This window comes from Pongo pygmaeus, chromosome 4, assembly GCF_028885625.2.
Source record: "Pongo pygmaeus isolate AG05252 chromosome 4, NHGRI_mPonPyg2-v2.0_pri, whole genome shotgun sequence".
NCBI lineage: Eukaryota > Metazoa > Chordata > Mammalia > Primates > Hominidae > Pongo > Pongo pygmaeus.
This window is the reverse complement of record NC_072377.2, coordinates 137,050,078-137,176,384: the sequence shown is the minus strand read 5'-3', so window position 1 is coordinate 137,176,384 and position 126,307 is coordinate 137,050,078. Positions and strand designations below refer to the sequence as shown.

At 39.3% G+C, this 126,307-nt stretch overlaps 2 protein-coding genes across 5 annotated transcripts; one reads left to right on the top strand and one right to left on the bottom strand.

Annotated features, from left to right (window-relative positions):
• Positions 1-11,698: 11,698 nt before the first annotated feature.
• Positions 11,699-101,682, bottom strand: RAD50 (RAD50 double strand break repair protein). Of its 4 annotated transcripts, XM_063665492.1 has the most exons (26): positions 101,668-101,682; positions 98,782-98,923; positions 95,882-95,965; positions 78,111-78,262; positions 74,534-74,719; positions 73,970-74,174; positions 67,192-67,320; positions 66,793-66,958; positions 65,997-66,190; positions 65,034-65,240; positions 63,460-63,642; positions 62,838-62,995; positions 59,830-60,005; positions 59,065-59,302; positions 51,283-51,472; positions 49,910-50,036; positions 48,959-49,152; positions 45,240-45,350; positions 44,756-44,848; positions 44,568-44,681; positions 37,779-37,906; positions 35,617-35,841; positions 17,333-17,418; positions 16,313-16,455; positions 13,704-13,837; positions 11,699-11,985 (listed from the first exon to the last, which is right to left on the bottom strand). In XM_063665492.1, exons 4-26 carry the CDS (start codon positions 78,176-78,178, stop codon positions 11,778-11,780), a joined length of 3,663 nt encoding a protein of 1,220 aa, XP_063521562.1. In that variant the 5' UTR covers positions 78,179-78,262; positions 95,882-95,965; positions 98,782-98,923; positions 101,668-101,682; the 3' UTR covers positions 11,699-11,777. The 4 variants fall into 4 exon arrangements, with proteins under 4 accessions (XP_063521562.1, XP_054343342.1, XP_063521561.1 ...); XM_054487367.2 differs by lacking the exons at positions 98,782-98,923; positions 101,668-101,682 and adding an exon at positions 97,802-98,351 and having other exon boundaries at positions 11,699-12,347; XM_063665491.1 differs by lacking the exons at positions 98,782-98,923; positions 101,668-101,682 and adding an exon at positions 97,802-98,351.
• A 10,087-nt stretch (positions 101,683-111,769) lies between these two features.
• IL5 (interleukin 5) lies at positions 111,770-115,820 on the top strand. The gene is made up of 4 exons (XM_054487373.2): positions 111,770-111,907; positions 112,116-112,148; positions 113,104-113,232; positions 113,338-115,820. The coding sequence occupies exons 1-4, from the start codon at positions 111,770-111,772 to the stop codon at positions 113,434-113,436; spliced, it is 399 nt and encodes a 132-aa protein (XP_054343348.1). The 3' UTR covers positions 113,437-115,820.
• The last annotated feature ends 10,487 nt before the right edge of the window (positions 115,821-126,307 follow it).

The following is a 126,307-nucleotide window of genomic DNA, read 5'->3' as shown; positions in this document are numbered from 1 at the left end:
TCTCCAAGTTTTCTTTAAAAAATTGTTTTGAACTGGGCGCGGTGGCTCACGCCTGTAATTCTAGCACTTTGGGGGGCCGATCGCTTGAGCCCAGGAGTTTGACACCAGCCTGGGCAACATAGGGAGACTTCACTTCTACAAAACATAAAAAAAACTTAGCCAGGCATGGTTGTGCATACCTGTGATCCCAGCTACTTGGGAGGCTGTGTGGGAGCATCACTTGAGCTCAGGAGTCGAAGCTGCAGTGAGTTGTGATCAAACCACTTCACTCCAGCCTGGGTGACAGAGCCAGACCCTGCCTCAAAAAAATTTTTTTTTCCATCTTATAGGCTTTCCTTGCACGTTAGGTGATCCTGGATTGCCTGCACATGTTAAAACAGGGATCTCTGAGGGTAAATGTGTGGGAGGGGGCTGTTTCCTATAGGGCAGGTGGCTGTTTTCACTTGGGGAACCTCCTGTGCCAGTTTCTTTGTCGTTTTTTGGCAGGCAGGCAGGTCAGCTGGCGCAGAAAAGATTCTCCCTGTCTCCAGCATTCCGGCAGCAAGGGTGGAGAGAGGGCTGGGGTGGGGGCCTCGGCATCTGTTGACTTTTCCTGATTTCAGCATATTTCGACCGCCCTCTACTGTGTCTAGTGTTTCTTGGTCCAGATATCCTATCCGGAGAAAACCCTGCTGCAGGAGAGTCACTCAACTTTGATGAATAAAAATGGATATCTAACTGTTTCTTAAACTGAGTTTCAACAACTTTCCTTATTTTCACCCCCTTCTCTTCCGGTGTCCTTGGTCTTCTCCCAGTTCCTGAGCATTCTTGGGATTCTGTAAATCAACATAGGTTTCAGCTGGCCTAGGATTCGGTTTTCTTGGGTCAGCCAAGTAGTCTGCCCACCGTCCATCCACTTTCCACTTTTCAAACGCTGGTGCTGTCATCCATTTCTCCCATTTTGGTGGGTTTCAAACTTTAGAAAATTCAGTTACTGTCATTTTAGTTGGTTATAAAGTGGGAGTTTGTGTTTATTCCATTGTTTTTACTTGGACTTTATATTTTTAATGTAGAGAGTTTATAAACAAGACAAGCAACAAGAGGCAAACACTAATCTTGCACCCCTTTTCCCTGGCACTATAACACCTCTGTATCTTTGCTATGCACATTTACATTTTGTTAGAAAAATGAGATAATACATTATATAGTTTTTACTCCTTTTTCACTTAAAATATATGAAGAGCATTCTCCAATGTCAGTATTCTGCATTTAAAAAAAGATTACACAAAATGTTATTGTGTGAAGTACAGATATGCAAAAAAATAAAAAGCCCCATAGTCCCAGCATCCAGAGATAATAATCATTGTAATATTTTGGTATCTGTCATGCTAGTATGTGGATATGTACAGGATAAGTACCTTATTCCTAAAATAAAAGGGAAATAACTTTTATTTTCTTTTTTTTTTTGAGACACAGTCTTGCTCTGTCACCTATGTTGGAGTGCAGTGGCACCATCTTGGCTCACTGCAACCTCTGCCTCTCAGGCAGAAGCAATCTTCCCACCTCAGCCTCCTGAGTAGCTGAGACTACAGGCAAGCCACTACGCCTGGCTAATTTTTGAATTTTTTGTAGAGACCAGGTTTCACCATGTTGCCCAGGCTGGTCTCAAACTCTTGGGCTCAAGCAATTTGGCTGCTTTGGCCTCCTGAAGTGCTAGGATTACAGGTGTGAGCCACTGTGCCTGGCTGACATATTTTATTTATTGATTAGTTTTTTTTTTTTGAGACGGGGTCTCACTCTGACACCCAGGCTGAGGAGCAATGGTGCAAACACGGCTCACTGCAGTCTCGACCCCCTGGGTTCAAGTGATCCTCCCACCTCAGCTTCCTGCGTAGCTGGGACTACAGGGCACCATCATGCCCACACACACTGGCTGATTTTTAATATTTTTTGTAGAGATAGGGTTAAACCTTTAGATACCACGGTTTTACTAATATCAAATCAAGGAGGTGCAAGATAAATGTTTGCCTTTTATTGCTTGTCTCTTTTATAAATTCTCTACATTAAAAATATAAATTCCAAGTAAAAACAATGGAATGAGCATAAACTCCCACTTCATAACCACTCAAACCATAGTAGCAACAACCTTATCCTGTTGCCCAGGTTGGTCTTGAACTCCTGTGCTCAAGTGATCCTCTTATCTTGGCCTCCCAGTGTGCTGGAATCACAGGCATCAGCCACTGCACCTGGCCTGTTACTTAATCTAATACATTTCTGCGCCAAGCCCTGGAAGACAAATAATTACAAATAATTCCCATAACAATGATAAGTTCATACATTCATTAAGTAAATGTTTATTGAGTGCTTACTATGTAGGTGCTAAACAAAACAGCACAGTCTGTCCTCTTAGAGATACATTCTAGTGGGTAGAGATAATGAACAAACACATGATATATAGTATGTTAGACAGTGAAAAGTACAGTGGAGAGGGAAAAAAAAGAGGGTAGGTAGAATGAGTGAGTGCACTATTATATATGGGATGGTGACGTAAGGCATCACTGAGAAGGTGTTATTTGAGCAGAGACCTGAAGGACGAGAGGAAGTGGCCATGCAGATATTTGGGGGAAGAAATTTCCAAGCTGAAGTCACAAGTAAGTGCAAAGGCCCTTTTCTTATTTTGTTAGTGCTGCTGTAACAGAATACCCAAGACGGAGTAATTTATAAATAATACAAATTTATTGCTTACAGTTCTGGAGGCTGGGAAATCCAAGATCAAGGCTCCAGCAGAATTGGTGTCTGGTGAGGGCTGCTCTCTGCCCCCAAGATGGTGCCTTCTTGCTGTGTCCTCACGTGGTAGAAGAGCCAAAGGGAAGAACCTTCTCCCTCAAGCCCTTTTATGAGGGCATGAATCCCATTCCTCCAAGGCCTAATCACATTTTAAGGGCCCCACTTCTTAATAGCATCACCTTGGGGGTTAAGTTCCAATGTACGAATTTTGGAGTGAAACATACACTCAAACCATAGTAGCACCAAAGCAGGAAAATGCCCACTGTGCTGAGAATTAGCAAGGAAAGCCAGAAGGAGTGGGGGGAAGCATGGGAGAAGATACTGTCAGAGAAGTATGTCCAGAGCATATGGAGACTTGTAAGCCATTGAGAGGACTGAGGATTTCATGATGAGTGACATAGGGAGCCACTAGAGGTTTTGAGCAGAGGAGTGACATGACTCAATTTACCTTTTTTCTTTTTTAAAAAAAATTTGAATTAATGTTATATTTACAGAAAAGATACAAAAATAGTACAGAGAGTTTCCATATCCCCTCCCCTTACCCAGCTTCTCCCAACAGTAACACATTACATAATCATAGTGCAATGATCAAAAACAGAAAAATGAGCATGGATTTATTAAGTAAACTGGATCCTATTCTAATCTCACCAGTGTTTCCATTCACATCCTTTTTCAGTTTCAAGATCAACCCAGGATCTCACAGTGCATTGAGTTAATTCTCTTTGGCCTCCTGCAGTCTGAATGGTTCCTCAGTCTTGTCTTTCATAACCCTTACATTTTCCAGGAATACTGATGAGTTATGCTGTCAAGTGTTCCTCAGTTTGGTCCCCTTGGTGTTTTCTCCTAATTGCACTGAGGTTCTACATTTTCACAGAGATGAAGTTGGGGCCTTCTCACTGCATCAGGTCACAGGGTTCATGAGGTCCATGCCTTCTTATTGGTGATGTTGACCCTGACCACTTGGTTAAGATGGTTTCTGTCAGGTTCTTCCATGATAAAGTTACTATCTTTCCCTTTTTAGTTAATATATTGGGAAAGATAGTTTGAGATTATATAAATTTTTTTCTCAGATTTGTGTCTACTAGTATTAGCTTCATCAGTGACTCTTGTCTGAAATGATTTTTATTGTGGTATTTGCCTAGTGATGACTTTTCTTTTTCCCTTTCCTTCTACATTTATTACTTGTAATTCTACTATAAAGAAGTGCTGTCCTTGTCCCTCATTTTTTTTTAAAGTAAGTACTTGTGTATAGCCACATAAGTTCATGAATATTTATTTTACTCTATGGGTTATAATCCAATACTGTCTTTATTTTGTTTCTCAAATTGTTCTACCTTTGATCATTGGGAGTTACTTCAGGTTGGGTTCTGTGTTCTTTGAACAAACTCTACCTTTTTTTTAAAAAAAAAAATTTTCTTAATTTCTGGCACCACAAAAAATTCTAGGGTCATTTTGTATTTTCCTTGCCTCAGCCCTGAAGTCAACCACTTCACCAAGTAGCTGGAGTTCTTTTTATTGAAGAGCGTGTTTTAAAATCGAGATCTTGGAAGTAGGTGTCCTCATTATTACTGGGGTGTCATCACACTGGGCCCTCTTTAAAGAACTTTGTTACTTTCACTATAAGTTTTCATTATTTTCTTAGTGGTTACCCTGGGGATTACAAATGAACACCTTAATTTAGATGAATGTCAACTTAATTTCCATTTCAAAAGTTCCTATATAGCTCTGTTGCCTCTCTCTTTTGTAGCATTATTGTCATATAAATTATATTTTTATATATTATAAGCCCATCAACAGTGTTAAAATTCTTAATGCAGTTCCCTTTCAATCATATAGGAAAAGAGTTGCAACCCAAAATACTTTTTTTTTTTTTGAGACCGAGTTTTGCTCTTGTCACCAAGGCTGGAGTGCAGTGGCGTGATCTCAGCTCACTGCAACCTCCGCCTCCTGGGTTCAAGAGATTCTTCTGCCTCAGCCTCCTGAGTAGCTGGGATTACAGGCGCCCACCACAATGCCTGGCTAATTTTTTGTATTTTTAGTAGAAACAGGGTTTCACCATGATGGGCAGGCTGGTCTCAAACTCCTGACCTCAGGTGATCCGCCCACCTCGGCCTCTCAAAGTGTTGGGATTACAGGCGTGAGCCACTGCTCCCAGCCCCCAAAATATATTTATACTTTTATATTACCTATATATTTACCTTTACCAGTACTCTTTATTTGAGTATTCATGAGCATTTGAGTCTAGTTTCATTTTATCCTAAAGGATTCATTCTCCTTTTATATTTCTTGTAGGGCAAGTCTGGTGAAGACAGATTTTCACAATGTTTGTTTATCTGGGAGTGTCTTCATTTCTTGTTTTTGAAGGACAGTTTTTCTGGATACAGAATTCTTGGTTGAGGCTGGGCACAGTAGCCTACACCTTAATCCCAGCACTTTGGGAGGCCAAGGTGGGAGGATTGCTTAAGACTAGGAGTTTAAGACCAGCCTGGGCAAGATAGCAAGACCCCCTGTCTCTTAAAAAAAATTTTTTTTTTTTGAGTGTGGTGGCACATACTGGTAGTCCTATTTGAGAGGCTGAGGCAAGAGAATTGCTTGAGCCCAGGAGTTTGAAGCTACAGCGAGCTATGATTGCACCACTGCAAAAATAATTCTTGGTTGATAGTCTTTTTCATTCAGCACTTTGAATATGTCATCTCACTGCTTTTAGGCCTGCATTGTTTCTTATGAGAAGTCACTTCTTAGCTTTACGTGCTTCTTTCTTTTGTTTGAGATCTCTTTTTCAACAATTTGACCATGATGCATCTAAATGTGAATCTCTTTGAGTTTACCCTACTTGGAGTTTGTTCAATTTCTTGGATACGAAGATTAATGTTTTCATAAAATTTGGGAAGTTTTGGGCTACTATTTCTTCAAATAGTCTTTCTGCTCCTTTCTCTCTTCTGGGATTCTCATTATGATTGGTATACTTGGTATTTTGGTACACTTGATAGTGTCTCAAAGGTCTCTGAAGCTCTCTTCATTTTTCTTCATTCTGCCTATTCCTCAGACTGTATAATCTCAATTGACCTGTCTTTGAACTCACTGATTCTTTCTTCTGCCAGTTCAAATTTGCTGTTGACCCCCATCTAGTGAATTTTTATTTCCATTATTGTATTTCTCAACTCCAGAATTTCTGTTTGATTCTTTTTTATAATGTTTGTCTCCTTACTGATAGTCTTGATAATTTGGTGAAACATCATTCTCATAATTTCCTTTAATTCTTTAGACTTTGTTTCTGTTAGTTCCTTGAACATGTTTATAATAGCTGATATCTAAAGTCTTTGCCTAGTAAGTCTAACATCTGGGCTTCCTCATAGATTGTTTCTATTGACTGTTTTTTAAATTGCTGTTTATGGCATGGGTCAGATGTTCCTGTTCTTTGTGTGTCTTGTTTTAAATACTATATCAATTATTGAAGTCAGATTACCTACACTCCAGGGTTTGTACCTGTTACTATTTCTTATTGTTGCTGCTGCTGGTTGGTTCTATGTCTTTCCTGGACTAATTCTGCAAATTCTGTATGCTTTGTCATGTTTGGTTCCTGAAGTCTCTACTCAGCCTAGTGGGTAAGCGAATAATTGGACAGATATTTCTTTCTAATGCCTTGAATCAATAAATTTTCTAGCTTTTGTCAAGTGTGTGCATGTGTGTGTATTTGTGGAGTCATGTCATCGATGTGTCAGCAGGCAGTTTACAACTGCCTTTATCTTCATTTCTGGCATGAATTGAGTTTCAAGGTCAGCCAGAGATGAGAGCTTAGGACCCTCGCAGGACATGCATACATCCCTGCACATGCACATGGACTTCTAGATTCCCAGGAATATGCTTGAGCTTGTCAAAGCTCCCGTGGACATCTTCTTCCCAGATTTTTCCTTTTAAGTTTCTTGGTCAGCCTTTTGTTTGCTCCACCTGATAACGTTGACTCAGGCAGCCACAGGGTTAATCAATTGCCACTGATTATTCTGTAGGAAGGGCTGTTTTCAGAGTGAGCTCTGAGTTAAGTCAAATAAAGATAGGTCCTGAAAATGGAGCTTTTCAGTGAGTTGCCAGACAAGTCAAATAGAGGCAGTTCTCTAGTAGTGGAGATCTGGAGGACCTCCAAATCTATTCTGTCTCCTCCAGTGGTTACTAGGTTGCTGATTTTCACAGATACTAAGAGGGCTGTTGGTTTTCAAGTTACCATGGAATAAGGGAGAAGGGCATGGGATTAGGGCAACTTAAAATGCCACTTTCTGTTCTGAGATTCTGCTGTTTTCCTTTAATAAACACACCTCAGTTTGTCGCTATCCATTAATTTCCAAAGTTCTGAAAAAGTTGATTTTGTTGCTTTTATGAAGAAGCAGATTTTGGATGGCTTTTACTCCACCCTTATGGAAGTAGAAATCCTTTAGATATTAAAATTATAAACTTATACAGATCCTTTGGATTCAATCGACACCACAGGGTTCTTTTTATGGCCTCCTTTTCTGATATGCAAACACCTTTTTCCAACAGTGAGAAACTCAATTCGTATTGTCTACCACACAGGTATATATCTGTTTGACTTTAGTGTATACATAAAAATTTTGGAATTGCTAACCCACACCCCTGTGAGAAACACATTTTCTTGAGTTATTTTAAAAAGATCACTGGCTGCTGTGTTGAGAACTACAGGGAGCAGGCCCCAAATCAGTGGGAGCAGTTACGTGGTTACTCAGATTATTCAGGTTAGAGATGGCAGTGGCTTGGACCAGAGCAATGATGGTTTAGATCAGGGGTCCCCAATCCCTGGGCTGCAGACCATTACCTGTCCTCAGCCTGTTAGGAACAGAGTCACACAGCAGGAGGTGAGTGACAGGTGAGGGAGCATTACCGCCTGAGCTCTACCTCCTATCAGATTGGTGGTGGCATTAGATTCTCACGGGAGTGCAAACTCTATTGTGAATTTGCATGTGAGGGATCTAGGTTGCGTGCTCCTTACGAGAATCTAACTAATGCCTGATGACGTGAGATGGAACAGTTTCATCCCGAAACCATCCCCCTCACCCCACCCATCCATGGAAAAATTGTCTTCCACTAAATCGGTCCCTGGTGCCAAAACGGTTGGGGACTGCTGGTTTAAACGGTGAGGCATGGTCAGATTCTGGATGTGTTTTGAAAATTGAACCCATAGTATTAAACTGATGAATTAGATATGAGATGTAAGATAAAGAATCAAGGATAATGCCAATTTTTGCCTGAGCAATTGGAATAATGGAGTTGCCATTAACTGAAAGCCTACGGAAGAGATTCAAGTTCTGGGAGCAAGACTGGTTTTGGTCATTTTAAGTTTTAGACGTTTATTAGATATTCAAGTGCAGATAGATGCTCAGTTATCCACAGGCAGCTGAATATATCAATCAGTCAAGCATTTAGGAGAGATCTGGATTGGACACAAACATTTATGAGTTATCAGTGTATAGATGGTGGTTATAGGAGTGGTCAGTGCCTTGCCTGTATCCTATGATCCTAGGAACTGCCAGTGTGCTCCTGCCAACTTTCAGCTGCTGCTGTTTTTTGGTTTTTTTTTTTGTCTTTTTAGACAGGGTCTCACTCTGCCACCCAGGCTGGGGTGCAGTGGCACACATCACAGCTCACTGTAGCCTTGAACCCTCAGACTCCAGGGATCCTCCTATCTCAGCCGAGTAGCTGAGACTCCAGGTGTGTACCACCATGCCTTGCTAATTTTTTAAAAATTTTATGTAAAGATGGCGTGTCACTATGTTGCTCAGACTTTCTTTTTAAACTGTGGAGATCAGCTGTGCTGGTACACATGGCAAGCCAGTAACTAACATGTGCTAGAATAGCCCTCACTCAGTAACCCTGGCAAGTTGTTATATAAATATTCCAGGTCTCTTGCCCCTTAGGTGGGATAATTCTGAGGTATATATTTGGCCAAACTCCCCAGAGTCTCCCTGGGGCACCAAACTCTAATTGCCCACTTACCGTAGCTGGCTTAATAGTAAACTTTTCATTGGCTGCTTTCTCTTTCATACACAATTTCCCCAATTTCCTACTGATTACTTTCACGTGAAGCATTGTTTTACGTTCTGCTTCTGGGAGAACCCAAACTAAGATCATTTAAAGCTATGAGACTGGATGAGATCACCAAATAAGTGAGCACAGAGAAGAAAAGAGGTGCAGACTCTGTGAGTACTAAAACCTGTGACACTGAGGGGCCAGGGAAATGAGGAGGAAACAGCAAAGGAAATGGGATGTGCAGGTATTGCAAGGAGGTTGCAGGGAGGAGGCAGAGCTGGATTCCAGTAGGGCTGGGGATTGTCAGGACAGTTTGAAGACAATGCAGTGGAGGGTGACATAATGATGGGCCATGGAATTTAAGTTGAATAAGCAGAGAAGGACAGACATCAGGGGAACAACCTGGGAAAAAGCCATAGAATCAATGGATTGAGATCTCAGTGGGGTCAAAGAATTGCTGGGGTTGAGGACCACAGGAGAATTGTAGACACCATGGGGTTATTGGAGAGTGAGATGCTTAAAACTGAGATTTTGGAGGGATGCAGTTATTGTTATTAAAAGGACCGGGCTCTAGAATGAGACCATAGAACTGAGTATCTTCTCACTGGAGGAAAGAAAAAGGGGCTGAGGGAGGCTGAGGCAGGCAGATCACTTGAGCCAGACGTTCAAGACCAGCCTGGCCAACAAGGCGAAACCCTGTCTCTACTAAAAATACAAAAATTAGCCTGGTGTGGTGGTGCATGCCTGTAATCCTAGCTACTCAAGAGGCTGAGGCAGGAGGATTGCTTGTATCAGGGAGGCAGAGGTTGCAGTGAGCTGAGATGGTGCCATTGCACCCCAGCCTGGGTGACAGAGCAAGACTCCACCTCAAAAAAATAAAAAAAGGCTGAGAGGCCAAGGAGTTGTATTAGACCATCACTTGGATATTGAAATCAGCAATGATTATTAGTGATGGGGTGACACTGAACCGGGAGCTAAACTCTTCAACAAATAAGAGGGAGTGACCAAGCTGGGGATGAAAGATAACTGCAACAAGAGTGAAACGAAGACAGCTTTTTCTTGAACACTTACACACTATTTTGTAGGTGGCAAGCAATTCTAAGCAGTTTGTAAATGATGTTGTTCAATCTTCATAACAACCCTACAAAATATGTACCATTTTACCCACTTTTACATATAAGGAAACAGAAACAAAACAGGACAAATAACTTGCTCAAGGTCCCCAGCTAGTGAGTGGTGTGCTAGGATTTGAGCCCAGGCAGTCTGGCTCATTCTAACCTCCATCCATGCTGTGACGGCTATTCATTCCAATGTGGGGAAGGGGGATATTTGAAGAATGATCTAGAAGCAGCAATGAGAAGCCAGAAAGGCACCTATCCCATCTCCAAACCCATGGGCTTCTTGGAATGAAAGCAGCCACTCTCAGAAGTGCTGCCAAGGATGCTACATACTCAGGGGGAAACCAGATTTAAAATTGGGACGTCTGTTTCAACTTGCAAATGATACTTTTGTTTCACTGCCTATATTGATCTTGTATTGCCTTTGTTATTCCTTGCTGCAACAACTAGCACTTTCATTAACATGTTGATAGAAGGTAACTGGCTTTAATATTTACTGAGAAATGTTTTATTTTGCAATTAAGATGACTGTTTAATTTTGATTTAGCAACAGATAACATTAAGAACATATTCTTTGCAAAACTGCGTTTGCTAAGGCTAGGAGATGTTGAATTTTATCAAATATAGCTGCTAGAATTTTTTCAGAATTTTTTTCCCCTTCGGTTTTATTATAGTGATGATTTATCAACAGATTTTTCATTTTCTGAAATCTTGCATTCTTGGGATAAAAATATCTTGGTTATTGTTGATGTTTAATTTATGACTAGAATTGATTTGCTCTTAATCTTACTCATGATTACATTTAGGACCCCCCCCCCCCCCCCCCACCCAGGATACTCTGTCTTAAGGTCCTTAGCTTTAATCACATCTGCAAAGTTTCCTTTGCCATATAAAGTAACAGTCACGGGTTCTAGAAATCAAGACCTGTCTATCTTTGGGGGCCAACCATTTAACCTAGCACAGATGCCTTAGGACCTTAGGGCTTAATTCTCTTCTGGACCCAGTTGAGAAAAGCTGTCTAGGCAAACATGCTCATTATAGCTACAGATGGCACAAAACCATGCCACGTGACTGAATCAAGACCTGGTATGGTCCTGGCTGACTCTGAATGACAAAACTCTACAAAGCATAATTCAAAAGTGTGTGACTTGGTTGCATTCTGTGTGGAATGGAAGGATTCAATATGTCAGCTGGCAATTCCAGGAAAAAGTGTGATTAGGCTTTTCTTAGAAATGGCATCTGAAGAGCAAATGGAGAGGCCTGCTCTTCCAGGTCTGGTTGGACCCTACAGGGAGCAGGCCTTGACTTTGTGAGTGAGCCTGGCTTGCCTTCCACATGGCAATGCCCACTTGGAGAGGAATCAGGATTGATGGTGAAACCAGTATGCTACACAGGATAGAGGCGGAGGAGTGTTACAGGCTTCTTCATGATGGGCAGATCAGGCCTCAAGTGGTCAGAGCTTTCCAAAGGTGGGTGTGCACAGTGGAGAATTTCCTCTCTGTAGAGAGAGCTCTGAGTCTGGATGACCATCTGGAAGAGGGATATGTAGGAGGAGAAGGTGGTGGGTACTGACTTAGATGATTACTTAAGGTTCCTGTCAAACTTTGAGACCCCATTCAACTACTTCAAATTTTAGTTGGGGAAACCAAGTCCCAGAGAGAAGTCACTGGATTTATAAAGTTAAAAGCAGAGCCAAACATACATCTCACCATTTCTGGTCATCCTCAGATATTAATACTCAGTTTTTCAAACCACACGCAAGGAAATAAATTCAGAGGTAACATTTAACTATGAGTTATATTAATACTCAGTTTTTCAAACCACACGCAAGGAAATAAATTCAGAGGTAACATTTAACTATGATTTAAAATAAATACCAAAACCATAAATTTTCAAGGCAGTAATTAGCTCCTTCTCAACAGTGCTTTGAGAAGAAGCATGCATTTGCACTGGGGAGGGAGGCACAGAGTCGAGTCTCGGCTGTACTGCTGAACCCTGAAGGCCTGTCAGAGGCTGCTTGGAATGGGATGAAGAGCAGCGAATCAGAAACAGGAAACTTGTTTCACTGAAAATTGGACAGATTGCATGATTTTAGAACCTCTCAACATCCAAAATCCTAGACACAATGTTCCTTTGAAAGAATATATTTTCTTATTGACTAAGTTGATATCAGAAATAAGTTTCTTATTATACACTTTCTGAGGACCTACATTTCTATGGCATTTAAATCTTGGATATTTTTAATGAACATTGAATCCCAGGGAACTAACACTGCATTTCACAATCTCTGAGCACTGATCGATGTTCTTTTTAATCCTGTAGAATTTCTCCACATATTCAGAACGTCCTAAAAGCTCCACAAAATCTTCATCATGAGTGATTACCAGAAGCTGGAAGTTACGCTGCTGTGAGCGACTTTTTATTATCCTGAAACAATATATTCAGAACATATTATTAGTAAAGAGCATAACCCCTTCTTTGATTTGAAAAGTCACTGCAAACCTTGTCAGACACATGAACTTGTGCTGTGTGTCAGGGCCCCAGCTACCCTGCAGGAAGTGGAGGGGTGGCCCCAGGCCTTCAGGCCAGCCAGGCAGGAGTCTCTTCTCCTCTCCAGACAGTAGAGACACATGGCCTGACTCCTCACTTAGGTCTGGCTTAGGGAATCACAGGAATACAAGAACTAGTTTCTTCCAGATCAGAAGTTCTCACTAAAGCAGGTATAAATATTTTATTGAGTTTTCCTTAATATCCAAACTGTTCAACTATAGAAGGCTTACTCCTTCGCCTGGGATTTTCTCCTTCGCCTGGGATTTTCCTGACCTGTTACTACTTTTCTCTGGAAGAAAAATTTAAAAGTAATAAAGACAAACTACAGGTAAGGGGAATAACACTGCTTTCTTAAGAGCTGGGTCTACTTAGAATTCTGCCACCACGTCACTAGATGCATCATTACTATGACACACAGGGACCTGAGTGGGTGTTCTGGGAACATTTTGCTGAGGTAACCAGCAATGTGACTGAAACCTGAAAGACTTTTTCTTTTAGCTAGCCACTTATCCCCTTCCTGGAGCTGGATGCACTTGAGATTTCAAAAGCACTCGCCCTTACTTGTGATGATGGCTGCAGAAAGGTGGCCCTGCGCTGCTCAGCTCTCCTGGCCCTCTCTGCCAGAAAGGGACTGACTGGAGCCAGGAGTGCCTGAAACACCTCCTTTGACCTCAGGGAAAGTGCGTTTTTCTCTGCCAGTATAGTCCTTATGCAAGAGCTGCTTGACAACCTTGGCGTCTATACCGACCCCAGGTGAATGTGGTAAAAGGTGTGCAATTTTACCCTCACTGGATTTTACCTAATCTCGAATAAGCTTTTTGAGTAAGAGCTCTGTCATTCCTCACAGTTGTCTGACACATGTGGAAAGCTGGGGAGACAGTCCTAAACCCACTACCACTACCTGCAGATGTCTTAGCAGGGCATGCTAATTGCTATGCATGACATGTGGGTTCCTCTGGTAGGTTTACAGGAAAACCAGGCCAGGAACCCCTCACAGTGACTCTCTCCCTGTGAACACACTTGGGGAACTGCAGGATGTGTCTGGGGCTGCTATTCACCATCTAGTTCCTTTAGGAGGGATCTGAAGAATTACTATCAAAAGGTAAAGCCCAGGGCCTGGCACCAACTGGCTTCCCCAAGAAGTGGGGAACACAGCTAGAGAACGTTTTTACCACAGAACTCTCTTGATCTTGAAGAACTATCACAACCTGTCACCAAATGTGAGATACTTACTCAACCAGAGCATGTGCAAGAGATTCAATGTTTTCTCGGTCAAGATTTGTTGTTGGCTCATCCAAGGCAATGATGCCACAGTTGAGGCAGAACGTTTCAGCCAGGGCCAGGCGAATGATGAGTGAGGCTAATACCTGGAAAAAAGCCCCTATGTGAGAAGCCCAGCACAGACCTTCTCATCTCATGGCAGGCAAGCAGTCCTGACATGATCTTTTCAGCAGGGAAAAGTGGGAAACGTCACAGGTTCACTGTTAGGTAAAGCACTGCCCTCTGGGAGAGCCCAGCACTGGGACCAGATTCTTATGTCCTCCAGAAGGAGAACCTGCATGATCTCAGGCTATCATTCACCACAAAACAAAATGCTCAGAACAATGCTGATGCCCTCACATAAAAAATTACATCAGCTACAACCAACTTGAGACCAAAGGCTAGAAACAGAGACAATGCCATTTATCTGTAATTTTAATAATCCTGTAAGATTAGCAACCTTAAAAATTCTTGACCTGGCTATTTTCCTGATAATGGGATCTGTTAGAAAACTTTGACACATTTTCTAGAGCCTCTCACTTTTTCTCAGCTACCTTTAAATTTCCATATTCTTGTGTATAATTCTGAGACTGAGAGAATAAAAAAGAAAATCCTAGGTCAAAGTATCAGGAGTATAGAAATGTGGTTTCAGTTAAGCTTACCTGTAGAAAATCCAAGTAACTGGAACTGTTAGGCATTTTCGTGGTTACCAGAAACCTAATACTAAAACCCTCAGACCCAGCTGAAACCATCTGAGGATACAAGACACACAGAATTGAGAGAGTAGGGCTATTCTGGGAAGTATAAACTACTCTGGTGTGTGCTGTAAGTCCCCTTTCCCCCTCAGTTTGTGGGTGGGTGTGCACACATCAGTAAGCTGGTAATTTTAGAATAGTTTACGTCTTTTCTTTAATGCCTAGGCAAGCCAGAAGACAGGGCCACAGCTTGGCCCTGTGAGGGACAGGCATTTCCTTCCTGTCTTTGAATCCAAACTGCTGTCAACTCTACCACCACCCACTCACATGCAGAGCCCCTGGTTGGCTGCTACAGCCTCAGCAAAAGCCAGTGTTAGGTAGGCTGGAGGCCCACCTCCATTATTTGTTCTCTTCCCTCACACCAAGGAGACAATTATTGCTAATTAATTTTCATAACTCAGAATAGCTACAAAAAATCTTTTTCCTCAAGATATTTTTGAAAGTATTTTTAATTCAAAGAGACTATGTTTCAAACTCTGTATTTTCTCATTTATAATTACCACTAAAAATCATCAAAGTAGGTAGGGATACTGATTACAGATCACAAGTTTGTCATTTTTGTAGACTATGATTTAGATAGTAATCTGCAGATGCTTTAAATTGGTATCAGCTGTCTAGGCTGACAACATAATACACATATGCATGGCATGTTCTTTTTTTTTTTTTTTTTTTTTGAGACCGAGTTTCACTCTTGTTGCCCGGGCTGGAGTGCAATGGCACGATCTCGGCTCACTGCAACCCCCGCTTCCCGGGTTCAAGCAATTCTCCTGCCTCAGCCTCCCGAGTAGCTGGGATTACAGGCACATGCTACCATGCCCAGCTAATTTTTGTATTTTTAATAGAGACGGAGTTTCACCATGTTAGGCTGGTCTCGAACTCCTGACCTCAGGTGATCTGCTCGCCTCGGCCTTCCAAAGTGCTGCGATTACAGGTGTGAGCCACCATGCCCAGCTGCATGGGATGTTCTTTAAGCAAAAATTGCAAACTATGAAAATGAGTTAGATAATGTGAGCATCTATTTCTATAATTTTAGAATTTTATTAAAAAAAAATCAAGGGCCTAGAGGTGTTATCAAGTGTAATCTTCTGCCTTGGTCTGAAAGCAGAAAGCTCAAGTATCTGTGACATCTTTGTTACAAACCTGTGCACAGTGAAGGACCCAGCCTTGTTCCCCAAGGATGCCATATTCCTGACTCTTTAAAACTTCATTCCTCTTCCTGATTTCCAATGTAGGCTGTCCTCAAAGAGCCTTACCTGAAGCCAGATGGCCTGACCCAGCAGCTAAGTCTTTGTGTATGTTGTGGTAGGGACTTAGCTCTATGACGGGCTGCTTTCTTAATGAGACTCCTTACTATACTGGAATGTTCATTCTGGCTTAAGCTAGAATCTGGTTTGCAATACTATTAGAATCTGGTTTGCAATACTATTATGTCATTGATTCTGAAACATCTTATGGTTATAATTGCATTTTTTCATTCCTGCTGGCACATAAAATAGTGGTATGTCTTATAACTGATGAGACAGTGACCTTATTCTGATAAGGAGTGCCATGAAAACTCTAACGGGTCTTCAGCTTCTTGTTCTACATTTAGCCTATCCTGCGAGAATGCTTCAGGCCCTTCTTTTAAAAGTCTACATAATGTTGCAGGAAATGTTGGTTAGCTTCAGGAGAGTGTAATAATAGTAGCTGAACCTGATTCATTTTATATAGCAGCAAAGAGCTTCCCACCATTCAGGTGTAGCCTTGGGTGCTTCCACTGCACTGATGTTTGTTTCTCTCTTAGAGTTACTTGGGTGAGTTGGCTCCCCAGGCTTTTGAGATACCTGCCTTTTGTCCAGCACTGCATCGTCCTCGCATATCCAAGGCTGTGTCTCCCTTCAGCATCACCACTCGGTAGTTATAATTCCGCCTTTTATCAGAAGCTGATACATTTTCATCGGCATCAGACCGTATTTCTATGTATTCAATATCTGACACAGAAAGAAGAATATTTTAGAGGAACCTATGCTCTGTAGCCTTTTGTCATTTACAAACATATCAAGTAAGCCTAGGAACAACAGATGAGGCTGACATTACCAGGGGAAAACAATGGCTGGTGTGGAAACTCTTTCCCTGGCTGGGAGGATTCAGGAGCCTGGTGGTCTGGCCAGAAGCAACCCAGATGCCCCAGTTCCTCAGCCTCAACTCTGTCTTTCTTTGTTTCCCTGTTAAGAGTTTCCTCTGGGCCAGGTGCGGTGGCTCACGCCTGTAAACCCAACACTTTGGGAGGCCAAAGTGGGCAGATCACCTGAGGGCAGGAGTTTGAGACCAGCCTGGCCAACATGGTGAAACCCCGTCTCTACTAAAAATACAAAAAATTAGCCAGGCGCGGGAGCGCGCACCTGTAATTCCAGCTACTACTCGGGAGGCTGAGGTGGGAGAATCACCTGAACCCGCGAGGTGGAGGTTGCAGTGAGCCAAGATCGCGCCACTGCACTCCAGCCTGGGTGACGGAGAAGAGCGAGACTCCATCTGACAGAAAAAAAAAAAAAAAAAGAGTTTCCTCTGGATGGTTTTTCTTATCGCATTTTGGCTTATCCCTATCTACACTATGACAGAACCTATTATGTCATCAGCTAAATATAATGCCTACTGCAGTCAAATATGTAAGTCCTGTTAGGCTCTGGAACAGAAAACTTTACATTTTCTTGCTACAAGATGTTGCCAAGATAAGAATTCTTAGAAAATCTCAAAGACATGCTTAGAAAGGGGTCCAGGGAGGTAATGCTGGCATGATGAGAGGTCATAAGGGGAAGAGCTGTGGAGAGGGCTTTGGAAAGAGCATTTGTGATACACCGTGGTACTCACCTTGTCCACGATAGGTACTTCGCCACAGGTCACGTATAATTTTATTGATTTCTTCCATTTTCATACTGTGAAATTTCATTATTGCTCTGGAAAAAGAAGTCATTGGTACTTTACATATATAAAAGATAAATAATTATGTGTAATAATAATATTAAAATACATAAAATATATAATATATATAAAATAGAAATATAAATAACTTCCTCAATATTTTCAATGGTCAAAGTAGAATATAGTAAGAGCTAGAAAAAATAAACAGCAGCAAAACTTTGCTGCTTGGCTAATACTGAAAATTGGCAGGCTTATTTCTAGTGCTCCAGGGTTACCCTTCTCCATATTCACTCTCTAGGATACAACAAATACTCCTTTACGTAAATACTTAAATACTGTGAAAACTTCAGGAAACATAATTTTTTAGACTTTTTTCTTAGGCCGTGGTAACTTATTGGAGGGACTGCTTCCACTGATACTCACAGGTCACAGGAAGGCCTGCTGAATGGACGACAGGGAGTTAAAGGGTAGAAGGTTTACGGTTAGCCAAGGAGCCTGCAGTCTATGGGGAAAATAGGAGAATCGAACTGCCACCTTGTCCCTCTTCTATCACTGTTAAGGCTTACCAAAAGTCAGCTTCTTATGTTGCTTTTATTCCTCAGATCTTAGATTTTTGCCAACTGGAAGCTTTGGTTCAGCGAGAATGATTTAGAAGCTTAAGCTGAACTGACATCAAAATTTTATTTTACCTTTCTATTCACAGATTCAGAAATCCTAATTCTAAATATTAACTTCCATATTTATATTCCAAATCCTAACTCTAAGCACTAAATTCCACTTAGTCCAGACATGTCCCTGTCCTCAACTCTCTTTTAAGGTAGTAGTTTCTAAACACTAAAAAGAAAGAGGAGAAATATTTGTAAAAACAAAAGTAGCCTGTCAAAACCTAACATTGTTCCCACCACAGTCACCTTTCATCAAAAAGCCCTTAGGTTCCTTGGAAGCGGGTTTATGAACTAATAAATGTTGCACCAGTGGTAAAAAGGCAAACATTACTGCGATCATCATACAAAGGATGTGAGGCGACTTACTTCCATTTGCAGGCCTCTTATCTGATGCATACAAAAAAAGAAACTGAACATAATGCTACTGCCTCTGTAGAATCATTTCGTGATCTTCTGGTTCACCAGCAAGAGAGAAAGAAATGACTCAACATAAATACATTTTAAATATCAGATGAAGGACTGTGAAGTAGTAGAAGACTGGAAAAAACCATATTCTGCTTGTTGATGAGAATGCAACAAGTCTCCATTTTCTACCTTATACATTTATCTCAGCCTAACATTTTATGCTCCTTTCAAAAGGAGACAAAACATCTAAGTATTTCCTAAAAACAAAACAAAACTGATGGAATGTTAGACCAATCATGTAAAGACTGCCTTTCCATAGCTTATATATCATGATCCTGATTTTTCAAATGACATTAAAGATGGGGATGGCTAAGGTCGCTACAGTAATCTACATAAGGGAATAACAATGATGATAATGATTATTACTGATGACCATTTACCATATGCGAGACAAAACTATGCTAAATAATCAATTTCATTTAATCTTTACGACAATACTGGGAATTAGATACTGTTATCTCCATTTACCATTAACAAAACTAAGATTCAATGAAATCAGTGACTTGTTCAAGATCAGAGAAAAGTGGCTAGGATATTAACAGCCCTTGAATATGACAGTTAAAATTGAAAAGGCAGTCAAAATTCCATCTTTTAAAGCCACCAGACTCGGTTTTATGAGGGAATGTTATCAAATCTTCAAGATACACCTAGCTCCCAAGTATATAAAGTATGCACAGCAAGGAGAAACATAAGGGGAAAAAAGTACAAGGCTATTTTTCTTATGAATATAAACATTCTAAATAAAACGAAATTTAGTAGTAAGGGTAGTAAAAAGAATATATCATGACCAAGTAGTGTTTACAACAAGAAAGAAACAGTAAAATTGGAGAAAATAATTCAACTATTGTAGTAACAGATTAAAAAGAAAAAAATAATTTTTCAATAGATGTCAAAAAAATTTGATACATTATAACACCGAATTTTGATAAAATACCTTAAGTGAAAAATCAAAGAACGTTTTCTTAACTGGACAAAATGACTCCCTCAGATATCCACAGCAAGCATCAAATTTAATTTAAAATCTATAGAAGTGTTCCTCCTAAAACTAAGAAGAAGAGAAAGATGCCTCCTATTATGGCTGCTCTAAAATAAGGTCCCTGGAAATCCCTAACGATTCAGGGATTTCACGATTCAAATCCCTACCTAAAAAGAAATGAGAAATGAAAAAAAGAGAGAAAAGCGTCATTGTTTTTGCAGGTGACAGAATTGTACGCTTAGAAAATCCAAGAAAATCAACTGAAAAATTATTCAGACTAATGAGATAGCCAGAGATAAATATATAAAAATGAAGTTTTATTATCTAGAGGCAAACACCAATAGGAAAGGCAATAGAAAAAAAAAGGATCCTATTCACAGTGGCGATAAAAACCCTAAAATGCCTAGGAATAAGTCTAACAAAAGGGTATAGGAGCTAGAGGAAAAAGCTGTAAAACTTTACAACAGGATAAAAGGAAATGATTGAGCAGGAGATGCATACTAAGGAGTCCAGAATGGTAGATGTGATATTACAAAGATGTCCGTTCTCCTCAAATAATCCATAAATTAAATGCAATCCAAACAGAAACCCCAATAAAATTTAAAAATGCTTAACAGAATCCATAAGCTGACTCTAAAGTTCATATAGAAGAGATAATACAAAAGAAAAAAAATAAATTTTAAAAGTTGGTATACAAAGGAAAATCCAGAAACAAACCCAAATGCATATAGAACGTTAGTTTATAACTGCAACAGTTCAAATCAACTGGAAAGTTTTCAATAGTGTTACAAAGGATAAAAAAAAATTATCACCCGTTATCCAACCTCAAAATAAAATCCAAATGAATGAAAGGATTAAAAGCTAAAGTATTTGGGCAGCTGAGGTGGGAGGATTGCTTGAGCCTGGAGTTTGAGACCAGCCTGGGCAACATAGATCCCATCTCTACAAAAAAATTTAAAAATTAGCTGGGTGTGGTGGTGAGTGCCTGTAGTCCCAGCTACTTGGGAGGCTGAGGTGAGAGATCACCTGAGCCCAGGAAGTTGAAGCTACAGTAAGCTGTGATCATGCCACTGCACTCCAGCCTCGGTGACAGAGTAAGACCCTGTCTGAAAAAAAACAAAACAAAAGCTAAGGTAAAATAAAACAATCAGAAGAAAACATTTTGATAATTTTAGGATTGGGAAGCCTTTCTAAATAAGGAACAAAATTGAGAAGCCATAAATCAAAAGACTAAAGATTTGACTACCTAAAAATTAAAAGTTACAAAAGATACCATAAAGAAAGCTGAGGCAGCTGGGTGCGGTGGCTCACACCTGTAATCCCAACACTTTAGGAGGCCAAGGCAGGCAGATCACTTGAGGTCAGGAGTTTGAGACCAGCCTGACCAACATGGTGTAACCCTGTCTCTACTAAAAATACAAAAATTAGCCAGGCGTGGTGGTGCATGCCTGTAGTCCCAGCTACTCGGGAGGCTGAGGCAGGAGAATCGCTTGAACCCAGGAGACGGAGGCGGAAGGAAGTAAGCTGAGATTGTGCCACTGCACTCCAGCCAGGGCGACAGAGCTAGACTCTGTCTCAAAAACAAAAACAAAAACAAAAACAAAAAAACGAAAGAAAGTTGATGGACAAATGATAAACTGGGAATAGGTACTTGCAATGTATGTGAAAATAATTAACATCTAGAATCTATTAAAATGTGACAAATCAAGAAAAAGACAACCTAGTAGAAAAACTGGCAAAGAGATATGAATAGGTAATTTTTGGAGAAGAAATACAAATAGACAACATACGAAAAGACATTTAACTTCACAAGTAAAGAGGGAAATGTAAATTAAAGTGCAAGCATTTTTTTGTGCAGCCAATAAAATGTCAGTAACAAAATCCAGACATGGAAATGGGCACTTTCATATACTACTGGTGGAAATTTTCTACGTGTTTTTAGAAGGCAATTTGGCATTAACTAAAAAATATACATAACATCTGAGCCAGTAACTCCACTTCTAGGAAGCTGTCTTTTTGACATATCTGCTCTAGTGTGCAAAGACACACTCTGCAGCATTATCTGTAGTAGCACATATTTAAAAGCTTTCTAATATGTTCAATAGTGGTTAAATAAAGTAGATACAATGCATTTTACAGAATATGCAGCCATTAAAAATACAAGGTACTTGAATATATGAATGTAAAAGATTATCACCACGTTAAATGGAAAAAAAAAACTCAGAAAAATATCTACCTTGTGATAATGCTCACAAAGAACAAAAAAGATGTATTTGGGTGTACTACGTGCAAAGCCATTGTGAGGGAAATGAAAATATGTCACCAACTTAATAATTCTTAAGGGCTGAATCAAAGTTAGACATTGTCATGGAAATGAGCCTAAGTCTACCTTGAAGTGTGTTCTGTGGTTTGCAGTTATGGAGTGTGGGGAAGCCCAAATATCTGTAATACAAGGCTGAATGGCTTTAGTTGTATAAGCGGTACAAAATATTATTAAGTACAAAAGTAGGAAAAAAATCACATATGTTTGGGAAGGGCTTAATCAACATAACATTCCAAGGATGGGAGATAGCACAGGAAAATATGGGACATATTAAGGGAACAAAATTGTTTGGTTAGAACACACTTGGTAGTAGGCATTGAAATGGGAAAGCCCAGGTATGGAAGTCTTTCCTAAAATTAGAAGGGAATAGGGACCACTAGCTTTAGGAAAATTAAACTGGTGGAGGTGGGGGTGGGAAGGACGGTAAGAGATAAGAGGTGGGAAAGCTGCCACGGTAATAGGTGAGAGTTACTTAGGCTGAAGCCATGGAAAGAAAGCAGCTCTGGGCTGGGTGTGGTGGCTCACACCTGCAATCCCAGCACTTTGGGAGGCTAAGGTGGGAGGATTGCTTGATCCCAGGAAGTCGAGGCTGCAGCGAGCTGTGATCACAGCACTGCACTCCAGCCTGGGTGACAGAGTGAGATCCTGTACAAGAACCCTATAGGAGCTATTGAGTGATATATAGTGGCCCAATTAACTTAACACACTTTTATCACTTGGACTTTACAGGCATTTAACATCAAATAACTTACAGAATGACCTTGAAAGTCCATGACTGTCTGCTGAGGCAAAGATTTGAATTTCATGGGCTGCAAACTGTTATGGTCAAGTAGTCATCTGGCTAGTGTATCAGCTCCACCACCTGCCTGGAGTATGCACATCTCTCAGTTAAATGCATATACTAACTCATGCAAAGTAGTATGATTTCTTTGTGAAAACTGGTTCTTAAAAGAAAGTGAGAGGCCGGGTGAGGTGGCTCACACCTGTAATCCCAGCACTTTGGGAGGCCAAGGTGGGTAAATCACTTGAGGTCAGACGTTAGAGACCACCCTGGCCAACATGGTAAAACTCCATCTCCACTAAAAATACAAAAATTAGCCAGTGTGGTGGTGGGCACCTGTAATCCCAGCTATTGGGAGGCTGAGGCAGGAGGATCGCTTGAACTTGGGAGTTGGAGGTTACAGTGAGCCGAGTTTGCAAGACTCAACTCCAGCCTGGGTGACAGAGCCAGACTCTTGTCTTAAAAAAAAAAAAAAAAAAAAGTGAGACTCTCCAAGAGCTCAGAAAATAATGATTTATATATTACTTCAGTCTGATATTTAAATACTCATTAAGAGTCTGAAAGATTTCATTAAAAATTTCAGTAACAATCGATTGCATTTTATGAGGAAAAATGATGGCTTTAATGGCATTTATATTTCTGGTAATCCATGAAAGTCTTAATGAGCTTGTCCAGCCTGCCTTATTTTGTTGTTCTGTTTTGTTCTAGGCTTTTAGCAGACTGAAGCCATGGTTTTTAGTTTTGTCTCTAGTGATAAGCAGAAAAGAGGGATGAGGAAGAGGCTTTACTGGTCCAACCAGAAACAGAAGCTAAGAACCCATGACTGGATTCTCTCCCTTGGACACCCCATAGACCAATATCTCACCTTCCGGGAGAGGACCCTTCCAGCTCTTGCTTCTTTAAACCTATTAACTTAGTTTTCTTTAGCTAGACTCCCAAACATCAGCTTTTACAATTCAGCCTATGGTTCAATCACTATGGCAAGATAAACATTTGTTTAGGTGTGAAACACCACTGGCTATCTTTGGGTTTTGTAATCTACCCTCTCGAGGTTGCAGGAGCTACTGTGAAACCTTACTGCATCCATGGTCATGATGGAGATGGTGACTATCAGGTGAGCCCTGAATAAAGCCCTCTTCTGAAGCTCCCCTTGAATGCAGGGACCCAGGCTCTGAAGAGCCTCACAGAAAGCTGGCTACCTTGGATGCAAAACTGTAAAGGTTACATGTTTACAATGAGTCTTAAAAGGAGCATGACCTGGCCAGGTGCGGTGGCTCATGCTTGTAATCCTAGCACTTTGGGAGGCCAAGGCAGGTGGATCACGAGGTCAAGAGATCAAGACCATCCTGGCCAACATGGTGAAACCCCGTCTCTACTAAAAATACAAAAAATTAGCCGGGTGTGGTGGCAGGCGCCTGTAATCCCAGCTACTTGGGAGGCCGAGGCAGGAGAATCACTTGAACCCGGGAGGTGGAGATTGCAGTGAGCTGAGATCGTGCCATTGGAGTCCAGCCTGGGCAAAAAGAGCGAAACTCTGTCTCAAAAAAAAAAAAAAAAAGTATTACCTAATATGCAACCTTCCACATCTGGGAAAAAATGAGAGTAGAACATTCTGGGCATGGGGTAGAACACCATATCTTGAGTGATATATTCTAAAATCATTTAAATTGGTATATTGTATTAGTATGGGGTAATACATTCCAATGATGGATAATTTCCCCCTTTTCATCTATGTGTCTCTGACCATTGCCAGTGCTTATACTTAGTGATGTTTTTAGATAATTACTAATAACAGATGGTAATCAGTTTTCTTGAAAATGCACTGCTGACTTCCTGTGTTACCTTAAATAGACAGCTGAACGCAACAATTACACTGACTGCATGCTTTATTCTAAGACGTGAAAGAATGAGGGAAATTTTGTACCTTACTTTCTTCTGGGTGAGAAGGCAAATTTAGGGCTCACCGTATAAATCTTGAGGCCACTGTTTGCAAGCATAAGCCCACAAAGACTCAATTTTGGGGAAATTTGTATCACTTCTTTTCATTTAGAAGAATCCATCGGAGTACCAGGTAAGAGAACTCAGTAAACGGCCTGGCTTTGTTCCTTTACAAGCCTAAATTGCTAGAAAGCACTCCTGTACCTCTCCACCCCCGCCTGGCTCCACCAAGCTCCTTCACAGGTCCTCACTCTGCTCAGCATGCCTCTGTGACTGAAGCACTTTTCTCTGCTGAAAAGCCCTTCCTTCTTATCCCAGGCCCAGGTCAAAAACAGACTATGGAGCACCTACCAAGGTCTCCATCAGACAGACTGTCAGCAGTTTGGAGGAGGCACAGGGAAAGATATTCCTGTTTTCCCAGAGCCTGACAAGAAAGTGGCAGAGCAAGGGTTGTTGAATTCTTTTTTTTTTTCTCTTATAGCCTAATCTTGGAAGTGAAGGGAATTCTTATTCCTGCTGTCACTGGTTCTCAGGGTATGCAGGAATAGCTGGAGGGCTGCTACGTATGTTTTTCTATTCAGTGAATACATATGAAACCCCAGGTCTGCAGGTCAATGGGCTGTAAGTAAGAGAAGAGCTGACCTTGCAGCAAAATACTTACAAGTAAAATTGAAAACAAAACCAACCTGCCTATTTAACTCGGTCCCTGGTCCACTCTAACCATTGCCCCATTTTTCTTGCTTCCCGTCACAGGAGAAGTTGTTATAAGAATTATCTATATTCACTGTCTCCATTTCTTTTTCTTTTTTTTTTTTTTCTGAGACAGTTTTTTTCTCTTGTTGCCCAGGCCGGAGTACAATGGCACGATCTTGGCTCACTGCAACCTCTGCCTCCCGGGTTCAGGCGATTCTCCTGCCTCAGCCTCCTGAGTAGCTGGGATTACAGGCTAGGCACCACCGCGCCCAGCTAATTTTTGCATTTTTAGTAGAGACGTGGTTTCACCATGTTGGTCAGGCTGGTCTCGAACTCCTGACTTCAGGTGATCCACCCACCCTGGCCTCCCAAAGTGCTGGGATTACAGGTGTGAGCCACCGCGCCCGGCTGCTGTCTCCATTTCTTACTACCCATTCTCTCCCCACCCAACTCGACCAGGCTTCAGTTCCAACTGTGCCACTGACTGTTCCTCAGTCATTAACAACTTCCATTTTGTCAAATTTAAGGGCCACTTCTTAGTCCTTATCTTATTTGACTCCAAATAGCATTAGATTCTTGATACATTTGCTTCACTTGGTTTTCAAGATACCACATCTTTTAAAATCTTTTCGCACATCACCAGCTGCTTATTTACTGGATTTGCAAACATAACTAGTGATGGGACCTTTCCCTTCTCTCTCTATGCTCATTCCACATGTGATATCATCTCATGGGTTAAATGCTGTGGATATGCTGATGACTCCCCAGTGTACACCTTTCCCTTGAACTCTAGGCTCAAGGTTATATATCCAACTGCCTGCTTGACAGCTCTGCTTAGATATCTACCGGCACTTCAAACTTAAAGTGTACAAAACGGAACTACTGATTTTCTCTCCCCAGTCCCACCCATTTTAAGGAATGGCAACCTGTTCCCCCAATATCCTGTTGTTCAAGTAAAAATATGTAGGAGCAACCTTTGGTTATTTTACTTTCCCTCCCTTACACTCAATTCAGAAGCAAGGCCTGTCAACTCTCTCTCCAGAACAAATCCCAAGTCTATCACTTCTCTCCATTTTCACTGCTACCACCTGATCTAGCCCACCACCATCTCTTGGTTACTACAAGTCTCCTCATCGGTCTCTTTTCTTTTACTCTTGCCCTTTACAATCCATTCTCCACACCCAGCAGCCAGTGCAATTTCTTCCAACTAGAAATCAGATTATATTACTTCCCTGCTTCAAACCCTCCAGTGACTGCCCAATGCAGTTAGAATGAAATAAAACTGTTTACCACGGCTACAAGGCATGACATACTCTGGGAATGGTCTCTCTCTGACTATATCCACCCATGCTTGCCTTCTTCCTGGTCCTTGAACACTTTCTGTTCGTACTGGTCTTGGCTGCTGCAGTAACTATTCTCTCTACCTGGAATGCCTGCACCCCATTTTTTGCATATCTTGCTCCCTTCTCATCAATCAGGTCCCAGCTTAAAGGCCCATCTGTTACGCTCACATTGTTCATTTTCACTGTAATACCTACCACTACTACCCATTTTGTTATTAATTTATCTCTTAATTTTGTTTCTTCATCCTTATATACTTAGTATCTAGAACAGTATCAAGCATTTATGTACTCAGATTTTTATTGAACAAAATCCTAATATACAACTATGTATTATGTACACAAGCACCTAACTGAAGAGATACAAAATACATAGAAATAAGTTATGGTTCTAAACCAGGAAGTATAAGTAACAGTTAAAATGCTTTTATATAAATACTAGTTTTTTAATGGTTATAAAAAAAGGTCATGCCCGTAATCCCAGCACTTTGGGAGGCTGAGGAGGGTGGATTACTTGAGGCCAGGAGTGCAAAACTAGCCTGGTCATCATGGCAAAACCTCGTCTCTACTAAAAATACAAAAATTAGCCCGGTGTGGTAGCACATGCCTGTAATCCCAGCTACTTAGAAGGCTGAGGCACGAGAATCACTTGAACCCAGGAGGCAGAGGTTACAGTGAGCAGAGATCACGCCACTGCACTCCAGCCTGAGAGAACCAGTGAGACTCCGTCTCCAGGAAAAAAAAAAAAAAGCAGGGGGCCACTATGGTAGCAGCATGTCACAGTGTTTCTGATATCTAATTTTATCTCTACCATTTACCTGGGTAATCTTGGCTAGGCTGCTTAATCTCTCTGATAAATACTTGCCCTTTAAAACAGAGTTAGATACAATAATTAAATTGATTATGCTATCATGTAGTATTCAATTGCTATTATTGTCTTCTATGCACAGCCCTCAACCTCAAAGAATGTTTAAATAGGAACAGAAACCTACATTTTCTTAATGAATTTGGTTCTTTAGTGCTATTAAAGAATAGAGAATTTAAGAACTTAAAGAATGGAACATGACAAAGAAAGCTGGACTAAATTGCCTCTGAGCTTTTCTGACTCTATACTGAATAATAGTATAGATTTTTAAAAATTCTATTTTATAGATGAGGAAACGGAAACTCAGAGTGTCTAAATAATTAGCTAAATATCTTCAGTCAGGACTCAACATCACCACTATGGAGAATAGTATGGAGGTTCCTAAAAAAACTAAAGACAGAACTACCATATGATTCTGCAATCCCACTTACTGGGTATTTACGCAAAGGAAATGAGATCATTAGGTTGAGGAGATATCTGCACTCCCATATTTATTGCAGCACTATTCATAATACCTAAGATTTGGAAGCAACCTGAGTGTCCATCAACAGATAAATGGATAAAGAAAATGTGGTTCCTCTCGGGCGCGGTGGCTCATGTCTAATTCCAGCACTTTGGGAGGCTGAGGCGGGTGGATCATTTGAGGTCAGGAGTTCGAGATCAACATGGCCTACATGGCAAAACCCTGTTTCTACTAAAAATACAAAAATTAGCCAGGTGTGGTGGCAGGAACCTGTAATTCCAGCTACTCGGAGGCTGAGGTGGAGGTTGCAGTGAGCTGAAATCACACCACTGCACTCCAGCCTGGGAGACAGAGACTCCGTCTCAAAAAAAAAAAGTTGTTCATATACACAATGGAGTGCTATTCAGCCATAAAATAAAATGAGATCCTGTCATCTGGAATAACATGGATGGAACTGAAGGACATTATGTTAAGTGAAATAAGCCAGGCACAGAAAGACAAACTTTGCATGTTCTCATTCATTTGTGGGAGTGAAAAATTAAAACAATTGAACTCATGGAGATAGTGGAGATGATAGTTACCAGAGACTAGGAAGGGCAGTGGAGATGGTTAACGAGTACAAAAATATAGTAAGAATAAGATCTAGTATATGATAGCACAACAGAGTGACTACAGTCAACAATTTATTGTACATTTAAAAATAACTAAAATAGTATAATTGGAATGTCTGTAACAAAAGGAAGGATAAATGCTTGAGGTGATGGAAACCTCATTTACCCTGATGTGATTATTATGCATTGTATGCCTGCATCAAAATATCTCATGTACCACATAAATATACCTGCTATATAGCCATAAAAAATAAGAAACTTTTTTTTAAAAAAAGAATTCAAAATCTGGACATCTGTAGTGTTCAGAGGCAGCACTTTTAACCATGTATTATGGACTAACGAGGCTTTTTAAAAAAGGTAAAACTTATAATGTTGGACTTTTATACAAAGTCCAATGTCTTGCTTATAATACCCATTTTTATTTTTTCATCACAACCAACTTATCTTATTCCAAACAGAAGTTTTGGTGTTTTGTTTTTTTTTTGCTTTTTTTTTTTTTTTTTTTTTGAGACAGGGTCTCTTTCTGTCACCCAGGCTGGAGTGCACTGGCACAATCTTGGCTCAATGCAACCCGCCACGGGCTTCTGAGTAGCTGGGATTACAGGTGTGTGCTACCACGCCCAGATAATTTTTGTATTTTTTTGTAGTGATGGGGTTTCGCCATGTTGCCCAGGTTGGTCTCAAACTCCTGGACTTAAGCAGTCCACCCGCTTTGGACTCCCAAAGTGCTAGGATTACAGGCGTAAGCCACTAAGCCTGGCAAAATAGGTTTTTACCGACAAAAATCTGTTTTGATTTGTGTCTCTTCAAATAAACTATAATATCCTTGCTACAAGTTACTGGATCTCCTATTCCTTAATGCTCAATGAATGTTTGATAAGTCTATTGGATACACAGCATCTGTTGCTAAAGAACTAAGAAAAACTAAAAAGTCCCCTAAAGGCATAAATGAGGTAGCTGAGAAGACTAAAAGCAATTATTAAAGGCAACAAAAAATAAAAAACAAAAAACAAATATATGTATGTGTAGTCTATGGGCAAGAATTCCTTAAGTTTTGCTTATGTTCCTGTTTCAGCACCTTAAATTCCAAGACTAACCACTTTAAACTGTTGGATCTAATATCTAGGAGAGATGGCAACATTCAAAGAGGTTAAAAAACAAAAGTTCTCATTTGGTGCAGGCATACAATTCTATGAGCCATTTTGGACCCAGGGAGCATTGTAATGTTAACGTACCCACTCACAATGAAATGGGACAAAAGATATATCCATGGAATACTTTCAAAAAGTTGTTTTAAAAGTTAAACTTAATCTAACAAAAATCTTAGTATAATTTGTTTTTTAAAAATAACATGTTAATTGGCTCACTCCCAATTATTTCACAGTAAATGGATCTAATTTGTCTTACTTGATTATGTACTTCCTAAAACTTGTATATGCCAAAAATATGCCTAGGCAATTCTGGGACCACCTTTGTTATCATCACTAACTAAAAAAGTCCTCAAACTGAAACCAGAGTTCTCCTGTCTTCCTGAGCCCTGTCGTCTGAATGCCACTGCTCAGATTGGTCTGTTGACTATGTTGTATCTGACCAGAAGTCTTAGAAGAGAAGCTCTCTGTGTAACTCTCTTAGTGCTAAGGAAGATATTTGCCATTCCGGAAAAAACCACCACCACCAAAATCTAAGGTAAGTAATAATTCTCCTGCCACAAATGAACAGAACTGCTAGATAGACTTATAACAAAACTTATTTTAAATTCATAGTTGAGCTCACAAGAAAGAAAGGGAAATCCCTACATAACAGAAACGAAGATAGAAGTGAAAACCAGACCAGTCAGTATGTAACCTGACAAACTAAACTTGGGGTTATTATTATTACTGTTATTGTTAGTTTTGAGACAGAGTCTCGTTCTGTTGCCCAGGCTGGAGTGCGGTGGTGCAATCTTGGCTCACTGCAACCTCTACTTCCCAATTCAAGCGATTCTCCTGCCTCAGCCTCCTGAGTAGCTGGGATTACAGGTGTGCACCACTACACCCAGCTAATTTTTGTATTTTTTTAGTAGAGACGGGGTTTCACCATGTTGGCCAGGCTGGTCTTGAACTCCTCACCTCAAGTGATCCGCCCACCTCGGCCTCCTAAAGTGCTGGGCTTACAGGCGTGAGCCACCGTGCCCAGCCACGAACTTGGGGTTATTTTTATAACCTAGGGATTGGTTCTTATCATCCAGGACAGAAGATGAAGGATAGGACCCAAGTAAGGAAGAAGATTAGAAGTGACTCCCAACACACAAAAAATGGGACTCTTCAAGAGCTATAACACCAATCTTCAATGAAAGAGTGGAAAATTAATAAGTTGAAAATTCAAAGTCTTGGGCAAATGCTTTATATAGTTTTGGGGTTCAAAGTTACTCACTACCAGTGAGTATAGTCTAGGAACCTACCAACTAAGAAATTAACAAAAACCCTACATGCAGGCCAATGTTTTCTCTGGAGCTCTTAGTTAATATAAAACCAAAATTTCTGTGTAGATGGACATCTACAAGGAAAGGTCACAAGAGGGTCTCATAGAAAAAACAACACTACTAAAGATAAGCGCACAATTAAATGTTAATAAAACACAGAAACTTCACTAGGGGATAGAATCAACATACAAAACAGCAGAAGCAGACTCCTCAAAATGTGAAATTAAAAAATAATAACCTGAAAGAGAATATAAAATGTGTATAGTTAAAATGAGTAAAGACACATTCAAGAAGGAATCAAAATACTAAGGAAGAAAATACATCATAAGCCTGGCACAGTGGCTCACATCTGTAATCCTAGCACTTTGGGAGGCCTAGGTATAAAATGTGTATAAAATGAGTAAAGACACATTCAAGAAGGAGTCAAAATACAAAGGAAGAAAATACATCATAGGCCTGGCGCAGTGGCTCGCATCTGTAATCCTAGCATTTTGGGAGACCTAGGCGGGAGGATCGCTTGAAGCCAGGAGTTCAAGACCAGCCGGAGCAACATGACGAAACCCCATCTGTAATAAAAATAAAAAATTAGCCGAGTGGTGGCATACATCTGTAATTCCAGCTATCTGGGAGGCTGAGGAATGAGAACTGCTTGAACTCAGGAGATGGAGGCTGCAGTGAGCTGAGATCATGCCACTGCACTCTAGCCTGGGCGACAGAGCCAGACTCCATTTAAAAAAAAAAAAATTATAAAAAAACCATGTGAGTTTCTGAAAAAGAACAAAATAGAACTTATTGAAAAAAAATGGAGGGAAAAAAAAATGACAACAACTCAATAGGCAGTATAAGTAGCAGCTAAATAATTTATGAACTACAAGATATTTACCCAGAGCCCAGTATATGCAAAAGGGGTTAAGCAATGTAGAGGAAAGAGGCGGTTATGTCCAATAAAAAGTGAAGAAGGGGAAAATAGTGAGAAATGGAGAAAGAATAATATTTGAAGAGATAATGTATGAAAAAATCCCCCAAATTGATGGAAGATATCAATCCTCAGATCAAAAAGCACAATTTATGAGCAGAAGAACTAAAGCTGAGTCTAGACGCACTATTATAAAAATACAGAACACTGAAGACAAAGGGAAAAATCCTAAGAGAACCAGGGGAAAAAGGCAGATTACTTTTAAAGGAATAATTAAAATGATTTCTCAACTGTAACCATAGAGGCCAACAAAAAATGAAATATTTTCAAAGTGCCAAGAGAACAAAACTGTCAATCTAGAACTCTATGCTCAGCTAAACTATCAAATTAAGGGGAAAAACTTCTCAAAGACTGATAGTTTACCACTAACAGTCATTCACTGAAAAAACTATTGAAGAATATACTCCAAAAAAAGAAAACTGAACCTAAAGAAGGGAGGAGTGGGATTTAAAAAGCAAGAATGAACAAAGAAATTGGTAAACATGCGGGGTTATGAAACCACCACAATAATTATTACTCATTTGTGATGATTTAAAAACAAGGTAAAACTAAAATATTAGACAAAAGAAATAATGCAGATGAGAGAAGATAATTAGTATTCAGGAAGAAGATAAAACAATTCACATTAAAGCTATGGTTTTTAAACTTTGATGTGCATCAGAATCACCCAAAATGCCTGTCAAAAATAGACTGCTGGGCCCTACCTCTCAAATTTTTGATCCAGGTCTGGGGTAGAGGCTGAGAGGCATTCCTAACATGTTCCAAGGTGATACTGATAATGGTGCTCCAGGACCACTTTGAGAACTAATGCATATGATTTTAAGTCAAATAAGTATGTTAAAAATTAAAAAGTAAACACTCAAATAACTAAAGTAGAATACAACCGATCCTTGAACACAGGTTTGAACTGTGTGGGTCTATGTTTACGTAGATTTTCTTCCACCTCTGCCATCCGAGACAGCAAGACTGACCCCTCCTCTTCTTCCTCCTCCTCTTCAATGTGAAGAGGACAAGGATGAAGATCTTTATGATGATTCATTTCCACTTAACAGAAAATACATTTTCCCCTATAATTTTCTTTTCTTGTCTCCAGTTTACTTCATTGTAAAAGAATACAGCATATAATGCACATAACATACAAAATATATGTTAATCAACTGTTTCTGTTATCAGTAAGGCTTCCAGTCAACAGTAGGCTATTAGTAGTTAAGTTCTGAGGGAATCAAAAGTTACATGTGGATTTCTGACTGCGTGGGGGTTTAGTGTCCCTAATCCCCATGTTATATGGTCAACTGGATAACCCAAAGAAGGGAAAAAGGAGGAGTCAAGAAAAAATAAATCCATCTCAAAAAGGCAGGAAAGGAAAAAAAGATGGCAGAAATAAATCCAACTCAATTGAGTAATCACAATGAATATGAAAGGCCTAAATTCACTGGTTAAAAGACAGACATACACTGGATAAAGAAAATTCTGCTATATGTAATTAAGATGGTGTGAAAAATGGCACAGAGATAGATAAAGTGACCAATTAAGTAGAACAGAGAACCCAGGCCAACCCAGGCACATAGGGAATTCTGATATATGACAGAAATGACACTGCAGGTCACTGAGAGAAGGACAGTCTATCAATAAAGGGAGCCAAGACAACCGGTTATTCATAACGGAAAAAATTCAACTTAGAATTAAATACTTAAATGTACTTACATGTGAAAGGCAAAATTTAAAACTTGTAGATAAAAATATAGAAGTAGGGCGCGGTAGCTCACGCCTGTAATTCCAGCACTTTGGGAGGCCGATACAGGTGGATCACGAGGTCAGGAGATCGAGACCATCCTGGCTACCAGCGTGAAACCCCATCTCTACTAAAAATGCAATAAAATTAGCTGGGCATAGTGGCGAGCGCCTGTAGTCCCAACTACTCGGGAGGCTGAGGCAGGAGAATGGCGTGAACCTGGAAGGCAGAGCTTGCAGTGAGCCGAGATGGCACCACTGCACTCCAGCCTGGGAGACTGAGTGAGACTCCATCTCAAAAAAAAAAAAATATATATATATATATATCTTTTTATATATATATCTTTTTATATATATATATATCTTTATATATATATATCTTTTTATATATATATCTTTATATATATATCTTTTTATATATATATATCTTTATATATATATATAGAGAGAGAGAGAGAGAGGAGTAGGGAAGGATTTCTTAACAAGACAAAGAGCTAACCAGAAAAGGCTGCTAAATTCAACTAACTCAAAATCAAATCCAGTGTCATCAAAAGATGCTAAGTGAAAAAGATAAGCATAATGTTTGAAAAGACATTTGTAACACATATAACTGAAAAGGAATTGAAATGCAGAAGAGATAAAGAACACATTCAAATCAATAAGAAAAGACCAATAGGGCCAGGAACAATGCCTCACACCTGTGACCCCAGCACTTTGGGAGGCCGAAGTGGGAGGATTGCTTGAGCCCAGGAGTTTGAGGTTACACTGAACTATGATTGCACCCATTGCACTCTAGCCTGGGTGACAAAGAGAGACTCTGTCCCAAAACACACAAAAAGACAAGACTAATAATGTATAAACAATGATTCATCATTTTAAACCTATGAGGTTGGCAAACATTAAGAAATTTATAAAACCGATGTCAGAGGATCCATCAAAGAAACGCTTATATACTGCTAGTGGTATAAATCAGTAGTCATCTCTGGAAAACAACATTATTTTGTAAAATTGAGCATACTCCGCAATGCACTCCCACAAATGTAACCTTATACCTTTCCTCCAGAAGACATGACAAGACCTGGAAAAAAACCCCAAATGTCCATCTGTAGGAGAATGGATACATTGTGGTCTATTCCCATAGTAGATTATGTAAATCAGTGAAAATGAATCAACTATGGCCATAAACAACATGGATAAACAAAAGCAAATCCAAATAAAAAAGCAAGTCCTAGAATATCATATCATTTTTAAAAAGCTCAAAATATGACATATATATGACAAAACTGTTTTTTAAAAAAGCAGAGAAAGTAAAAATCTTTGTCACTGGTTACAGGGAATGGGGATGACAGAAGGTTGAGATAAGAAGGGAGCATCTAAGTGGATGACAATCAGTGATAATGGTAGATTGGTTAGAGGGAGGTAGTATCATGAATACTCCTAGATATTAATATGTTTTATATCTTAACTTCGTAACTTAAGCTAGTGTGTGTTTACATACATACATACATATATTTTCCATTCCATGGTATACATAAAATACCATATTTAAAAAGAAAAAATGGGCTGGGCGCAGTGGCTCATGCCTGTAATCCCAGCACTTTGGGAGGCCAAGGCGGGTGGATCACCTCAGGTCAGGAGTTCGAGACCAGCCTGACCTACATGGAGAAACCCCGTCTCTACTAAAAATACAAGATTAGCCTAGCGTGGTGGCATGCACCTGTAATACCAGCTACTTGGGAGGATGAGGCAGGAGAATCATTTGAACCCGGGAGGCAGAGGTTGCAGTGAGCTGAGATCGTGCCATTGCACTCCAGCCTGGGAAAGAAGAGCGAAACTCTGTCTCAAAAAAAAAAAAAAAAAAAAGGAAAAAAAATGAGAGAAAAGATTACTAAAGTATGTTAGTTAATATTCACCGCAATAAGAAAATCCCCAGTCTAATACTTACTGGTCAAGAGTCTTATAATAAATATCCAGATCCTTGTTCACAAGTTCTGTTGTCCTCATAACAATCATCATTTCTCTATACTTTTCCTCAGCATCCCGAAATTGTGGTTCTCGAAGTTCTTTCTTAAAATGAATAATTTCTTCTTCATAACCTTTCTGTCGCCCTAATGCCAAATTATGATTTCTTTTTATATTGTCTATGTTCTCTTCCAACTTCTGATGTTCACTGTAAAAAATAAAAATGACAAATGAGGACCATTTTTTAGCTTTTAACAACCTAAAGTGGAAAAGTCATAGATTTCTTTAGATAGGTTAAGTATCATTCTCCTTAGCAATCAGTATATTATAACAGAGTCTCTCCTTGCTTATTATTTAGGGCTTTGGTTCTAAAGAAAACCCCTCTTTTCCTTCCATGTCTCTGCCCCACATAGGTTGCTAAACAGCTAATTTTGTGTGTTAGAGAACCCTCATAGCATGTGATCACTGATAAAAGTTCCTGGCCTTTAGACGCTAAGTAAAGCACTCTGGTGATTAATATTACAAATTCACAAACTTCTGATTGTGAACTGAGAATGCACAATTATCAACATTAAGAAGTTATGGATAACAGGCTTCATCATCATTTTGTTCATGTCAAAGGCACAATACGAATTAAATCATATATTAATTTTCTGCAGTAATACTTATTAAAAATTTAGATTCCTCCATGAAAACAAAATTTCTCTTGCACAAGTGTAAAAACCATAATAATGACCAAAAGAAGTAAAATATTCAAACTTTTCTGATAATTTGGCAGACTATACAAATTTCAGTGTATGCTTTAAAAATCTTCGTTTATTTATTATCACTTATTAAGCATCCTCTTATGTGTCAGGCACTACTCTCAAGCTTATGGGCATCCTTACAGAGTCGACTGGATTACATGTTTTGTTGGCATTTCTGTTATGTCCTGGTTGAAGAAAGGTTTGAAAAATAGTTGTACTTAGTAATGTGAATGAATGTAAAAAGTACTGTTATGTACCAATTACAGAAGAAATTTTTTAAATATCTGGTTTTGGTCTTTAGTAGCCACGAATATATTATTTCAAAATTTCTTCTAGCAGCATTACTTTTCCAACTTGCCATGGAGAGTATAGTGTAAAAGAACTGAGGCTTGGAAACTAGGATATTAAGGTCACATTCTTGGCTTTCATCATAATTTCCTCTGTGATTTTTCTGGGTCTAAGTGTGCATAATGCATAAAAAAATGAAGACTCTGAAGATGATGAGCTCTTCTAGTTAAAAATCTGATTTCCCTGATATAGGAAAGAGATTTTAAATAGCTAAGAGTACTTAACCATAACACAGGATTAACCATTTGTTAGGCTTTATAAATTAAGTTAAAATTCACTTTACTATATCCTTTAGAAAAGCCTGGGCATTTTTTCATTCAGATTTCTGTATAAATTCAAGAAGACATGAAAACTCTACAAGGAAGGGTTTAATAAATGAGAGGCCTGGATTTAACCAGCTGAGGTGGTTGACAATCTAAGTATTTGCCTAGTACAACCTTTTATATCAGTCTAGTGCCTTAGCATCAACAAGGTTTTTACAGAATTCCTAAGGCAACTCTAAGGCAGTCAAGGCAGGAATAAAATCTTTTCTGCTGTACCAGGAAGGTAGCAACTACAATAAGTAACAATAAGACCAGATAAAGGAAGAATGAGGCTCATCTTTCAAAAGAAATGCTCTGGTGGACACATAATTACAAATGAGAAAATCTAGAATGAATCTCTGTGGATAAATCACTCTGGCAACAACTCCATTGATAATATTATAGACTGTACAAGCTCTGACCCAGACAAGGTCCACAGCTCCATATTCTTTATGCTTAGTACCACTATTCTGTGCAGCAGGCTAGCAGATGTATGGGGACTAAGCATGTTCAATACTGAATAACTAAGGCCCATCACTACAGTGTGATTACCAATTCTATATCACTTCTTCAGTAATAAAGTTCTTAGGGCCATGAAATATAATTGTATCAAAACACTGTTCACCTTCTAGTAACTCTCAAAGGATACCAGGCTGAGGCTAAAATTCTTTTAAAACAGGTATTTAATATTCTTCACATTTCAGTAATAAAGACGTTTATTTAAACCGAAGATTATTTTAAAAGCATACTTTTTCATTTGCAAAACCTGCATTTGACCCATTTCCTTCAAATGTTGTTTTCTTTCTTCTTCAACTTCTTTTAGTTCCTCCTTTCTTTTTCTTAAAGTAAGGTTATCTTGTAGCCACCTTTCTTGTATCTAAAGGTAAACATTAAATTAGTTAACAAAAATAACCAAGTTACTAACATGAAATCCGTAACAGGCAACTGGTGACAGCAAGTGCCATTTCTGTCTTACTTAGAATCATGTGAAATTCAACAGAGGGAGAATAAGCCAGTGTGAAGGAATCTACAGGTCTGGGGCAATCTGGATGGCCCATCCCCATCCACAGTCACAAGTGTAATACCTCCTGTAGCGCAGCTTTTACTGCTCTTTCACAACCATAATCTAAAAACCAGGTCTACTGTTTGACGGGGAGTCTCATAAAGATTTGAGCATATATCTGTGTACTTAATTTACTTATAAAGTATTAAAATATTTAGTAAAAATGCTATGAAATGTTGTTCACTTAAAAACATACAAAACAGACATTTTAAATGGTGAAATGAAAAATATAACTAGATATTTTAATACCTACATCCCCAGTGGATCATTTTGCATAGGAACCCCATGATAAAGCCTACTGACCTAAAAGATTATAAGAGATCAATACTACTACTGAAGTCTTCCCCAACTTTTTCTTCCTAGTTCTGTCTTCCAACATGTACCAAGACCATTAGAACCTGTTAGGTATATGTTACCTACAACTTCTACCTTTAGGTTGACAAATAATAATCACTCAAGGCAGTAAGAAGTGCCACAATAGTAGCATATATCTATGAACTTGGTACTTTCTTAGCCACTGAAATGAAATTTCAAAAAATTGGCTGTTCTTGTTGAGTAGTTTTGTCCTTCAAAAGAGACTCAATAACACTTAGCAGCAGCAGCAACAACAAAATTATTTCAGTGGTTTTCCTGGTGATTAAAATGAACTATGTTGTCAAGAGACAATCATTAGAAAACAGTTTGTAAGTTGATTCTTTGGAATTTAGAGAAAAAACAATTTCCTGCAGAAAGAAGGGTGATTTGGCCCACAAATCATGTGTGTAGAAAACTTATCCCGAGTTTGGAGTAAGGATTTCTCAAAGAGGGAGCTGGGACCCTCCTGCAATAGCCCTTGCAGCTAAGCTAAACTCAGTGACATGGGAAGTGAGAGAGATGGAAAGACCTGTGGCAATATCTTGCACCAACAGTAAAGGCCAGGGACTGGTAGATGAGAGAGGGAAATCAAGGATTTCTCTCACATGCTTAATGTTCATATCCAATCCTGCCCATCTATGTGTGACTATTTTTAGAGTTTTTTTTCTTTTTTAACAGTCAGAAAGTAAGGCTACTTTCATTTTTCCTGGAAATAATATAAACATACAATTTATCCACAGGGTCCACATCTACGGATTCAACTAATCATGGATCAAACATATTGGGGGAAAAAAAAATAAAAAGTAATAGTACAATAAAAAAATACAAATTTAAAATAATACAATATAAAAACTACATATCATTTACATATTAATATCAAAAGCAATCTAGAGATTAAAGTATATCAGAGGATATGGATAGGCTATATGCAAACACTTGATATGCCATTTTATATAAGGGACTTGAGCATCCTAGATTTTGGTATCTGTTGTATCGGGGGGTCCTGGAACCAATCCCTCCCAGAGATACTGAGACAACTGAATACGTATCTACTAAAGGCATTATTATAGGCAGTTAAAGGTGACTAAAATGACATGGTTATAAATGTCCTTTGTTGCTAAAGCAATCTAATGTACCACTGTAGCTGCTGTGACTTACCAAGGTTCTACTATGGGGTACTATGCTTGTTGTTCCTTAATAGGAACAAGGGAATGTGCTACTGCTTACTTTCATCTAATACCCCAGAACATTTGAATTTGTTTTCACGATTGCATGAAAGGACTCTTTAAAGTGCTATCACATTTTTAGATGAGATTGATTTTTGACACAAAATATTGTTGCTGGTCTGTCTACCTGCATTGTTACCAGAAAGCTAGGCATTTCTTTCTTTTAGGTCAGCTTCCATTATTCTTCTAGTTTGAAAGACAGCATATACCACATCAAGAGTGTAATGCTTTGAAGTCAGATACATCTAGGCTTAAATCACAGTGTTATTACTTTTAAACTGGATAACTTTGGGCAAATTAGTTTAAACTCTCTGAACCTCAGTTTGCTTATAACATGGTCAATAATAATACTATCTATCATAAAGAACTATTGTGTGGCCGGGCGCGGTGGCTCATACCTGTAATCCCAGCACTTTGGGAGGCCAAGGCAGATGGATTACTTGAGGTCAGGAGTTCGAGATCATCCTGGCCAACATAATGAAACCCTACCTCTACTAAAAATACAAAAATTAGCTAGGCCTGGTGGTGCTCGCCTGTAGCCCCAGGCAGGTTGAGGTAGGAGAATCACTTGAACCCGGGAGGTGAAGGTTGCAGTGAGCCGAGATTGTGCCACTGCACTCCAGCCTGGGTGAGAGAGCAAGACTCCATCTAATTAAAAAAAAAAAAAAAAAAAAAAAAGAACTATTGTGAAGATTAAAGGAATGAGTGTATGTAATCAGTATAGTGCCTGACTCAATAATTGCTAATAAAATGCCTTTTGGGTCAAATTTGTCCTTTGTACTGTAAGCAGTGAGAATTCTAATTATCGTCTACAAAATATAAAGTATTAGAGAAAGGAAGGGAAAAAAAAATCAGATGCAGTTATAGTATACCACAAATGTTTTTCCATTCTACTAGAAATTTGATAGTGTAGGGTCCAGTTCTACCTGTTACTACTTTTTGTGACCTTGGACAAGTCAGGTCACCTACAGTTCTCTTCATATATTCCTTCATCTGAAAACTGAGAAAGGCAGTTAAGTTTCCAAATTATTCTATTCTGTGGACTAAATTTAGCAGGGCTTAAATCAGTATGTAAATAAGTGACTGTTAGGCTCCTCGGCTCTTAAATATTAACCCCAATCATCCAACTCAGAAGATAGTTAATGCATGCAGCTGGTCACCTATGGAAACATAAAAATTAGCTGCATTCTAGACACCTGTGAGAGAGTGGCATGCTGAACAGATTGCAGTCCAATGTCCACCAAAAGTCTGGCTGGGAATAACACCACTTCTAGAAGACTGCCTGAAAGCTATGCAGTCCATCCAGTCCTGGCTCAGTTATTGACAGCTAAAGGGATATATTAGAACCTCTAAGGAATTTCAACAAAACACACATATCTCTGCCCAAACCCCCAAGATTCTGATTTACTGGTGTGGATTGGAGACATAGACATATTTTTTTTTTTTGAGACAGGGTCTTGCTCTGTTGCCCAGGCTGGAGCACAGTGGCGTGGTAAGGGCTCACTGCAGCCTTGAACTCCCCAGCTCAAGCAATCCTCCCACCTCAGCCTCCTGAGTAGCTGGGACTACAGGTGTGCACCATCACACCTGGCTAATTTTTTTGTAGAGATGGGGTTTCGCCATATTGCCCAGGATAGTCTAGAACTCCCAGGCTCAAGCAATCTGCCTGCCTCGGCCTCCCAAAGTGCTAGGATTACAGGCATGAGCCACTGTGCCCGGCCAACACATGTATTTTTAATAACCTAAGTAATTTTTTAAAAACTGAGATGTAATTAATATTCCACAAAATTCACTGTTTAAACGTGTACAATTTAGCAGTTTTAGTTTATTTACAAGGTTATACAACCATTACCACTATCCAATTCCAGAGCATTTGATCATCCCAAAAGGAAATCTCATATTCAATAGCAGTCACTCTATTCCTTCCTCACCTCTAGCCCCCTGGAAACATTAATCTGCTGTCACTGGATTTACCTAACCTGTACATTTATTATAAGTGGAATCGTACATTATGTGACCTTTTGTGACTGGCTTCTTTTGCTTAGCATGTTTTAAGGGTTCATTCATGTGGTAGCATGTATCCTTTTTATGGCTGAATAATATTCCATCGTATGGGTATACCACATTTTGTTTATCTGCTCATCAGTTGATGGCCATTTGGGTGTGTCCGTATTTTGACTATTACAAATAATGCTGCTATGAGCATTCTTGTACAAGTTGTTGTGGGAACATATGTGTTCAATTTTCTTAGTTCTATACCTAGAAGTGGAAAAACTCAGACGATTTACAGGTGCCCCTAGCTAAGAACCTTTGCTTTCTAAACATTAACATTTACTTCAGGCTTCAATCATACCACCCTCTACAGAACCTCATATCAAGGAATAATGATGCTGAGATACACTGTATTTTTTTTTAAAGCCCTGTGAAGTCTGCTGAAGACTATACATGTCTTCCTTTCTATGAATAGAGACATTTTCCTGTAGTCAGTATAGGAAACTGGTTTTCTTTTAGCATTGGCACAATGTGAATCTTGACTAATTGGGACTTCCTTTTTTTTTTTTTTTTTTTTTTAAGACGGAGTCTGGCTCTGTCACCCAGGCTGCAGTGCAGTGGTGTGATCTCGGCTCACTGCAAGCTCCACCTCCCAGGTTCAAGCCATTCTCCTGCCTCACCCTCCTGAGTAGCTGGGACTACAGGCACCCACCACCACACCTGGCTAATTTTTTGTATTTTTTAGTAGAGACGGGGTTTCGGCGTGTTAGCCAGGATGGTCTCGATCTCCTGACCTTGTGATCTGCCCACCTTGGCCTCCCAAAGTGCTGGGATTACAGGCATGAGCCACCACGCCTGGCTGTTTTTTTGTTTTTTTTTGTTTTTTGTTTTTTTTTGAGACGGAGTTTCACTCTTGTCACCCAGGCTGAAGTGCAATGGCGTGATCTCGGCTCACTGCAATCTCTGCCTCTGAGGTTCAAGCGATTCTCCTGCCTCAGCCTCCTGAGTAGCTGGGATTACAGGCACGTGTCATCACACCTGGCTAATTTTTCTATTTTCAGTAGAGATGGGGTTTTACCATGTTGGCCAGGCTAGTCTTGAACTCCTGACCTCAGGTGATTCGTCTGCCTTGGCCTCCCAAAGCACTGGGATTACAGGCATGAGCCACTGCGCCTGGCCTCCTCTCTTTATTTGACTGCTAGAATCTTTAGCAAGCACATCAGACTTCATGCATACTTTTTATACACTTCTCTCTTAGTTTCATTACTTTCTTGCCCTTATTTCTACACTGCCTTGTTTTCCCATTAATTTGAAATACATTTATCTTTGCTCTATTGTATATAACTAAGTAAATAATTTCTGGAACAAGGAAGGTTACAAAGTAAACTAATACCATCAGATCCACTAAGTTTAGACCATCACCTTAAAAGGGGTCATAGATCATTAATCTTAACAATTTCGTATATATATACAGAGAGCTGCTGCGAATTTACAGATTGTGATTTTTATATAGGCAACTACATAAAAGCTAGTGATAATTATTCTGTTATATATGCATCATAAATTTATACAGTTATTCAATATGTATTAGGCCAGGCAGAGATTTGATCTCCCTTTGACTGATATTTCATATATTTGAAATTCTTGGTGGTACAGAAAGAGACCCAGCAGAAAACTAATGTAACTAATCTTCCAAATGATTTTTAGCAACCATTTATAATCGAATGGTTAAGGCATTCAAATAGTAAATTTTGTTTAAAACAGTAAGAACAGAGAAATGGTATAGTTTTTAAAGGCATTAACTACCATGCTTGCATAAAGCATGTGATGATGGATTCTTGATATGATTTTGATTATACTATAGAAATTAATTACTTTAATAGAGAAAATAAATGATATAGGAATCAACTGGAAAATGACTTAATATATAAATATTTTCCTTACAGATAACTTTCAAGATTATTAAACCTTAATCTGTCTTTTGTGAATTTATGCTACATAAAGATATGTTAGAATAAGAAAAGATACAAATATATGTTAAAGATGTTCAGTGTCACACAGTTTGTGACAAGGAAATGAAATCAATCTGAGTAAGTGCTGGTATATATACAAAATGGACTATTTTATAATCATTAAAAAGAATGTGATATATCTGAGTTGACAGGTAAAATCAAATTATGTTAAGTGAAAAAAGGTACAGAATAACATGATACGACCCCATCCATAAAAGTAAATTTAAATATATATATACACACACACGCACACACACACACCCCTAAATTTATCTACCTATCTGCTGGTATATGAATAAAAAACTTCTTTAAGAACAAATAAGTATAACAGTTAATGACATGTAGAAGTGAGATTGAGAATTAGGAGAAGGGGAGGAACACTTTCAGTTTTATGCCTTTATGTTCGAACTTTTACCACGAGTCTTTTACTGAAAATAAAAATAAAAAATAAATGAAGTAAGAATGTTATTGGAATTATTTTTCTTTACTTTTTGCATTTCTTTTTAGAGACAGAGTCTCGCTCTGTCGCCCAGGCTAGAGTGCAGTGGTGCAATTGCAGCTCACTGCAACCTCTGCCTCCCAGGTTCAGGTGATTCTCATGCCTTAGCTTCCTGAGTAGCTGGGACTACAGGTGCGTGCCGCCATGGCCAGCTAGTTTTTGTATTTTTAGTACAGTCAGGGTTTCACTGTGTTGGCCAGGCTGGTCTTCAACTCCTGGCCTCAAGTGATCCACCCACCTCGGCCTTCCAAAGTGCAGGGATTACAGGTGTGAGCCACCACGCTTGGCCTCTTTCCTTTTTGCATTTCTATTCAATGGATCTTCTATTGAAAATAAAACTATAGAAAAGAATGTCATAGGTGTAAGTGATACCATAAGCAAAACAGACCTACCTTCTGTGTGTCAATATCTTGTCTCATGATTCTCATATCTTCATTTATCTTTTCTTTGTGTTTCTCGCATTCACTTAGTTGAGCTATTACTTTATTAAGTTCAGTTTCTTTTTGCTACAAAAAAGAAAATTCTTTAAGCACATGAAATAAAAATACAATCAAATAAATAATTTTAAGTTTTAAATTACCTTCTTATAGTCATCTTTCCCATCTTGAATATAATTCTCAATGTCTTTCATATAGCCATGAATATTTTTAACCTTCTCTTTAGTATCATTCAGCTGTAGAAAAATATTCATTAAATTTACACTGGTTGTACTTAAGGGCACATAACAGGAGAGCACAGTAAAACACTGGCTGGGAAGTTATGAACCTTGGGTTCCAATTTCCACCACTACTGAATTTTATGATCGCAGACAAGTCCCTTTCTCACCTATAGGAATTGATTAATTAGTCTCAATTCTTAACTTCTATTTTAGATCAAGCAGCAAAATAATTTACATCAAATCCTTGTTCTAACGAGAATTTCTAATGTCAAAATTATACCATGAATCTGAAAATACTATTTATCTTATGCTATTTAATTTCATGTGAAATAAGTGTCTGACATGGTGCTATGAACATAAGTTTAATACAGATATTTGATAAGTAAATATATAAATGAAATCTTACTTTATCCTGTGCTATTTTGTTGCTTGTATTTTTTTTGTTGATTAATTCTTCTTTTTCTTGCTGGAACTTTTCCAATGTTGTTTCCAAAGGGCTTACCTGCTCTTCAGCATCCTAAAAATATAACAAAGATAAAGTATTATATAATATTCCATTATCTTACTTTAGGTGTCAGACCTCACAGTCTTAATAAAAGCACTTTCTATGTGCCAGGCTCTAAAAGTCAACTCATTTGCTCCTTTCAATGACCCTATGAGGACAGTAACATCATTTTCAGTCCTATATTTCAAATGAGCAAACAGACACAGAGAATGATTTGTCCAGGGTCACAACAGCCAATAAATGAAGCAGCCAAGATTTTAACCCAGTCCAGCTCCAGAGTTCACGCTCTTAACCACTACGCATGCTATACTGCATCAACCACTAATTTGATTCTTAATCTAGGCCACGTGATCCCAATTATATTAGCGTGTGGCTTCAAGCATGAGTTTTCATGATTTTACAGGTGCCCGTCACTGCTGCATGATCAAAGAATAGGAAAGCTCATTCGGTCCAGACTTTTCTTTTTCAGATGAAAATATGATGGTAAAAACACTTCTGTCCTTAGGCTTAGCCTGCTAAGGCTATGCAGATATTTCATGGTAATAAAAGCATACTGTTAAACTAATGTTGGTGTCTCCACATCTATTTTGGAAGGAACGGGGCTTTCAAGTAATAAACTATTTTACTAAATAGAAGTCCCCATTATTTAGCCTTGTAACACTAAATCTACAACATAGTTATATGATAACCACAGTTCAAAACAAAGGTCCTCAAGCACTTTAAGATTCTGAAGTACTGAGTGAATCTATAGAGGTAGATACAATTATTTAGTAATTACTTCAATATAGGTCTATTTTATCATACTGGGAAGTGGTATGGTGTGTTAGGAAGTCAAATGCCTTCAGTGTCAGAAGATCTATCAGAAAATCAACTCTGCTTCCTATTAGCTGCATAAACTTAGGCACTCATGAGACATTTATAAATCTCAATTTCTTTTTCTATAAAGAGATTTCATCATCTAAATAGGGTTGCTGAGGCACTGAATGGTTCAATGTCAAAGTGCTTTATAAACAGTAAAAAATTATACAGATGCAAGTACTATTTTGTATTATATTCTGAACCTCTGATATTTTGTAATCTAAAATTATTTAAGAAATAAAAATTTATAGTAATTATTCAGTAATATACTTAGTGCTTACTGAATGAGTACGCATAATTATATAAACCTAGGTAAGATTGTTTCTAACTGTTTATAACTGGTTGAGTCTTAGATGTGATTAATCTATATAAGGGATGTCAAATGCATTCCAGTGGCAACTGAGTGCCTGCTCACTGTATTGGTAAGGGTTCTGAAACCACATCTGGAATCAAATGGAAAGAGTGCTATGACTGAGAGTGTCCGCCATAGATAAAGGATCTGCAGATAAGACAAACCTCCTGTACAAGCAGGAATCCTTATACAGAATTAACCAACCACCACCTGACCACCTCCAATAACATTTACTACTTAACCAGGCAGCCAGTTCTTCCTTATTATGGCAAACTCCTTCTTCCAGAAATCTTTACTTACTAGTACAAGTTCTATCACTTAGGAACCACACAAATAATTATTATACCATTTTCATTTGATCCTCATAATAGCTGGTTTTCAAAGGGAATGCTTCCAGTTTTTGCCCATTCAGTATGATATTGGCTGTGGGTTTGTCATAAATAGCTCTTATTATTTTGAAATATGTTCCATCGATACCTAGTTTATTGAAAGCTTTTAGCATGAAGGAGTGTTGAATTTTATCGAAGGCCTTTTCTCCATCTATTGGGATAATCATGTGGTTTTTGTCTTTGGTTCTGTTCATGTGATGGATTACATTTATTGATTTGCATATGTTGAACCAGCCTTGCATCCCAGGAATAAAGCCGACTTGATCGTGGTGGATAAGCTTTTTGACGTGCTGCTGGATTCGGTTTGCCAGTATTTTATTGAGGATTTTTGCATCAATGTTCATCAGGGATATTGGCCTGAAATTTTCTTTTTTTGTTGTGTCTCTGCCAGGTTTTGGTATCAGGATGATGCTGGCCTTATGAGTTAGGGAGGATTCCCTCTTTTTCTATTGTTAGGAATAGTTTCAGAAGGAATGGTACCAGCTCCTCTTTGTACCTCTGGTAGAATTTGGCTGTGAATCTGTCTGGTCCTGGACTTTTTTTGGTTGGCAGGCTATTAATTACTGCCTCAATTTCAGAACTTGTTGTTGGTCCATTTGGGGATTTGACTTCTTCCTGGATTAGACTTGGGAGGGTGTATGTATCCAAGAACTTATCCATTTATTATTTTCTAGTTTATTTGCGTAGAGGTGTTTATAGTATTCTCTGATGGTAGTATTTCTGTGGGATGGGTGGTGATATCCCCTTTATCATTTTTTATTGCATCTATTTGATTCTTCTCTCTTTTCTTCTGTATTAGTCTTGCTAGTGGTCTATTTTGTTGATCTTTTTTAAAAACCAGTTCCTGGATTCATTGATTTTTTTGAAGGGTTTTTCGTGTCTGTATCTCCTTCAGATCCGCTCTAATCTTAGTTATTTCTTGTCTTCTGCTAGCTTTTGAATTTGTTTGCTCGTTTCTCTAGTTCTTTTAATTTTGATGTTAAGGTGTCGAATTTAGATATTTCCTGCTTTCTCTTGTGGGCATTTAGTGCTATAAATTTCCCTCTACACAGTGCTTTAAATGTGTCTCAGAGATTATGGTACATTGTATCTTTGTTCTCATTGGTTTCAAAGAACATCTTTATTTCTGCCTTCATTTCGTTATTTAACCGGTAGTCATTCGGGAGCAGGTTGTTCAGTTTCCTTGTAGTTGTGCAGTTTTGAGTGAGTTTCTTAATCCTGAGTTCTAATTTGATTGCACTGTGATCTGAGAGACTGTTATGATTTCTGTTCTTTTGCATTTGCTGAGTGTTTTACTTCCAATTATGTGGTCAATTTTAGAATAAGTGCGATGAGGTGCTGAGAGTTCTGGCCATTACACTAATAAAGAGCATTTCATATTAAAGAAACATGGGCTGGGTGAGGTGATGTATGCCTGTAATTTTGGGAGGCCAAGGCTGCATTGCTTGAGGCCAAGAGTTTGAGACCAGCCTGAACAACATAGTGAGACCCTGTCTCTACAAAAATTTTAAAAATTAGCCAGGCGTGGTGGTGTGTGCCTGTAGTCCCATCTACTTGAGAGGCTGAGGCAGGAGGATTGCTTGAGCTCAGGTCGAGGCTGCAGTGAGTGAGCTGTGACTGTACCACTGCATTCCAGCTTGGGAGACCGATGAAGACTTTGTCTCCAAAAAAGAAGAATAGGGCAGGGCATGGTGGCTCACGCCTGTAATCCCAGCACTTTGGGAGGCCAAGGTAGGCGGATCACCTTAGTTCAGGAGTTTGAGACCAGCTTGTCCAATGGTGAAAACCCGTCGCTACTAAAAGTATAAAAATTAGCCAGGCATGGTGGTGCACGCCTGTAATCCCAGCTACTCTGGAGGCTGAGGCAGGAGAATCGCTTGAACCCAGGAGATGGAGGTTGCAGTGAGCCAAGATCGTGCTACTGCACTCCAGCCTGGGTGACAGAGCGAGACTGTCTCAAAAAATAAAAATAAAAAAAGAATTAAAATAATTTTACAAAAAACATGTATGGATATTCTTACCTTTATCTCTCTGTACAAAGACTGAACTTCAGTGGATAATTCCACAGTCTGCTCCTCCAGTTGCTGACGACGTTGCAAATTAGTGGATATCTGAAGTTTCTCAGATTTTAGCTCATTTGTTGTACTTTTTAGATGTTGAATCTGTTCCTGCTGGTCCTGTATAAGCTTACGATTCAATTCAATCTTACTAGAAACTACACAAAAACATATTATCACAGTAATTAATGTAAGGGCATAGAAAATACTATTCGTATCATTCTTCCCATTTTTATCGGTCTATGGAATCCACAAATGCTATTTCTGTGGGTCCCACCCACTGCAACAAAAATATAATGAGAACCCTGCTAGCTCTCAAATCAGCTTGATGTCCCCTGCTGGCCACTCACAGGGAAACCTCACAGGGCAGGTATAAATGAGAAAGAATACAGCTCATGGCCAGGCGCGCTGGCTCACACTTGTAATTCCAGCACTTTGGGAGACCGAGGCAGGTGGATCACCTGAGGTCAGGAGTTCGAGATCAGCCTGACAAACACAGTGAAACCCCATCTCTACTAAAAAATACAAAAATTAGCTGGGCGTAGTGATGTGTGCCTGTAACCCCAGCTACTCAGGAGGGTAAGGCAGGAGAATCACTTGAACCCGGGAGGCAGAGGTTGCAGTGAGCCAAGATTGCATCATTGCACTCCAGCCTGGGCAACAAGAGCGAAACTCTATCTTAAAAAAAAAAAAGAAAAAAGAATACAGCTTATTTGATACTCTCCTACTATTCAAAATCTGTTGTGCAAAGTAAGAGAACAAAGAGAAGTGATGCTTTTCAGAAAAAAAGAGTGAATATACTGTGGACTGGAAGGAACTTCGTTGTCCATGTAACAGATATAAAATTGACTGTAAAAGGCATGTGCTCGCAATGTCGAAGTCTCTATGAGTACAGAAGGACACAGACTGTATTACCTGTGTCTAACTTGTGCTGTTTCTCTTGTTTCTCCTGGTTGACTTGTTGGACAGTTCGATCTAAGTCTATTCCTTGTAGCTTAGCTGCTTGTTGTGCAATTTTTCTTTCAACATCTTTAAGTTCCATCTTAAGAATGTAACAAAATTATTTCCTTTAATAAACTTACTGCATTATTCAAAATCTTTAAAAATTAACTGCTCTTATAATTTATTTTTTTAAATTTATTTATTATTATTATTATACTTTAGGTTTTAGGGTACATGTGCGCAATGTGCAGGTTAGTTACATATGTATACATGTGCCATGCTGGTGCGCTGCACCCACTAATTCGTCATCTAGCATTAGGTATATCTCCCAATGCTATCCCTCCCCCCTCCCCCGACCCCACAACAGTCCCCAGAGTGTGATGTTCCCCTTCCTGTGTCCATGTGTTCTCATTGTTCAATTCCCACCTATGAGTGAGAATATGCGGTGTTTGGTTTTTTGTTCTTGCGATAGTTTACTGAGAATGATGATTTCCAATTTCATCCATGTCCCTACAAAGGACATGAACTCATCATTTTTTATGGCTGCATAGTATTCCATGGTGTATATGTGCCACATTTTCTTAATCCAATCTATCATTGTTGGACATTTGGGTTGGTTCCAAGTCTTTGCTATTGTGAATAATGCTGCAATAAACATACGTGTGCATGTGTCTTTATAGCAGCATGATTTATAGTCCTTTGGGTATATACCCAGTAATGGGATGGCTGGGTCAAATGGAATTTCTAGTTCTAGATCCCTGAGGAATCGCCACACTGACTTCCACAGGGGTTGAACTAGTTTACAATCCCACCAACAGTGTAAAAGTGTTCCTATTTCTCCACATCCTCTCCAGCACCTGTTGTTTCCTGACTTTTTAATGATTGCCATTCTAACTGGTGTGAGATGGTATCTCATTGTGGTTTTGATTTGCATTTCTCTGATGGCCAGTGATGGTGAGCATTTTTTCATGTGTTTTTTGGCTGCATAAATGTCTTCTTTTGATTTTTTAAATCTAAACTTATAAACCATTTCCAGATACAATTTTAGCAAAGTTTAATAGGATAAAAGTGAAATTAATTATCAGCAGTTCAAACGATGTAAACAAAAGGAAGCTGACTAAAAATGAAAAACAAACAGAACTGTCTTAATTTTTAAATTTATGAATTAAAAAGTTTAAACCCAGGGATGTAAACTAGCAGTTGCTCCCTGAGTTTATCTGAAATTCAGGATGGGGAATTCTAAACACAACCTGTACCTGAATACTAGCTACTATTTTTAACTCTCACTTCAAATCCAAGCCACCATGGAACAAGTTTTATTCTGCCTTAAACTACAATAAACTTACCTGGAACCTCTCCATAATTGTAACATCTGTCAGGCATACTTTAGCACTTTCTTCTTCAGGCATTATTGTACCCAAGAGTGTTTCTTGTTCTTCTATGTCGTTCTTTAGGCGCTGTATGTCTCTATTGACATTCTGCAGTTTGTTTCTTAATTCTGGTATTTCCTTCTCCTTCAAATCAATTATGCTTTGCCTAAACAGAAAACACAATTAAAAATAAAGTATCTGATGTTTCTCACAGTTAGACTGAGGTTATGTATTTTTAGGAAGAATGCCACAGAAGTGACATTGTGTTCTTTTCAGGGTATCATATCAGTGGATATGGAATCATGATATCAATATGTCTTATTACTGATGATGTTAATCCTTATTCACCTGGCTTAGGTGGTGTCGGCCAGGTTTCTCCACTGTAAAGTTACTGTTTTGGTCTTTGTAATTAATAAGTATCTTAGGAGAGAAATGTTGAGACTATGTAAATGTCTTGCTTCTCAACTTTCTGCCTACTGATTTTAGTATCCACTGACAGATCTTGCTTGCAATAATTATTACTGTGGTGTTTGTCAAACTGAGAAATATTCTACTAATGAACTGGTCATATTGACCAAAAGTGTTAAGGTCATGAAAGATAAAGACAGATGGTTACAGACTGCAGGAGCCTAAGGAGAAATAACAACTAGATCCTGCATGGAACCCTGGAACAGGAAAGGCATTCATGGAAAAACTGCTAAATTCAATATGGTCTGTAATTTAGTTAGTAGCATTATACCAATGTTAATCCTGGTTTTGATAACTGTATTATAACAGAGTACATAAATTGTTAACATCAGGAGCTGGATGAGGGATATATGTGAATAATTTGTATTATTTTTATAATTTTTCTGTAATCCTAACATTATTTCAAAATAAAAATTTTTTAAATTACAGGAAAAAAAGGAAGGAAGCCAGCCACTGAGTGAAATGCTACATGGGTTTAAGGTACAAAATGTCAACCCATTTTACTGGTACTCACTACTGTAGCTAATGAATTACCGCCTCCATGGCAGGTACTGACAACTATTTTTGCTGATGCCTCTGAAACAATAACATGTATTTAATCTTTAAAAAAAAATTTACTTCAGAAATATTCCAAATTCTTATTTAAAATTATATTGGATTAGTATGACAAAGCAGTAGAATAAATTAAACTGGTCTCTAATAGGAGTCTTATTATAAACTTAAAGAATAACCAGAAACTCAAGTGGCTATTACTTAATGATTTTTTTTAAAATGCAAACTGTGACCAAGAAATGCCAACCTGACCTGTGGCAACAGACCTATAGTTTTTAAAAATTTTTTTTATTATTTATTTATTTTTATGCTTTAAGTTCTGGGATACATGTGCAGAACGTGCGGGTTTGTTACATAGGTATACACGTGCCATGGTGGTTTGCTGCACCCATGAACCCATCATCTACATTAGGTATTTCTCCTAATGCTATCCCTCCCCTAGCCCCCCGCCAGCCGACAGGCCCCAGTGTGTGTGATGTTCCCCTCCCTGTGTCCATGTGCTCTCATTGTTCAACTCCCACTTATGAGTGAGAACATGCAATGTTTAGTTTTCTGCTCCTGTGTTAGTTTGCTGAGAATGATGGTTTCCAGCTTCATCCATGTCCCTGCAAGGGACATGAACTCATCCTTTTATATGGCTGCATAGTTACTCCATGGTGTATATGTGCCACATTTTCTTTATCCAGTCTATCATTGATGGGCATTTGGGTTGGTTCCAAGTCTTTGCTATCGTGAACAGTGCCACAATAAACATACGTGTGCATGTCAGACCTATAGTTTTTTTCATACCACAGAAATAGGAGGTATTCTTATTCCACATAATAAATATGAAGGTATGCAGATTATGAGTAATTCCATGCCAATGTTTCCTCTTGAACACTGTTGTCACAGATTAGTAGTTGGCCTTAAATTATGTGCCCAATATCTAAAAAGTGACACAGCTATGACAGCCTAATAATGATGGCCAAGCATTTATTAAACTGGGGACATCTCTGTGAAGAACTATAGGTATACATACAATTTTAACCCTATTTTTACATTTTTATACACACACACAAAATCTTTCATCAATATGGTCCAGGTTTTGGTGCCTTCTTTTTTGATGATTACATAAGATGTTAAAAGAAGTTTTCTGGCCGAGTGTGACGGCTAACGCCTGTAGTATCAGCACTTTGGGAGGCTGAGGCTGGTGAATCACCTGAGGTCAGGAGTTCAAGACCATCCTGGCCAACATGGTGAATGAAACCCCATCTCTACTAAAAATACAAAAAATCAATTGGGCGTGGTGAAGGGCGCTTGTAATCCCAGCTACAGGCAAGCTGAGGCAAGAGAACTGCTTAAACCCAGGAGGTAGAGGTTGCAGTGAGCTGAGATTGTGCCACTGCATTCCAGCCTGGGCAATAAGAGTGAAACTCTGTCTCTTTCAAAAAGAAGTGTTCTAAGAAAAAGCAGAGAAGCTTCCCTAGAGAATGGGCTAGTGAGATCTATTAGGGTTCTCTGGGTTTGTTTTTCTTTTTTTTAAATTTATGACATTTTATTTTTTATTTTCAAGAGTTAATTTTTCTCATGATTCACAAGGTTTTTTAAAATTATTTTCAATAGATAAATCATAATTGCAAACATTTATGGGGTACAATGTGATGTTCTGATAACATGTACACAATGTACAATGATTAAATAAAGGTAATTTAACATATCCATTACCTTGCCTGCCTATCATTTTTTATAGACAGACATTTGAAATTTACTCTTTGGATTTCTGTTTTTTCAGAAACTCAATTCACCTATTTTTGGACAGCATTCCTTTTCTAAGGGGATTGTATGTAAAAAGGCTCACACAGATATGGTACTGAAAAAAACCTGTGGGAGAAATACCAATTGAGTTTGTATTTAAATGAGGTGCTATAATAAATGAATCTGAGTCAGTACTAGACAAAATGATAAACAGGTACATGTTCAGCTGAGATCTCAGTCATGATGTTAGTTTTATATTAGGTACTGGCGAATTTGAGGCTTTAAATGAAAATATTTCCCGCAAAGAAGATAAGCAAGATATGGCTCCCCACTACCTCTCTGAGCTCATCTTCCACAACTTTTCCCTTTGGCCTTCAGGTCAAATATGTCTCAGAGATTTTGCACTTCCTAGAATATTCTTCTTCCGGACAACTGCATGGCTGAAGTTTCCACTCCACTTCTTCAAGTCCCCTCCTACCACCTCCCACCACCTCCTACCACCCTTCAGCTAGTCCCTATTCCCTTATCTTGCTGTATTTTTCTCGATGCCCCTGATCATCCCCTGGCGTATTATATATTTACTTATTTGTCATCCATCTCCTCCCCACTGGGATATAAACTCCATGAGGACTGGGACTTTGTCCATTTTGTTTACTGCTGTATTACCTGCACTCCAGTAGACTGCCTATATTGGTTGCATGAATAGACAGTTCTCATGATAGTGGTGGCATCAAGGGCATATTCTAAAGGTGAAAAAGCAAATGGTGCACAGATAAATTTAATCTTGTTACTTTACCCCTCTTCACCAATAACCTTCCACCTAAGTGACTATCATAAATAGACCTCCACAATGTCTCTGAAAGTGACCCCAGGGGATATCTGATAGTGTCCTAACCAGAGGTGGAAGGAAGCTTAATGATCATGTAAGTCAATCCCCTCACTTTACGTGGGGGATACTAAGGCCCAAATGGGTTAAGTAACATCCCTAAGGTCACACAGCAGAGTTGGAATTTGAAATCAACCTGACTGCGCTCTTAGGCAATTGCTTTCCCATATTAAAAAAAAAAAAAAAAGTCCTCTTGGTTGGGCATGGTGGCTTATGCCTGTAATCCTAGCACTTTGGGAGGCTGAGGTAGGAGGATTGCTTGAGCTTAGGAGTTCGAGGCTTCGATGAGCTAAAATCAATCACACCACTACACTCCAGCCTGGGTGACAGGAGCAAGACCCTATCTATCAATCAATCAAGTCCTCTTAATTCATTATTGACCTTTCATTTGTGGATTTATTTAAACTTAAAAAAAGTGTTTTATAATGTTATTTCCTACTATTGGGAAGAAGACTTCCTCTCTCATTTGTCCCAAACTCATCCTTCTCCAGTTTTCCAGAATGGCCCACTGACATTCTGTTAGAGCTTGCTAAACAAACAGGGGTTCATCATTTCCCTGCTCTTTGGGTCTTCAAGTTTTGGTTTCTCTATAAAAATGGTTTCCTCACACACGTGTCCTCACTTAGCAGCCCTGCCAGCATCTTGGTCCATTTTCAGTGCTTCCTCTAGGCCTTTTCTAGCTTCAGGTTCTCTTAAAATGTGTGGTAACCAGCCATTTACCTGGCTAACCTAGCTGAGCCCAGTCATCCCGTGAAACCATGAAAAACTAATCACTGTGAGACAGTTTTGAGGGGGTTTGTTACACAGCAATAAGTAACGGGAATAGACACTACAGTTCTCATTCATTCAGCAAATAGTTATCAAAGTTACAATATAGAATATACAAATGTGTGGTTGCCTAGTCTCTAGGTAACCAGAATGGCACACAGATGCTACTGCAGATGTAGGGTTAGGCAGATTCAAGTCAGCCACAAGTACTTTGACACTCTTCCCATCAAGAGATACAGTATCCTTCCTCACTGAATCTTGGGAGTCTCTGTGACCACTCTAACCAACAGAAAAAGAAGTGTCACCATGCCAGTTTCTTGGTCTAGGCCTTAAAGGACTTGCAGCTTCTACTTCCTGTTCATGGAATACTTACCCTTAGGATACTCTGTTTAGTAACCCAGTCACTACGCTGCCAAAAGCCCAAGACACATGCAGCGGCCATGTGAAGATGTCCTATTTTGACAGCCCCAGCTGAGCTCCCAGACAACAGTGAGCATCACTGTCAGTCATGTGAGCCATCAAGAACATCCAGCACGGTTACGCTTTGAGATGACTGCAGCCAACATCTGACTGCAACTGTAAGACCCCAAGTGAAAGCCACCTAGCTGAGCCCAGTCATACCACAGAACCATGAAAAATTAATTATTGTGAGACAGATTTGAGGTTTGTTACATAGCAATAAATAATTGGAACAGACATTACAGTTCTAATTCATTTAGCAAATAGTTATCAAAGTTGCAATATACAAGGAACTGTGGAGACACAACAATGAGTAAGACATGCACCTTACTCTTAGAGGGGAAACTGTGGCCCAGCATGGTGGCTCACGCCTGTAATCCCAGCACTTTGGGAGGCTGAGGCAGGCGATTGCCTGAGGTGAGGAGTTTGAAACCAGTCTGGCCAACATGGTGAAACCCTCTCTCTACTAAAAATACAAAAAAAATTAGCCGAGCCTGGTGACGTGCGCCTGTAATCCCAGCTACTTGGGACGCTGAGGCAGGGGAATTGCTTGAACCAGGGAGGTGGAGGTTGCAGTGAGCCAAGACTGCGCCACTGTACTCCAGCCTGGGCGACAGAGCAAAACTCTGTCTCAAAAAAAAAAAAAAAGGAGCCGTGACAGCTAGGGTCCTAAAATATAATACGATGTTAATTTCTGCCATTTATTGTATAACAGTCTAACACAGAACTAAGCTCACATTTCTACTACGTGTACTTTCTACCAATTTCAAATTTTATCCATTTGATCTTTTTCTTTTCAAGATACTACCTTATTCCTCTCCTTCCTTTTTATTCTCAAACTACTGCCTCTGTCTACTCATCTCTGTGGCCCCAATAATCTGGTTTTCACCCTTTATGCTTGTGTTGGTTATCTATTGTTGCATAACAAAGTATCCCAAAACTTAGCAGCTTAAAATAACAGCACTTCTTATTTCTCAGAGATATGAGGATCAAGAGATACGCTTCTGACTCAGGGTCTCGCATGAAGTCGCAATCAAGCTGTCAGCCAGGGCTGCAGTCATCTTAAGGCTTGACTGCTACAAAGTCTGCTTCCAAACTCACTTGCTCAAAGGCCTCAGGTCCTTGCCATATGGGCCTCTCCAGAGGGCTTCTTGCAACATGGCAGCTAGCTTCCCTCAGACAAGAAAGAGACAGAGGGGGACAGAGCGGGTGAGAGAGGGGAGGAGCGGGGGAGAGTGAGCGAGTTCACATGAAGGTACAAGCACATGCGAGAACAGAAGAAGTCATAGTACCTTAAATAACCTAATGTTGGAAAGGCCATGCTATCACTTCTGCCTGTTTTATCAGTTATATAGACCAATCATGCAACAGCATGAGAGGGGACTATACAAGAGTATAAATACCAAGAGGCCGAGATCACTAGGGACCATCTTAGAAGTTGGCTGCCACAAACCACATCTTCTTAGGCCTTTCTTTCTCCTTTTCCTGAAACTCCTCCTTGGTTTTCCAGGACAATCACTTTCACTCTCCTGGTTTTTCTGCTTCCTGAGCTTTTCTCAGCCTGTTTCAGTCAATATATTAATATTAGATTAATTTTCCTAAAATATATCTTTCATTAAATCCCTTAGGTTGGCTCCTCACCACCTATCAGAGTTACAACTAGACCTGAATATAATGTAGCCCTATCTCCCCAACATACAGGACTCAATCCCTATAAATAATTCCCCAAACTCCAGATAACATTTCTACTGCAGCACAGGTCATACTCCTCTTCCCTTTGCACCGTGTTCTGACTTCCGTCTCCTCTCAGTTGAGCTGAATGAACTTCTCCAGGCCTTATATTCCTCTTCCTGCCTCATTCTCAAAATATTCTTCTCATTCTGTATCCATTGGCTCCTCCTTTCTTACCTAACACATCTGTTTGAATCATTTTTTTAAGCATTTTATTAAGCCTAGCTTTCTAAATGTTGAATTCTGAGAGCTCGTCTTCTTAATCAGACCATTAGCTCCTGGAGGGTCATGTCTTAGGTCTCTGGCACTAGCCTTGTTCTCTATGTTCTGGAAGACACTAAGGCAATCATCACATATTTCCTGACTTGATTTTTGTTTGTAAACAGAACATAACACGAATTTCTTGTACAAGTGAGGGAAAATATAAACAACCAAAAATCATCTATGATTCATTCTTTTATAAAGTGGAAAAGACATTAAAAACTAGTTTAAAATCTGTCTTCTGGGAGAACTTTTCAGTACTTAAATTCTTTTGTTGGGTTCAGAAAGTGGCATGTCAACAGACAGTCCTAAATCTGTGAAAATCTATGCCTACAAGCTAAGTCTTGGGAATTAAGCACACATACAACAGAACGTAAAGACTGTGTCTACCTCATAGTTTAAGAAATAAGCTTACTGGCTATGCACGGTGCTCACACCTGTCATCCCAGCACTTTGGGAGGCCGAGGTGGGCCAATCACTTGAGGTCAGGAGTTCGAGATCAGCCTGGCCAACATGGTGAAACTCCGTCTCTACTAAAAATTACAAAAATTAGCTGGGCGTGGTGGTGCATGCCTGTAATCCCAGCTACTGAGGAGGCTGAGGCATGGGAATCGCTTCTGGGAGGTGGAGGTTGCAATGAGCCAAGATCATGCCACTGCACTCCAGCTTAGGTGACAGAGAGAGACTCTGTCTCAGAAAAAAAAAAGAAAAAGAAAAAAAGACAGGAAACAAGCTTACCTTTAAACAAAATAATTGAATCTTCTTATCATAGAAGTGATATAAGACAGGGCATACCAGCTCAGAGCCCTTACTGAGTAACTACCATCTGCCCAGGCATGAGATGGGTACCTTTTACAATGTGCTGCTACATGTACAGTGAAGGTAAATCCCATTCTTACCTCATGGGCACAAGTCCCAGCATTTCATCACGCCGCTTTTCCTTTTTTTTTAGCTCTGATTCTGTTGACTTGAGTTTATCTGGAGCAAGTCGCAGTTTAGACTGCAAATCACTGATGACTTCTTGTAACTCAGCCTCTGTCTGAAAAACTCTCTGACAAACGGGGCAACATGACTGGTTTTCATCTGTTAGCTGAGTAATGAACTGGGAGTAAACTGCTGTGGCTCCAGCCAGCATGGCTATTTTAAGAAAATAAATTATATCACCAATGAGAAAAAACATAAAATACAGTATTGTGAATACGGTTGTATCTTTTTCTATAAATATATGATTATTCTTGCTTTATAAATATATTATAAAAGAAATAAAAGTTCTGATATTTAAAATTCCGATATTCTCTTCCAAAGAGCAAGATACATTCAGATTTGTATAAATATTTTTTGGTAACACATTATAAGTATAACAAAATGCCTACTGAGAGCTTTCTATGTGCCAGGCACTGTTCTAAGGGCTTTACAACTATAATCTCATTCACGCCTCAGTACGGCAGGTGGTAGTTGTGTCCTCATTTTATAGACAATGAAACACTGGAAGGTTTCAGTAACTTGCCTAAAGTCACACAGTGAGTAAGCTGTAGAGCCAGGACTGAAATCCAAGCCATTAGGCTCCATAACCAGGTTTTTAAATTCCCCATCCTTAACAGTTACCTGTGAATGAAAATTCAAAGGTGTCAAAGTATCCTGATAATATAAAGTAGGCAACTTACCTCGCTGTTTTGATGATTTTTCAATTTCCTCTTTAAGCCTGTCTAAATCACTTTCAAAATCCTGGCTACCACAAACATCAAACAGCTTGTCTTCGTAACTGGACAACTGTTCTTCCTTTCTTTTTAGTTCATTATTTATATGATTTTTATTCTGCTCAGATGAAGCTAGTTCCTTGCTAAAATAAGAGCAAATATGGATTTTCATTTTAAAATAGGAGAAATTAGTTTGAAAGTTTGAGCAGGCAAAAACAAGACAAATTCTGCCAACAAATCATTACAAGAGTTTGGTATGACCAAATACTTTTTTTCAGAAGTTGAGGGACTAGTCCACTTCTGCCTTAATTATCCCCCTAGGACACTGACTCACCTGCCAGTCCTACTCATGGACCTGCTCCCAGAAAAATGTACACAGAATTCTGCCTGGTTTCTGGGGGTTCATGGTCTTTGATCCCAGGTTAAGCCTCAGCAAGATGCTTGCTAGGACTATTGGACAGAAAGAAGACAGGAGAACAGCCCCGTAATTCCCTTTAGTCCTTTCACAAATACTACTTCCTTACTCTCCTGTAAATACTGTTTCTTTGTATCCTCCCCCTCCTTGTTGCTGTCATCCACTTGCGTCCAGATCAGTCATTCCCTCTCATTCATCAAAGATTTTGCTTACTAGTACAATTTATCTCCACTTTAACTCTTAAACATCATCCTAGCCAACCTCAATACTCACACATAACATGGTTTTTCAATTTGCAGGTTTCGATGCATTAGCTACCATGTAATCAATTTAATGTATTCAGCATATTTTTTAAAAATGAAACAGAATAGACAGTAATATATTGGAGTAGGCTGTATGTATATGTACTACTTTGAGAAATTTGTTTCAGATAAATGTTGTGACTGCACACATGCTTCTTCATCATGACTACCCATCGTGAGTCACAGTAAAAATCTGGAAAAAAGTAACTAATATAGATGATATTTTCATTATCCTAGACTCCCTTGAGCACTTCTCAACAAGATCACCAGTGACCTAAGTGCGAAGTGCCGTCTTCATCTTACTCTACCTCTACGTAGCACCAAACACTGTTGACCTTCTCCTTGAAGACTATTTTCCCAAGGTACCTAGACACCACAGCTATCTGGCTCTCACCCTGGTTCCCTGGGCACATCTCAGTTTCCTTCACTTGCTCCTTTTCCTTTGCCTGCTAACATTTTAAATGTTTGTGCTTCCCGAGAATCTAATTGTAACTCCTTCCCTTTGCACAACTCTCTCAAGGTGACATACTAATGACTTTGAGTATCCCTTACATAGCAACAACTTCCAATCTCCTGAATTTCAAACTCCAATATTGTATTCCCTCACAGATACTTCCACAACAAACACAGATTAAACACCACCAAAGCCAAGTCCTCTACTTTCCTCAAAAATCTGTGTGGAATTTTTGACCCGCTTATCTAACCACCATCCAAGGTAACATCTGAGAAACATGATCACTTTTTATAATGGATTACTCACAGAAATGAAAATAGAATTTTTAAATTTTAATCTTCATAGGTCTACAAATTTTCAAGGGACAAGAGGCCTAAATTACTATCCATTACCATTTTACTTAATTTGTAAAATATGAGGGGTCTTCAAAATGTTCATGGAAAATGTGTATTATAAAAAAAACTATGCATGAAGTTCAAAATGTTTTGTACTGAAATAAACTCATACTAACTTGTTATAACATGTCTGAATAGGATCTAGTTTAAGGCACTAACAAGGTTAAGACATCAGTTTGAAAAGAGCCCCAATTAAACTGAAGCAAGAACAAATATCAAATTTATGATGAAGTGTGGGTGGAAGAATGGTGAAATCATTGATACTTTACAACAAGTTTATGAGATCAATGCCCCAAAGAAATCAGCAGTTTACAAATGGATAACTCGGTTTAAGAAGGGATGAGATGATATTAAAGATGAAGCCCACAGTGACAGACTGTTCACATCAATTTGTGAGGAAAAAAATCATCTTCTTCATGCCCTAACTGAAGAAGATCAATGATTAAGAGCAGAAACAATAGCCAACACCATAGACACCTCAATTGATTCAGGTTACACAATTCTGACTGAAAAATTAAAGTTGAGTAAACGTTCTACTTGATGGATGCCCAAAATCACTGCTTCCAGATCAGCTGCAGACAACAGCAGAACTTCCTCAATTAAGTGGGATCAAGTTCCTAAAGCATTTCTTCAAAGAATTGTAACAGGAGGTGATGGAATGTGGCTTTACCACTAAAATCCTGAAGACAAAGCACAATGAAAGCAATGGCTAACAAGTGGCGGAAGTGGTCCAGTCAAAGCAAAAGCAGACCAGATAAGAGCAAAGGTCATGGCAACAGTTGTTTGGGATACTCAAGGCATTTTGCTTGCTGACTTTCTGGAGGGCCAAAGAAAGGTAACAACTGCTTATTATGAGACTGTTCTGAGAAAGCTAGCCAAAGCATTAGCAGAAAAATGCCCAGGAAAGCTTCACCAGAGAGTCCTTTTCCACCACAACAATGTTCCTGCTCATTCCTCTCATCAAACAAGGGCCATTTGCAAGAGTTTCGATGGGAAATCATTAGGCATCCACCTTACAGTCCTGATTTGGCTCCTCCTGTCTTCTAGTTTCTTAATCTTAAAAAAATCTTTAAAGGGCACCTATTTTTATGCTGACAATGTAAAAAAGACTACACTGACATGGTTAAATTCCCAGGACCCTCAGTTCTTTAGGACTGAACTAAATTGCTGGTATCACTGCTCAGAAGAGTCTTGAACTTGATGGAGCTTATGTTGAGAAATACAGTTTATTTAAAATTTTTATCTTTTAATTCCATTTCTCCATGAACTTTCTGAAGTCTCCTTGTATGCAAGAACTAAAGTTTATCAATATAACATACCATTTCATGACAATAAATTATTTTAAAACAATTAAACAGGTAAGCATGAAATAAGAGATTTCTATTACATCTCCAAATGTTGCAACTTACTTCAATTTGGCAAGTCTGTCCCTGGTCTGATTAATTTCTTTTGATTTACTATGTAGCCAGTCTTCAAGCTGTTTTTTGTTGGGAAAATATCCCAACAGTGAGGTTAATTCATCACTGTGCCTAGATTTTATTTTTCTGATTTGTTCATCTTTGTCAGCCTATAGGTAAAAACAAATCTTTTAAAAATAAAGTCTATATCTCCACATTATATCAAGAACAAAAATAAATTCTAGATTGACTAAAGTTCTAAGCTTAAAACTATAAAAATATGAAAATAAAATATAAAATTTCTTAAAGTCTTCAAATGGGGATGGTCTTTCTAAGCCTTAAGAGTGGACTACCAAGTCGAACAATATAAAATTTTAAAACTTGTGTATGTTAAAAGTTAACAGTAATGTGCATGTGTGTATATACATATATATATACATTTCTGTATTAACTTTTTGTAATTAAACAACAACTGTTAAGCTTGAAAGTCTATTATATAGAGTACTAAGCTCACTTAGCCTCTAAAATATAAAGTCAATACCAACTTAATACCTTATAGTCTATGACTTATGAGTGCAAGGTAGGCTATTTTAAGTACCAGACAGTATAATTAGAACAAAAAGAAAAATCATACTTTGTCTTTGGTCAGCATCTCCATTTGGGTACGTGTTGTTGTATGATGGTTTAACTGCTCCATCTCCTGGTCAAGTTTACGCAGGGTCCTGTCTAAGTCTGCTTTTTCATTTTGGAGACTTATTACTTCCATTTTTAAGGTTTCTACATTGCTGTTTTTCTCAGCCTTGCTTAACTCACGTTCCTAGTCAATAATTCATACAAATGCAAAGGTGTTATATATTTTGTGCAAGAATTAAAATAATGACAAAGTGTATTAGAAATTAACCACTCCTCAGAATGTTCCAAATATTACTGTTTGTATCCAACAAGAGAAAAAAACATAAGGCACTATATATGCTCTAAAGTATATCTTATTAAAGTGACCTTACTATGTTATAATGGTAGAGAATTAGTAAATAAACCAAGAAGGGTCAAACAGGAAAGAAATGTGAGAATTAGTGTAAAATTAGGAGACATGTCTAAGTACATAGATTAGTGAGTCCTCAGTCAACAATTAAATATTTATTAAGTCCTTATATAATTCAGTATATTGCCTGGCATGTAGAAACTATAAAAATAGTGTGATGTGGTCCCTGACCAAGTATCTCCCCACCCCAACAAGACAACACTGAAGAAGTGCTAAACTGACAAAAATGTATGCTACAGTGGTGAGTTACGGAGCAAAAATAAATGTTTACATAAATTATCAAGATGGGCTTTAAGAAGTTTGCCATGCTTTAGAATGCTTACTTTGGTAATGGAGATGTGAAGGAGGACGGACTAGAAGCAAGAAAGAAAATATGGAAATACCTGAAAAGATTGGCTAAGAAAGTTTTTACCACAGAAAAAGTAATAATACAGCAAAAATCAACTAGAATTACAATGTGTGTGACCTAGAGGAAAAATACTTGCTTTTCTAAAACTTTGGTAAGTGTTCTTTTTTTTTTTTTTTTTTTTTTTTTGAGATGGGAGTCTCACTGTCACCCAGGCTGGAGAGCAGTGGTGCGATCTTGGCTCACTGCAACCTCTGCCTCCCAGGTTCAAGCGATTCTCCTGCCCTGGCCTCCCAAGTAGCTGGGACTACAGGCACGTGCCACCACACCCAGCTAATTTTTGTATTTTTAGTAGAGACGGGGTTTCACCATGTTGACTGGGCAGGTCTTGAACTCCCGACCTCAGGTTATCTGCCTGCCTTGGCCTCCCAAAGTGCTGGGATTACAGGCGTGAGACACCGCACCTGGCCTGGTAAGTGTTCTTAATCAAGGTGCTCATAAGAATTACCCAGTTTTGTTGTGTTTTGAACGTACATTTCTATGCCCCATTCTCAGAGATTTTGATTTGGAAGGTCTGAAGCTTTAAGGTCTGAGTACAGTATCTTTAAAAAGCTCCCTATGTGATTCTAATTTTCAGCTTATCAGGTTGTAGAACCAAAGAGTCAGATAATCAAGATATTCAGATGAATTCATTTTACATGTGAATAAGACAAAGTTGATGTTTTTATTAAAATGCTATAATCTTAGGATTAAAAATAGACAAAATACTTCTAAAAGTCTTATATCTTAAAATTATTAGATTATTCAAACAGTATCTTACAGCTTTTATGAGCTCCTGGTCCAGTTCAAGAATCCTGTCTGAAGATCCTTCCAACTGCTGTAATTCATACTTCACATTTTTCAGCTCATTCTGCTTCTTACTTAGGATTTCTGATTTTAACTCAATTATTCTTCCCAGTCCAGTTTTCTTATCTCTTATCTCATCTATTTGTTTTTGTTTCAGAGTCTCTTTTTCTGCAAAGTCATTCTAAATGCGTATGTAAAGAATGAGCATTAATAATTTACTAAACAATTTAAGAAAAAGATTTTTAATTGCAAAAGGAATATATGTACCCTGAAGAAAACACAAAAAAGTACAGTCATGTGTTCCTCAGCAGGGATATATTCTGAGAAATGCATCATTAGGCAATTTTATCATTGTGTGAACATCAGAATGTATTTACATAAGCCTACATGGTATAGCTTACTACACACATAGACTATATGGTATAGCTTATTGTTTATGGGCTACAAACCTATACAGCATATTACTGTACTGAATACTTTGGCAACTGTAACACGATGATAAGTATTTATGTATCTAAACATATCCAAACACAGAAAACATACAGTAAAATACAGTATTATAATTTTATGGGACCAATGTCAAATATGTGGTCCATCACTGACCAAAACATGTGGTTCAAGACTGTATTTTAAAAACAATCAAAACCATTACCCAGAGATAATCATTAACTGTGAGCAAATGTTTTCTCTGCAATTAGTTTTTAAAAATTTTTACTTAAAACCAAATAAAAAATGTAGGTTTACATTTTCTTCATATTTTTATCTTTATACACTTAAGAACATTTGCTTCAATAAAGGTTTTTCTGCTTTGTAGCAGATTTTATCCTAACACTAATAGAAAAATATGCCAAAATGGAGTCCAACCAAAAATTAAAACAATTCAAGTAGAGAATATGACGCAAACAAAATAACAAATACTGTATTTCAAAATACTTGCCATCAGTTGGTTGGCAGTTTTTGCTTCCCCTTCTTGTCTCTCTCTCACAAGTTTGTGAAAATTTTTAATCTGTCTTTCACTGAATGGTCCACGCTCAAAGCCATCCAATTCTAGCTGTGTTGCCAAAGACTGAATTAATGAATCTCTAGCTCGGATATGTTCTTGATGGCGATCTGCTTGTAGCTGCAGACGACCTTTAAAAAAAAAAAAAAATCTCATAATTTTTTTTTTCAACTGGTGCTTAAAAAGTTGAGAGAGCTGTAGATTCATGAGTTGTAAAAAATAATGCAGTGTGTCTCTTGTACATTTTGCCCAGTTTCCCCCAATGATAACCTTTTGCAAAACTGCAGTAAAATATCACAACCAGAATACTGATATTGATATAATTCATCAATCTTATTCAAATTTCCCCAATTTTATTTGTACCCCTGAGCATGTGTATGTGTGTGTATTAAGTTCTATATAATTTTATCACCTGTGTAGGTTCATATATCCACTATGGCAGTCAAGATACTGAACAGTTCCAATACTACAAGAACTCTCTTTTTGTTCTAATCATAACCATACCTAGCTCCCTCCTGTCCTTTCTCTTACCCAGTATCCCTGGCAACCACTCATTTCTCCACTATTTCTAAAATGTTGACATTATAAAAATGTTATATAAATGGAAACATACTGTGTATAGCCTTTTAAGATTGGCTTTTCACTCAGCATAAGTCCTTGGAGATTCTTCATTCATACAGAAAATGTATAATATCATAGTAGGAAAAACGACCAAATAAGCATTTTGTCCTACCCTGTTCAACAAGCAGTTCTGATTTTTCTTGATTGAGAAGCCTAGATTCTTTATTTAGTTTTTCCAGTTCACGATGACAGTCTACCAATTTCCTTTCTTTCTCCCTTACTGTTCTCTGGTGATTGTGATATAAGTCATTTAGTTGCTCATCAGTCCCTTGAAAAACCTGTGTAACACCAAAATAAAAAGCTTTAATGTACAAACGTAAGAAAATATGATCACTTTGAGTTACCAAATATAAACCAAACCTTATTCAATATCCTTCATTTTAACATATACATAGAAGTAACAAGACCTGCATTTGTTTTTTTCCAATGTGGATGGCAAAATGGATTCAAATAAAGTTCATTACAATAATCCCAAAATTTCGAAGCAGAACAAAATTCTACCACCACAAACCTTTTCCATTTTCTCTTCCAGTTCACTATTATCTTTCTCCATTTGCTTCTTTCGGCTATCCAAGGCTTTAATTTCATTGTCAAGTTTCATTATTTTAGAGAGATTATGTTCAATTTCTTTTAGACGATTCTGAAAATAAAGAAACATTACATAAATAAAACTCACTATAGCTTACATGACTGATAGATGAAGACAAGTAAGATACTCCAGGTCCAGGCATTTAGTAAAAGTGATCTCATTTAAGGCTAACAATAACACTGTAGAGCGGGCCTAGAGGAACTGAAGTTCAGAGACATTAAGTAACTTGGCCCAAGTCCTCACAGCTAGTAGAGAGAAGCAGGAATTGAATTCCACTTCTAACTCCAAACACCATGCCCTGTCCTCAACACCTGCCACAAAAGTCATTATTCATTCATTGGGCATTTAGAGTTACTTAATCCTTAAAAAGGTAACTATTTAATGTACTTTTTTTTAAGTCAGGACTACTGAGAGGGCTAGAAATTCATGGTGAGTTACCAATGCATTCTGAGCCTATAGGCAAATTTACATGAAGAGTATACTTTAATCCAAAGCTTGCTCAACCACAGAGGACTCTGAGCAAGTAAAGTACAACAAAGGAGCTCAGGGCCTGCTCTGAGGCTCGCTTCCAGAGACAGCTGGTTGCCTCATCTCCTAGGAATACTGGGATCTGGTTCGGGGCATTCTCTTATTGGATGATGCTGGGGATATTCTTCTAGTGTTTGCCTCTATGATTCCAAAACTGACCAACTCTTCTTCTAAGACATTTTTACAACCTACTTTTATTATTATTATTTCAAATGCAGAGACAAGGTCTTGCTATGTTGCCCTGGCTGGAGTGGCTATTCACAGGTGCAATAACAGTGCAATACAACTTGAACTCCTGGGCTCAAGTGTTCCTCCCACCTCAGCCTCCAAGTAGCTGGGACTATAAGTATGTACCACCATGCTCAGCAGAACCTAATTTTAAACTAACATATTAAGTTATTGGAATGCTTAGACAGCAATTGCAAACTTTCATAATTGCACCAAAATGCATCCTCGACTTTAACATAATTTATTAAAATTATACTAATAGTATAGCTTGTGATTTGTATATGAACGTAAACGGCTTAAAAACAGAAACTTTGTTTACTTTGTTCCCTAATGTATCCCCAGAACATGCAATAGGTGTTCAATGTTAGCTAAACAAAAGAGAGATTTGAAAAAAATAATTTTACCAAGAACAACAGTCACAGGTATCACTGACTGAATGTCTGCTATGTTCCAGACATTGTACTAGGTGCTGCTATAAATTCTCTCTAATCCTCACAAAAGTATATACTAAGCAGGAAATTCAAAGGACTTAACTGACTTGTACAAAACTGTATAGTTAAGATTGGGAGATAAGATGACAATAAGATTAGGAGGCAGGGTATCATAATGACTAGGCTCTGGGTGCTAGAAGAAGTGGACATTTGTATGTAAGAAAGTAAACCTCAACTTTTACCTCATATCATATTAAGATTCTGAAATGAAGCATATACTTAATTGTAAGAACTCAAACTATAAAACTTTCAGAGGAAAACATTGAAGAATATTTTTTTGACACTGGGTCAAAGACTTCCTAAATATGAAACAAAAAGCATAAACCATAAGAGAAAAAAGTTGATAAACTGTACCTGATCAAAATTTAAAACTCCTGTCCTCTGAAAAACAGTTAAGAAATATCTGCAAAACCAGTATCTGATAAAGGGCTTGTATCCAGAACATATTTAGAACTCTCTGCCTGGCACTGTAGCTCACACCTGTAATCCCAGCACTTTGGGAGACTGAGACAGGCTGACTGCTTGAGCCCAGAAGTTTGAGACCAGTCTGGGTAACCTGGTGAGACCTTGCCTCTACAAAAAAATTAAAAAACATTAGCCGGGTGTGGTGGTGTGTGCCTGTAGTCCCAGCTACGCGGGAGACTGAGGTGGAAGGATCACTTGAGCCTGGGAGTCAGAGGTTGCAGTGAGCCAAGATCACACCACTGCACTCTGGCCTGGGTAAGAGAGCGAGACCCTGTCTCAAAAAAAAAAGGAAAAAAACAAAACAAACAAACAAAAAACTCTCACAGCTCAATAATAAAATGACCAACAAATAAATAACATTGAAAAATAGGCAAAAGACTTTTACATTTTACTAACGAAGATATTCAGGTGGCAAATAAATACATGAAAAGATGCTCAAAATCAATAATGAATTGACTGATCAACTAGGAAAACACAAATTAAAAATATAAAGAAATACAAAGAAATATAAAGAAAGACTTGGTTGGTTCCAAGTCTTTGCTATTGTGAGTAGTGCTGCAATAAACATACGTGTGCATGTGTCTTTATAGCAGCATGATTTATAATCCTTTGGATATATACCCAGTAATGGGATGGCTGGGTCAAATGGCATTTCTATTTCTAGATCCTTGAGGAATCGCCACACTGACAAATGGGATCTAATTAAACTAAAGAGCTTCTGCACAGCAAAAGAACCTACCATCAGGGTGAACAGGCAACCTACAGAATGGGAGAAAATTTTTGCAATCTACTCATCTGACAAAGGGCTAATATCCAGAATCTACAAAGAACTCAAACAAATTTACAAGAAAAAAACAAACAACCCCATCAAAAAGTGGGCGAAGGATATGAACAGACACTTCTCAAAAGAAGACATTCATGCAGCCAACAGACAACATGAAAAAATGCTCATCATCACTGGCCATCAGAGAAATGCAAATCAAAACCACAATGAGATATCATCTCACACCAGTTAGAATGGCGATCATTAAAAAGTCAGGAAACAACAGGTGCTGGAGAGGATGTGGAGAAAGAGGAACACTTTTACTCTGTTGGTGGGACTGTAAACTAGTTCAACCAAAAACAACTTAATGTCCATCAGCCACAGAATAGATGAGGAAAAAAATTATAATACATGCATACAATGGAAGGAATGCTCCTCCACAATAAAAAGGAATGAATTGCCGGGCACAGTGGCTCACGCCTGTAATCCCAGCACTTTGGGAGGCCGAGGTGGGCAGATCACCTGAAGTTGGGAGTTCGAGACCAGCCTGACCAACATGGAGAAACCCCAACATGGAGAAACCCCGTCTCTACTAAAAATACAAAAAAAATTAGCTGGGTGTGGTGGCACATGCCTGTAATCCCAGCTACTTGGGAGGCTGAGGTAGGAGAATTGCTTGAACCTGGGAGACGGAGGTTGCAGTGAGCCGAGATCATGCCATTGCACTCCAGCCTGGGCAACAAGAGCGAAACTCCATCTCAAAAAAAGAAAAAAAAAAAAGGAATGAATTACTCACACATGCAGCAACATAGATAAATCCCAGACACAAAAGTCTGCATACTGTATGATTCTATATATGTGCCACTCTCTGGAAAAGGCAAAACTATAATGACAGAAAACAAATTAGTGGTTACTATGGATGGGAGGAGGGGGAGAGGACTGACTGCAAGGACTTTGAGAGAACTTTTTGGAGTGATTGAAATATTCTACATCTTCATTGTAGTGATAGTTATGCTACTGTATGTATATGTCCTAACTCAGAGAATTTATACTCTAAAAAGGGTGGATTTTACCATATATATATTATACCTTAATAAACTTGACTTAAAAAGAAAAAAAAGTATAAACTTAGGAATCAGAGGACTCAAATCCTACCTTTAACCCTTATTTCCACTGTGAATACCTGTACCTCAGTTTTCCTGCCTATACAACCTCACAGAGTTACTATGGGGTTTACATTATACATTTTAAAGCACTTGGATTAGTGTTAGGCAATAAACATTCAATTAATGAGACCATTTGCACCACTTGTGAAAAAAATTCTGTACTCAGAAAATACCTTTTGAGTAGAGTCTAACAAATATAACTGGATGGATACTTAAGAGCAATGAATACTAACAGCTCTACTATGATACTCTACAAAGTGCTCAGTTTCTTTCCATCAGTGTTTTCACTGCCTCTTGGTAGCACCATCAGTGTTTTCACTGTCTCTTGGTAGCACAAACATTATGATAATCATCTGGGCTTGGATCTTTCATGACATCTCTACCTGCTTCATTCCTTAAATCCAACCAGTCACCAGATCCCCTGAATTCCTTCTTTGACATCTGTGTTTTGGTTCTAATCTCAGAGCACAAAACATAGGTTCTATCCCCAGAATACACACCTAGTAAAAGGAGCTAGGACAAGGAGGCAGACAACAATAAGAAAAACAGCCAAGGGTTTAAAGCTTAGGTGCCAGTGTGAAATGAGATAAAAAAAATAGAGCAGCTGGGCTATCAAGTACAGAAGGACCATGAACTTGTGTGCAGAAAAAAAAAATTAGAAACATATTTCTCTAGCAATTCCCATTTACAGCAAGAAAGGAAAACAGATCTAAGTAGGCCAAAAAAAGAGGACAGGATATGGTGGGATGGTAATAAAGTAGTTTATGAGAGAGTGAGAGTTCCTGAAGATGAAGGGAATCAGTAAAAATGGGAAAGGATGCATTCTAGTGCATGGTTGAAAGGACATAGTCTTTTCTGGGAAGGTGATTTGACCCAAACTTTAATTGGGTTCTGTGAAGAGAAGAATCTTCACATGTCAGAGCTAAAAAAAAAGGACTTTGGAAGTCATTTACTTAATAAAAATTTATCGAACCACCTGCTACGTGCCAGGCACTAGGCTAGGCTCTGAAGATACAGAGAAGAATATTAAACCCTTGGAGAATTACTCACAATTAAACACAAACAAGTAAATAAATACCTCAACCTCTGCTACAGCCTCGGTTAGAATCTTGGCACCACTCACTAAATCCTAGGTATTATCATTTAGCCCTACCTTGACATCATTTCCAATATAAATGCTTCATTTCAACAATATGGATTTCCCTGACAGTGTTCAAAGACAGCTTGGATTTTACTGTCTCTATGTCTCCAATGACTTACTCATTTATGATCAAAAAAGTCATGGCCAAGTTCAGTCCTATGAAATCCTCTCTGGCTACCTCAGATAGAAATTCTCTTTCTTTATCCTCAGAGCTCCTACAGGTCTTGTTTTTTTCTGCCTTACCATTACATGTGCTTGTCATCTCTCCAACCAAGATGCTCCTCAAGAAAATTGATCATTTACTCCTTTTATATTGATTTACTTAACCCAGACTCTTCCTCTCACAATCCTGTTCTGATTAAGCTTGTAAAGGTAAATATGCACATACATACAAGTGAATGTTTGTATACACATATGTATTGTATATATGCAGTTAAAAAAAGTTGCAGGTAAAATATACTCTGGAAGGTCAGAGATGAGAAATGGAAGACTATCTTTTACTTTTCACCTAATATCCTTTTATAAGTTTTTCACTGGGGGCACATATTACTTTTAAAAGAAAAGTCAAAATAAATACAAACATTTCCAGGCGCGGTGGCTCACGCCTGTAATCTTTGGGAGGCCGAGGCGGGTGGATCACTTGAGGTCAGGAGTTCGAGACCAGCCTCTACTAAAAATACAAAAAATTTTATTTATTTTATTTATTTTTTTTATTTAGCTGGGCATGGTGGCACATGCCTGTAATCCCAGCTACTCCGGAGGCTAAGCGGGAGAATTGCTTGAACCTGGGAGGCGGAGGTTGCAGTGAGCCGAGATCGCGCCACTGCACTCCAGCCTGGGCAACAAGAGCAAAACTCCATCTCAAAAATAAATACATAAATAAATACAAACATACATAAAATGTCTTCTAGTTTGCTGACTTGATTTCTTCCCATTCTTCAAGGCCCACCTCAGCCCTATCTCCTCCCAGAAGCCCTTGCAATATATTTCTATGCATGGCCATCATTAAAAATATATATATTTTCTACTTCACGATTCAAAGATCTATACTGGTATTTACAGGTGAGTTTTTTAAAAACCAAATCAATAAATTTTTTAATGACTTTAAAAAATCTACTATCTAAAACATAGCAAATAGCCATTTTTAAGAATGCTCTTACTTATTTAGACTAGGAATACCTTAAGGACAGGGGTGCTGTTGTAGTCCTCTTTGTACCCAAGCACAGTATACCCTGGTACAAAGAAGACACCCAATAAATGCTTATTAAATGAATGAATGGAATTTCCTGTAGGCCTTTCTTATAAATCACCGGGTTTAGAAAGGTATACTCATTTGCAAATATATCAACATGTTATGGATCAATTCCAAATTCTGTGCAATTTTTGAACGTTTCAAAAACTTCCTGCAAATTTTAAAAATTCTCTAGAAAGATATGTCAATTTTAAAAAATCTTAATACAGAACTGTAAGGTTGGGTAACGATATTGCTATTTAACACCTAGTGATCTACACTACTAATTTAGTGTGATGCTACAAATTTGTTTTCTTTCAAATCCAAGCTCTTTGAGCAATTTAAAGACTAATATAGACCTAAAACATTAGCTCCCTGGTAATTCAAGAAATATACAAGCCATTCAGTTTCATATACAAATAAGGGGAGAATGCTACTATAGCAAAAAAAGGACTACCTCTTTAGTATACAAGAAATTAACTACTGTACATCACTGTGACTTTAGTTAATAACAATATATAATTGCTAAGAGAGAAGATTTTAAGTGTTCTCACCATAAAAAAATTGAAGTAATGCACGTTAAATAGCTTGACTTAGCCATTCCACAATGTATACTTATATCAAAACATGATGCTGTATACCATAAAGATATACAATTTTTGTCAGTTAAAAATAAAATCAAGTTACCTTCAATGGATCAAGTTCATTCTCATAGGATTTGACAATTTCCTTTGAAGATGTTAACTGGGCTTCCTTACTTGTAATCTGATCACGAATCTCACAAGCTTTTTCCTTATACTGCTTCAGATATTTTAGTTCCATTTGATATTCTTTTACTTTCTGACCTTGTGTCTGACGTACCTGCCGAAGTGTTTCCAAGGCTTTAATGTATCTTTGAAGATATGAAACAAAAATCAAATTTCTGGCAAAGTAAATTGTGGTATATATTCATACAGTGGGATATTATGCTGTCACTAAGATTACAGTTACAATGAGTTTTTAATAACTTGTAAAATGCCTATGATATAATGGTAAGTGAAAAAAATTACATTTATACTGTCAATCAGGTAAATAAATATACGCACAGAAAGACAAGTGAAAGAAAATATGCCCAGTGGTTGCTGCTGGGTGAGAGGTAGTAACTGATGACCTTTCTGCTTTTCAAATTTTTTCTGTTAAAAAGAAGCATCCAAATTGCAAACACAGTTCAATAACTTAATGGACTACAAAGTCTATTTAAGGGTTACAAACCTTGTTGCTGAAAAAATCTCATCAAACTTTTGCTTCAAAGCCTTTCCTTCACTTAAAGGCCAGTTAGAATCTTCTTGATGACAGAAAATGACATTATTTAGCACAGCCTTGGAAACCCCAAGAGAACTGATCATTTCTCGGTCAATTTCTGCACACTTAGAGCTTAGACTGACCTTTTCACCATGCCTACAGAAAATGAAAATCAAGAACATATGTAAAATAACCTTCAGTGTATCTATTCTATTGCTTAATCAATTCATACTGTACTTCTTTAAAAAAAAAAAAAAAAAAGAAAAAAAAAAAGGCCCTTCACCTATCCTGTTAGAAATGGCTTCATCATGCTAAAAAGTGTAACTCTTAAACTATTTAACAGTTCACAGATGAAAAGATATGTAAAACAAAGTAGTTCAGGAAAGGAAGCCAGAATTTATTTTTTACTTATTTGGACTTTTAAATATAATAATTTAGAATACTTAGAGATAATATACAGAGCATTAACTGTCTTAAAAATAAGAGACAAAGAATAAAACAAAACATGATGATCAATAGCAGACAGGCAAAGGTAAGTTAAAAACATCTTAGAACGGGGTTCTTTCTTCAGTAACAGACTGCTCCGGTGAGCAGAGGCAATATCTGTCTTTACTGTTTTTTATACATTTCAATTGTATTTTGAAAATATTACACTGGGCCAGGCATGGTGGCTCATGTCTGTAATCCCAGCAATTTGGGAGGCCGAAGTGAACGGATCACCTGAGGTCAGGAGTTCGAGACCAGCCAGACTAACATGGTGAAACCCTGTCTCTATTAAAAATACAAAAAAAATTAGCCAGGTGTGGTGGTGGGCACCTGTAATCCCAGCTCCTTGGGAGGCTGAGGCAAGAGAATCGCTTGAACCCGGCGGAGTGGAGGCTGCAGTGAGCTGAGATTGCATCATTGCACTCCAGCCTGGGAAACAAGAGCGAAACTCTGTCTCAAAAAAAAAAAAAAAAAAAAATTATACTGAATATATTAAGAATGCTTTGTAGAGGGCTAGAATAGACACAGATAAATCAATAGGCTATCACGTGAGGTCATGGAAAGACAATGGTAGCTTGGACTAGGACTAGAATGGTGGTTGTAGAGATGGAAACAGATTCAAGAGACATTTAGATTAAATCCATAAGTCTCAGTAATAGACTGGATATGGAAGGCAAAGACATATCAAGACTTAGGTTCTTGGTTTTTGTCACTGGACAGATAGTGGTATCATTCACCAAGGCGAGGTATACCATAAGACCAAGTTGTTGGAGGTTTTTTAAGGGGGGAGGTCAAAGAGAAAGGACTGTGAGTTTGGTTTTGGAAACGTTGAACCTAAGTTGTCTTTGAAACAACTGGTAAAAAAATCAGAGATGGGGCCGGGTGCAGTGGCTCATGCCTGTAATCCCAGCACTTTGGGAGGCTGAGGTGGGCAGATCACGAGGTCAAGAGATCAAGACCATTCTGGCTAACATGGTGAAACCCCATCTCTACTAAAAGTACAAAAATTAGCCAGGCATGGTGGTGCATGCCTGTAGTCCCAGCTACTCGGGAGGCTGAGGCAGGAGAATCGCTTGAACCCGGGAGGTGGAGGTTGCAGTGAGCTGAGATTTCACCACTGCACTCCAGCCTGGGTGACAGACAAAGCGAGACTCCATCTCAAAAAAAAAAAAAAAAAATCAGAAATGGGTAAATAGGTCTGGGTAAATGGGTCTGGAAACAGAGGTCTGGTTTGGAGATATGATATAAATCTGTGAGTCATCTATGAACACAGAGTAGTTTGAGCAATGGATAAGAATGTGATTACCTAGGAAGAAAATACAGAGCAAAAAAAAGAAGATATAGGACTGAGCCTAATGAGACTTCCAATCTTTATTGATGGGGTGAATGAAGTAGTATGTAGCTGTGATAGAAAGACAGAACAGTATTGTTTCATGGAGGTCTAGAAAAAGAAATTTTCAAATAAGAAGTGATAAACTAGCATTTACTCAGCTATGGTATATGGAACAATGGTCCTCCAAGATGTCCACCAAGATGTCCACATTTTAATCCCTTGAATTTGTGAATGTTACATTGCACAGCAAAAGAGAATTAAGATTACAGATGGAATTAGGGTGTTAATCATTTGACCTTAAAATAGATTATCCTGGATTATTTGGATGGGGCAAATGTAATCATATGGGTCCTTTAATGTGAGAGAGGAAGGCAGAAGAAGAGAGAAGAAGAGGTCACAGTGATTTGATATGAGAAGAACTCTGCCCACTACTGCTTGCTTTGAAGACAGGGTAAGAGGGCATGATCTAAAAAATATGGGTGGCCTCTAAAAGACGGAAAGAACAAGGAAACATATTCTCCCTTAGAGCCTCCAGAAAGGAACATAACCCTGCTAACATCTTGATTTTAGCCCAGTGAGACCCAATTCAGACTTCTAAACTACATAAGTGTAAGATAATAAATTTGTATTGTTTATGTCACTAAGTTTGTGGTTTGTTATAGTAGTCATAGAAGACTAATACATGAACTCTTGCTACATGTTAAGCATTTTATATGCATTAGCTCAACCTTGACAACATCTAAGATACATACAGTGAAAATGAATGCCTATTTTACAAATGAAATAAACAGAGGCTCACTCTTAGGTCTACTTTGTATAGCAGCAGCATTACCCTAATTAAAAACAGAGTTATTAGTAACTTTAGTCAGAGGTGTTTCAAAGGACGAATGGGACTGCAACTGGAGTGAAGAGGAGGTGAAGAAATGGAGACAGTATCAACAACTCTTTTGAGAAGACTGGCTATAAAGGAGAAGAAGGAGACAGGTAGTAACTGGAGTGGAATGAAATCCCAGGGTATGAGAGATACTTGAGTGTGTTAAAATGGCAATGATGAAAACCTGCTTGAGAAGCCAGTATAGTGTCTCTAGCACATAGTAGATGTGCATTATTGGTTAAATAAGGGAATTACTTAGTTAAATAAAAGGGAGGAGAAGAAGCTGAATAGTCAAGTAATTTGCTCAACAAAGACAGAGACTTAAATCTAAGGTAGCCTAATCCCCAAATCCATATCCATTAGAAAATGATACCTGCCTCTAACAGAATGATAATGGTTGAAAGGAACAATTTATCATTCTTTCCTACTTGTCTGCTTCTCATCTCACTCATTCTTAAACATGACACTAGAATTTTTTACTCATTCAACCTGTATTTGAGTGATTATGTGCTTTCAATTCAGCAACTGTTCAGAAATTACTCAAGAGAATGGAACATAACCCTAAGTCTTTAATGGGATCATTCTATTTAACTGACAAATAGTATCCACAAAAAATCAAATGTTGATAGTGGAGGAGGCTGTGTGTGCGTGGGGGTAGGGAGAAAATGGAAGCTCAGTACTTTCTGCCCAATTTTGCTATAAACCCAAAACTGCTCTAAAAAAATAAAGTCTAAAGTCTATTGAAAAAAATTTAATATGCTCCCCTAAATTTAAAGTAGTAGAAAACCACCATCAACTTACAGACCTAAAAGACTGAAAATGAACAGAAATTCAAATATCATATAAACACCTACTTTGTTCTAGTAATGACTCCTTCCAGAGTTTTAAATTCTGTCTTTTTGCTTTTCTGAGTACACACCATAGATCTTTGTACAGCTATAAGTTCTCCATTGACATCACGAAATTGCAGACGAATCTGGGCTCTCACATCTGTTTCTTGAGCAACCTTTGAAGGAAAACACAGAAAAAACTTATGTTACTTTAATAAGCACCAGTGTTGGTTCTGAGAGAAAAGGCATAAGCAATCTTACCCAAAATGAGGGAACAAAAAGAAAAACATCCAAAATGAGTGACATTTTTACATGCTATCCAAAATATAGAAGAATACTGTTTAATTAATTTACAAAAATGATATATTATCTACCTCCTTTATTCAGCATCATTAGATCAGGTATGCAAATTTTTCAAATAAATGAATTTTATCTCTGTAAGCATCAAAAAAGTTTTTTATCATTAAAAATCACAAGTTTATAGAAAGATAGAATGATTCGGTTTGTCTTTGTCTCCACCCAAATCTCATCTTGAATTTCCACATGTTGCAGGAGGTACCCAGTTGAAGGTAATTGAATCATGGAGACAGGTCTTTCCCATGCTGTTCTTGTGACAGTGAGTAAGTCTCACAAGACCTGATGGTTTTATAAGAAGGAGTTTCCCTGCACAAGCTGTCTTTGCCTGCTGCTGTCCATGTAAGATGTGACTTGCGCCTCCTTACCTTCCACCATGATTGTGAGGCCTCCCAAGCCAGGTGGAACTGTAAGTCCATTAAACCTCTTTCTTTTATAAATTGTCCAGTCTCAGGTATATCTTTATTAGCAGTGTGAAAACGGACTCATACGGTAAATTGGTACCAGGAGTGGAGTGCTGCTGAAAAGTTATCCGAAAATGTGAAAGCGACTTTAGAACTGGGTAACAGGCCTCTGCCTGTTTGGCAGAACAGTTTGGAAGGCTCAGAAGACAGGAAAATGTGGGAAAGTTTGGAACTCCCTAGAGATTTGTTGAATGGCACTGACCAAAATGCTGATGAGGATATGGACAATGAAATCCAGGTTGAGGTGGTCTCAGATGGAGATAAGGAACTTGTTGGGAACTGGGGCAAAGGTGACTCTTGTTATGTTTTAGCAAAGAAACTGGCAGCATTTTGCCCCTGCCCTAGAAATGTGTGGACCTTTGAACTTGAGAGAGATGATTTAGGGTATCTGGTGAAAGAAATTTCTAAGCAGTAAAGCATTCAAGAGGTGACTTGGGTGCTGTTAAAGGAATTCAGTTTTAAAAGGGAAAACAGCATAAAAGTTTGGAAAATTTGCAGCTTGACAATGCGATAGAAAATAAAATCCCATTTTCTGAGGAGGAATTCAAGCCAGCTGCAGAAATTTGCATAAGTAACAAGGAACCAAATGTTAATTACCAAGACAATAAGGAAAATGTCTCCAGGGGCATGTCAGAGACCTTTGTGACAACCCCTCCCATCACAAGCCCGGAGGTTTAGGAAGAAAAAATAGTTTCGTGGGCCAGGCCCAGGGTCCCTCTGCTGTGTGCAGTCTAGGGACTTGGTGCCCTGTGTCCCAGCCGCAACTAAAAGAAGCCAAGGTACAGCTTGGCCTGTTGCTTCAAAGGGTGGAAGCCCCAAGCCTTGGCAGCTTCCATGTGGTGTTGAGCCTGCAGGTACACAGAAATCAAGAAATGAGGTTTGGGAACCTCTGCCTAGATTTCAGAGGATGTATGGAAACACCTGGATGCCCAGGCAGAAGTTTGCTGCAGGGGTGGGGCCCTTGTGGAAAACCTCTGCTAGGGCAATATGGAAGGGAAATGTGGGGTTGGAACCCCACAGAGTTCCTATGGAGGAGACTGCCTAGTGGAGCTGTGAGAAGACAGCCACTGTCCTCCAGACTGGTAGATACCCCAGAATAATAGATCCACTGACAGCTTGCACTGTGCACCTGGAAAAACCGCAGGCACTCAACACCAGCCTGTGAAAACAGCCAGGAAGGAGGCTATAACCTGCAAAGCCAGGAGTGGAGCTGCCCAAGGCCATGGGAGCCCACCTCTTGCATCAGAGTGACCTGGATGTGAGACATGGAGTCAAAGGAGATCATTCTGGAGCTTTAAGATACACCTGCCCCACTGAATTTCGGACTTGCATGGGGCCTGTAGCCCCTTTGTTTTGGCCAATTTCTCCCATTTGGAATGGCTGTATTTGCCCAATGCCTGTACCCCCATTGTATCTAAGAAGTAACTAACTTGCTTTTGAGTTTACAGGCGCACAGGCAGAAGGGAGTTGCCTTATCTTGGGTAAGACTCTGGACTGTGGACTTCTGAATTAATGCTGAAATAAGACTTTGGGGGACTATTGGGAAGGCATGATTGGTTTTGAAATGTGAGGACATGAGATTTGGGAGGGGCCAGGGGTGGAATCATATGGTTTGGCTGTGTCTCCACCCAAATCTCATCTTGAATTCCCATGTGTTGTGGGAGAAACCGGGTGGGAGATAATTGAATCACAGGGGCAGGTCTTTCCTGTGCTGTTCTCATGATAGTAAGTCTCACGAGATCTGATGGTTATTGTAAGGGGGAATTTTCCTGCACAAGCTCTCTTATTTGCCACCATGTGAGACATGACTTTCACCTTCCACCATGATTGTGAGGCCTCCCCAGCCACATGGAACTGTAAGTCCATTAAACCTCTTTCTTTTGTAAATTGCCCAGTCTTGGGTATGTCTTTAACAGCAGTGTCAAAATGGAGTAATACACAGAATTACAGTATACATAGCTTTCCTGCCCCCCAAACCACATGAAAGTAAGTTGCTGATCTGACATCCCAACACCAGTATTTCCTACAAAACAAGGACATTTTCAACAACAAAAATCAGGAAACTGATACTGATATATTACTACCACATGGTCCACAAATCCCATTCAAGTTTTGCCAGTTGTTCCGATATGTGATAAGTTACCATCAACTCAGCTGTGGCATATAAAATAATGGTTCTCCAAAGATGTCCACATTCTAATCCCTTGAATTTGTGAATGTTACATTACACAGCAAAAGAGAATTAACATTACAGATGGAACTGGGGTGTCAATCACTTGACTTTAAAATAGAAAGATTACACTGGATTATTTGAATGATACAAAATATCCACAAAAAGTTAGATGCTGATAGTAGAGGAGGTTGTGTGTGTACCAGCAGGGAATATACAGAAACTGTACTTTCTGCTCAATTTTGCTATAAACCCAAAGCTGGTCTACAAAATAAGATTTAAAGTCTGTTGAAAAAAATTTAATATGCTCCCTTAAAGTAGTAGAAAATAACCATCATCTTATAAGACCTAAAAGACCAACAATGAACAGACATTCAAATATCATATAAACACCTATTTTTTCTGATGTCTTCTGTCTTATATTAATATGGTCACTTCAGCATTCTTTTCATTAGTTGGCACAGTATATTTTTTCCATCCTTTTGTTTTTAACCCATCTGTACTATTACATATGAAAACACTGTTATTCCTTTTACTTTATTTAGGGTTTTTTGGTTATTGTCCTCCTTTTTTCTCATGTTTTTATTTTTATGTTTTTATTTATATCTATGAACATAGTTATAAGATTTATAATAAGATTTTAAGGTTCTTATCTACTAATTCTATCATCTATTCATCCCTAGGGTACTTCTGTGGATGCCTTCCTCACTCAGTCCTACTTAACGGCTTTTGGAATAACTATTCCTCCATTAGTTATGCTGAGAGTTTTTATCATGAATGGTATTAAATTGAAAAGCTTTTTCTGTATCTATTGATGCTCATATGATTTTTCTTCTTTATTCTGTTACTGTGGCAAATTATACTGATTGTTTTTTTCTTTTTCTACAGCCTAATTCACTTGTCCCAGTATGTCCTTTAGAGCAAAAGGATCCAGTTCAGAATTACACTTTGTATTTGGTGGTTATGTCTCTTTACTTTCTTTCAGCCGGAAGTAGTTGCTCAGATTTTCCTTGACTTTCATGACTGATAATTTTGAAAAGTACAGACCATTATTTTGCAGAATACCTCCCAAAATTTGGGTAATATTTCCTCATGACTAGAATCAGGTTATGTATCTTTGGCAGGAATATTATACAAGTGATGATGAGTTCCTTTTACTGCATCTCATCAGATAGGACATCATTTCCATTTATCTCATTACGGAGGGTATTAACTTCAATCCCTTTATTTTTTTGAGACAGGGTCTCACTTTGTCACCCAGGCTGGAGTGCAGTGGCATGAACACAGCTCACTGCATCCACGACCTCCGAGTCATAAGCAATCCTCCTGCCTCAGCCCCCCAAGTAGCTGGGATTATAGGTGCGTGCCACCACACCCCGCCAATTTTTGTAGTTTTTGTAGAGATGTGGCTTCACCATGTTGCCTAGACTAACTTCAATCTCTTGATAAAGGTGTATCTCCTAGCTTCTCCATCAAAAAATTTTTCTTTACAATTAATTAATAATTTGAGGGAGAGATGCAGAGACCATATAACTATCTCATACTTCATCAAACTTTCTTCCATTAGTTTTAGCATCTACCGTTTCTTACCTGAATGAATTATTATTATGACAGCTATCAAATACAGGCATACCCCATCTTATTGTGCTCTTCAGAGGTTTGTGGCAACCCTGCATTTAACAAGTCTATTGGTGCTATTTTTCCAACAGCATGTGCTCACTTTGTGTCTCTGTGTCACATTTTGGTAATTCTCACAATATTTCCAACTTTTTCATTATTATTGTATCTGTTATAGTGATCTGTGATAAGTGATCTTTGATGTTACTACTGTAATTGTTTGTGTGCCACAAACCATCCACATATAAGAGGTGAACTTAATCCATTAATGCGTGTGTCCTGACTGCTTTACTGACCTGCCATTCCCGTCTCTCTCCCTCTCCTTGGAACCTGATTGCCTGAGACACAACAATACGGAAATTAGGCCAATTAGTAACCCTACAACAGCCCCTAAGTGTTTAAGTGAAAGAAGAGTCAAAAGTCTCTTGTTTTAAATCAAAAGCTAGAAATGATTAAGCTTAGTTGAGAAAAGCATGTCAAAATCCAAAACAGGTTGAAAGTTAGGCCTCTTTCATCAGTTAGCTGAGTTGTGAGGGCAAAGGAAAAGTTCTTGAATAAAATTAAAAGTGCTACTTTAGTGAACACACAAATGATACGAAAGTGAAACAGCCTTACTGCTGATTTGGAGAAAGTTTTAGTGGTTGGGATAGATTAAACCAGCCACAACATTCCCTCAGGCCAAAGCCTAATCCAGAGCAAGGCCCTAACTCTCTGCAATTCTATGAAGGCTGAGAGAAGTAAAGAAGCTGCAAAGAAAAGTTGGAAGCTAGCAATGGTTGGTTCTTGAGGCTTAAGGAAAGAAGCTGTCTCCATAACATAAAAGTGCAAGGTGAAGCAGCAAGTGCTGATGCAGAAGCTGCGGCAAGTTATCCAGCAGATTTAGCTAAGGTAATTGATGTAGGTAGCTACACTAAACAACAGATTTTCAATGTAGACAAGACAGCCATCCATTAGAACTTAACCTGCAATATCTAAGGTATGCCTATAGTAATTTTCTAGTTCCATTATTCCTTTTATATTAGTTAAGGTTCTAGTATAAGGGGCTTTGCTCTTTCTCCATTTTTCCCCCCATTTTCTTGTATCAGTATAAACTCGTAGATTCCTTACTTGGGCTCCAATCCCCCACCAGGCTGTCACAGCTTGTTTTTGTGGATGCCTTCCTCACTCAGCCACACCTAATGGATTTTGGACTGAATTATTCAGGAATTAATATTCCTCCATTAGTTATGCTGAGGGTTTTTACCATGAACGAGCATTAAATTGAAATGCGTTTTCTGTATCTATTGGTGCTCATATGATATTTCTTTTTTATTCTGTTAATGTGGCAAATTATACTGATTGGTTTTTTCTACCATATCTCTCTAAGCATTACCTAGCTGCACCCCACAAATTTTTACATGCTATATTTTTGATTCATTTAAAGAATTTTTTCTAATTTGTCTTGTGATTCCTTTTTTGATCCATGTAATATTTAGAAGGGTGCTGCTTAATTTTTCAATTATTTGAGGATTTTCTGGATATTTTTCTGCTACTGATTCTGGTATAGTCACAGAATACATTATCTATGACTTTACTCCTTATAAATTTATTGACACTTGTTTTACAGTCCAGAATGTTGGTCTATCTTAGAGAATGTTCCACATGCACTTGAAAATAACGTGTATTCTGCTGTCGTTCAATGGAATGTCCTATAAATGTCAATCAGGTTGATTTGATTAACAGTATTGTTAAAATTTTCCATATACTTACTGATATTTCATCTGCTGCTTCTTTTCTCTACTGAGAGGGGTACTGAGATCTCCGATTGACCTTGCAGATTTGTGTATTTCTCCATTCTGTTCCATAGGTTTCTGCCTCATATATTTGGAAGTTTTACATTTAGAATTTTTGTGTCCTTGCAGTAAATTGACCTCTTATCATCATAAAATGTCTCATTTTCCCTAGTTCTGATGTCTTCTGTCTGGTATTAATATGGTCACTTCAGCTTTCTTTTCATTAGTTGGCACAGTACATTTTTTCAATCCTTTTGCTTTTAACCTATTTGTACCATTATATACAAAAACACCATTATTCCGTTTATTTGGGTTTTTAAAATTATTTTCCATTTTTCTCATTATGCTTATGTTTTCCTTTACATCTATGAGCATATTTATAAGATTTATAATAAGGTTTTAGGGTTCTTATCTACTAATTCTATTATTTCTTTCATTTTGGATCTGTTCATATGATTGATTTTTCTGATTATGGGTCCTATTTCCCTGCTATTTGGATGCTTGTTAACTTTTGATTGTGAATTTTGTATTGTTGGGTGAAAGATTTTGTTTTATTCCTTTAATGAGTATTGAACCTTGTTCTGGCATGCAGTTAAGTTTTCTGAGCAACAAACAGTTGGATTCTGTTGAACCTTTGTTGTTAAGGTCTGTAAAGGGGGACCTAGAGCAGCTTTTACTCTAGGACTAATTTACAATCATTTTCGACATTTTCCTTCAGCCTCAAAAACTTTCTTTAACAATTACTATAGTGCAAGCCTGTCTGTAACAAATTACTTCTACCATTTTGTTTTAAATCTGAAAATGTTCTCCATTTCACCTCCAATTTTCAAAGAATATTTTTGCTGGATATAGGAGTTTAACTTTTATTCCCCAACACCTTAAAGGTGCTGTCCCACTGTTTTCAGGTTTAGATTGCTTTTCCTAAGAAGTAATCATACTCATTATTCTTTCCCTCTGCATGATGTGTTACTTTTTCCTCCACCTGTTTTTAAGATTTTATCTTTAGTTTTGAGCAATTTGAATGTAATGTACAACATAGGTATGTTTCTGCTGCTTGTGATGCATTCAGCCTCTTGGGTCTTTTTTTATAGTTTTTATTACTCTGTTTAGATGTCTTCCCACACATTATGTCCATCTTTTCCTTTAAGTCCTTGAGCTTATCTATCATAGCTTTAAAAAAATCCGGTCGGGCGTAGTGGCTCATGCCTGCAATCCCAGCACTTTGGGAGGCCGAGGCGGGCAGATCACAAGGTCAGGAGTTCGAGACCAGGCTGGCTAATATGGTGAAACCCCGTCTCTACTAAAAATAAAAAATAAAAAAAAAATTAGCCAGGCATGGTGGTGGGCACCTGCAGTCCCAGCTACTCAGGAGGCTGAGGCAGGAAAATTGCCTGAACCTGGGAGGCAGAGGTTGCAGTGAGCCGAGATTGTGCCACTGCACCCCAGCCTGGGAAACAGAGTGAGATTCCATCTCAAAAAATAATTAAAAAAAAAAAAAATCCTTGTCTGCTAATTCCAAAATCTGTCATCTCTGGATCTGTTTCTACTCACTTTTCCCTTCTCAGGTATAGACCACATTTTCTTTTGCATATTCCCATTAATTTTTAAAATTATATTCTGCATTGTAGATGCCACATTGAGAGCTTGGACTGAATAGGCTTCCTTTAAAAAGTCTTGAGTTTTGTTCTAGCAGCCAGTTAATTTACTGGCAACTCAGCTTGATTCTATCAAAACCTGGTTTCAGTATTTGTTAGGTGGGCCTTTCTGAGGTCTCAAGTGAACACTGGAGAGTTCCACAAGGTCACTCCATTCTGGCATATCAGGACTCAAACGTCTCACAGCATTGTGTGACCTTTAGAATACACCACTCACAGCCCCACTTGCCACCTTGGTAGTTGTTCTCTACTAGCCCTCATTAAATCTCATCCTATACATGGATAGCTTAGTATCTGGCCAAAGACTCAAAAGATCCTTATGCAGATTTCTGGTACACCATCTCGGCACAACAACCCTACTTCAGTACTCTGCTCTACAATTTCCAGTCACTTTAGCAAATCCAAAATCCTATCTTTGTTTCATCTGCCTAGTGATGCCCAATTCTGCCCAGCTCTCTACTGGATTCCAATTCCATGTGCCAAAGTTTACAAAATGTTCCTAGGTAGAAAGCTGGAATGAATGCAGAATCACCTTTTACGTTTCTCCTTTCTCAAAGAATATAGCCCTGCATTATCTGTGGTCCAATGCCTGAAAATAGTTGTTCCACATACTGTTCCAGTGTTACAGTTATTCATCTTGTGAGTATAAGTGTGATACTCATTATTTTGTTGCAACCCAAATCAGAAGTACTGGATTCTGCTTTTTAAAAAAAAAAAAAATCATAAAAGATCCTTTGTTGACTTTTTAATGACTTCTTGGCATGAATTTAACTTTGATACTAATTCAATTAATCATTCAACAAATATTTACAGGCATTTTGTAGGTTTCATGTGTTGTTTTGGTTCAAAATGACGGACTTTTTTTCCTTTGGAGCATGGAAGATAGGTTAAATGTAGATAAGGTGTGCTAAACACCATCATAAGTACAGGATAATCCGGGAGTACAAAGCAGGAGCATCTAACCTATCTAGGACAGCTCAGGGAAGGTATTCTAAAGGAAGTGAATGTTTAAATGAAACTTCTACCCATCTGGGTAGAAGTTAACCAGATGAGAAGATCTGAGTCACTATGTGACTACAGAAATTTCAGAATGTTTGGCATAGAAAGTAGCGAAAAGAGGAGTATCATCCTAAAATGTTTCAGAAATTAACAGCCTTCTAAACATGGTAAGGCTTTTGGATTTAAGGTGATGGCACTAAATGGTTGACCAGGGGAATTGCATGAAGTAGATATGCATTTTAGAAGAATTATTTTGTCTTTAGGGTGAACAGAGTGAACTGAGTCAAGACATGAAGCAGGGAATAATCAAGGAGAGATAGGAAGGCAGCCTGGACAAGGGTTGAGGACGGAGGTAAAGAGGAAGAAGTCGCTGGACTGGCTACTCAGATACAGCCTCTTAGGATACAGACATTTCAATGAGGAGGTGGCCAGAGGTCAGTATAAAGCTTTGAAAGCCCAGACTTGACTCTGTCATTTCATCATAAGGAGAGCATTCTGCTGAAGGTTTAATCCACAGTAGTTGAACTAAGGAGCTATGTATTTATGCAGCAAAAAATTAATCTGTTTACAGTGTTCCTGACTAGCAAGCCAAATACACTATTCATTTTCCATCGCATCTACTTTTCGAGAACCTAGCTACCTGGAAAACATCAAATTAGTAAATAGAATTCAAGCAAGGGCTATCTTCTAGCATTTCTATCACTATATTGTTGTTGACACTCTTATTGAAGAACAGTCACTTCAAAAGTGAAGTGTAATTTTGATTGAATTATTAAAACAAATAAATGTGTATTATACTTCAGAACAATTTCTATCAAAAAGAATAAAATAAAAAATAAGAAAAACCCTTCTTTCTCCAAACAATCTAGTCGTAAAACCATTAGGTCGGGCAGAAGAAGGTGCGTGTTCATGCCAGCTGAAGGTTAAGGCACCTATAACTCAGCCTAGAGTGGAATAAATGAGCTTGAGTAGGCTGAGAAGGGTATCCTCATGGGGAAACAGCTTGGCATAGACAGAGTTTCAAGAGTCTAATGGTATCGGAGTTCCAGCAGGATGAAAGAGGAATCCACAAATAGGGGGGATCCAGCTCGGAAGCAGAGTGTCCACGCCAGGGAATAGTGTGGGGATTCAGAGCCTGATAATGATGAGAAGGGGGCCCACCTGAGGGGTAAGTCGGCTGGGGGAAGTCAGATCATAGAGATGGCATTCTTGCAAGAAGCCACCTGGTATAAAGTATGAGACTGAGAAGAGTGACCCTCTCAGTGACACAGATCTGGGGAGATTCAGGTCAGAGTACAGTGGGCATCCCTGCAAGAGGCCACCGGGTATCAGAGAAGGGCGGGGAATGAGGACATGACCCAGCACCAGAAGTCAAAGTCTATACAGAATGGAAAAGCATCCTGTGAGGGAGTCAGAATGAAGAGTTAGAGCCTACGCAGGATAAGGAAGACTGGCATACAGGGATGGAGTCAGCCCATATAGGGTGCTAGAGCCCTGATGCAACGATGAGATATTGATTACATACAGGAGGATTGATTAAGTCAATATATTAAGATTATAGTTGTATAACTACATTCTTGCACTGCTATAAAAAAAACCTGAAACTGGGTAACTTATAATGAAAGGAGGTTTACTTGGCTCACAGTTCCACATGCTATACAGGAAGCAAGACTGGGGAGACCTCAGGAAACTTACAATCATGGCAGAAGGCAAAGGGGATGCTGGCACATCTTACATGGCTGGAGCAGGAGAAAAAGAGTAAAGGGGGAATTGTGACAGATTTTTAAACAACCAGATCTCATGAGAATTTACTCACTATCACGAGAACAGCAAGGGGGAAATCTACACCCATGATCCAATCACCCCAACCAGGTCCCTCCTGCAATACTGGGGATTACAATTTGACATGAGATTTGAAAGGACACAAATCCAAATCATATCATTCCGCCCTGGCTCCTCCCAAATCTCATGTCCTTCTCACACTGCAAAATACAATCATCCCTTCTCAACAGTCCCCCAAGTCTTAACTCATTTCAGCATTAACTTCAAAGGTCCACAGCTCAAAGTCTCATCTGAGACAAGGCAAGTCCCTTTGGTCTATGAATCTGTAAAATCAAAACAAGCTATTACATCCAAGATACAATGGGGATACAGGCATTGGGTAAATACACATGTTCCAAAAGGGAGAAATCAGCGAAAACAAAGGGCTACAAGCCCCATGCAAGTCCAAAACCCAGCTGGGCAGTCATTAAACCTTTTTTTTTTTTTTTTTTGAGAGAGAGTCTCACTGTCGCCCAGGCTGGAGTGCAGTGACGTGATCTTGGCTCACTGCAAGCACTGCCTCCCGGGTTCATGCCATTCTCCTGCCTCAGCCTCCCAAGTAGCTGGGACAACAGGCATCCGCCACCACGCCCAGCTAATTTTTTGTATTTTTAGTAGAGATGGGGTTTCACCATGTTAGCCAGGATGGTCTCGATCTCCTGACCTCGTGATCTGCCCGCCTCAGCCTCCCAAAGTGCTGGGATTACAGGCGTGAGCCACCGTGCCCAGCCAAATCTTTTTTTTTTTTTTTTTTGAGACAAAGTCTCCCTCTATCGCCAGGCTGGAGTGCAGTGGTGCAGTCTAGGCTCACTGTAACTTCCACTTCCTGGGTTCAAGTGATTCCCGTCTCGGCCTCCTGAGTAGCTGTGACTACAGGCATGTGCTAGGACGCCCAGCTAATTTTTTGTATTTTAGTAGAGACGGGGTTTCACCATGTTGGCCAGGATGGTCTCAATCTCCTGACCTCGTGATCCGAAATTTTAAAGCTCCAAAATAATATCCTCTGACTCCATGTCTCACATCCAGGCCACAGTGACGCAAGAGGTGGGATCCCAAGGCCTTGGGCAGCTCCACCCCTGTGGCTCTGCAGGGCTTAGCTCCCATAGCTTCTCTCAATGGCTGGTGTTGAGTGTGTGCAGCTTTTCCAGGCACACAGTGCAAGCTGTTGGTGGTTCTACCATTCTGGGGTCTGGAGGATAGAGGCCCTCTTCTCACAGCTCCACTGGGCAGTGCCCCATTGGGAACACGGTGTGGGGGATCCAACCCCACGTTTTCCTTCTGCACTGCCCTAGTAGAGCTTCTCCATGAGGGCTCTGCCCCTGCAGCAGACTTCCGCCTGGACATCCAGGCGTTTCCATACATCCCCCGAAATCTAGGTGGAGGCTCCCAAGCCTCAACTCTTGTCCTCTGTGCAACCACAGGCTTAACACCATGTGGAAGCTGCCAAGGCTTACAGCTTGCAGCCTCTGGAGCAGAAGCCTGAGATACATTTGGGGCCCTTTTAGCCATGGCTGGAGCTGGAGTGGCTGAAACACAGGGAGTAGTGTCCTGTAATGGGAGGGGCTGCTGTGAAGATCTCTGAAATGCCTTCTAGCCACTTTCCCCAGTGTCTTGGCTATTAAACATTCTGCTCCTCTTTACTTATGCAAATTTCTGCAGCCGGCTTGAATTCCTCCCCAGAAAATCGGTTTTTCTTTTCTACCACATGGTCAGGCTGCAAATTTTCCAAACTTTTATGCCCTGCTTCCCTTTTAAATATAAATTCCAGTTTCAGATCTCTTTGCTCACACATATGAGCATATACTGCTAGAAGCAGCCAGGCCACATCTTGAAAGTTTTGCTGCCTGGAAACTTCTTCCACCAAATACTCTAAATCATCTCTTTCAAGTTCAAAGTTCCACAGATGCCCAGAGCAGGGGCACAATGCCGCCAGTCTCTTTGCTAAAGCATCGTAAGAGTGACCTTTACTCCAGTTCTCAGTAAGTTCCTTATCTCCATCTGAGACCTCCTCAGCCTAGACTTCATTATTCATATCACTGTCAGCATTTTGGTCAAAATAATTTAACAAGTCTCTAGGAAGTTCCAAACTTTTCCTCATCTTCCTGTCTTCTTTTAAGCCCTCCAAACTGTTCCAACCTCTAACCACTACCCAGTTCCAAAGTCACTTCCACATTTTCAGCTATCTTTATAGCAATACCCTACTCTCGGTACCAACTTTCTGTAATAGTCTGTTTTCTCACTGCTACAAAGAAATACCTGAAACTGGTCAAAGAAAAGAGGTTTAATTGGCTCATGGTTCTGCAGGCTGTACAGGAAGCATGACTGCGGAGGCCTCAGGAAACTTACAATCATGGCAGAAGGCGAAGAGGAGGCTGGCACATCTTACACGGCCAGAACAGGAGGAAGAGAGTGAAGGGGGAGGTGCTACACACTTTTAAACAACCAAATCTCATGAGAACTTACTCACTATCACAAGAACTGCAAGGGGGAAATCCACCCCCATGATTCAATCACCTTCCACCAGGCCCCTCCTCCAACAATGGGGGTTACAATTCGACATGAGATTTGGGCAGATACAAATTCAAACCGTATCAGTACTCAATTTCTTGCTTCTCATTACCTTCATAGTATTTACCAAATCCGCAATCGTGGATAAATGCAACTTTCCAATTTATTCAGTGCTTGGGCTGAACAAGACTGAAAAAACATACATAACCATGATGGCTGGTCTCTCTTTAAATTTTCACAAAACCCCTGACACTGTCATGTAATCCCAGAACGCCTCCCTTAATCAATTTACTTACTGAGGTTAAAAACTACTCTATGTTTTCTAGGCTCAATCAACCCCTTCTGCCACTCTCAACCAGTAACTTCACTTCTTTTTTCATTTGAGAATATAAAAGCAATCAAAAGAGAACTTACTCATTCTTTCACTACTAAAGTTTCCAATCATATGCTCTGCCTAACATCCCTGTTACAATGGATAACAGTGGATGTATCTGGTATCCCCTCTGGTTGGGCAATGGATCTTATCTCTTTTTGCCTACTCAAGAATTGTGCTCTGTAATTATCCCCAGTCCTGCATCAATGTTTCTGTCCAGAGTCATTCCCAACAGTCTACAAATACTCTAGTATATCCCACTTTTAAAAACACAATAAAACAACAACAACAAAACTTTCCTTTATCCTGTTAACCTCTTCAGCTACTGTCCTATGTCTGTGTCCACTTACAACAAAATTCATAAAATAATTCTGTTTCACTTCTTTATCTTTTCTCTGATTACTGGAACTGGTTTTGTCAAGAGCAACAATGGACTCCACATATCCAAACACTCCTCTTCTTTCTTGAGCTATCAACATATTTGACACAGTTGATGATTTCCTCCTTATAATACTTTATTCTCTTGTCTTCCAAGACACCACTCTCTCAGTTTTCCTTACTTAACGAATTGCTCTTTTACTAGCTTCTCCTCCTCTTCCCAATTTCTAAAGGCATCATCAGCTCTAGTGCTCTAGGTTAAGGTCTTGAATATCTTTTCCATATTCATTCTCTATTTGATCTCATCAGGCTTTAAAAATTAACTATGTGGAACTACCTGTATACATTAATGATTCCTAATTTTCTTTCTCCAGTCCTAATCTCTTTCCTGAACAGACTTCTGTTTGCCAACTGGACATCTCCTTTGGATATTTAACACATATCCCTAATTTACATGTTTAAACCAGATCCACCCAAATTTTTTTTCCATAGTGCCCCATTACAATAAATGACAAAACTATTTTATCCAGTTGTTCAAGCCAAAAACTTTGGAGTTATGCTTGATGCTTTTACTTCTTTCATACACCATTATCCAAACCATTAGCTAATTTGTTGGTTCTATCTTCAAAATACATCCTAAATCCAAACATTTCTCACAATTCTACCACTACCTTAATCAAGCCACCTATATTTCTCACCTGCATCATCACAAAATCCTCTTGTCTCTGCCCTCCTATCTTTGCTACCTACAGATAGTCTTCTCTCAGCAACCAGACTGAGCACTTTAAAACATAAGTCAGACCATGTCCTTTCCCTGCTCGAAATCTCCCAATAGACAGATTCCTATTTAAATAAGACTAGAATCCAAGGACCTACAGGATCTAGTCTCTCCTATCTTTCTAACTTTATTTTCTACCATTTTCCCCTTGTTCTTCCTTGCCATTCCTTGAACACACCAACCATGCTCAGGGACTCTGCAACTAGACTGAATGAAATGTTTTCCTCCCAGATTTTGAACAACTCATTCCCTCTTAAATGAATATTTAAAAGACAACTCTGACTACTCTGTGAGAAAGAGAGAGCTTCACGAATGAGGGCAGGAAAACAAGTTAGGAGACGATTCTAATAGTTGAAAGGGAATATGATGGTGGCTTGGAACAGGGACACAGTGGCCGATGGAATGAAGTAGACAAATTCCGACATATTTTAGAAGGGTAGGTAAGAATTGCTTATGTATGGATGATGACATCATTTACAAAACTGGCGGGGGTGGGGTACCGAGGTAGTAACAGAGCTGAGAATGTAGGCAGGAAGTGGGTACAAGGAATCAAGAGTTCCATTTTGAACATGTTAAATTTGAGATGCCCATTAAATATCCAAACAAACAGCTAGACATATATGTCTAGAGTTAAGGAAAGAAGTCAGGGTCAAATACATAAATGTGTTAGTTACCAGCACATAATCAGTACTTAAAGCCGTTAGACTGAATAAGCTTATCCAAGAGAGATAGGGAAGAGGGTTAATGCAAAGATGGCCAACTCTTGTGTCACACTGGCTTTCAGAAATCAAGCAGGTTGGGTGCAGTGGCTCACATCTGTAATCCCAGCACTTTGGGAGACCGAGGCAGGCGGATCACCTGAGGTGAGGAGGTTGAGACCGGCCTGGCCAACACGATGAAACCCTGTCTCTGCTAAAAATACAAAAATTAGCTGGGTGTGGTGGCACACCCGTAATCCCAGCTACTCAAGAGGCTAAGGCACAAGAATAGCTTGAACCTGAGAGACAGAGGTTGCAGTAAGCCAAGATCATGCCACACTGCACTCCAGCCTGGGCAACAGTGTGAGACTCCGTCTCAAAAAAAAAAAAGAAATCAAGCAAAGGTAGACCCAACAAAGACTAAAGTATAGCCAGTGAGAAAGAAGGAAACTATGAGATTATAGTGTCACAAAAGCCAAGAAGGAAATATTTTTTAAAAAAGAAATAGCCAACTGTGTCAAATCTGACAAGATGTTAATGAGAATTAGAAACTGACCACTCTATCTGGCACATGGAGATTATCAGTGACCTTACAAAGGCACTTTTAGTGGAGGAAAAAAAGAAAACCTGAATGGAGTAGACTGAGGGAAAAATGGGAGTCAATAAAGTAAAGACAATGAGGACATACAAATCTTATGAATTTTGCTATATATTGGAACACAGAAAAGGTAATGGCTAGAGGGTAAATTGGAGTAAAGGGAGAGTTTTTTGTTTGAAGACTAGAGATACCAGAGCATGTTTATATGCTGATGTGAATGATCCATCAAGAGAAACTGCTGATCCAGGAGAGAGATGGAAAAACGGAAGGGCAAAATCCTTGGGTGGATAAGAGGGATCAATGAGATCTAGCCTCCAAGGAGCTGGTTGATGTTTAGATAAAACAACAAATAATTTATCCAAGAAAAAACAGTATGGGCACGTATGTACAGTAGTTTCGTAGATTTGATGACTGGAAAATAAGGGAATTCTCATTTGATTCTTCCTATTTCTCAATAAAGTACAAAGCAAGATCATCAATTAAGGAAAGTAGATTGTAGATTTAAGGAGAGAGAAGGTGGGAAACAGTCATTATAGAGAGGACTCAGTAAACGTACTAAATACTATTATATTTCTAAGAGGAAAATTCATAAATATTTTCATAATTACAGAGTTATCTTTAATCACACTAAAGTGGAAACAAATAATAATCAACAGGGGGTCAGTTAATAAACTATAGGATATAAACTCAATGGAATACAATTTAGTAACTAAAAACAATAAAATAGAAGTATAAAATTATATTAATGTGCTAAAATATGTATGTGTGAATGCATTTATATGCTCACATAGGCATGGTTTTATAAGCAGAAAAAAGCTTGGAAGAATATGTAACGAAAACATAGTGGAACTGGGGTCAGGGAGCGGCGAGAGAGGCACATGACCCCACTAAAAACAAATAAACTATATATATATGTGTGTGTGTGTATGTATTGTTTCACTTCTATATGTGCAAAAACAAACCTATAGACCAAATTCTATGTCCTTTACACACACGAATAGTATAAACACCATAATTCAAACAATGATTCATACACAAAGATTTTTATCATGGTACTTTTTTTCTAGACAGTGGGTCTCACTATATTGTCCAGGCTAGCCTTGAACTCCTGGGCTGAAGCAATCCTCCCAACTCAGCCTCTAGAGCTATCTGGGAGTACTGGCACACACCCCCAAGCCTGGCTTATCATGGTACATTTTAATGAAAAACTGAAAGCAATCTAATGTAAGAAAATTACATAACTACTAAAGTGTTCATGCACTTTAAGTAGAAAATATCTCAGACATACAAAACAGTATAAAGATTAAAAGAAACACTTACATACCAAACACCCAGATGATAGTTTTTTAGTGACACGGGACTTCATGATAATGTTAAGTTGGGAAAAAAACCCAGAATACAAAATTAAGAGTATGACATCAGCTATATAAAACAGTATTTAAAAGAGGAGGAAAATACATGAAAATGTCAACAATGGTTATTACTGGGTGCTAAAACTGTGGGGGGCTGACTTTCATTTCTCTTTATACCTTTCCAATGCCAAGTTTTCTATAATAAGCTATTATCATTTTTATAATTATAAAAATACAAAATTGTACTAGCACCATTACCTTGGGATCATGTACAAATGTATTTCCTTTGGTTCCAGGAGGGAAATCTCCAGTACAGATATATTTTAGACATTCAATGATGGTCTAAAGAAACAGAAAATTACATTACTTCGTTATAAGAGAACCACAGAAGTTTATCATAAAATATGAATTCATTACAAAAATATTATTTATTATGGAAACTATAAAAGATAGATAAAATCTGACCTTATAAAACCTGTAATAAAAATATGATTAAGTGTTAATCAATGCTGTAAGTTCACAGAAATGCTATATAACTAAGAAGTTATCCTAATATGAAGAATTGTTACTTGGGAAAAAAATAATTCTTTATTTTCAACTGAAACCCTTTAAACTAATTTAAGTTAATAATAAGAATGGCTAAAAAAAAAAAAAAAAGAATGGCTAACAGTTAAGTACTAAACTGTACTAAGCACTCTTACGTACATTTATTTAATTCTCACATTAACTCCAGGCTGTAGAAACTTTTTAAGAGACAGGGTCTCATTCTGCTGCCCAGGCTGCATGATCATGGCTTACTGCAGCCTCGACCTCTCGACCTCCTGGGCTCAAGCAATCCCCCAGCCTCAACCTCCCAAACGGCTGGGATTACAGTCGACAGCCACGGTGCCCAGCCTGTAGAAACTTTTTTTTGGCGGGGGGAGTGGGGGAGAGTCTCGCTCTGTCACCCAGGCTGGTGTAGTGCAATGGCGTGACTTCGGCTCACTGCAACCTCCACCTCCCCGGTTCAAGTGATTCTCCCGCCTCGGCCTCCCCAGTAGCTAGGATTACAGGCATGCACCACCACGCCTGGCTAATTTTTGTATTTTTATTAGAGACGGGGTTTCGCCACGTTGGCCAGGCTGGTCTCGAACTCCTGACCTCAGGTGATCCACCCGCCTCAGCCTCCCAAAGTGCTGGGATTACAGGCGTGAGCCACCGTGCCCAGCTGTAGAAACTATTTTTAATCTCCATTTTATAAATGAGAAAACTAAGGCACAGAGCAGTGAGGTCACTCGCCAACAGTCAGACAACTAATAAATGAAGCAAAAAATCTGTACTGAGGCAGCCAATCCTCATAAACACTATACAGTACTACTCTCCCTTTTGCTAGTATTTAGTACAATGCTAAGTACATAACAAGCATTCAACAAATAACATTTTTACAAAAACAAAAGTAAACAAGTTTGGCATTCAATTCTCAACCTTCTCTTTCTACACTCTTCACAAATCCTTCCTTTAGACTCTTCTCCCTGCTATACTGACATCGTCTTGCTTTTTCTTAAGCCACTATTCCTGACCAGAATGCCTCTTGGTTATTCTTTCCATCAAATTTATAAATATTCCCAGGGCTTAAAAAAAAAGTCAGTCGTGCACCAACTTTAAATTTTTGACTGAGTTTTAAGAACAGAAGTTTTCCAAGTTAAGCCCCACTACATCAGTTACATTTTGAAGTTAAGTCATTTATTTTCCATGTATTATGTTTGGACAGTTGGCATACTTGGAAACTCTTTAGTCATGTATGTATCATTTTATAACTTTTAAAGAAATTCTTGTACGGGACAACTACTGGGAAGTGAATGCTATGCTTTGAAAGCAAGGAGACAGCGTTAAAAACATCAATACAGACCAAAGGGCATCCAGTGGGAACTGAACTCTGAGTGAGCGGCGACAGCTCCCGGTCTCCTGGGATTCTTAAGTAAACCTTGTCCCCAGGACAAGTCCGGACATCCTTCCGGGCCTGCTCCAGGTTTAACTCCTAAGGTCGCTGTAGCCTGCAGGCCACACCCCAAGGCACTTTAAGGGCCTACACCTGTGGAGCCCTAAGGACGCTTCTCCTAAGGAGAGTTCTGAACTTCCCATTTTATTCTCCGAAAGATGTAGCGACCTGTAAACTGAAGGCGGCTACTGAAGACTTACCGTCTTTCCCGCCCCATTGGGTCCAACCAAAATTGTAAGGGGGCTGAAGAAAGTGATAATTTGCTTATCTTTGTCCTCTATTCCAAAACTCCGCACGCCCAGAATGCTCATCTTTTCGATCCGGGACATGTTTGCAAACGTTTCTAATCTCACCAGGGACCTGGAGCCCACAAAGGCTTAACTGAGGCCGAAGCAAGGCGTGCACGGGACGTGAGACCCGCGAATCTCAGGGTCAGGAGGATCCGGGCGGGGAGCGAGGCCACAGGACTGCCAAAAGATCCTGCCGGCCAACAGCGGGAGAGAGGGGGCGGGGAATGGAGCCTTTCCTCCCACACCAGCTGCTTTCCCCGCCGGTGGGGAGAGCGGAGGCGGGGACCAGCCTGGGGCTCCCGCCGGGGACGCAAACCCGTAGCCACAACGCGACCCTGCAACCGCGCACTCACAGCTTCCTGCCTCGGCCGCCCTGCGTATCACGTGGGCCTCTAGGCCCGCGCGCGTCCGCCCCGCTCTCCTGGGGCACGCCGGGAAATCGGAGGCCCGCGGTGCGTGCGCAGCTCCGATTTCCGGGTGCGGTACGACCAAACAGAGGGCTAGCTGCTGGGTGCTGTTGCTAGGGGCAGCGGACTTCCGGATCTTTGCTGGGGATGGGCAGCCTGGAGAGGCACTGACTTTTGGAAGGGGAGACCAAGACCTGTGACGGATGGCGCTTCCCAAAGCTTGATCCTGGGACTCCTGGAATGGGGGGTAGTGGTGGGGTGGATTGGAGACCCAGGAAGGGGGGTCAGTTCATGTCAAAACTATTTTCCTTTTCATTCTCATTCTCTCTCTAATGTTCGTGTAGTAATTTCCAGTGATCACATAACATGTGATGACGCCATTGCAGTGGTGGTTAATGGAATGTGCGCATGTGTATTCTTGCGCTTAGAAATACCAATTTTAATTTCTAATTGAGTAAATGTTGATAATTATAACTCACGTACACGCTCTTTGAGGTCCCCCGTAATTTTTTAGTGTAAAGGCGTCTTTAAGACCAAAAGTCTGGGAACTAAAACTAAAAGCAGTCTGCAAATACGAAGAATGTAGAGGTCATCCATTCCGATCAGTGCTCCCAGCAATAGATATCTTTAAAAATAAGGGAAAGAGGAGTTACCTGTCTCAGAAGTAACTGAATATTGCTTTCTTGGAAACAAACTTAATGGAGGGATATCACATTTAAGGGCCTAGAGGAACATGCATAAAAATTACTGAAACAATAGTGGAGGACATTTAAATGAAACACTAATTTGGAATTACTGTAGTGGTATAATTTGCCTCTGCCTGCCTTGGAAAAATGTAGGAAATGTTTCCCCAGTCATACAATCCCAAGCAAATAATTTACAGAACCTAATACATAAATGTATGTGCCAAAGGGTGCAAGTGGGGAAGACCAGTGAGAAATAGTCTCTTGCTGTACCAGGTTAAAAAAACCGGAAAGTGTCAGTTATTACAACATACTTAACCAATGGAACAAAACATTAAAATTATATAGGAATGTCTTACTTGGCACAGCAAATGTAATAAAACAATGGGAAAAGACTAAAGACCTTTTTTCATTTTAAAAATTGTAAAATACACATAAAATTTACTGTCTTGGCCAGGCGCGGTGGCTCACGCCTGTAATCCCAGCACTTTGGGCGGCCGAGACGGGTGGATCATGAGGTCAGGAGATCGAGACCATCCTGGCTAACACGGTGAAACCCCGTCTCTACTAAAAATACAAAAAAATTAGCCGGGCATGGTGGCCGGCGCCGATGGTCCCAGCTACTCAGGAGGCTGAGGCAGGAGAATGGCGTGAACCCGGGAGGCGGAGCTTGCAGTGAGCCGAGACCGCCCCACTGCACTCCAGCCTGGGCGACAGAGCGAGACTCCGTCTCAAAAAAAAATTTACTATCTTAACCAAGTGTACATTTCAGTGGTGTTAAGTATACTCACGTACAACCATCACCACCTTTCAACCTCTACAAATCTTTTCATTTTGCAAAACAAACTACCCATTAAACAATAACCCTTTCCTCCCCACATCCTCCAAGCCCTGACAACCAACATTCTACTTACTGTCTCTATAATTTTTTACTAAGTACCTCATATAAGTGGAATCATACAGTATTTATCTTTTTGTGACTGGCTCATTTCACTTATAATGTCCTCAAGGTTCATCCATATTGCAGCCCAGGGGTCCCCAACCCCTGGGTCACTGACCAGTATGCATAACTGGCCTGTTAGGAACCTGGTGGCACAGTAGGAGGTGAGCAGCAGGTGAGTGAACGTTACCACCCGAGCTGGGCCTCAGATCAGTGGGGGCATTAGATTCTCATAAGAGCACAAACCCCATTTCGAACTGCCCCATGAGAAGGATCTAGGTTGCCCCATGCAAGGGATCTAGCTTGCCCGTTCCTTATGAGAATCTAATGCCTGATGATGTGAGGTTGAACAGTTTCATCCCAAAACCATCACCCCACTCCTGCCTGTGGAAAAACTGTCTTCCTTGAAACTGGTCCCTGGTGCCAAAAAGGTTGGGGACCACTGTAGCATATATCAGAATTCAGGTCGTTTTTAAGGTTGAATAAGATTCATTACAATACACGTCACATTTTGCTTATCCATCTATTGGCGGACATTTGGGTTGCTTTCACGTTTTAGCTATTGTGAATAGTGTGGCTATATACATGGGTGTACAAATGTCACTTCTGGACCTTGCTTTCAATTCTTTTGGGTATAAACCCAGAAGTGGAATTATTAGATCATACAGTAATTCAATTTTTAATTATATGAGGAACTGCCATACTGTTTTCCACAGTGGTTGTACCATTTGACATTCCCACCAATAGTGCATAAAGGTTTCAATTTCTACATATGCTTGCCAACACTTGTTATTTTATGTTTTTTTTGATGGTAGCCATCCTGATGAGTGTGAAGTGATATCTCATTGTAATTTTGATTTGCATTTTAATAACTATTAGTAGCATCATTTCATGTGTTTATTGGCCATTTGTGTATCTTCTTTGAATAATTGACTATTCAAGTGGAGACTTTTTTTTTTTTTTTTTGAGATGGAGTCTCGCTCTGTCACCCAGACTGGAGTGCAATGGTGCGATCTTGGCTCACTGCAACCTCCACCTCCCGGGTTCAAGTGATTCTTCTGCCTCAGCCTCCTGAGTAGCTGGGATTACAGGCACGTGCCACCACACCTGGCTAATTTTTTGTATTTTTAGTAGAGACGGGTTTTCACCATGTTGGTCAAGCTGGTCTCGAACTCCTAACCTTGTGATCCACCCGCCTCGGCCTCCCAAAGTGCTGGGATTACAGGTGTGAGCCACTGCGCCTGGCCGAGACCATTTTTTAAGTCAGATTTATGGAAGCATAATTGACATACAGTAAAATTCACCCTTTTCCAGGGTACAATTCCATGAGTTTTGGCAAATATAAACATTTGTGTAAACCACCAAGACCTTTTTTTTTTTTGAGATGGAGTCTCCCTCTGTTGCCCAGGTTGGAGTGCAGTGGTGCAATCTCAGCTCACTGGAAGCTCCGCCTCCCGGGTTCACGCCATTCTACTGCCTCAGCCTCTCGAGTAGCTGGGACTACAGGCGCCTGCCACCGCGCCCGGCTAATTTTTGTATTTTTAGTAGAGACGGGGTTTCACCGTGTTAGCCAGGATGGTCTCGATCTCCTGACCTCGCGATCCACCCGCCTCGGCCTCCCAAAGTGCTGGGATTACAGGCGTGAGCCACCGCGCCCGGCTACCACCAAGACCATTTAAATGAATACTGTGGATACTTGGATATCAGTAGGAAGAAAAAAGCAAATCTACACTTTATTTTACTTACCACTGTAAGTTCTGGTGGATAAAATTTCAGAAAGATATTTCTGGAAGCAATAAAAGAAGAAGCAAGAAATGTAATTACCTCTACTTTTAAAGGGGAATTTTATGACCCAAAGTAACATAAGAAATTAGCAATCACTGAGATAAGATATTGCTTGTCTCTGGTCTCAGCATGAAGTACCCAACATTATCTCTTATGCAGTTTTGCTTTCTTAAAAACGGAAAAAAGTTGAACTTGAATCTAATCATACCTTTAGATGTAACTTTCAGTTCACAGGAATTACAAGGATTAAGCTAACAGCAACACAGGGTTGGAAAAGGCAAATCCAGAAGCTAGAAACTGTTACAAGACACTTGCACAGGCTCTCAGGAGATCATTATCATTAAAGCAAAGACTATTGTAGATTTTAAAAGACTTATTAAAAAACATATTGTTGCAAATTAAGAGATTTGAGATACATACCACCCCAATGGAATGCATGGTCCTAGTTTGGAAACTGGTTTTGCCATAGATGTGTGAAGGAAATTTGGGAGATATGTGGGGAAATTTCAATGTAGACTGGAAATTAGATAATGAAAAAATTCTCTGAGGCAGGCGGATCATGAGGCCAGGAGATTAAGACCATCCTGGCTAACACGGTGAAACCCCGTCTCTACTAAAAATACAAAAAATTAACCGGGCCTGGTGGCATGCACTTGTAGTCCCAGCTACTCAGGAGGCTGAGGCAGGAAAATCGCTGAACCTGGGAGGTGGAGGTTGCAGTGAACCAAGATCACGCCACTGCACTCTAGCCTGGGTAACAGAGCAGGACTCTATCTCAAAAATAATAATAATAATAATTCTTGTTAATGTCATTGTATTTGGTGTGATAATATTTTGCTATGTAAGAAAATGATCTTTTTTGAGATGCATATGGAAGTATTAGTGATAGTGTGTCATGCTGTCTGTAATTTAAAATACTTCAGAAAAAAAAATAGTGAGTTAAAGGAAAAAAAATGCACATGCCAAAGTAACCAGGTTCCATTGCAAAAAAATTTCAACTTTGTAACAATGGAAACTATAAAACTAAGATAAATGCTCTAGGATTGGGGTGGAAAAGATTTGTAATCAAAATGATTAATCCCTAAAATAAAAAGGCAAATCAGTCAAGTCTCCACTTCTTAGCAAACTACTACTTCCAAAAAATATTTAGTTTCACTGGTGCTAAAATTAATGAAATGAAGAATAAAACTACCATGAGATACTGTTTTATACCTAATAGAGAACTTCTTTATTCTTTGTTTTTTTGTTGTTGTTGTTGTTTTGTTTTGTTTTTGAGACAGAGTCTCACTCTGTCGCCAGGCTGGAGTACAGTGGCGCAATCTCGGCTCACTGCAACCTCTGCCTCCTGGGTTCAAGCGATTCTCCTGCCTCAGCCTCCCGAGTAGCTGGGACTACAGGCATACACAACCAAGCCCAGCTAATTTTTGTATTTTTAGTAGAGACGAGGTTTCACTATGTTGGCCAGGATCGTCTCGATCTCTTGACTTCATGAACCACCTGCCTCGGCCTCCCAAAGTGCTGGGATTACAGGCTTGAGCAGCCGTGCCCAGCCTGAGAACCTCTTTATTCTTACAATACTTTCTAACATAATTCTGCCTTTTTTCTGATATTAATGTTGGTACATGAGCTTTCTTTTGACTAGTATGGATTTGTTCTTAGAAATTGCAATTTAAGGGAGGTGAAACCAATTTTATCATAGGCTAGTTGATATAAACAAGAGACAAGTTCGTAGAACATATTTTTGGTCACAAAAATATCATCAAACTTATAAATAAAGATGAAAACACTTCTATTCAACATTAAACATTGAAACAAATGTGAGCAATAGACACATTTAAGAAAGATTCATAAAAGCAAGTAAAATAAGTATTTACCCAACTATTCCAGTTCAAGTTTGCAGGTGGCTGGAGCTTAACCCATCAGCTCAGGGTGCAGGTTGGGCACCAACCCTGAACAGGATGCCATTCCATCACAGAACACACTCACACGCATGCACGCACGCACACACACACGCAGACTGGGACCATGTAGACATGCCAATTCACCTCACATGCACATCTTTGGGATGTGGGAGGAAACTGGAGTACCCAGAGAAACCCCACACAGACATTAGGAAATGTGCAAACTCCACACAGCCTGGCCAAGAATTAATTAGTGTTTTCTCATGAATGTTATAACAAAGTTATTCTAGGACCTGCTATATATCTTTGCATCCAAACTTCCTATGTCATTTTGCATTGTGTATCTCTTGAAAATAGCTGATAGATGATTTCTAATGCAATTTTATAGTATTTGCCTTTTAATAAATGACTTTCATCTGTTTTCAATTACTGTGATTGCTGGTAAATTTAGGCTTATGTCTTATTCCTGTGCTTTTTCTTTGCTTCTTTGTCTCCTTTCCTGCTTTGTAGAATATCTGAGATTTCTTTATTCCTTGTTTTACTCTACTGATTTGGAAGATACACATTCTATTTCTATTCTTTTAGTGGGCACTCTTAAATTTTTCACATTACTATTTTGAAGTCCAGAGTTAATATCATTAGGATCCTTCTGAACAATACAAGGACTGTAAAATGTGCCAGAAGATCACCCCCACCTTCCACATTATCACTGTTTAGCATTTTTGTTTCTCATTGTCTTCAAATAAGAAACAAAACAAATGAAATCAGTTATTTTTAAACCAGCATTATTCATTTAGGTTTACCAGCATATTTATCAAACTCTTTGATTCCCACTGCTTCTGCGTCACTTCTTCCTTCTGGGTTCATTCGCTCTCCATTAGCAAAACCTTTAAAGCCTGGTGCTAATGGACCTTCAGAGAAAGAAATCTATCTCCCAGTGCTAATATCAAGATTAAACAAAGCTATTTTTGTGAAAATGCTTTATAAATTGTAAAACCCTGTGAAAATATAAGAGTTATTTCTTCTGGCCAGGTGCATTGGTTCACGCCTGTAATCCCAGCACTTTGGGAGGCCGAGGCGGGCAGATCACGAGGTCAACAGATCAAGACCATCCCGGCCAACATGGTGAGACCCCGTCTCTACTAAAAATACAAAAATTAGCTGGGCGTGGTGGCGCGTGCCTATAGTCCCAGCTACTCGGGAGGCTGAGGCAGGAGAATCGCTTGAACCCAGGAGGCGGAGCTTGCAGTGAGTGGAGATTGTGCCACTGCACTCCAGCCTGGCGACAGAGCGAGACTCTGTCTAAAAAAAAAAAAAAAAAAAGATTTATTTTTTCTGCATTGAATATTTTCAGAGGGTGATCTGGTAAAATGTAACAAAGGCTATAAAATGATCATACAAGTTCATTAGCATAAGGAAAATTTTTAAAATTTTACACAGGTGTTTATAGTAGCATTGTTTAAAATTGTGGAAGGCTAGAAACAACCCCAGTGCCCAAAAGTTGGGAAATGGTGATGGAAACTATGGTACATCAGTTTCATCTAATAGCAGGTTATCACTAAAATAATGAGAAGGTAAACTGTATAGATATGTGAAAAAGAAATACTCATAAAAAAGATAAATACAAACTGCATATATTCACTGATTAAAACTCTGTAAAACTGTCTATGTGTTGATAAGGATTAGAAGATGTTTTCAAAAAACTGATAGTTGCTATACCAAGAAATTCTGTTTATTTTCCTATAATGTTATTTATTCAATTAAAAAATCATATTAAAGAGAGATTGAAAGAAGTTTGAATAGAGTCAAGAAGAAAAAGAGATGTTATCAATTTACATTTAGTCATAAATTGTGAGGCATCATGCCCAATTGATTAAAATCAGTTCATGGAAAAGTCGTTTGACCTTAGGGACTACACAGTAAAAACCACAGTTACCAGTTTTAAAGACATGTTGCCAATGTGTTACCTACTAATAGAGATAAAAGTTTTAGGGCAAAAGGATGGATGTTACCCACCAATGTAACTTTTCAATATTAATCATAGTCCTTTTTTTAAATTATAAAATTACCAACCAGTAATTATTTAAAAATCAAAGTACTAATTGTTTATTTCTTTCTATTTCCCTAAAATAATGTGGATTTTAAAAAATCTAAATGGTAGATCACATTGCCTCCGTCTCTGTAGCTGAACTTTAAAGCTTTGCTCTCTTTTGCCCAGGAGTTCTGCCAAAGAACTCCTGTTGTTTGTTACTTTAGGCTCCTAGCTGCAGGTAAAAGACTCCTTGAGGCCGGGCGCGGTGGCTCACGCCTGTAATCCCAGCACTTTGGGAGGCCGAGGCAGGCGGATCACGAGGTCAGGAGTTTGAGACCAGCCTGGCCAAGATGGTGAAACCCCATCTCTACTAAAAATACAAAAGTTAGCCGGGCGTGGTGGCAGGTGCCTGTAATCCCAGCTACTCAGGAAGCTGAGGCAGGAGAATCGCTTGAACCTGGGAGGCGGAGGTTGCAGTGAGCCGAGATCGCACTACTGCCCTCTAGCCTGGGTGACAGAGCAAGACTATCTCAAAAAAAAAAAAAAAAAAAAAAAAAGACTTCTTGAGTTTCCACAGTATAGTAATCCTGACTTAATGTCATCAATAGGTTCTTGGAAGCAGACTTTAAGGGAAAGGATGTATAACAAAACCAATTTTACCATAGGTGAATTGATATGAACAAAGCTTACGTTCCTATGGCATATTTCTGGCCACAAAAATATCATCACACTTCTAAACAAAGACCAAACACTTCTAATATTAAACATTGAAACAATTATGAGCTATATGTACATTTAAGAAAGATTCATAAAAACAAGTAAGATAACTTACCCAACTATTCCAGTTGAAAGTTGAAGATGGCCGGAGTCTATCCCGGTAGCTCAAGGTACAAGCTGAGCACCAGTCCTGGACGGGGCGTCATTCCATTGCAGAGCACACAGACACACACACATATGCACAGACACACACTCACAGACTGGGACTGTGTAGACATGCCAATTCACCTCGCATGCACATCTTTGGGATGTGGGAGATTGTGCAAACTCCACGTAGACAATGGCTTTGGCTGGGAAGCGATTGTTTTTCTTATCAACAGTATAATGAAATAATGTGGAACTAAGCAAAGTTATTCAAGGACCTGCTGTATTCACATTAACTCAATGAGTACAACAAAGGATAAATAAAGTTGTTGTAAGTGCCTGCTTGTTCATTCAGTTATTTATTTAACAAATCTTTATTTTATTGTCTACAATAGGCTAGTCCTCAAGGATTTAGAGATCAATTCAATAAAAACCTTATTCTCAAGGAGCTCATAGCCTACTGGTGAAATAAAAAGGTGCCAACTGCATTACACTCACGGAATTCAAAGTTTTTTTTTTTTTTTTTTGAGACAGGGTCTCGCCATGTTGCCCAGGCTAGTCTTAAACTCTTGGGCCCGATTGATCCTCTGGCCTCAGCCTCCTAAGCAAAGCCTTTTAAATAATAATGGTAAAAACAATCATTAACTTTTTCAATGTGCAGTATTATTTATTTATTTATTTGAAATGGAATCTCGCTCTGTCACCCAGGCTAGAGTGCAGTGGCGCGATCTCAGCTCATGGCAACCTCTGCCTCCTGGGTTCAAGTAATTCTCCTGCCTCAGCCTCCCAAGTAGCTGGGATTACAGGCGCCAGCCACCAAGCCCAGCTAATTTTTGTATTTCAGTAGAAACAGGGTTTCACCATATTGGCCAGGCTGGTCTCGAACTGCTGACCTCAACCAATCCACCCACCTCAGCCTCCCAAAGTGCTGGGGTTACAGACCTGAGCCATCACGCCTCGCCGCAGTATTACTTTTAATACACTTTTTATTTTAAGTAGTTTTAGATTTATAGAGAAGTTTCAAGACTCTTAGAGTTCCAGTGTGCCCCGCACCCAGTTTCCCCTGTTGTTAACATTACCATGGTACAATTGTCACAACTAAGGAACTAATATTGGTACATTACTAAACTCCAGGCTTTTTCCAATTCCCTTAGTTGTGCCTGTTGTCCTTATTCTGTTCCTGAGTGTCATCCATGATACCACATTGTATGTAGTCATCATATCTGTTAGAGGCCTCTCTGGCTGTGTCAGTTTCTCAGACTGTGCTTATTTTTGATGACCTTAACAGTTTTAAGGAGTACTGCTCAGGCATTTTGTCTTTCCATTTGGGTATGTGTAGTGTTTGTGTCATGGTTAGGCAGAGGTTACTGGTTTTGGGGAGGAAGATGACAGAGATAAAGTTCCATTCTTATCACATCAAATCAAAGGTACATGCTGTTAACATGATGTTTCACTGCCACCATTGACTGGGATCGCCTAGCTGAAGTAGTGTTTGATCAGGTTTCTCTACTGTGAAGTTATTCCTCTTATTCTCCCCTTTCCATACAGTTCTCTTTTTTAAAAAGTCACTCTGTGTATCCCACTCTTAAGGAAAGGGGGTTGTGTTCCATCTCCTTGAGGGTGGAGTAGCTACATACATTATTTTGAATTCTTGGGCAGGAGATTAAAATCATTAACTTTTATTTGTAGTTTTGCATTAATAAAGCTCTTTCTTTTTTTTTTTTTTTTTTTTTTGAGATGGAGTCTCGCTCTGTTGCCCAGGCTGGCATGCAGTGGCGTGATCTCGGCTCACTGCAACCTCCACCTCCCAGGTTCACGCCATTCTCCTGCCTCAGCCTCCTGAGTAGCTGGGACTATAGGCGCCTGCCACTACGCCCAGCTAATTTTTTGTATTTTTAGTGGAGATGGGGTTTCACTGTGTTAGCCAGGATGGTCTCGATCTCCTGACCTTGTGATCCGCCCGCCTCAGCCTCCCAAAGTGCTAAGATTACAGGTGTGAGCCACCACACCTGGCCAATAAAGCTTTTTCAAATACATTATTTTACAGGTCCAACTCCGAGACAGTTTACAATCAGGTTGGAGAGATCACACTTATAGAGGAAAAGTTAATGACATGAAAACTTTATAAGAAATTTAATTTTGTACACCCATGTTCATAGCAGCGTTATTCACAATAGCCAAAGGATGGAAGCAACATTAGTGTCCATCGACAGACCATGGATAAACAAAACATGGTATAGACATCCAATGAAATATTATTCAGCCTTAAAAAGGAAGGAAACTGACACATGCTACAACATGGATGAATCTTGAGAATAAACATTATGCTAAATGATATAAGCCAGTCACAAAAAGCCAAGTACTGTATATCAGGTACCTAAAGTCATCAAATTCATAAAGACAGAAAGTAGAAGCATGGTTGCAAGGTGCTGGGAGAACGGGGGCGGGGGTTGGGAGCTGTTGTTTAATGGGTACAGAGTTTCAGTTTTGCAAGATGAAAAGAGTCCCGGAGATTTGTCACACAACATTATGAATGTACTTAAGGCTACTGAGCTGTACACTTAAAAAAATGGTTAAGATAGTAAATTTCATGTGTATTTTGCCACAATTAAACATTTCTAAAAGAAATACAATTTTGAATAAGAAGTATTTTTTATAACTAGCCTTCCAATAAGAACCCACAGTTTTGCTGTAAAACAGAGGCTGCAAAATGGTACATCATACAGTTGCCAACATTTGAAAAATCCAGAGATTATATATAATAAGCAGGATTTCAGGCTTCCTTTTTTGTTGTTGTTGTTGTTGTGCTTTTTGTTTTTTTGTTTGTTTGTTTTGAGACAGAGTCTCACTCTCTTGCGCAGGCTGGAGTGCAGTGGTGCAATCTCAGCTCACTGCAACCTCCGCCTCCTGAGTTCAAGCAATTCTCCTGCCTCAGCCTCCCGAGTAACTGGGAGTAACACACCACCACGCCTGGCTAATTTTTGTAGAGACTTCTTTAAAAAACAGAATGATCTGGTAATGTGAGCCCGGGTGTGTCACCTGGCAACCATCAGCTGGAGCTGAGCAGCACCTGCCACCTTTAGACAGATCATGCGCGCTATAGTTTCACGTGATCCCCACCAGCTTTGATGTATTACACCCTGCCCATTTCACTCATTGGTCTTGAACTCCTGGGCTCAAGGGATCCACTGCCTGGGCTTACCAAAGTGCTGGGATTATAGGCGTAAGCCACTGTGCTTAGCCCAATTTTTTATTTTTTCTAGAGATGGAGTCTCACTATGTTGCCTGGGCTGGTCTCAAACTCCTGGGCTCAAGCAATCCTTCTGCTTCAGCCTCCCAAAGTGCTGGGATTACAAACATGAGCCACCTTGCCCAGCCTCCTATGATAGAATTTAAGCACTCAGAACTTTGTGTATTTAAGGTACTAAAATAACAAGTTATTTGGCAATTCCCCTGAAACTTTCACCTAAGCCCTAACTTCCTCAGTGTAACACAAAGGTGCCAGGGGGAATCAGAGAGAACGCTCTCATATTCTCTGGGAAGAGAAAACTCCTGCCAGAACTCAGCTTCTTTTCTGAGAATACCATTTTAACAGCACTTTGACCAAGCCTATTGTGATTCCTACCTCACTCCTGATAGATTTTCTGAAGTGAGCCAAACTTCTGCAGTCTCAAGGAGACATTTCTCAAGGAAAACATTTCTCAAGTGTGCAAATCAGACACGTCTAACCAAGAGTCCAAAACTTCAGCACAAACAAAACCAAACGTGGTACAAGAAGGCTGCCACTGAAATCCAAGACTGTCTTTATTTTTCCAGTGCAGAGCTGGGATTGCATATGTATGAAAGGTGTGTCTACCTCCCAGCTGCCTCTACTTCTCATACACAACTGCACCTAGCTTTGGAAAACTGTTCTGGGCAACAATGTGTGTTTGGTACCATCTGTTCTTGATGCTCAAGACAAGCCTGAAGTCAGGCTTCTAGGCTGCCAACATAGAGCCACTCTGGGATGCTCACTGAAGCACTCTATTAAAAACAATGGGCCACATACACCTCCATCATATGTGTTCAGGCCAGGGAAAAAGGAAGTGTGTGATCTAGGAGGGGGCCTCATTTGCACCTTTCTGGGATTACAGGTCTGAGCCTAAGGAACAAAAGCTGATTCCCCTAATTTCATGGCCTGCCAAGGTGTGAAAGGACACCTCCACCCTTATGGGACATAAAGGAGAGGACACAGCCATGTATTATGTATCTGTGACAGATATTTATTGGTTGCCTTCCTAGAATCTGTGTCCCTCTTACTACTGGGACCCCACATTTCTCAGCTCTGCAGTTGAGGTGGGATGAGGGTCACCTCTAGCTCCAGGGAGAGCCAATCAGTATATACCACACCCTGGTCACAGTTCAAGGATGAACATGCGACCCTTGTCAGAAAGAGACTGAATTTGAAAGCTTTTGATTAAACAATCAGAAAAACACAGCTTGCTTTTTCCTGCTGCTCATGAACAGAATACGTATAGATCCAGGAGTCTGGACATCATCTTGAGACCTCAATGGGAAAGGTGCCCAAGGATGGAGTCAAGGAAGAGTCACTGAAACCATCAAAATGTAAAAGAGCCTCCATTCCTGGACTGTTTGGTTCTATGAGCCAATACCTTCCCTCTTTATCTTCAACAACTTTAGGTTAGGTTTTTAGTCACTGGCAACAGAAAGGATCCTAATCAAGACCCCAGTGAACAGAACTCGACCCTGCCAAGGCTTGGCAGTTTCCATTTTAATCATTGTCTTCCCACCAGTATTTTCAATTTCTTTTAAGACAGATTAATCTAGACACAGTCATGGTAGAACATAGCTGATCTGAAAAAACATTCCCAATATTTACGTATTTTAGCATCAAATTCTGTTCAGTGGTCTACCTTATACTTCTCCTTTTTGCACACATCTTTTAAGAGGAAGTTAATTTTCTGATTTTAAGAAATGCAAATGTGGGGCAATGATGTATCAACCCAAAGATTTTCTTTGTAATAGAAAATGTTTTTAAAGGGGGGAAATAGGGATTTTTATTATAAAAGATAAAAGTAAATTTATGTTTTAAGATATAAGGCATTGGAAACATTTAGTTTCACGATATGCCATTATTAGGCATTCTCTATCTGATTGTTAGAAATTATTCATTTCCTCAAAGACAGAGAATAAATTGATTGGGGATGCAGTCTTGTACTATGCACTTTCTTTGCCAAAGGCAAACGCAGAACGTTTCAGAGCCACGAGGATGCTTCTGCATTTGAGTTTGCTAGCTCTTGGAGCTGCCTATGTATATGCCATCCCCACAGAAATTCCCACAAGTGCATTGGTGAAAGAGACCTTGGCACTGCTTTCTACTCATCGAACTCTGCTGATAGCCAATGAGGTAATTTTCTTTACGATTCCTACAGTCTGTAAAGTGCATAGGTAATCATTTGTGATGGTTCCTTTACTATATACAGAGACCTGTTATAAATAATAAGATTCTGAGCACGTTAGTACATGGGTGATAACTACATCACCAACAAACATTCCATTAAAAGTTATGAATGCTGGTATGCTGCACAAATGATTGTATTTCCTTTCCTCTCCAGACTCTGAGGATTCCTGTTCCTGTACATAAAAATGTAAGTTAAATTATGATTCAGTAAAATGATGGCATAAATAAGTAAATTTCTTGTTTTAAGCTGTAAATCATTAGTTATCATTGGAACTATTTAATTTTCTATACTTTGTTTTCATATGGGTGGTTGTGAATGTCTGTACTTATAAATATGAGGAATGACTTTTTATCAAGTAGAATCCTTTAAACAAGTGGATTAGGCTCTTCGGTGATGTTGTTAGTTTGCCTCCCAAAGAGCATCTTATCAGGGATTCTTTCCAGAAGGATTCCACACTGAGTGAGAGGTGCCTGCTAGTCTCCGTGCAGTTCTGACTATGGTCTTTCTCACTCTAATGTGTTTCTGAAAGTATTAGCAACTCAGAATTATATTTTTAGAACCATGATCAGTAGACATTAAAATATATAACAAATGCCCTATATTAATAATTTCTGCATACTTAAATAATTATAACTATATGATGGTATTGTATACATTTGAATATGTCCTTGTCATATTAAAATGTAAAATATATAATTTTATTAGTCTAAATAGAATAAAACTACCAGCTAGAACTGTAGAAACACATTGATGTGAGTTTAATGTATAATGCATTATGCTTCCAAAACATTTTTTTCCAGTTACATAATTAAGTTATATCCTTTATAAAACTCCTCAGTAATCATATAAGCTTCATCTACTTTTTGAAAATTTTATCTCAATATGTGGTGGTTTGTTGCCTAGAAAACAAACAAAAAACTCTTTGGAGAAGGGAACTCGTGTAAATACCACAAAACAAAGCCTAACTTTGTGGACCAAAATGGTTTTAATAATTATTTTTTAACTGATGAATTAAAAAGTATATATATTTATTGTGTACAATATGATGTTTTGAAGTATGTATACATTGCAGAATGGACAATGGACCAAATTTTTATACCTTGTCTTGATTATTTGCATTTTAAAAATTTTCCTCATTTAGCACCAACTGTGCACTGAAGAAATCTTTCAGGGAATAGGCACACTGGAGAGTCAAACTGTGCAAGGGGGTACTGTGGAAAGACTATTCAAAAACTTGTCTTTAATAAAGAAATACATTGACGGCCAAAAAGTAAGTTACACACATTCAATGGAAGCTATATTTGTCTGGCTGTGCCTATTTCTATGGAATTGACAGTTTCCTATAATACCTATTGTCATTTTTCTTTTTTCGCAGAAAAAGTGTGGAGAAGAAAGACGGAGAGTAAACCAATTCTTAGACTACCTGCAAGAGTTTCTTGGTGTAATGAACACCGAGTGGGTAATAGAAAGTTGAGACTAAACTGGTTTGTTGCAGCCAAAGATTTTGGAGGAGAAGGACATTTTACTGCAATGAGAATGAGGGCCAAGAAAGAGTCAGGCCTTAATTTTCAGTATAATTTAACTTCAGAGGGAAAGTAAATATTTCAGGCATACTGACACTTTGCCAGAAAGCATAAAATACTTAAAATATATTTCAGGTATCAGAATCATTGAAGTATTTTCCTCCAGGCAAAATTGATATACTTTTTTCTTATTTAACTTAACATTCTGTAAAATGTCTGTTAACTTAATGGTATTTATGAAATGGTTAAGAATTTGGTAAATTAATATTTATTTCATGTTATGTTGTGTTCTAATAAAACAAAAACAGACAACTGTTCAATTTGCTGCTGGCCTCTGTCTTAGCAATTGAAGTTAGCATAGTCCATTGAGTACATGCCCAGTTTGGAGGAAGGGTCTGAGCACATGTGGCTGAGCATCCCCATTTCTCTGAGAAGTCTCGGGGTTGCAAGGCACACCAGAGGTGGAAGTGATCTAGCAGGACTTAGTGGGGATGTGGGGAGCAGGGACACAGGCAGGAGCTGAAACTGGTTTTCTCTCTACAGTACATCCAGAACCTGGGATGGTGCAGGGTAAATGGTAGGGAATAAATGAATGAATGTGCTTTCCAAGACTGACTGTAGAATTAAAATGAGTTGTAAGACTTCCCCTGGAAGAAGGGCAGTGTGGGAACCTGTAACTAGGTTCCTGCCCAGCCTGTGAGAAGAATTTGGCAGATCAATCTCATTGCCAGTATAGAGAGGAAGCCAGAAACCCTCTCTGCCAAGGCCTGCAGGGGTTCTTACCCCTTCTGGCGGTGCACCATAACAAAAGGAACAGAGAGACACCGGTAGGGCAGTCCCATTAGAAAGACTGAGTTCCGTATTCCCGGGGCAGGGCAGCACCAGGCCGCACAACACTCCAATCTACCTGCTTATGGCTATCAGTAGCATCACTAGAGATTCTTCTGTTTGAGAAAACTTCTCAAGGATCCAGAAAATATGCTCTTTAAAATATTTTAAAACTGATACAGACCCAAAGGAGAGACCCAATAACAATATTCAGCTATATCATCCATTCTCTCTTTCATTCAACAAATCTGTATTGATCGCGGGCTCTCTGCTGGGTGTGGGATGCAGCTGTGGGCCTGGGCTGGAGGTCCTTAGACGCCAGTACTCCTAGCCTGGGCTTTATCTGTATGGATTGCTGCAGTGTTGAGCTCCACTGCTGTGTGAAGCAATTGCTCCTGCTCTTTCTGGGCATGGGAGAAGGGCCAGAGCAGTCAGACACAGATTCCCAGGCAGGAGAATGGAACTCCTTCCGAGGAAAAAGATGTGTTTTCCTTCCAGCACACACCCAGGCATGGTGGTCAGGACCGTGGACCAGGTCCCCAACTTGTGCATGCACCAAGCCCCAGGATCAGGAGCAGAGCTAGTGAGGGAGGAAGATGGATGAGCACAGAATGGTGCTGACCGCTCTAGAAAAAGACAGGAGACAGGAGACAGGAAACAGCAAACTCAACTTGCAAAAAGACTGAATCTCAACTTGATTCAATTAGGCAGATACTGAGTTCCAGTATGCTCCAGGACTATTCTAGGGGCTAGGATTCAACAGTGAATAAAACAGACAAAATCCTTTCCCTTGTACACTTATATTCTCTCAAAAAAGCTCCTTTCCCCTCTTCCTTATCAGTGTCCAATATAGTTAATAAGGACTTAAGACTGGAATATCACATCTAAATCCCCAATAATGAGCCCTCACCAATCTGCCAGGTCCCAGAGAAGCTAAAAGCAATCAGGGCTGTTTGCAACTAACTGAAATAAAACTTGATTCGAACTCGTCGTGTCAAGCCTGTTGACAACACACACACATGTCCACGTGTCACTGCTGTGCATAGAAACCTCTGACTCACTACCATCTGAAGTCCAGGCTCCTTCACAGGTCATTTGAGGTCGACCTCTGCTCCCTCTGACCCCCGACATACAGAAATACAGGCATCATCCATGTAACATCCTTGGCAAGAAAACATTAACTAGGTGCCTCATTCCCATTATTTTAAGTGGGAAAAATTTTAATGCATTATATCTCAACCCAAAATCTTCAACCAACTTCTTAAAACATAAAACATAGTAAAATGCCTGTATATAAGGAAAAAACATGTTAGGGTGTAAAAATTTAAATAAAATATTTTGTATTTATTTATTTAATTGTAGTAAAATAAGGATATAAAATATTTAAAACAGTACTTCCTGATCACTCAGCAGTTAATACAATGGTTGCTTTATCTGTATAACACGCTGCACGTCCCCTTAGTTAACATTCGGAACCTTTCTGATTGTCTTCTGTGAACTCTGATTTGCTACCAGTTGTATGTGGAATAAACCTAAAGACTTTGTCCATTGACTCCCCTCATCATTTGGTTAAATAATTTCTTATGTTTAGGGGACATAAATATTTTTCCAATATAAATATTGGTGGGAAAGCATTGTATTGAGAGACACATTCTATGAAGAAGAACTCTATGTGGAAAACATTAATTGTGGAGATGTTCAGGCCAGGCATGGTGGCTTATGCCTGTAATCCTAGCACCTTGGGAAGCTGAAGCAGGAGGATCACTTGAGTCCAGGAGTTCAAGACTAGCCTGGGCAACATAGCAAGACCATGTCTCTACAAAAAGAAAGAAAAGCAGCCGGGCATGGTGGTGCACATCTGTAGTTCCAACTACTCAGGTGGCTGAGGTGGGAGGATCACCTGAGCCCAGGAGATGAGGCTGCAATGAGCCCTGATTGTGCCACTTTAGGCAACAGTGTGAGGCCGTTTAAAAACAAAAAACAAAAAACAAAGAGATGATCTGTAAAGAATGCTAGCTCTTATTCTTCACAGAATACCCATGAATTTTCATACCTCTGTGCCTTGGTCCACACTATACCCTCTGTCTCAGTATCTTTGTTCTTTCCCACCCAACAAACTTGCAATTGGCCTTTAGATGTTTTCATTCACCATATCCTTCATTTTTTTTTGTTTTTTTGTTTTTTTAGAGACAGGGTCTTGCTCTGTCACCCAGGCTGGAATGCAGTGGCGTGATCATTGCTCACTGCAGCCCTGAACTCCTGGGCTCAAATGATTCTCCTGTTTCAGCCTCCCCAGTAGCTGGGACTACAGGCACTTACTACCATGTCTAGTTAATATCTTTTAAAATTATTTTGTAGGGATGGGGTTTCACTATGTGACCTGGGTTGGTCTTAAACTTCTGGCCTCAAGTGATCCTCTCACTTTGGCCTCTCAAAGTGCTGGGATTACAAGTATGAGCCACCACACTGCCCTCTTTTTATTTTTATTTATTTATTTATTTATTTATTTATTCATTTATTATTTTTTTCGAGATGGAGTCTCACTTTGTCACCCAGCCTGGAGTGCAGTGGCATGATCTCGGCTCACTGTAACCTCCACCTCCTGGGTTCCAGTGATTCTCCTGCCTCAGCCTCCCAAGTAACTGTGACTACAGGTGCATGCCACCACGCCCAGCTAATTTTTATATTTTTAGTAGAGACAGTGTTTTACCATGTTGGTCAGGCTGGTGTTGAATTCTTCACCTCAAGCAATCCACCTGCTTCAGCCTTCCAAAGTGCTGAGATTATAGGTGTGAGCCACTGTGCCCAGTCTTTTTATTTATTTATTTATTTATTTATTTATTTATTTATTTATTGAGACAGAGTCTCGCTCTGTCACCCACGCTGGAGTGCAGTGGCACGGTCTCAGTTCACTGCAAGCTCTGCCTCCCAGGTTCATGCCATTCTCCTGCCTCAGCCTCCCTAGTAGCTGGGACTACAGAACCCCACCACCACACCTGGCTAATTTTTTTGTATTTTTAGTAGAGATAGGGTTTCACCATGTTAGCCAGGATGGTCTTGATCTCCTGACCTTGTGATCCGCCCATTGCAGCCTCCCAAAGTGCTGGGATTACAGGCATGAGCCACCATGCCTGGCCTGTTTTTATTTTTTTAAGAGATAGAGTCTTGCTATGTTGTCCAGGCTGGACTCAAACTCTTGAGTTCAAGTGATCCTCCCATCTCAGCCTCCTGAGTAATTGGAACTATAGGCAAGTGCCACCATGTCCAGCAGTTTTTTTTTAATCTCAATGTACCTGCCTGTGGCCAGCTGACTTACTAATTTCATGGTCTCACATCATTGTATACATTTACCATCAGGATCACGACATAGAGTAAAATGCACAGGCTTATAAATGTAACGAGCTGTTACAAAAGTTTCAAAGCCACAGGAAGGTTCTGCCAGGTACTTAGAATGTTTATTCCATTCATACAATAAAGAACTAGAAAAACAGTCCCAGAGTATAAAAGACTCAAGCCTAAGAGTCTCCATTTATCATTTGTCCAATGGAAGTCCCATTCTTACCAAAGAATCATGGCAGATTTAGGTTTTCCTGGTGTCAGTATTAGCTCAGACCTCATATCTAACAAAGTTTGAAAAGTTTAGGTATCTCCTATACTAGTGTGTACTTATCCTGATGAATGGCTCTAGATCTCTTCGGTAAAGGATTAAAGTTTACTGCATGTATATGTAGTGGGATTATAGAGTCCTCCTGTTCAATCAATGGACACTGGGTTTATGAATGCCTTAGATGTGGGAACTGGATGAAGATCCTGCTTTTCCACTGTGGTGGCTGATGTCAGCCCTTTACCACCTGATTACATATACATGCTAATTGATTATCAATGTTTCTTGTCTCTAGGAACACTTTAATTTCTTAGCCACCACAATAGATCCCTGAAGGTTAAGAGTCAAGGCACCCTGGTTGGCACCACGGCCTTGCTGTTTGTGGTGGTAATTATGTCCCCCTTGCCTCTAATGTTTAAGTGCTTCCAACCTGAGCTCTGCCATTCTAGGGATCTCATGTTGCCTATTGATATTAGGGAGTCCATGTCATTGGCAGCATCTTTCACCTTCAACCCAGCTTACAGGGGACATCCACCACCAATGTTTGCAATGATGCCTGCTTCTCTTCACTAGTGCATCTGTTGCTGTGTTAGTAAAAGGAGTATATTCTGTGTCCTCCAGGAACATACTCAGATAGTGAGTTCTCAAGCCAGATACAATAAATCCATTTTAGTATTCCTGCTTCTATGAGCTATCTGCTCTTTTCTTCAATACTATGGGAGGAAGTTCAGGTGTCTCCACTTCATATTCTGTACACCATCATCAGGATCAGGCTTCAAGGAGCCACTCCAGCAAGCTATTAGGACTAACTCCAGTTGTTCTTGCGAAAACTTAATTCTGAGTCATAAGTATACCCATGCCAATGAATCCAATCCCATTCAACTCTATATTCTTCTGGACAAACAGCTGCAGGATGCACTCGATTCTGGATTCTGACAGTACATATTAGTAAACTCCTGCACACCTTACACTTCCCTGCCAAGACTGTATGTCAGCTGTGAAGCTATTGTCTCTCGGCTTCAAGCCCACTATACTATACTCTGCTGCAGCTGGGATTCTGCAAACCAATTTCTCCTTTGCCAGCTGAAACCCTGTTAGGATCTGTCAATGGAGGGTGTAGACTAGGAGGCTGGAGGAAGAAAAGGGGACTTGTTTCTTCCTGTTGCTTCCTATTCTTTGTTTTTGTTTCCTGTTCCTGTCCTCGTATATTCCTATTCCTAATCCTAATCCTAACATTAACCCTGGCAGCAGTAGTTGACTCTAGTAGCAACATTTGATTATAGTTTGCAGTTTTTCCACCATTCATAGAACCAACCTTAGCACACCTCATTTCCCTCTGAGACCCCAGCAACAGCCAACCAGCATCCCCTCAGAGGTCTGGATCCCATTCCCATAGGACCCCTTTTCTGAACTCAGGAACTGCACTGCATGCAGAGCAGCACCCCCTCTACAGGTGTCTAAGTTTCAGGTCCACAAAGCCCCTCCTCCAAATTTATAAGTTTTAATAATTTTCACCTGTTCCCTTTGCTTCCCAGACACAGAAGTGCTAGCTGCTTCCCACAATTGCCACCTCCTTGATACCTTATTGTTCCCTTTTTGCCTGCCTAGTTTTCCAGTACCTGGCTAACAGTTCTTTATATTTAATTCTGTTTATTAAAATAACTGGTATAGTTTTTGTCTCCTGGTTGGTGCCTAGTTAACACAAGATGTTCTTGATCTTACTTTAATTATTGGCCTTGAGGAAATAAGGGGTGTTGAGGCAGGGTTGTGGGCAGAACAAATGTCATCTTGTGAAGTATACGTTTCAAGTGAAATAGTTATTCTGTTTCCAGGCAAGGAGAAGTTAGTCTACTCTGGCAAGGGGGAAAGGTCTGCTTCTACCAGTTAAGGAGGGCTGAGAGAATTTGGAGGTTCAAGAGTTTTAGGTTTGTCCACCCAAATGTTTCTATCCCAGGTCTCATGGTCCCACCCTTTTCTCATAAGAGCCCTGACTTTGACATAGAATGTCCAAAATCCACTCTTCTCCTTTGAAGCTCTTCTAAGACCTGCAAATAATCAGATCCTGAGCCTAATTTTCAGATCGGTCTGCCCTGCAGTTGCTGGAAATAGGAGTCTCCTTTAAAGTTGCCATGTGAGTTGTCAAGCATTCCGAGAATATGTTAAGTTAGAATTAGATTGCCATGAGCCTATCATTTTCTTTTGGTAAGGTCTTCAGTGCTGTCAGAAGAGTCACTGTACTCTGCAATCTTTATAATTAACATTGTTCTCATATAACCCTGCCACTTTATCTTTCATTGTCTTGCTGTCCACCTGCCCCTCATCTAAATTAACCAGAGCTAAAAGCTTAAGAAATTGCAAAGCCACTGCCTGCCAGAAGTTATTATCAACCTACTTATTTTCAGCAATAGGTTCATATTATTTTAAAATAGTGAATAATCCAATGTCAATGTTCCATTTCCAAGTGTTTGTTACCTAAAAGTACATCTGATACTAATTGTCATAGCCAGGTCTCTTCAGAAGCAGAGCCTGAGGTCAGGCTCTGCTTGCCTTCATGCCTGCAAGTTAAGGGTGGTGTGTTGGTGTTGGTGCTGACAAAGAGACAGATAGGAGGCAGTGAGGGCAATCTGAGAAGGCACACAAATATGTATCCAATACAAACATAAATTTCCACAGCTGATGCAAGAAGACATAGAAAAATCTAAACAGATCTAGAACCACTAAAGAAATTAAACCAGTCATTTAAAATCTTTCTTGAAAGAATACATCAAGTCCAGATAGTTTTCTAGGTGAGTCCTTCTAAACTGTCAGGTCACATGTAATTCCAAACATATATAAACTCTTATAGAAAATAAACAAAATGAGATATTTCCCAGCTCATTTTGTGAAGCTAATATATAGCATACGAAAGTCAGAGGAGGAAAATATATGAAAGAAAAATTATGATCCCATACTCACTCATGAACGTGGACATAAACATTGTTATCAAAGTTTTATAAATCCAAATCCAGCATGTATAAAAAGACATTACATAACAACTAATGTAATGTCTTTCTTTCAGGAATATAAAATTAAGTGTCAGGAATATGAAATATTCCTTTATTTCAGGAATATAAAATTAAATGTCAGAAAATCTATTAATGTAATTTACCACATTAATCATCTTTTAAAGAGAAGAATCAGGCTGGGCACAGTGGCTCATGTCTGTAATCCCAGCACTTTGGGAGGCCGAGGCAGGTGGATCACCTGAAGTCAGGAGTTTGAGACCAGCATGGCCAACATGGTGAAACCCTGTCTCTACTAAAATTCCATAATTAGCTGGGCATGGTGGCAGGCACCTGTAATCCCAGCTACTCGGGAGGCTGAGGCAGAAGAATCACTTGAACCTGGGAGGCAGAGGTTGCAGTGAGTTGAGATCGTGCCATTGCACTCCAGCCTGGGTGACAAGAGCGAAACTCAGTCTCAAAATACAAAACAAAAAAAAAAAAGAGAGAGAGAGAGAAAAGAATCACATGATGATATCAATGCACAAAAAGCATTACTGAAATTTTACATTCATTTATTATAATTACTTTTTAACAAAGTCAAAATAGAAAGGAACTTTTTTAACCTGATAAACTTACAGAAAATACTGTGCTCAATGGTAATATGTTCAAATCATCTCTTTAAAAAAAGAATAATGCAAGAATACCTGCAGGACCACTCTGTGTGCACTGCACAATCCCAGGAAGCACAATTTACATCAGAGACATTATATATTTGAGTATGTATGACGATTTCATACCAGATAGAAGTATCTTTTTCCAATTTGCACAGAGGCTTTATATGATGTAGTAGTGTCCCTGGAGACTAACTTTGTTTCCATTAAAAACTGACCAAAGGTCCCAGCCTTTGCAAAAAGATTGTTCATATTAATAGAACTAATAAATATTAGGATTGTAAAGGAAGAAACAAAAATCATATATATATTTGCAGATGATATACTATGATAAAAATGGAACTCAAAAACACGTAGAGTCAGTCAAATGATTATAAGGAATAAGAGAGTTCAGCAAGTTGCTGGATAAATATGCAAAATCAATTACAAGTTATACATTACCAAAAAGCAGATAATGTAATTTTAAAGAAGACATCATTACAAGTAAGTATAAGCATTATTATAATACTTATAAGACTATAAAATGCCAAAGAGCAGGGTATGGGGGCACGTGCTTGTAGTCTCAACTACTTGGGAAAGGCTAAGGCAGGAGGATCATTTGAGGCCAGAAGTTTGAGGCTGCACTCCAGCCTAGGCAACAGAGTAAGACCCCTTCTCTCTCTCTCTAAAAGAAAAAAAAAAAAAAAGCAATGTAAACTGCCAAAGAATAAATCTAACAAAATATGGAAAACATTTAAAAACTTTATTGAAAGACAGTAACAGCAGCAAGTGCAGAGACCTATTATGTCCATGGATCAAGACTTGATGTTGTAATTTGCAAACTGATTTATACATTTAATGTGACTCCTATCAAAATCCCAACCATTTTTTTCATGATCATACTATGCTGATTCTAAAATGTACATGGGAAAATGAGAGTCCAAGAATAGCCGATACAATTCTAAAGAAGGAGCTCAAAATGGGAGAACTTGGCCGGGTGTGGTGGCTCACACCTGTAATCCTAGCACTTTGGGAGGCCAAGGCAGGCAGATTGTCTGAGCTCAGGAGTTTGAGACCACAATGGGCAACATTGCAAAACCCCATCTCTAGTAAAAATCCAAAAAAATTAGCCGGGCATGGTGGCATACACCTTTAGTCCCAACTACTTGGGAGGCTGAGGCATGAGAATCGCTTGAGCCAGGGAGGCAGAGGTTGCAGTGAGCTAAGGTTGCACCACTGCACTCCAGCCTGGGCAATAGAGTGAGACCCTGTCTCAAAAGCAAACAAACAAACAAAACAAAACAAAACCCAAATGGGAGAACTTGCCTTGCTAGATATCAAGCCTTAATAATTAAGTGTGGTTTTGACAAGGGGTTATAACAGTAGTTCTCAACAGAGGGTGATTCCCCAACCCCAAGGGAACATTTGGCAATTTGGGGTTGTCAGAATTGGAGGCGAAGGAGGGGATGCTACTGGCCTCTACTGGGTAGAGGTCAGGGATGCTGCTAAACATCCTACAGTAAACACAACAGCCCTCCACAACAGAATTCTCCCATCCAAAATGTCAGTAGCGGCAAGGTTGAGAAATCCTAGGGGTAGACAGATAGACCAGTGAAAAACTAATTTAAAAACAGAAAATATGACCTGGGAGTGGGCTTATCCAGCAGGAAACAGATGGGACACTTATATTGAGTAACTTAAGGACAGTTTATTTAATAAAGGGACCATTATAAAAGTGAGAACAGAGTGTAGGGAAAACAAAGCCCTTGGTGACTGGTAACAGGAACTGCAACAGGAGAGGGACTATTTACTGAAACTCAGAGATACAGAGCACTATAGAGATACAGAGCAGTACGTGCAGATGGCCAGTTGGCAAGAGCTGGGACCTTAAGTCAAGGGACACAACCAGCTTGCAGCAACCTTGCAAGGAGAGAGCTAAGGGCATACATACCTTGCTTCACTCACCTCCTACCTTTTGATCACCTGTCAATGCTCCCATGGTCAAACCCAATGGGAACCTGTGGGCAAATAAGCTATTAATGTAGTTCATACTGGTCGGCCTCCCAGGACACAGAGGCTAAAAGGGGGTGGAGAGCAGATCTGGAGAGGCAAATAGGAGCTTTCCAGATGGAATGGAAGGATTTCATAAATAAAACCTCCAAAGAGCAGATCACCAAGGAAAAGGTTGATACATTCAATATTCATCAAATTTACCATAAGAAGAGTGAAAAGACAAACCGCAAGATAGGACAAATATTTGTTTCACATATAAATGACTAAGGATTGGTTTCAAGAATGTCTAACAAAATCCTCTTAATCAGTAAGAAAAAGATAAATAACCCACTAGAAAAAAAAAAAGGTAAATGACATGAATAAGCATTTCTTAGAACAGGAAACACAAATGGCCAATAAACATATAAAGAGATGTTCAACCTTATTAGTACTCAGGAAAATCCAAAATTAAACCACAATGAGATAACACTTCACACCCACCAGACTGGCAGAAATTAAAAAGTCAGACATTACAATTCTTGCCCAGGATGTAAAGTAAAAGGAATTCTTACACATTGTCCACAAAAGAGTAAAATGGTACTTTTGAAATGTAGTTCCTGGTAAAAAATTGAACGTGCATGTACCTTATGACCCCGAATTTCAACCTAGTGCATATTCTAGGGAAATTCTTGCCCATGAACATCAGGAGAGATAAACAACCATAATCATAGCAGACTGTTTTCTTAAATAAACTTATTTTAGGAAAACTTTTAGGTTTACAGAAAAATGGGGAAGATAGTACAGAAAGTTCCCATGTACTCCATATCCAATTTTCCCTATTCTTAACATCTTTTTTTTTTTTTTTTAGACGGAGTCTCCCTCTGTCACTCAGGCTAGAGTGCAGTGGCACAATCTCAGCTCACTGCAACCTCTGCCTCCCAGGTTCAAGCAATTTTCTTGCCTCAGCCTAGCTGGGATTACAGGCATCCGCCACCGTGCCCTGATAATTTTTGTATTTTCATTTTTTAGTAGAGATGGGGTTTCACCATCTTGGCCAGGCTGGTCTCGAACTCCTGATCTCGTGATCCACCACCTCGGCCTCCCAAAATTCTGGGATTACAGGCGTGAGCCACAGCGCCCAGCCCTTAACATCTTACATTAGTATGCTATACATGTCACATTAATGAATCAATATGGATACATTGTTGTTAACTAAAGTCCATATCTTATTCAGATTTCTTTAGTTTTACTTACTTTTTGCAGCATGTTCTTAACAACTAAAACTTTTAAAACCTCCAAAATGGGCCAAGAGCAGTGGCTCACGCCTGTAATTCCAGAACTTTGGGAGGCCGAGGTGGGCAGATCACCTGAGGTCAGGAGTTCGAGACCAGCCTGGCCAACATGGTGAAACCCCGTCTCTACTAAAAATACAAAAAAAAAAAAAAAAATTAGCCAGGCATGGTGGCACATGCCTGTAATCCCAGTTACTTGGGAGGCTGAGGCAGGAGAATTACTTGAACACAGGAAGCAGAGGTTGCAGTGAGCCGAGACGGCGCCATTGCACTCCAGCCTGGGCAACAAGAACAAAACTCCATATCATAAAAAAAAAAAAAAAAAAATCTTCAAATGTCCATCAGTAATAAAATAGATAAATAAATTATGGCTTACTCATTTAGAAGATTATAGTAAAGTAAATACAGTAAATAAATAAACTACAGTTATATGTATCAACGTGGATGAGTCTGAAAACATTTTGTTGAGCAGTAAAAGCAAATCTTAAATAAATACATCCAACATGATTCCATTTATAAAAAGGGCAAAAATAGGAAAAATGAAATCATATATAATTAGAGGATATTTACATATATAATAAAACAAGAATAGCAAATAAATGATTAACCAAAAAAAAATAAGGATAATGGTTCCCTTTGGTGGGGAGGGACATGGAAGCTGTGGGAGGGACGCCTTCATGGGGAGAGGGAATGTTCTCTTCAGTTGGGTGGTGGACACATGGGTTTTTGTTATGTTTTAAACTATACATAGAGATTATAATTTTTTTGTATGTATGATGTTTCACAATAATAATTTTAAAGGCTCTGATCCCTGCTCTTTTCTTTCCCCTTGAAAGCATATTGTCTAAATAGTCCTCATCCTCCAACATTCTGGCTTAAGGGAAAAGGTGACACTTTAGAGTCAGAGCAAACAGGAACCCCAGCCCTCTGTGCCCCAACCAAAGAAATGTGATTATGTCTCTTATCATCTTCTTCAACCCCCACCACACATCATGATGCTTCCTGTTTCTCAGAAGCTGAAAAAGGTGCTGACATAATGTAATGAGTAGAATCGAGGCAGTATACACGGATCCACCCAGAGCCATGTGTGTCACCCCAGGGGCAGGTTGGACTCTCAGCTGTGGTTGGGAACATAGGCCAAATCTCTGCCTTTAGGTGGGAAATGACCCCAAATTTGAAGATTCATGGAGCAGGGTGACTCTTGCTGTTAAGAGTGAGAGACTCACCATCATCAGCCCCAAGAGATGCCTTCTGCAACAGCGAAAGGCCACCTCTTGGCAGATCCCTTTACGTGGGTACAGCTGGACTGGGCACTGGGCTCCAGCTGGGGCCTGGGAAACTGCCACACTGGCACCCCCTATTCCTCCACAGTCATCCCTCACTTGTCTGTTCATTTGGTTGTTTATTCATTCACTCAGCAAATACTCACACAGCTGCAATGTGCCAGGCACTGTTCTAAGTATTGGTGACAC

Coding starts and splice junctions, on each gene's coding strand:
- IL5 (XM_054487373.2), top strand. CDS start 111,770: ATGCTTCTGCATTTGAGTTTGCTAGCTCTTGGAGCTGCCTATGTATAT. Junction 111,908..112,115: donor CTCTGCTGATAGCCAATGAG/GTAATTTTCTTT, acceptor TTTCCTCTCCAG/ACTCTGAGGATTCCTGTTCC. Junction 113,233..113,337: donor AATACATTGACGGCCAAAAA/GTAAGTTACACA, acceptor CTTTTTTCGCAG/AAAAAGTGTGGAGAAGAAAG.
- RAD50 (XM_063665491.1), bottom strand. CDS start 97,930: ATGTCCCGGATCGAAAAGATGAGCATTCTGGGCGTGCGGAGTTTTGGA. Junction 66,959..67,191: donor TGGAAGAGAAAATGGAAAAG/GTTTGTGGTGGT, acceptor GGTGTTACACAG/GTTTTTCAAGGGACTGATGA. Junction 35,842..37,778: donor CAGGTTTTGCAAATGAAAAA/GTATGCTTTTAA, acceptor TATTTTTTACAG/TGAACATCAGAAGTTGGAAG.